The following is a 115497-nucleotide window of genomic DNA, read 5'->3' on the forward strand; positions in this document are numbered from 1 at the left end:
CCGCGGAAGTCGACGAATAAAGCAAGCAAGGGAGCTAAACGTACCACAGCCGACGGTTTGGAAAATCTTACGGAAAAGGCTAAAGCAGAAGCCTTACCGTTTACAATTGCTACAAGCCCTGACACCCGATGACAAAGTCAAACGCTTTGAATTTTCGGCGCGGTTGCAACAGCTCATGGAAGAGGATGCGTTCAGTGCGAAACTTGTTTTCAGTGATGAAGCAACATTTTTTCTTAATGGTGAAGTGTTTAAACCTCCTCTACCAAGAAACGTGCCAGAACTGCGAGCTCGCATCAACGATGCTTTCGAACTCATTGATGGGGACATGCTGCGCCGAGTGTGGGAAGAACTTGATTATCGGCTTTATGTCTGCCGAATCACTAAAGGGGCACATATCGAACATTTGTGAATGCCTAAAAAAACTTTTTGAGTTTTTGTATGTGTGTGCAAAGCATTGTGAAAATATCTCAAATAATAAAGTTATTGTAGAGCTGTGAAATCGCTTCAATCATTTGTAATAACCCTGTATTTGTCTGGAGTGTAGCCTCGTACAAACGTGAAACGTCGACGATAAGGAATTTCGATATGGAGAAAATAGAAGCTTTTGCAGAGTGGTACTACAGAAGAATACTGAAGATTTGATCAGTAGATCGCGTAACTAATGAGGAGGTATTGAATATACAGTTGGGGGAGGGGGAAATAAAATTTAGGACACAACTTCTCTGGAAGAAAGGATCGGTTCATAAGACACATGCTGAGGCATCAAGATATCGTCTTTTAGTGCTGGAGGGAAATGTGGCGACAAAAATTGTTCAGGGACGTCAAGAGATGAAAAGTAAACAGGTGCTGGTGAATGCATGTTGCAGGAGTTATGCAGAGATGAAGAGGCTTGCAAAGGACGAACTGGCGTGGAGAACTGCATCAAGCCAATCTTCAGACTCACATCGACAAGGCAACATCCATCCTGCATTCCAAACAATTATACTCCTTAACGTCTTTAGTAATATGTCCTTGAAAACCCGTTACAAGTCTGCGTATAGTGCTTCGGAATTTTACAGCCTCTTGTTATCTCGCTAACCGTACACATCTTCGGTGATTTTCCGCAACTTGTGACACAATTTTACCCTGAACGTCAACAACATGAAAATTTATCCGTGTAAGATACTATACTTTAGGACAAAATATGCTTTTTATGTAGTCCCTTCTATGCACTTTCTCCAACGTTTCTCCCTGAAACGTCTGAAAAACACGCACTAAGACTGCAATAACCTCTTCGTTGATCTCAAGACATTTTCCGGCCATAGTTTTCTGTAAATATGTTAATAAGTGGAAGTCACTGAATGTTAAATTTAGTAAAAAGGAAGGACTTGCTTCAACTTGTACTCCACATCCTTTACTGAGACGGTTGTTTTGGCTCATGCGTTATCGTGAAGAAAGGACATTGTGTATTTTTGAAATTCAGGAGAAATGGTTTCAGAGAACTACCAATTATTCAGTGTCATATTGTACATTTTCTCAGTGTTTTTATCAGTGGCTATAGTTCTGGGACATTCTTTCCGTGGATCATCTTCAAGAAAAAAAAATTGGTGACGTTTGAATTTAGTCATCAATTTCTCTAATTTTGAAAGTGAAGTATCAGATTCCTTAAAATCATTCATTATCGTTGTATGAAATGTTGGCGACCAGCCGTGAAAAAAGACAAATTTTATGGTGACAACCTATTCAAGTTTTTCTTTTTGCAGGAATTTTAATTTATATCATTGTCATATTTCTGCCAGGCTTAGAACTTTGCACCTCATCTCCTGGTTTTACAGCTTACTACAGGCAGTTTCAAAAAGGACATATGTATTACTATGTATCATGTTGTCAAAACTATCGATCACTGCGCCACAGGTCATTTATTGGAGGAATGGACACATGATCTAGTTTGTAGTCATTACCTCTAGCTGTCGGTTCCCTTCTGTTTGCTTGGATATCGTTACATGCTGCAAAATGGCTACTCTGCGCCAGAAATAATTTTGTGATCTCGAGTTTGTGAAGTGTTAATTCCGTTATAACAGTGCAAATACGTTTAAGGTTGAGATACCAAACTGATCCTCCAAATGGATGGAATATTCACAGATGGTATCGTCAGTTTGCAGACGCAAATGTGCACTTCCTAGTGTAGTCCTACAAAATCTACTCGCCCTGCCAGTCGGGAATTAAAACTGCCTACAACAACAATTTGGTGTGTTGTAAGACATCAGTTGGTTATGGACCCGTACAAGTTTTAGCTGTTACAGGCTGTACGTAACAACGACAAACGCAAATGTCTGGGATTTCCTGACGAGCTTCATAATACTATTGTCAACGATGACACTTTGCACGACGCATCTTGTTCAGTGATGAAGCGACTTTCCAACTTAGTAGGAAAGTAAACAATCACAGGGCTCGAATATGGGGTCTTACACTCTTATTATTCCACCCTGGCTCTTGTAAATGTTGTATAATACCCGTCTCTCCCTATAGCTTACCTCTAATTTCCTCAGAATTTCTTGCACCATTTGGCATTGTCGAGCACTTTTTCCAGGTAGACAGATCCTATGAATGTGTCTTGACTTTTCTTTATTCGTGCTTCCTTTATCAAACGAAAAAGTCGGAACTACCTCTCTGATACTTTACCTTTCCTAAAGCCAAACTGATCTTCATGTAACACATCCACAATTCTCTTTTCCATTCTTCTGTTTTTTATCCTTGTCAACAACTTAGATGCATGAGCTATTAACCTGATTGTTCAATAATTCTCGCACTTGTCCCTCTTGAAGTCTTCGGAATTGTATGGATGATAATTTCCGAAAGTCAAACGGTGCATTGCCAGACTCATACGTTGTACACTCCAACATGAATAGTCGTTTTGTTGCCACTTCCCCAATGATTTTAGAAATTGAGGTGGAATTTTATCTATCACTTCTGCCTCTTCCTCTTCATAGATGCCTTCAATTTACTCTTTCCATCTACCTGCTCTCTCCTCTGCTTTTATCACTGGAATTCCCATTGCACTCTTAATGTCAGCACCCTTGCTTTTAATTTCAAGCCGGCCGGAGTGGCCGAACGGTTCTAGGCGCTTCAGTCCGGAACCGCGCAACCGCTACGGTCGCAGGTTAGAATCCTGCCTCGGGCATAGATGTGTGTGGTGTCCTTAGGTTGGTTAGCTTTAAGTAGTTCTAAGTTCTAGGGGACTGATTACCTCAGATGTTAAGTCCCATAGTGCTCAGAGCCATTTGAGCCATTTTTAATTTCACCGAAGGTTGTTTTGACTTTTCTATGCTAAATCGGTACTTGCGACAATCATTTATTTTTCGATTTCTTCACATTTTACATGCAGGCATTTCGCCTTAGCTTTCCTGCGCTTCCTATTCAGTTACGTGACTTGCACTTCTGTATTCCTGAATTTCCTTGAACATTTTTGTACTTCCTTCTTTCGTCAATCAACTGAAGTATTTCTTCAGTCACCTTTGGTTTCTTCGGAGTTGCCTTCTTTGGATGTCAACTGTTTGTTAATTATATCTTTAACACTAGAAATAAATTCATCTTTGACCACAAACATCTGAGAAGTGTTTATAAACATGTGCATGCAAAGGAGCCTCTTGAATGAACTGAGATGTACGGAAACGATGGTGAAAAGATTGTTTGCAGGGGCTAAAATGTTAAAAACGCTTTTCTTGGATTATGGGGTAAGTTTACACTGTTTATATTTTGCAGTATTTCACACATATTTTCCGCATTTGACTTACGAAATTCATAACCTAACACCAAACCTTTTCATGACGGGAATATGCATTTCACCTCATTCAAGAGAAAAAATAAAGCATGTATTAAGACAAATTACGCCTGATGATGCACCCATAGGGTCCGAAATGCATCGTGTACTTAATAAAACACGAAAATTTGTGACAGAAGCCATTTTTAATTCATACCTCCAGTGTACTGAATACTGTCACGTTTGAAGCTGCGAAATATGGATGAAATTAAATACCTATGAATTTCTTTCCCACTTCTGTGATTGCCCTTTTTAGACACGTCCATTCCTCTTCAACTGAACTGCCTGCTAAGCTATTTATTATCGCAGTATCTATAGCCTCAGACAGCTTCAAGCGTACCTGTTTATTCCTTAGTACTTTCGTATCCCATTGTTATGCACACTGCTTCTTCCGATTAGTCTCTTAAATTTCAGCCTACTCTTCGTCATTACGAAATTCTGATCTGAGTCTGTATCTGCTACTAGATACATCTTGCAATCCAATATCTGATTTTGGAATCTCTGCCCGACGATGATGTAATCTAACTGAAATCTTTCAGTATCTCCTGGCCTTTTCCAAGTATACTTCCTCCTCTCGTGATTCATGACCAGAGTATTCGCTATTACTCGCTGAAATTTGCTGCAGAACTCAGTTAGTCTTCCTCCTCTCTCATTCCTACTACCATGCCCATATTCTTCGCTTACCCTTTCTTCTATTTCTTCCCCTACAACAGCATTCCAGCCCCCCATGGCTATTAGTTTTTGTTCCCCCTTTACGAGCTGAACTACCCTTTCAGTATCCTCCACACTTCTTCTATCTCTTCATCTTCAGCTTACGACGTCGAAATATATACCTGAACTATCGTTGTCGGTTCTGATAAGAACAACCCTATGGTTGAACTGTTCGCAGTAACACTCTCTTTGTAATACCTTTCCATTCATAACGAATCCTGCTCCCATTACAACAGTTTCTGCTGGAGTTGATAAAATACTCATGTGACCAGAAATGCTGTCTTCTTTCCACTTCACTTCACTTCACTCCCCCCACTATATCAAGACTGAGCCTTTGTATGTTCGTTTTCAGATTTACTAGCTTCCCTGCCACGCTTAAATTTCTGAACTTCCACGCCCCCGACTCCTAGAACGTTATCCTTTCGTTTGTTATTCAATCTTTTCCTCGGGTCACCTCTCCCTCTCCCTCTTCTGGAGATCTGCATGGAGGACTATTCCGGAATCTATTGCCAATGGAGAGATCATTATGACACTGTAGCTCTACAGACTGGAAATATAACAGTAGAAATGTTGATTGAGAATCAAGATCTTGTATGCAGGCAGACAGGTACCATTAGTTGGACACGATGGAGGACGCGTGTTTCAGTGCAGGTGATGACGACCTGCTGCAGGTAGCAGCCCAGTTCACGACGCACACTTGTACACTGAAGAGTCAAAGAATCTCGTACATCTGTCTAATATCGTGTAGGACCACCGCGAGCACTCGAAGACGCCGCAACAAGACATGACATGGACTCGAGTAATGTCTGAAGTAGTGCTGGAGGGAACTGACACCATGAATCCTGCAGGGTCGTCCATAAACCAGTTACAGAAAATTGCCACTTCATCGCTACCTCGGAGATGCTGTGTTCCATCGCTCGTGCGCTGACTATAACACCAATTTCTAACTCGCCATTGTAGCAGCAGTAACCGATCTAACAACTGCACCAGACACCTGTTGTCTAATATAAGCGTTGCGACCGCTGCGCCGTATTCTGTCTGTCTGTATTTGAATACGCATGCCTATACCAGTACTTCAGTGTACCTACGCCCCGACGCGCCTTCGACTTGATGTAAGTGAAATACGCGACAGCACATCGTTACTGCGGGAACGTTCGAGACTGACTGACTACAATGCAAACAAACCGTGAGGAGATCGAAGTGGTAGCGATCTCTAGTGGCACTTATCCAGTTCTGAACCAATATTTTCTAAACTCTTATTATATTTAAAGATTAAGAAGTAATCAGTCAGCCGGCCGCGGTGGACGAGCGGTTCTAGGCGCTTCAGTCCGGAACCGCGCAACTGCTACGGTCGCAGGTTCGAATCCTGCCTCTGGCATGGATGTGTGTGATGTCCTTAGGTTAGTTAGGTTTAAGTAGTACTAAGTTGTAGGGGACTGATGACCTCAGATGTTAACTCCCATATTGCTCAGAGCCATTTGAACCATTTAGTAATCAGTCAAGGAAATGAGCAATGAAAATTTAGATCTGATCTTTTATGTAACAGTGCAGGACATGGTACAACATGTATTTTTTTCGAATATTTTGTCGCTTCTTACTCACCACAAAATGACCTTGTGTGGCTGTTATTTTGCTTTACTGTTACATAATGTCTAGTGTAGTAAGTTTTAAGGAACGGCAACATGAGGTCTTGTTGTACAGCACATTGTCATGAGTATTTTTATTACGTCATTATTTCATATTAGTGAAAGTATTTTACATGAGATATGCCAAATTACACAAAAGTATTATTTTTTATTTTTAAATGTGAGGATAATCTAAAACGTAAATGTGACTGCATATGAAAATAAAAATAATTTTAACATAATCTCTTGTAACGTGATAAAGTGGAGGCAAATACAAAAAATACTAGACTGTATTTGTAGTTATGAGGATACTATTCTAGTTTTTTGCCATCAGTGCATATTTATAGAATAAATATTACAAGATTCAGACATTCTCTTCTTCAGAGTTCACTTGTGTGTCAATAATTATGAAGTTAATACGTGAGTACCTCGTAATAAAATATAATTTGACATAATGCAAATTTCAATGTAGACGTGTAAGTTAGTGTACTAAAGTTTTGTGTTTACATGATAGTGCGAAACTATACCAATGTACAGAAAAATCTTCTGCGAAAAACCGTCTGTGAAGTTTAAACCAATATGCCGAAATCAGTCATGTAAATAGTCTGTACTCATCCTTAATGTGGCGTTGCTAGCAGTCTATTAAACCGCCAGTACAAGATAACTGTGTTAGACAGAACATAATCTGTAGGACAATTCTGTGTTTTTCTGGACGATGATCAGGCATAGGAACTTGCATTGACTGATACCCTCAGCTGCAACGTAATTGCTCTTTTGTCCGCTACAAACATCACTTTTCCATTATGACCACTGTCAGGCAATGTACAGTACTGTAAAGATACACGGCTTCAGTCTTCAGTTTTAATTTGTAACAACATGCCTTGGAGAACCTGAGGATGGCACAATATGTAGTGGCTGTTCCTCGAATAGTGCTTATCGGAGTTTATAAGGAAGTGTAATACAAAAAGATTTATATACACATATGTACAGTGAAGACTGGAAACACGCTTGTTGTCGAGTCGTTGCCGGGCTTCATGGCTGCGATGACTCAGGAATTCTGTTGTGGGTAGTCAGAGCCGGATGCACCTGTATCGACGCTCCTGAAACAATGTTAACAAGGTGCAACTAAAATCAGCTTTCTTTGACTTCAGAAACACTGTCCACCTGGAGTGGACAAGGATAGATGCTTCCAAACCGATGCTTTCGTAGTGTAGAAAATGGGTTCTTCGTTACGCTGAACTAAGAGCACAGTAAACCTAGAGGAGGTAACGTTAACATTTCTAAGCTCTATGTCATAGGTTGTTGATTCTTTTCATTTTCCATTATCACATTTTCTTAAAGCTATTGGTATGATTCAACACTTAGCACTGTAAGGCTGGTCGCGGCGGAGGTTCGAGTCCTCCCTCGGGCGTGGGTGTGTGTGTTTGCCCTTAGGATAATTTAGGTTAAGTAGTGTGTAAGCTTAGTGACTGATGACCTTAGCAGTTAAGTCCCATAAGAATTCACACACATTTTTTTGAACAACACGTGGCCACTAAAATTGTGAGACTGTGAAGGTGACATGCAACGAACTTCAATTTGGCGTTAAATGTATTAGAAGAGGGGATGAAAAAGTTTCTGTTTGAGGGCATTGCTGCAGTGTGTATGCAACGTAGCGCAACTACGATGCGCGTGTATAGACACCAATATGTACGCAAGATATTAGTGTGGCATACCGGTCTTTTCGACCTCCGTGCAATAAATGTGGCAATGTGAACTATGGTGACTTTTTACCAAATGCATCCAAACAGGACCAACGTGCTGTTATTCTTTTCTTGGCTGCCGGAGGACAAACCGAGAAACGTAGCGCAGTGGACTCGCATTCGGGACGACGATGATCCAAATCCGCATTTGGCCATACTGATTTAGGTTTTCCATGATTCCATAAATGGCTAAATGGTTCCTTCGAAAGGACACGACCGCTTTCCTTCTCCATCCTTCCCTAATCCTAGCTTGTGCTCCATCTCTAATGACGTCGCTGTCGATGGGTCGTTAAACACTAATCTCCTCTTTCTCCTCCTCCTCCGGACAAAGACTAGTAGACATCCAGTGGAGAACGTATACGGGCCAGCATGTCTGTCGGAAACCAACGTTGTGGAATGGTGCGCCAAGTTCCTGATGGTCACGATAACGCACGTTCTCATATCGCAAAAATGTCATAACGCAGCAGTTGACCTAAATCAAGTGGGAGACACAACACCCGTCCTGTAGTCCTGATCTCTCCCCATGCGACTTCACCTCTTCGTTCCCTTAAAAAAAAGGCACTGAAGGGCCGACGATTCCTGTCGGTCGACGATGTGCAGCAGGCAGTTACGTAGTTCTTCATGCAACAGGACACAGTGTTTTATCAAACATGTACCTTCGACCTGGTGAGTCGGTGGGATGGTTATATCAATGTTCATGGCGATTTTGCCTAATTAGCATGCCGATTCTCGACTGTACAGGCTGTGAACGGAAAGTTTTTGATCGCCCCTTATTCATGCCTGGATACGAAAATGACTAGCACTTCAGCGAAACTGTGCAAAGTACGTAGGTGTAAGAAAATATTTAACAGTGGAGCTTTTTCAATGAACTGTTGTGAGGAAGTTGTGTTCTTATGTCTTGTAGAAAAGGAGAAAGACTACTAGCAAGATGCGGAATTAGATAGCCTGTCTCGACAGCTCTGTATCGTTCCGCGATATCACTGATCGCGTTGGTTGGAATCCCACAACTGTCACGCAGATATGGATTCGATGAGTTCAGAGATGACCGTATTCAACGCCGCGCAGGATCTGAAGGCGCTAGTGCCCAAGAGAACAGACATCTTGTTCGTTCGGCTGTGTAGGTTCGTGCAGCCACGTCGTGTACCTTGAACCACGATATGGGGAGCAGGAAAGTAACCACAGGGACAGTGTGACGACATGTGGAGCACCAGCGGCTGTCAACACCTTTGTCGCGGCCACCCTTGACACGAAAACAGAGGGTGGAGCGCCGACGGTGGTGCCCCAGCGACAGCACTAGACGCACGAGTGGTAATAGACAACGCGGCGTCTTTTTAGACGAGTACCGGTTTTATGAACAGCATCACAATCGACGTGATGAGTTTGCAGTTTTCATCGTCATACGAGCTCAGTGTCAGAAGCGGTCGTGTTGATGCTGTCGTCCGAAGATGGTTTGATACAGCTCTCAAAGCTACTCTGTCCTGGGCAAGTCTATTTATCTCTGAGTAACTAATGCAATCAGCAGCCTTCTGTATCTGCTTACTGTATTTATCTCTTGGTCTCCCTCTATGATTTTTACCCCTCACACTTCCGCCCAGTACTAAACTGCTGATCCCATGATGTCTCAGAATGTGTCCTACCAACCGATCCGTTCTTCTAGTCATGTTGTGCCACAAATTTCTTTTCTCCCCAGTTTTGTTCAGTAGCTCCTCTTTTGTTACGTGATCTACATCCGTCTAATCTTCAGCATTCACACCATATTTCAAAACCTTCCATTCTCTTCTTATCTAAGCTGTCTATCGCCCATGTTTCACTTCCATCATGGCTACACTCTGTGCTGGCGTAAAATGTCGCCAGCACACTGGTCGGAAAAGATGAAGCGCGAAGATCGATAGTAGGCGCCGGATCAAGCGCGCCTATGACGAGAGTGGCCAGAGACACTACAAGCAACACTCCACCAACGCCCTCTCGACAGCATGTATTTACGCCGCCGCCGCCGCCGCTGACCGCAGGGCGTCACTCAAGCGCTTGGCCTCAACTCATTGATTCATTCATCCAGTTGGCGTCTGTCAGTACACTCGCGGAGCGGATATAGTTCATCACAGGCTTCGACAGTTCACAGCGATCAGATTAGTGACCACAGCAGGACTTGTACTTCACCAGCAGTGAGACTAAAGTTTGTAATAACAAGATTATCGATATTGTCTGCAAGAGGATTATTACTAATTAGCTTGTATCACAACACACGGACGCTATTGAAGTTAAGTAAATGTTCGTGTAAATAAAGGAGCGTATTAATCCACATGAGCATTTGTGTTGTAGAATGAGGATACTGGCCACCCAAACAACATCCTCTCCCGTGCTCTCCGTGCAAATAATCTCAGAAAAGAGTTCCTGACACTTAAATGTATACTCGATGTAAACAGATTTCTCTTTTTTGGAAATATTTCTCTTTCCATTGCCAGTCTACATTTTATATCCTCTCTACTTCGACAATCATCAGTTATTTTGCTGCCTAAATGGCAAAACTCATTTACCACTTTAAGTGTCGCATTTCCCAATTCAATTCCCTTAGCATCGCTTGATTTAATTCGGCTACATTCCATTATCTTCGATTTGCTTTTGTTGATGTTCATCTTATATCCTCCTTTCAAGACACTGTCCACACTGTGGTGCGGGGCGCCATTGCACATACAACACCATCATCCCTTTTTCGCATAGCCAGTAACTTAGACAGTAACTGTGATGTTTCTGACTTATTGAGGCCCATGGCTATGCCCTGTATTTGAGGTTTAACGATGTCATCTTTCAACAAGGTATGCGAGACCGCACATTAAAAAGATAGAAAGATGGGGAGCAAAGAGGTTACAGTGCCACTCTCTATCGACTTGGAAGTCATTAGAAACAGACCGCTAGCGTAACTGGACAAGGTCGAGACAGAAATGGGCTCTGGCCTTTCGGAGGATGATATTCCGACATTTGTCTCAAGTGATTCAGGGTAAACACGAAAAATTTAAACTGCGGTAATGGAACATAGATCTGAAAATATAACGAATTAAATGGGATTTAACAGCGAAACGGAAAGGACAAGGATATTGTCATTACTATATGAAACAGTCCTCTGCTCCGTAAAGACATTTTATTAGAGAGTGTACCACGGTCCTGTGCGGCTGAATGATAAAGTATCATTCAAAAGCGCGACGCTTGTGCTATTTTCGCCGCTCATTGTGGGATACAGAAGCCATAAATGGCTCGAGAAGATGAAGGCGGCCACATACGTTCAAGGAGGGCTGATCATCAATTCAAGGTACAGAAATTACCGCCTTTACATTACAGTACACTCGAGAAAAGTAAGATATATTGCGCTGATGTTACTGCTGATAACCGCTTCATCGCCTTAGAGAATCTAGGCAACACACCGCCGCCTGAAGATTCGCGCATAACACAAGATGTCTGCAAGGAAGCGGTTTGCGAACAGAAGAGCACAAGGCCATTCCTTTGTGTATCTGCACAACTTTCTAGGCAAACTATGGAAATAAGAGAGACTTGCTGACGTATGACTTTGCAATTAATGAAACATGGAACAAGCGCGATGACCTCAAGAACTAGGACAGCCTTCAGAACGACAGTACATTTTAGTACTGAGGAAGGTCACTATCTGACGTTTAATGGCCAAGTCGTCGAGAAGTTCCCACAAAGTCTACAAACATATCACAGTTCGCAAGGTGTTTCGAGAAAGACGCATTGGATTTAAGCAGGACGTATCTTCTTCAGCAATGATGATTAAGATTTAGTAAAACTTTTAATTTTGTTACCGATTCATGAAGTTGCCGGAAGGGGTCTGCATGGGTCAGCTGGTTGAATTGCACGCTCGTTCAGGGATCAGGTATCTGTACGTCGTAACCTCTGGAAGGAACATAGAACAACTTGTCAGCAGGATGCAGCGACAACTTGTCGTCACCGAACAATGGGCAAAGAGCAATAAAATCACCATGAACCCTAAGAAAACTGCAGCAATACTGTTTACGAAGAAACGGCCGGAACTGAGGACGCGACTTACCATCAATGGACAGCCAGTACCCTGGACTATGACGACGAAATACCTGGGAGTGATACTGGATAAAGGGATGACTTTTACCCCACCCATACAAGATAAAAAACTGAATATTATGAAGATGGTCCAGGCACTCACGCCGTTTTTCGCGAGCAGGAATCTAAACCCGTCAACGAAATTAAAACTTTATAGAGCAACGGTACAAACCTCCCTGCTGTACGACTCGACGTCTTGGGGAACAACATGTGACTAATATACGCAGTTTGCAACCACTACAGAACAGGCGTTTGAAGTGGAGTCTAGGCGCTCCACGGTGCGCCAGGACGAGAGAAATACGCGAGCTGACTATAGAAAAATACGTCGCTGAGAAGATGAAAGACCAGGCAATTCGTCTTTTTCACAAATTAGACGAGTATCGGGGAAATTTCCGCCAACTTGCGAATGTAGGCCAGGCCCTACTACAACACTGGCACAAATACAAGGTGCCTCGAGCCATTATTGCACCCCCACAAGACCATCAAAGATGATGCAGTCCTCCGTTATTCGGTGTTTTACTTGTAAACAGTTACTGTCAATCACTCGCACGACCACCTAACCGACAGCCTCAAAGGACTCAAGGACCCACAGAGAGCCCAAGTCCGTCAGCAAGCAAATACACAATAAAGTGAACCCATTTCTCACACCTTGCCACTCCAGAAGAAAAATTTCCAAAGACGATCACGTTTTTTGGACACAACATGCCACAAAAAAAGAGAAAAAAAGGTACCTGCACCTTTTGACGATCGGGCGTTTTCTACGACTGCGAGAATATACAGAAAAGTTCATTTTTCAACAGGACATGAAGCACCACCGCGCTGGAATCTACATGTAAGAGCATTTCTTAACAACTTGATGCCTCAACGACGGATAGACCGGAAGGATGGATACGGATCTAGCAGTGCCCACCTGACCTCATGGTGTGATACTTTGTTTTATGGGGTTTGTGAAAGACTTTACTTCCAGCAACGTAGGGTCAGCTGCAACTCCTCATGGCAAAAGCAGTGAATGCAATAACTAGAGACATACCTTCAAAAGTATGGGATGAGTTTGACTATCAGCTGTAAGTTTTTGATGAGTTTGGTGGAGGGCATATTGAACAGGGAAATGAAAACTTTGATCTTAAACATAACTGTAAAAGTATCCCAAGGTTATATCTGCATGCGTGTAAGAGATAAATCCTTTTAAAAATCAGACGGTTCTTTTGAAAATAAAAACTTTATAGTGCTATGGGTTGGTTAAAAAATACCACAAGTTTCTGTCTTCATTCGTATAGAATTATGGTCGTATGGTATCCGATGAATCATTTTGAAACAGCTGTAATTTTATTCGGAGACATTATTGAGCAATAATTTAGCCAATAGCATCACAAACCGATTGTCACGCGTCCAAAGTGGCTCCGAGAACGCAACCTCAGATCTTAAACTGTCCTCCACTTATCATGAATTTTGATCTTTAAACCGAATTTATAGCCAGGGAGGATCCAGTCTTGTCTTTGTTTTTTTTTTTTTTTCATGCTGAAAAGACACATCTGAGAGACATAATTAAAGTACGAGGGACAGCTTTTTTAAATATCGTAACTGATGGATAAAATCTCAAATTATTTAGTTTGTTAACTGATTGAAACATCTTTAAATATTACTTCACGAGGTGACGTGGTGCACGTGGTGTTTGAGGCAATGGGCTCTATTTCCGAAGTGTTGGATGGTCTGTAATTTCCTGCAGAATTTAAAGGAGAATATCAGAGCAGCTCATGCAATCAAGTCTCGTGCTTTCTCGTGAGTGTCCTCATGTGAGATGATGACAGTAACCTCGGCTTAGCCGTCAAATTAAACTAAGGGTGGACCCATGATTTTTTTTTTAATTCTTCATTCGCTTATTGATACTGAGAAACGTGAAAAAGCGTAATTTCAATTTGCGATTTGGACAGAGAGGAATACAGTCTACATGGCAGCCTGTAGTAATTTTATTAAGTTGACTTGTTCCACGATAATTGCTGATAAGCAGTTTATTCTTAGAGGTCCGTCTCTTGATATAGCTACTCGATAATTTATCTTGACCATGTTCTCAAAATGCGTTTACGGAATGAATTCACCGTGGAGGAACGAGCAGCGCTGAGGATACAGGAGTGAATGAATCTTATATGAGCCATTAGTTACGCCAAGCACTTTGACTTCTTGAATGCACTTCAAGCTAAACAGTAGCCCCATGTAGCCAATAGAGAGACGGTCCCAGTCTGTTCAGAACTTCCTATTCTGCTAACAGAGTCAGCGCAAGGAGGTGATATTCTGCTTGCTTGTAGGGCACGTATGTACTCAGGGAAACGGAGGAAGGAAGACTGCGGATTAACATCCTGTCGACGTCGAGGTCATTGGAGACTAACCATAAGTTGTGACCGTGGAAGGATAAGGAAATATTTGATCTTCGCCTCAAAATGTCTATGGGAAAGTACACCTGGGCGGCAGAACGGTCATTTGAGCCACCTACCTCCAAAATGTGTGTCCAGTGTCTTACCACCTGGGCCCAGCAGCCGAGGAAACATGCCGTTACCTAGCGTGGTACAATCGGCTGTTCTCTTTAGTCAGTCATACTTGTGGATGAATGGCTGAAAGTGTGGGTCAGCAATCAGGGATCGGAGAAACTAACTGCGCTTACTTTGTGATACTGACCTTCGACGAGGAAGTTCCCACCCCGGTGGAAGGACGCAGCAGACTGCATTGTTTTTGGTGTACAAATACCTGTAGGCCACGTACTGATAGGCTGAAGCGTATTCTCTGGTGAAACGACAATACACAATTTTTCAATGTCCTTGTGCTCTATTTTGGCAGGTGATACTAAATGTAAGCCAATGGCCTTGCCGCAGTGGTAACACCGGTTCCCGTCAGATCACCGAAGCTATGCGCTGTCGGGCTGGGCTAGCACTTGGATGGGTGACTATCCAGTCTGCCGAGCGCTGTTGGCAAGCGTGGTGCACTCAGCCCTTGTGAGGCATACTGAGGAGCTACTTGGTTGAGAAGTAGCGGCTCCGTTCTCGTAAACTGACATATGGCCGGGAGAGCGGTGTGCTGACGACGTGCCCCTCCATATCCTCATCCAGTGACGCCTGTGGTCTGAGGATGATCCGGGTGCCGGTCGGTCCCGTTGGGCCTTCATGGCCTGTTCGGACGGAGTTTAGTTTAGTTTTTTTTAGATACTAAATGTAAACGCCTTCCGAATTTTAGTTTGATATCCAGTTCCTCTCAAAGGAGGGAAAGTTTACCTTATCCCTCAGGTTTACAACAATATCCTAACCCAAAACGATTATAAATTTTGAACTTTTCAAACGTTTTCCCTCACATTCCTTTAAACTTTCTTTAAACTTAATTGCGCGAGTCCTTGTCAGCGTTCACAACTGTTTAATGCGGCATCTGCAAGAGGTTCTAGAGTGGTAACGCCACACCACATTTTACCATTATTGCACTCTACCGTGGCACAAACAGTTTCTTCCTTAATGAAGAGCTGCCCCAGAGTACACTGGCATAATACGTCGGTGAACGATAACAAGAGAAGTAAATCAACTTTTTTACGTTTTCGTCCCGAAAGGTTGCTATTATCCGTCTAGGAAAAGTTGCTGAATTTAGACATTTGAGGAGATTTGTAGCTTATGACTTTCAGGTGGGGGGTTCTTATCAATACAAACAAGTAATCATTTACATTATTTTGTTTTATGTACTGATTTTTCGTCAGCATACATTCTGAACACGCTTTACCCTTTCTGACCTGAATTTATTCTGGAGGAAGAAGAGAATACTCTTAGTTGATTTTTATTAATTTTAGAAGCAAGATTTATACAAATATATGTACCCATCTTCAGGTTGCCCCAAATCACTTAAGTTCAATGCGGGAATGCCCTCGGACTGTGTTTGTTGTGTTATCGAACTTTGTTTTGCCTCTCCTAAGTAGAGTGAACTGCAGGAAGTGCTTACTATGGTCTCTCTGTCAGGCAGGAGACAGACACGGTAAGAGAAGTGTGTCGCCTGTGCATGCACAACGCAAGTAGTTAAGTCCTTCTGGCTAACATTGGCCACTGCACTGCTAGTGTAGTAAATGAGTCGATGTGTAGATCAGGCTGTACTATCAGCACTATGTGACGAGATGTCCACTGTCAGAGGCACTACAGGTGCAATAAGAGGATAGCGTCCTGCACACATACGTAATAGGAGTAGCGAATCCTTGTGGCAAGCACCAGCCGTCGCGTTGTTAACATGGTAAGTGGATCAAGGTGGTAAATGAGGCTGTAGCAGCGGCGCCAACTGACTTGCCAGTAAGCTGCTCGGAGTTATCCTGGCGGCAGGGCGGTGAGTGCCTACCTGTGCCTGCGGCCGAGTCCTTCGGAGGGCGGCGGCGGTGGGCTGCGGCCGGAGCTGCAAGAGGCGGGACTGTCACACTCGGAGCGGCACTCGGCCTGCACCCGTTCCAGTGCTGCAACATCAACACATACCACACACTGGCGACCTGCCCACACTCTCTCTCATTCTCTCTTCTTCCAAGTAAACTAGTAATTCCAGAATCAATTGTAACTTCCCAGCAAATTAAAACTATGTGCCGGCAACACTCTACCGACTGAGCCATTCAGACATACTCACGACCTATCCTCACAACCTCTCATCGCTCACTCCACTGCGGAGTGAAAATTCATTCTGGAAACAATCCCCTAGGCTATGGCTAAACCACTTCTCAAGAATCCTTTCTCCTGGAAGTGCTAGTCCCACGTTATGAACGAGAACGTTTGGAGAGCAAGGGAGAGGTACCGGCGGAAGTAAAGCTGCGAGGACAGGTCGTCAGTCATTCCCGTATAGCTGAGTCGCTAGAGCGTTCCCACGAAAAGGCGATGACCTGGGCTCGAGTCTCGGTCCAGCACAGTTTTAAGCTGCCAGGAAGTTTCACGGTTGTTTTGGTTGCCTTTGGTATTCGAAAAACGTTCGACGCTGTAGCATATCGTTGACTACTAACCGAGATAAGATCATTGTGAGTGCCTAACAGGTATGCCATTGCATATGAGAACATTTGATTAATGGGACCACATACGTTATGCTAGACGACGAATGTTCTACAGAAATTAAAGTAATGACAGAAGTCTCCGAAGAAAACATAGTTGGACCGATAATGTTCTCAATACGCATAAACGAATTATCAGACAGAGCCAGCAGCACTATCATATTGACGCTGATGACGCTGTTGCTACAGGGAATTTTCGTCGTTGAAGCCTCGTAGGGAAATGCAGAAATATATGTACAAAATTTCCCCTTGCTATAACGAATGGCAGCTCTCTTTGAATCTGTAGAAATACAACATAACTGATACAAGAGTGAGCGGGTCAGCTCGTGCAAAATTTTTGCAATGTGCTACAATAATTTTATAATTAATAGTTTAAGACTCTGAGGAATAAAATAAAACGAAGTAAAAAGTTATGGTAGCTGCGGGAATCAAAGCCGACCCAATTAATTGCCAGGCAGTGCACTTGACCACTGCGCCACGGCGCCCATGCCTCAGCTAATGCTAAAAAATTCCTCATACTCTACGAGTAAACAGACTGTGTTTTACTATGTCGTCGTGACTTAATGTTGTTGTTTTATTAGCTTTACATGATGCTCTAATATCAAGTATGTCGTTTATATGTTTATGATTCCCTCGACCATTTTTTTAATTAATGGCTTGATATATTCTAGACCTTTCTCCCCCCCCCCCCCCCTATTCTTCCTTGTATCACACACACCACTGTTCTACAATAACAAAAATATGGAAAGCAGGAAAGTGCATTTAAAATATTACAACTGCAGATCCAAATGTTTTCATACACTTCCCTACTAAAATCCCTTGTGTAACACCACCTATAGCCTTTGGACTTACAAGGATAGTAATCGTAACTACATTGAATATATTAACTTTATGTACATAAATTGAACTGTTCAAATATATTTAAATTTTATAATTAATCGTTTAAAATTGCGAGGAATAAAATAAAATGGAAAGAAACTGATGGTAGTTTCAGGAATTGAACCCAAATTCACAAAGTACCAGTCAGTGCACTTGACCACTGGGACACAAAACTGACATGTCAAGTGCTGCTCAAAAATCTCTCATGCGCTAAACTCCTTAGAGAGGCTTTTACCTTTTCCTACGAAACACTCACGCAAAATATTCTAGGAACCTGAAAGGGACATCTGCATGCTTCTACTCATTACCTCCTCCAAAGGTCTACTGGAAATGGGTCTCTTTAGCTGATCATCTACAGAATTCGCCATGTTGCTTGCCCTAAACTTTACACGTGCTTTCAAAGAATAATACTGACCTGGTGCTGTGAGAAATGAGTACCCACAGTATCGCAAGGGGTGACATCACATCAGAGAATGCGCAGTCGAAAACAGACAGCTGTGCCCCTGCTCTGCTTTGATCGTGGCTTGGCTAACCGTCATTTCAGGACTCGACTTTGGTTTATGGTTATTATGGAGAGAGCAATACAAAACCTGTTCTGGTCCGTCTTATTTGCAAACCAGCATGCATTCGAAAAGAAATGGCGTACTTTTAATGCAATCTCTGGCCTACATTCGAAGAGAATTGGTATTACTTAAATGCGATACTTATAATGCGCTGTCGCAAACTATCATATGACCTCCGGTCGCCACTTACAAATAGGAACGAAATTTTAGTGGGCGACCAAAGACTGACAACAGTAAGTAGTCCATTACGACGCAATGGTTACGCAAAGACGGAGAGGCTTGCACAGTACAGACTAGTGTGAGAGCTTTATCAAACAAATCTTTGGATTGGAAACTACACAAATAACAACGAGGAGACAAACAGTTAACTAAAACTCAGCGAACTGTATAGTTTGTCTGAAGGAGACACAGTGATCCCCCCGAACAAGTGCCCATTACTTTGATCTTGAGCTACCAGCTGTGCATTAGTGTTAGAGCAAGTGGATGTATAAGGGAGATGCACGAGATCGTTGTTCCGGTTCTGGACAGCAGTAAACAGATTCGCGTCTCGAAAGCTGCATCAGACAAATGGTCTAGCCATTGTCGATCCCGTACTAACCACAGTGCATATTGCAGCCAATGTTGCCCAACAGCAGCATGTAGCAGAATTAGAAACCATATACCGGAAGTTTGGGTGAAAACAAGGGTGCCTCTTGCCAGGTTTCCTCTCGCCTTTATAACGGCTGAGAGAGATGTGCTCGTCCAGTATCTTAGGTATCCTACATTACAAAAACTCGAACGTTAATGTGAATTAAAAGTCTTTGTTTAATAATGACAGCATTATGCGAAGACGTAAATTAGGCTACATGTATCTTGTCAGATAAGAAGTTCCATATATTTCTAATGCAAATATCTCTAAGCACTATGGGACTTAACATCTGAGGTCATCAATCCCCTAGACTTAGGACTATTTAAACCTAACTAACCTAAGGACATCACACACATCCATGCCCGAGGCAGGATTCGAACCTGCGACCGTAACAGCCGCATGGTTCCGGACTGAAGTGCCTAGAACCGCTCGGTCACAACGGCCGGCCTCTATATATTTCGTCGTACTTTCCTGACGAGTTATCCAGTTCCATTTAGGCTGATGAGAAAGGAGAAATTTTACAATACTGGTAACATAGAGGCGCTATAGAATTCTTATACATTTTAAGATAAAAAAAGACGCACTACTAAGGAATCATCTGAATGGGAAAGAAATCGGTAGATGTCATGTACATGTACAGACAAATAAATGATTACAATTTCAGAAAAACTGGATAATTTACTCAAGGGAAAGAACCTCACAAACTGAGCAAGTGAATAACGCGTTGGTCCACCTCTGACCGTTATGCAAGCACTTGTTCGGCTTGACATCGATTGATGTTGGATGTACTCCTGAAGGATATCGTGCTACATTCTGTCCAATCCGCACGTTAGACCGTCAAAATCTCGAGCTGGCTGGAAGGTGTTGCTCATAATGCTCCAAACGTTCTGAATTTGGGAGAGAGCAGACCACCTTACTGGCCAACGCAGTGTTTGACCAGCACGAAGATAAACAGTAGAAACTCTCGCCGTGTGCGAGCTGGCATTATCTTGCTGAAATAAAAGTCCAGGATGGCCTGCCATGGGGAGCAACAGAAACGGGGCGTAGAATATCGTCGACGTACCGCTGTGTTGTACGTGTTCTGGGAATGACAACCAAAGGGGTTCTGAAATGAAAAGAAATGGCATCCAGAACTATTATTCATGGTTGTCAGGCCATATGGCAAGTGACACTAATGCTGTTCTTGGAGTCTCCAGACACGTCTTGGGTCTGGAATCTCATTGGCTGGAGTGGAATTGTCTTCAGTGACGAGTCCCGCTTCGAACTGAGCCGTGATGACCAGCGAAGACAAGGATCAAACTTCAAGACTTACAAACATCTCCCACACAATCACTCGAATGCCATAGAGCCTACATGCACATAAAAGCCTATATTATTGGTTCTCAGGTTCGTACTCCCATCTGCACACCGTCCGCTAGTAAGATTTGTGATTATTGTAGCACACCTCTAACATTTTCCTTGGTAATTTTGCGACTTTCCATGTGCGCCATAGTCTCTTATAGACCTTCATGAAATATTCGCTAGAGGCACTACAACAGCGTATTTCAAATACTGGTTGTCTCAATGTACTCAACAGCGTTACGGCTTTTTTCCCGATGATAACCATCCAAATGTTCTGAGAACATACGCACCATTTTGGCAGCGGTTACAGCACTGGCAGCATGGGTCTGAATTCCTGCGATCTCTTGCTTCACGTATGGTCGATGAGGAACACAGGCAATTGAGCGGTACTTACGAAAAAGCCGCACGCGCAGCAACAGTGGCGATGATATTGCCATCCTTGTCTACATTCTTCCACCTGGCAAAACTTTTCGGGGTGTGTGAGTGATGCTTTACGTTATGTGCGTACCTATATATCAAAAAAGAGCTTCGCTGTTGCATGAACAAGAACAGTCAGCACTGCAACGTAATGGCGCAGAATTTTCGACGACACCACCACTCCAAGGAATTTTCACTATACGGAGAAATAAAAAGTGAAAACTAACGTAAACTACAACAAAACTGTTTCTTAACGTCAACGAGCCGTCGGTTCAAAATTGGTAACGGTGCTGTTTATGTAAATAAACAGTATTATAAAACGTGGCCGTTTGCTGTTGTCTTCTCTGGAAGAATCATCCCGAATCGATATTTTTTTCGCTTCTTCAAAAATGTCTTCACCAGTAGCGGTTCCTTTTAATGGCTGTAATCCTAATAATTCTTCCGTTGCATTGTACTCCACATCGATACCACGAACAAAAATTTGTAACTGAGCTGTGTGACAGATCAGAACTTTCGTCTCAAGTGATCGGAAATGCCTGGAATGCGGCAGCACGATCACCCACACTGTTTTTAATGTTATCAACGAACACAACATTTTGTCGTTAATCTCGATAAATTTATTTGTGTGGATTATTTTTCTTTATTGGGACACAGTACATCTGCAATGTCCAAAAGACACGCCTTTACGAATTCGCTCCCAGCAAAAGGCTTTAGTGATTTGGCAGTTCTGCTATTTATTATAAAACTAGCTTTAACCGAATGCTCGTACCGTGTCCTCCGTTTGGCAAACATTTGCTGTTGCTTGTCCAAATTGGAAAACAATATTTTAGCATTGTCTTTCGGTAACTGCCCTGTTGTTGGGCAACGTGTTTCGTAGAAAAGTGTGTTTTCATATTATTATAGTCTTTCACATCAGATAGTGGTTCACAACACAACAGCCAAACAGGTTCATCTTTGTACATGATAAAGATACAATCCTCCTTCCATTTCTCCTGGAGTTGACGACATTCAGCTGTATCTAGTTTTCTCATCTGAATGCGTATGAACTCAGTAAAGATATACGAAAACGCACGAAATTAACAAAAAAATAGCACGGAACGTAACACGTAAAATGACAACAGATGCCTAGTTCGTTCATCAAATGATAGCCTGTGCTGCCGTTATTCAGATCAGCACGTTTCGCGTGCAGTCGCCTGTTACCAACGTTTGTCATCTACTAATGTGATAGCACAGATGTAGACAGAAAGCAGTAAAGGACGAGTGTGTGTGTGTGTGTGTGTGTGTGTGTGTGTGTGTGTGTTGTCAGCACTGATACAGAGGCGAAAATACTTCTCCCCGCACCCGTGCAAGGTAGTGAGCGCTTTCCCCCACTCTAGGGTCATGGCCCACAACTTCGCACTCATAGTGGAGGGATGTTTCTCTTTGTTGTTAAAATCCAGTGGCGGTAAAACAGCCCTGCACATGCGCTGAATAAGCAGAGCTTTCGCTGGTCTGCATCATGAGCTGGAAACCCGAAGCGAGTCGAGCCGATCGTCGGTGAAGATATCCGAATATGCGTACCGGGTGGAATTTTTTTCGCGGGCCGCTGAAACCAGTCTCGGGCCGGATCCGGCTCACGGACCACCGGTTGCCCATCCGTGGTTTAAACGATTAACACCCTCTATCTTTCACAGTACCAAACGAAAACTGTGTCTACGTCATTTTTAGATTTTTTTTCTTACATATGTTCAGTGATCATACTTTTTCGTAAGCAACAGCGTCGTCAGCGAACAGTCTGAAAATGCTACTAGTTCCATTTGACAGTGCGCAAAGAGTAAGAGCAGTCATAGCATGCTTTCTTAGGTCACAACCGACGCTTCCCTTTACTTCTCGAATGCACTGTGTTCTTTCCGTGAAGTATTGTTCGTGTAAGTCACGTACGCAGGGAAGGTGCTTCATATAGCCTGATGTTTTGTAAGTGTCGGCAATGCAATTAACAGTTGTGCACATTTTTAGCACCTAGGAAGACGGAATCTACTGAACTCCAGCGTCCACGATTGGCAATGTTGTGTGTGTATGAAGAGAGCAAGTAGTGTTTCACAAGAGCGATACATTCGTGCTGAGTTACGGATGGAATCTCTCCTTTTTCAAGGAATGTAATTACATTCGCTCTTGGATTTTTGTTCAGGATCGTGCTACATACACTCGCTAGATGTTTTGGTTGCAAGCGTGGTCAGAACGTGATGCGCTCGACATTTTCGAAAAGGCTACCAGCTGCAGTGTGTCTCCTCGTCGGGGGGGTTGTCCTTGCCAGACGGAAGGGGCGTTTCATTCGATCCGTGTGTCGTGCTCCGCTGAGCCCACACAATGAACTTGTTTCAGGCAGCGTCATAGCGCGCGAGCATTGCTCGCGAGGGGAACCGTCCTGGAACAAGGAGCTCTTGTATTTCGTAGGCCGGCGATCTCGTCTGAATATGGACGCCGTGCTGTCAGCCAAACCGCGCAGGCACCGGTTCTGCTCGCTTCGACAGAGAGTTTTGTGTTTAAATGCAGTAATAAATCGAATGGGCCTCACGAGGAAGGGAAAAGAGGAGAATAACGCAAACCCCCGAGGCAGAACCGCAATAACAAATCAAAACTATGTCACATAAATATTAGAATACAAGCCGAAAGCTTCGTTGTTTAGTATACAAGTTATCTGCAAGCGTGCGGCGAACAATCTGATAGTGCTGCTGATCCCGTCTTTACCACGAACAAAATTTGTCAGTCCTCGTCAGCAACGACCGGCCACTTACTCGTATTTTGTTTCCTCCAAACATTTTGTTCGTTCTACACGGAAACCATTCCCAGTTCACAATCAGTCTAGCAGATCTGTTATGGTGGAACTCTTTACCATCTACTGGACATGATAAATAAATTGACAACCCATTGGCAAGTCTTCGAAACACAGACTTGGTGCAAGTCAAAGAGTTGTAAGCAACGCGTCTATAGGACACTGCGTTCGATTTCCTTCTGCACATCACAGAAAGACTAAAAAGGAACCGTATTAATCCTAGATTAAGAATAACCGATTTTCTAGATGGGGAACGGTAGTACCCCCAATACTTATATAATCCCAGGTAGAGTATCATCAGTTTACGGATGGGCACAATAATTATATGTACCTACAAATGGAAAGAAAGTCAACGGTACTGAACCTGGCTGGTCGATTAGAATTCTCTGAGCACTTAATTGTCAGGTGTCCTTAAAGTGACAGAGACTGCAGTCATGTTAAAGCAACGCTCAGCGTTTAATCAAGCGTTAAACAGCATATCCAGACAAAAAGTACGCAAGTTCGGATCCAGCAATATCATTATTAAGCGTCACATGATTGACTTACGTAAGGGGAATATGGACACGAGGTTACAATTAACATAAAGGTGAAGGTGAAATTGCCAACCCTAAGTGCTGTGATGATAGTACAATTAGCTTGTGTTTGAAATGATGTGATCTAAGGGCGAGGGTGACAAGATGTTAGAGAATGCGTGGCAGTTTAACCACAATCAGTAAGCGTTTGGAACGCTTCTGTGTGATAACGTGTTGTACTGGAAGGGCAAAGATTAACGTATGTAAACGGTGGACTAAATTTTATGTGTAACGTAAGAAATAGCTGGACAGGACTAACAGCTGCTAATAAAACAGCGAAGCTTTCGTCTTAAATTCTAATTTTTAAATGCGAACATTTTAGGTTAGGCTTTACCGTGACTGTTATTGACATTAAATAAAACAACAAGTTTACTGTTACCTGTCACCGTTTTATTTATTTCCACGACGCGTTTAAAAGGTTTACACCTCCATCATCGGGTGGATTTACATTATTTAGTATGACATTTGTGCGTGTGTTGTTTTGCGATTTTTATATGATAATTTTTACACCTAGAGTTTTGATTTGTTATTGAAGTTCTGGCCTTGGGGTTTGTCTTACTTCTCCTCTTCTCACATCAGCGTGGTGCCCCATTCGTTTTATTACTGCATATAACGCAAAACTCTCTGGCAAAGCAAGCAGAACCGAGCCTTCGCAGTTTGGATGACAGCCCTAGTTTTCCATGTGCTGAGTCACGCATGAAATACAACACAGAATTCTGTTCTGATGTAATAATTTACTAGGATTGCTTTGAAGATGCACACAGTTAATTATATTAGGGTAGGCCCAGTGTCGATGAAAAGTCCACCGTGATGCAGACGCTTCAGAATGGAAAACAATGGACTTGGGGCACCTACTTCTTACTTGAAGGTTACATAAAAGTATTTCATTGGATCATGAGAGTCAAGCTCTAAAAAACTGCTGACGAAAGTCTCTAGTATCTCACGGGAGATCTGAAGAAACTTTGCATGATTCATTCATACATCAGTGAGAGATCAGCGTAACTTATTTAGAAAATCGTTAACATGAGTAACCGGTAACTAGGGTTTGGATATCAAATAGCAATGTAGTTAAATATCGATATATCGCAATCAACTATACGATAATTTTAATCGTTGTTTCTCCAGCCAGTATATAGGTAACATTGATATTTTGTGGCGATATAATCGGGTAATATTATTATCTTCATCGCCATCTAATTCACAGTAGAGAAAACTCCATTCTATCTTCTTATTAATATTGAAATATTTACAGCTTAAGAACGATATGAACATATGAAGTACATAAAGAAGTTTTGAATGTTGTAACTGTGTATTTTCATAACCTCCTCTCAATCCAAAGTAAGGGTGTCAGTAATACTGAAAATGTGGAAAAAAAGCTCTAGACACTGAAAACTTATCCAGAATTGTCAGTGTTTTTACGAATACCACCCTCAGAACGGTTAGGAATTAACCCATTCGCAATCTGGAAGGAAGTATGCTAAAATTAATTTGTTTCAGTTCTTTACAATATAAGTTCTTGGAACTGATAATATTTTCCATTTATGTTACCTGTATTTTGAGACATTTTTTCTATTTTTCATATTTTTTTCTTTTTTCTCTGTTTATATGTATGTCGACGACGTATGTCAACGATGTTTCATCGGTTCTGTCTTCCTGTAAATATCATCTCTATGCCGACGAACTCCAGCTATAACCAAGTGTCAGACCTGAAAATATGAAGACTGCAATTGCCCAGATGAACGATGATCTGTCTTCAGTGGTAATATAGGCGAAAAACCTGGGGCTTAAACTAAATGCAAAAAGTAGCATGTAATCTTCATATCTAATCAGAAATTAATAATTCCAGAATTCTGTGACCATTTGCATCCCATTCAATCTGACGCCATCAACTAAATTGGGCAGAGAATATGCCGGAAGATTTTCGCTTGCCTCTATTCTTTCAACAAGTTTCGGGACGTAGGGGAGAGCGGAGCAAGATGGGATGGAGGGCTAGACAGGGTTTTTGTAAGTGCTTCCACGGCAGATGTCGCAACCTAGCGGCGAATACTTGAACTAGTAGACTGTTGCTATGCGATACCTGACAGTGCTGGCAGCCATTTTGAGCAAACCCTTCGGAGTGTATTCATCAAAACGTGTTTTCGTCTGTGCTGAAGTAATTTTTCGTCGTTTTCAGACGTGAAAATGTAAGAGAAGTAATTGTTTCTCGTACTCTTAAGTATTATCATTGAAAAAAGCGCTTTTTAGCAATAAATTAATGCATGCATAAACTACTTGAATATATCCTTTGTGCTATAATATTAACCTAACCTAAAAATTATCCCTGGGGGCAACAGAGGGTACGTTGCGGGAGGGCAAGATGGGGTGCCCCACATGACATAACAAATAATCCAAGAAATCTAATTATATTTTTTATTTCCAGAAAATGGTTCGGACATATGAAAGGAAAACAGAGAGAATTTCATGGAGTGAAGAAGCTATGAAAAATGCTGTCACTCAAGTATTCAACGGTTGAATGGGTTATTATCGAGCAGCAATGGCATTTCAGGTCCCTCAAACAACTCTTGAACGTAAGGTAAAAAAATTCATATCAGGATCTAATGAAGTTGAAAAAAGTGAATCTTTTGTTGTAAAGGATCAACAGCGACCTTACAAAAGTGTATTTAGCCCTGAAGAAGAACAAGAATTAGTTATTTATGATGTAAAGTGGCTGGCATACCAGTTAACTGTGAGAAATAGCAAGCAGCATAATTTTATCCATACCAAATAACCAGCCAGAAAGGAAAGGATTGGCTTAGGGGATTCATGTAAAGATACCCAGGCTTATCATTTAGGAAATCTGAGAAAACCTCCACAGCTAAGGCAATGGCTTTTAACAAAGTTAATGTATCGACATTCTTTGGTTTATTAGGGGAACTATACAACTAGCACAAATTTACAGCAGATCGAATTTATAACTGAAATGAAAGTGGGATTTCTGCTGTTTCAAAGAATACTTCAAAGATATTGACACAGAAAGGGAAAAAACAAGTAGGCTCGTTATCATCTGCCGAAAGAGGGAAAACTGTCTCTGTTGAATTTTGCATGAATGCCGCTGGACGTTTTATGCTGCCCATGTTAGTGTATCCTCACCAGTGAATGAAGCTGGAACTACTTAACAATTGTTCACCTAGAATGTGGGTGGAATGTCTTGTCTCTGGTTGGATGCAAAAAGACATTTTTGAGAAATGGTTCGACAAATTCATTTCATTTTCTAAAGCTACAAACGAGAAACCCATGCTGTTATTGTTGGATGGACATTCAACCAATATGCAGAGCCTGACTATAATTGATAGAACAAGGGATAATGGTGTGGTCATCCTCTGTTTTCCACCCCATTGAACCCACAGGCTTCAGCCTCTTAGATGCTTCATTCATGAAGCCTCTCAGCACATACTATGATCAAGAGCTAACCAACTGGCTAAGATCAAATCCAAGTAAAGTTGTTACCATGTTTCAGATTGCAGAGATTTTCGGCAAAACTTTTCTCAGAGCTGCAACCATGTTAACTGCCATAAACGGTTTCAAAAAAACAGGAATTTGCCCTTTCGAACCAAACATCTTCCCAGATTCAGTGTTTGAAGCTTCTCTCACTACACTCCTTTAGCTACAAGTGAGGCCCCTAAAGTTACTGCAAATAATGACCAAGGAGAGGCTTCAGTTGGCTCACATAAGCAGGTTATGCCAGAGAGAAGCGATAGTCCTGTCAACCAAGCCGGTCCCAAAGAGCAAGATGCACTTGCTGTAGGCCTAAGCCCTGGGTGCTCATTTTGGAACGATAATAACCCCAATTGCCACACTACAAACAAGCTGGCTTCTGAGAACAACACCAATCAATTAAGGTCATTTGCTGTTTCACCTGAACAAATTGTCCCGATCCCTCATGTCGGAAAGAAAAATATCTGAAAAACAGGCCACAAAAAAGGAAAAATTGTTGTTACTCGCTCCCCGTACGAAAGAGAACTTCTGGAGAGTGCAAGTAAAGTTAAGCATGGAAAAAAGAAGGAACAAGTAGGAAAGAGTGCACCTGAGAAGAATGTTAAAAAATCCTTCTTTGTTTGTAAAGGAAAAAAAGTGGGAAAAATAAAAAACCAATGGCAAACTTGACAAAGAAGATACAAAAGGGGAAAAATGAAGAAGGAAGCACATCAGAAGAAGATGACACTGCGTGCCTGCATTGCGGCTATTTCTACTCGCAGTCAACAGAAGGATGGGTGTCAAGTGTCTCTTGTAAAAAGTGGGCTCACTGTTCATGTGCGGTAGAAGAGGATGAGAATGCCAAGCTACATAATGTCTTTAAATAAAACAACAAGTTTCCTGTCACCAGTCACCACAGACATAATGTCTATGAATTTTGCTAACAGAAAGACGATAATAACTGAATAACAATAAACTAAACCTACTAACGATTAAAGTAAAAATGATTGAACATCTTAATCCTCCATTAACAAGAATTATTTTAGTTAGGCCTATTGAAGTTAATATTTTGAGTAACTAATATAACTTTTTTTATCATACAGTGTTTGAGGTATTGAAGTTAATGTTACAATTACATTTTAAGTTAATAGCCTATTTATATAATTTCTTCAGAATACAATGTTAAAAAGATTATTTGTATTTAGTTATTGGAGTTATCTTTAGTAATTTATGTTTAAAGTTAACATTTTAAAGTTAATAGTTTTTGAACTTTAACATCATATAATGTTTACTTACTGCATTTTTATTAGATATTAAAATAAATCTTTTATAAATTTGTAAACCTGTATTCATTTAGTCATTTAATAACCTTTGCCATACACAGTATTGAGGCAGCCCATCTGCCCCCACCTGCATATCCCATCTTGCCATTACTATAGGGTAAGATGGGGTTCTTGGTAAACCGTGAAAAAAATATTTTTTTCTAGTAAATACTAAAATTTGTTGGTCCTAATTTTTTTTATAAACTCTACAAATACTGAAGTTTAAGGTGGAATAACTGGTATTTTTATTGAGCATTTTGTAAGCCTACAAAAAGTTGTGAAGTGCTTGAGTACCCTGTCTTGCTCCACTCTCCCCTACTGTATTTACACAGTAAAATCATTAGTTCTACCGAACTTCCACTGTTGTGATGTAATTCAGCGTGATGCAAGTAGTGAAAACACAAGATGGTTAGAGATAACCATGAAGGCTTGTGTGCACTACATCTGCAACATTCGTCGATACGACAATGTCAATGCTACAAATGCCCAGTTAGGGTGGTTGCAGCCAGACAAGTTACAGGGCTGTCACACGCTGTGTCTACTTCAACGGCTCCACAGTGCAAACCACACCCAGTACCTCACCTCACGCTAAGGGATTCAACATCTTTCGTGCAATCATAACGTAAACACAAGGTCTCACCTATTTAGTGTCTTAGCAGTGCAACAAGAACATTGGCAAACTTCTTTGCTGTCGCTGCTGTCCGCCTCTGGAACAAACCGCCCTGCACTCTTCGCACAGTTCGAAGCCCTGCTACTTTTACGAAAAGACTGAGGAAATTTCTCATGTCATCCTCATATCGTTTCCAAGATCGACGCATATGACTAGCTTTCCCTTTGTCAAAAAGTAAAGCCAATGTTCCTATCTTCTCCCAGATATGCTTCACTTTCTTTTCCATTCTCTATGAGTCACGGTACCTTCTTCACTCTTACATTGTTTAACTCTGAGTTATCACATTCATCTTTCCGTCCCTCTTCAAACCCTTCTCCATGGCCATTCCTGCTAGCACTCATAATTAAAAACCTGCCTCATTTTAATGTTTAACTATTGTTGTATTTACCACATACAAATGTAAACTGTGTGCATGTTTACCTAAATATTGTAATTTTTATTTTTCTAAATCTAGTATAACATGCTTGCAGTAATATACTCAGTGTAAAATATATATAATCTATAGTAATTAAAGGAATTCAAAGAAATTTAAAGAATAATGACAAATATTCCAGAATGAGATTTTCACTCTGCAGCGGAGTGTGCGATGATATGAAACTTCCTGGCAGATTAAAACTGTGTGCCGGACCGAGACTCGAACTCGGGACCTTTGCCTTTCGCAGGCAAGTGCTCTACCAACTTTTTTTTTTTTTAATTTCATTTTGTTCGTTGTCGTTCGTTGTATCTGATCGGGGTGGACGTCGTAAGACACCCTTTTAAGTTCGTTGTTGATCTATTAACTCTGTTTTTTTTTTTTTTTTTTTTTATTACAGAGGGCAGCTAGCCCTCTGACCGCCAACTGAGCTACCGAAGCACGACTCACGCCCCGTCCTCACAGCTGTACTTCTGCCTGTACCTCGTCTCCTACCTTCCAAACTTTGCAGAAGCTCTCCTGCGAACCTTGCAGAACTAGCACTCCTGAAAGAAAGGATGTGGTAGAGCACTTTCCCGCGAAAGGCAAAGGTCCCGAGTTCGAGTATCGGCCGGCACACTGTTTTAATCTGCCAGGAAGTTTCAATGACAAATATTTCTCCCAAAATAATACATCTGACAAATGATATTATATGCTTAAAGGCATTAAACCACCAAACAATTAAAAAAAGTTGTATCTTATACGCTTTCAAACAAATCACGAAAAACCAGTCTAGATCGCCATGGTTATTTTATTAAAATGGCCGGTTGCGGTCGAGTCTTAGGCAATCTTAAAAAAAGCACCATCGGCTGAAGTTGAGTAGACCTCTGTCGCCGAAATTGCTCGTTTGTGTGAGGAGTTTCAGCGACTGAGGTCTACTGACTGTCCTATACATCGTCAACTTCAGCTGATGGTGCTTTTCTGAAAACGGGCTAAGATTAAGCCGAAACCGGATATTTTAATAAAATAGCCATTTCGATCTAGAGTTTTTTTGTCATTGATTTTATATAGCTTAAGATCGCTGTTTCCCAAAAAGGGTACCAAAAATTTTATATGCATTCTGTTCACGGCACCGAAAAAAGAGAATTATGAGTGATGGGTGCAAACCAGTGGGAAGAGACAGACAGGGCCTCAATAAGTTTAAATAAGAAAACAATTGTTCATTTAAACATAAATTTGTAAAGTAGTTCCAGCTATTAACCATATGAAAGCAACCAAAACCTATATTTAATGCCAGTAGTACGAAAAACATTGTGCTTCGGTTTTAAATATACGCTTTTTATTCACCTCTCTCTGACATAAGATACATTATTTGTCTCTAAAAAATGGCAATCCTACTCATGCTTCATTGTAACCTAGAAGGTTGAAAAAGTATGTAAATAAAATCACTCAAACCCAGAAACTGAGTCAGGACATCCAGATGACTGCGTAACTGTCAGAGACTTGTCTTGGTTGTCTCACATTAAGTGTAATCAGTCCCATCAGAAGACTCAGAGAAGACAGTCAAATAGCTGACATGGCCGCGGATAGTAGTTTCATTCAGTTGTTTCATTCGACTGAGAAAACCGACTGAACGGAAAGTTAACGGACTAGCCAATCAGTTGTTGAAACCAGTCGGTTACCCCACCACTACATTGTGCACTCTCAATCTTTAAAGAAGAAAATTTAAACAATAAAGTTTAACAGAATCTGAGATAACAAACAACTACCTTAATAAAATGATGGATGTACCAGCGCCAAATATGAGGAATAATGGTGGGGGTCTGTTATCAAGAATGAAGGTAGGCACCTGGTCTCGAATATAAGACGTCTTCGTTTAGGTGTGGATGTGAAATTGAGGGGTATACAAAGGCAATCAGCATCTGCAGCCTAAATGAATTAATCTTGAAACCGAAGTTTTAATGTGTAACAGGGTGAATGATGAATTTTTGCCACATAAGATTTGGAGGTTCAAATGGTTCAAATGGCTCTGAACACTGTGGGACTCAACATCTGAGGTCATCAGTCCCCTAGACTTGAAACTACTTAAACCTAAGGACATTACACACATCTATGCCCGAGGCAGGATTCGAACCTGCGACCGTAGCAGCAGCGCGGTTCCAGACTGGAGTGCCTAGAACCGCTCAAGCACCGCGGACGGCTTTACAGAAAGAGCGCCCAACGAGAAGACTGACACGCTAAGAGCAGTCAGTTAGGTCGTAACAGATGCGAAAGCCTAATGCTTGAAGTCGTTGATAAAAAGTTACGTACCAAACCTTACTTACATTAATGGTGTGAAAAGAAGCAGGAAAAGGCGTTAGAAGAAATAGAAACGGGCTGCGGCTTACAATACTTCACTTAATTCTTTATTAGAAGGAAATAATCAAGACAAAAGAAGTGATAGTTTACACACACACACACACACACACACACACACACACACACACAGTGCTGACGCTTCTACAAGGAGCGTGCATTCTCGCGTGGCTGGCGAGCGAGATTCGAACCTCGTACCGCGTCTGAGATCCATGTTGTCCATCTCGGTGTTGTGGATGATGTGCAATTTCTTCTGGAACTCGCGGGTGAGCTTCTTCCGCACGTAGTCCGCCTCGATCTCCTGCTTGGTGCGCGGGATCCGAAACCGGATGCAGCAGCACAGCATCACCACTGCAACAGGGAAAGCCGTGGGGTAGCGTATAGCAGGGCACCACTGACCTAGAGCAAAATTATTCCCTCTGCCCCGTCTATCCTTAGAAATTAACCAGTCACTTCTATGGAAACATTAAGTCAGCATCAGCAGATTTCCCTAGCAAACATTCTCTGTTGAAAATGGCACGATGTCTACTCAATGAACCCTCTTCGTGGGTAAAGTTTTTCCACGGGTTGAAGCGGGAGAATAACTTTGACGAAGCTCAAACAAAGTAAAATAACTTTCTGTCTACAACTGAGATAATTAATGTGTAAAATTCTCCAATTATTACAAGAAAACTGCAGTATATTAGAAATAATATTCAATTTACAAGATAATATTTCTACCACCTCATTCTCACCTAACAACGACAGATAGATGACCCAAATCAGTAATCACACGGCACGTAACACAATCTTAAAATATTAAAATTTGTTTGCTGAATAATACTGAATTCGAGTCCAGAGATACACTTAAGAAGCAGCCAGATGATTTGTTGAGAAAACTGAAATTTTATTTTTAATTTATGAAATATGTAGGACTTACGGAGGTCTTAAAATAAATACTGAAATAGTGTAAAGAATGTCAAGAGCTAGTTCAGGATGTAGGAGACAAGGTAGTTCAGTTGGAGAGGACTGGACGAGTCTAAAGTGTAATCCCAGAAGAACGGCACATAAATATACAGTACGTACTAGGAAGATAACTGCGAAGTAACGTCGGATAACAGAAAGAATACTTCAGTTGATCGACCAAAGAAGGAAATAAAAAAATGTTCAATTAAATACAGAGATATGTCTCTTACAAGGAAACCTCCCCATCGCACCCCCCTCAGATTTAGTTATAAGTTGGCACAGTGGATAGGGCTTCAAAAACTGAACACAGATCAATCGAGAAAACAGGAAGAAGTTGTGTGGAACTATGGAAAAATAAGCAAAATATACAAACTGAGTAGTCCATGTGCAACATAGGTAACATCAAGGAGAAATCTGGCTCAGGAGCGCCGTGGTCCCGTGGTTAGCGTGAGCAGCTGCGTAACGAAAGGTCCTTAGTTCAAGCCTTCCCTCGAGTGAAAAATTTTTTTTCTTTATTTCCGCAAAGTTATGATCTGTCAGTTTGTTCATTGACGTCTCTGTTCACTGTAATAAGTTTAGTGTCTGTGTTTTGCGACCGCACCGCAAAACCGAGCGATTAGTACACGAAAGGACGTGCCTCTCCAATGGGAACTGAAAACGTTTGATCGCAAGGTCATAGGTCAACCGATTCCTCCACAGGAAAACACGTCTGATATATTCTATACGACACTGGTGACGGCATGTGCGTCACATGACAGGAATATGTTGTCGACCCACCTAACTTGTACACTTGGCGAATGGGTAAAAAGATTCTTCTACCTTGCCCTATTTAGGTTTTCTTGTGGATGCGATAATCACTCCCAAAAAAGTGATGAAAACATAAGAGTTTGTGACATAAACTGAAAATAAAAAATTAAATTCTTCACTCGCGAGAAGCCTTGAACCAAGGACCTCTCGCTCGGCAGCTGCTCACGCTAACCACGGGACCACGGCACTGCTGACCTGACGTTCTCCTTGTGTTGCATATCTTCCACATGGACTACTCAGTTTGTATATTTTGCTTATTTTTTCATAGTTCCACACAACTTCTTCCTGTTTTCTCGATTGATCTGTGTTCAGTTTTTCAAGGCCTATCCACTGTGCCAACTTATAACTAAATCCGAGGGGGGTGCGATGGGGAGGTTCCCTTATTAGGAATGCAATGAACAGGACTTGCAGAGAATCCAACATGGAACGGCTGAAGGAAAAATGCGAATAAATCTAAAAGGAATGGTCGTCGGAAGGACGTATTCAGCAGTCAGAGAAGTCAAAGCAATCTTCAGTGAAATTAAAAGCGAAGTGCAACAGGAATTACACTGTTAAACGCAGTTAGGCGGGAAGTCTCTGCGACGGAAGGAACTGTCTAAAGACATGGTAGAAGAAGAATGCGAAATCGAAATAGAAGAGACAGGGGATCCAATATTAGGCTCAGGGTTTAATAGAGTTTTGGACGATTTGCGATAAAGTAAGGCACAAGACATAGATAACATTCCTTCGTAATTTCTGAAATCATTTGAGGAAATGGAAAACAAACCACTATTGAAGTTGGTTTAAAGAATCTGTGAGTCTGAGGAAATTCAATCAGATTTTCAGAAAAATATTATCCTCACGATCCCGAAAATGCAATGGCATGTAAGTACGTGAACTATCGCACAGTCAGCTTAACCGCTCATTCGTCGAAGTTGCCGACAAGAATCATATACAGAAGAATGGAAGATAAAATTGAAGATTTATTAGATGTCTGTCTGAATTTTAAAAAAGGTGAAGCCATTAGAGAGGCAGTTCTGACGTTGCGCTTGATGATGAAAGCAACACTTAAAAATATTAAAACACGTTCATAGGGTTTGTCGACCTAGAACAAGCGTCCGACAATGTAAAATGGTCCAAGATATTCGATGTTCTCAGAAAGTAGGTATAAGCTATGGAGAAAACCGACTAGTATACAATGTAAACAAGAAACAAGAAGTAAAAATAAGAATGGAAGACCAGACACGAAGCAGTGACGCAAATAAAGGCAAGCTTCAGGAGTGGGAATAAAATTCAAAGTGAAAGGATATCAGCGATAAAAATTCGCATATGGCAACGATATCCTCGGTGCAAGGGAGTAAGAAATGCAGAATCTATTGAGCAGGGAGGATATAAGAAGCAGACTAGCACAGGCAAAGGGGACATTCCTCGCAAAAAGAAGTCTACTGGTACCAAACATTGGCCATAATTTGAGGAAGAAATTTCCAAGAATGTACTTGTCGAGCATAGAATTATACGGTAGTGAATCATGGAGTGCGAGAAAACCGAGAAAGAAGAGAATCAAGCGTTTGAGGTGTGAAGGTTCGCCGTAGATTCGGAGAGGAGGAAACTTTTGGAAGTCATTGACGAGAAGAAGGGACACGGTGATACTCTTTAAGGGCGGCCAGACGATATTTTATAGCAGGGGACTACTAGAACCTGAGGGTATGGAGTGTTTTTAATATTTTGGAAGACATGTGGCAACTTATAAGAAGCCAAAAAGAAGTTCAAGTTCGGATACTGTTAAAAATCTACGTAATATCGACTTTTAAGTCATTTTCTTGAAAGAGAAGCACTTAACTACAGTGTATTTTTTTCCTGTCTGTTACTGGTCATGGGTGCCCGTGATGATGGGACATGTGTTCAGACATCGGGGACTAACCAGCATGGCAATAGAGGGAGTTGTAGAACGTAAAACCGTAGTGGAAGTCAGAGATTGGAATATGTGCAAAAAATAATTGAGATACAAGTGTTACTGTGAGAGGAAGAGTTAGTCACAGGAGAGCAATTCGTGCCAGGCGGCTTCAAAACAGTCAAAACATTGTTGCGGACGCTTAAAGCAAAATTTTTATGTTTCACTGACGTTCACGCCTCCTATTTCTCAGAGACGATAAAAAGTTTTTAAATTGCTATTTTTATAGTTATTTGAACTGAGACCATATATATTTATCTCAAATTACCGAGTGGATAATTATTGCTACTGTAACAAACAGTGCGTGTTTTCATATTTTCCGTTTTCTCCTCCAATGTTAGCTAGTTTCGTTACATTTTCACCGGTGATCAACCGTATTACGTATCTTTTAGCCAATCAGATGAGTTGTTTACGTGTTGTTACACGCTCAAGTTTGACAGCCGCTAGGTGTGTGTCTTGTTGGTGTTTTAACGTTATTTTCTTTTGTTTATGCAAGTCTGTCACTGCAGCGGTATTTGTGTGCTGGTCTGCTTTTGACCGTTATTAGTTTAACTCGAAGAATTGTTGCTATTAATGGATTTGGTTGTTTTACGTGAGAGTGATTGCACTTGCTTGACGATGGGAGGCAGAGCTGTATGAAGTGTTACACCGAGAGCAGAGATTAATATTTAGGAGTGAGACACAATTATTTTTGAATGTTTCGTTGCGGAATTTCTGGAAGACAAATAAGTTCATTAATCGCCCTTTTAAAACAGGATACTGGTCTCTTCGGAGGATTGTAGATCTGGTAATAAGTTGTCATGCTAAAGTAAGTCTCGAAAGTGAAGTAATGTATATGTAACTGCCGGTTGTATGGAAGCGGTTTTGAGGTACCTGTTATCGATACGTGCTCAAACGCCGACATTAGTACATCATGTAGTAAGATAGTTAGACGTGGAGACGTGAGACCGTGGCAGAAAGCATCTATCATATTTGGACGTCACCATGAACACGTTGTAAATGAAGTTGCCCGATTTGTTGGTGTATCAGTACGGACTGTCCAACATGTCTACCACTCGGAGCCATATAACACGGCGTTAGACAATGATCGCAGAAAGATCCTAAGAGACAGAGATCGGAGGCGTGTTTCACGTGTTGTCACTCAGCGAATTAGGACAGGCGGGTAGAATGGGTGGCCGAGGTGAGGAGAGTGCTCGCGCAGGATGCAGGCTTACCGCACGCCAGGACTCCCGCGATGGCCATGAAGATGATCTGCCAGACGCGGAAGCCGGCGGCCACCTCCTGCTCCAGCCACTCGTCCGTCGGCGCCACAGCCGTCGTCGTCGTCGACGCGGCCGCCTCAGCGGCGTCGCCGCAGCCCTGTCCAACCGAAACATCCGCTGTAGAAGTATTACGGCGGCTCTCTCTCTCCGGCCCATCACCTCCGTTACCAGGACACACAGCGAAAGTTTTCTTGTCGCAAAGCCGCATATCTGCCAAATTACCTTCGTTAAATTGAAGATGAACAGTCGAGATTGCAATAATATTTCTTTATTAACCGATTTCGGCTTATGTACAAGCCATCTTCAGAATTTTAGGCCCTGCAAGGGTAGGAACAGCAAAATTACAAACTGTGCTATTACTCATGGCCTTCAAATAAGATACAGAGCCGGCCTGTGTGGCCGTGCTGCTCTAGGCGTTTCAGTCTGGAACCGCGTGACCGCTACGGTCGCAGGTTCGAATCCTGTCTCGGGCATGGATGTGTGTGATGTCCTTAGGTTAGTTAGGTTTAAGTAGTTCTAAGTTCTAGGGGACTGATTACCTTACAAGTTAAGTCCCATAGTGCTCAGAGCCATTTGAACCATTTTAAGATACAGAAAAGCTGTAGTATAAAATTACAGTCAGTACTATTGTATATGGAGTTATAAAATAGAGAAAGGTTATAACGCTTACCCCTACGACTGGTGCTGGTGACTCCTTGGATTTCTCGTGATACCAAGATCGTACTCTGATGGCTGTGGAGCCACGGGTTAAGTAGTGCGCGCCGAATAAGGCTTACGTCATCACTAGCCAATGGCAAACGTTTCACAAGAGCTGTATGCAGTTTGCACTGTAAGTTCGCGTAGCCCACGTACGAGTACATAAGATGTTAAAACATTATCAAGCATACGGCAAGTAGTCATTTATGTTGAAATAAACAATCTTACAAAACAACAGAAGAAGCAGTGTAATCTACTGACACTGGTGCGAAAGACAAATACATCCTTCTTAATAATGTTTAATTAATCGTATAAACAGGAGAGTGGTAATTATACACATATACATATTACATAAAGAGATAATGAGAGGTAAAACTACATTAAATGATGCAACCATTAAAATATATACACGCCGTGTGTATTTACTAGTCTGTGCCCTCTGGTAGGAATTCAAAAGTGCGCCTTTGCCTAGATAACGTGAAGGTTGAGATGGCCGCCATGATACAATAGAAGTGTGTACTGAGAAAGGAAGCTGTTGTCATGGTAACGTAACGGCCCAAGTGGCAGTCGAGAAACCAGAGGAGTACGCCTTCGGACGCCGACTACGATCAAAGTATCGATTCAGGTCGATATCATTTTTGCCGACGACAAAATGAATAAACGCAGTAGGAACTGTACTTACAAGGGAACCTCCCCATCGCACCCCCCTCAGATTTAGTTATAAGTTGGCACAGTGGATATGCCTTGATAATCTGAACACAGATCAATTGAGAAAACAGGAAGAAGTTGTGTGGAACTGTGAAAAAATAAGCAAAATATACAAACTGAGTAGTCCACGGGACGGATACGCAACATCATGGAGACAGTTAGCTCCTGAGCGTCGTGGTCCCGTGTTAGCGTGAGCCGCTGCTGAACGAGAGGTCCTTGGTTCAAAGCTTCCCTCGAGTGAAAATTTTATTTTTGCGTAGTTATTATCTGTCCGATCGTTCATTGACGTCTTTGTTCACTGTAATAAGTTTAGTGTCTGTGTTTTGCGACCGCACCGCAAAACCGTGCGATTAGTAGACGAAAGGACGTGCCTCTCCAATTGGAACCGAAAACATTTGATCGCAAGGTCATAGGTCAACCGATTCCTCCACAGGAAAACACATCTGATATATTCTATACGACACTGGTGACGGCATGTGCGTCACATGACAGGAATATGTTGTCGACCCACCTAACTTGTACACTTGGCGAAGGTGTAAAAAGACTCTTCTACCTTGCCCGATTTAGGTTTTCTTGTGGATGTGATAATCACTCCCAAAAAAGTGATGAAAACATAAAAGTTTGTCACATAAACTGAAAATAAAAAATTAAACTTTTCACTCGATGGAAGATTTGAACCAAGGACGTTTCATTCCACAGCTGCTCACGTTACTACGAGACCACGGCGCTCCTGCCTTCGGAAAGTCCTTGACGTTGCCTATCTTCCCATGAACTACTCAGTTTGTATATTTTGCTTATTTTTTCACAGTTCCACACAACTTCTTCCTGTTTTCTCAATTGATCTGTTTTCAGTTTTTCAAGGCCTATCCACTGTGCCAACTTATAACTAAATCTGAGAGGGTGCGATGGGGATGTTCCCTTGTTAGTACTTTCCAGCGTTATTATTGAGACCAAGTATGATGAGACATCAACTGCAAGAGGATTTGCTGTTGTCAAGGTGCCATAGTGACAGAGCGGCAGCTCTGTGTGGACGTTTTCATGGCATAACCTTTCTCTATTTTTTAACTCCATATACAATAGTACTATCTCTAATTTTATACTATAGCTTTTATGTATCTTATTTTAAGGCCATATGTAATAGCACAGTTTGTAACTTTACTGTTCCTACCTTCGCAGGGCCAAAAATTCTGAAGGTGGCTTGTACATAAGGCGAAACCGGTTAATAAAGAAATATTATTGCGATCTCGACTGTTCATTTTAACTTAAATATAGCATCAGGTCGCTGCTCTCCAAGACTACGATGTCAAAATTTATACCTTCGTTAAACCCGCCTCCGTAAGCGGAGGTCGCTAATGCTCACGCATGAGCGGTGGCACTCCATTCGCACGTAGCCTGGCTCGAATTCTGGTAGCGTAAGAGACGTTCACCGCCAGTAAGTGGGCGGTGAGGGACGAGAGGTGGTGGTGAAAAATTTCCTGGTCGCTAGAGTGCGGACATGCGTTCATCGAATCTTTATCTTAAGTTCAGCACCCCCTAGGTGCTATCCAGAGAAAACAGGCACCGCGTAAGTCTCTCCATTCCCTCATCAACACAGAACACGAACATGGCACAACACAATGCACACGCCTATAATAGTCACCTACACTCAACAAGTACAGTTAACACACAGCTCCACACCCCGCGAAGAAATGGGATGTTGCGACTAGACAGGTGAAACTGTCACTCCGATTCATCCAGCCAACAATGCCACACCACTCTTTCTTCCCTTCGTTACTTTACCATGGATATACACATATCAAAAAAAGTTTTACTTCACCTCCGTTCCGAGACTTCCGGAATGTCCACAGAAAATTGGAATAGAGATCAACATAAACATCATTTCCGCCCTTTTTATTGTTCATGAAAACCATACACTGCATGTTGTGCCACCATACAGCGAGACCTTCAGAGGTGGTGGTCCAGATTGCTGCACACGCCGTTACCTCTAATCTCAATAACACGTCCTCTTGCATTGATGCATGCCTGCCGGCCGCGGTGGTCTAGCGGTTCTAGGCGCGCAGTCCGGAACCGCGCGACTGCTACGGTCGCAGGTTCGAATCCTGCCTCGGGCATGGATGTGTGTGATGTTCTTAGGTTAGTTAGGTTTAAGCAGTTCTAAGTTCTAGGGGACTGATGACCACAGATGTTAAGTCACATAGTGCTCAGAGCCATTTGAGCCATTTGATGCATGCCTGTATTCGTCGTGCCATACTATCCGCAAGTTCATCAAGGCAATGTTGGTCCAGATTGTCCCACTCCTGAACGGCGATTCGGCGTAGATCCCTCAGATTGGTTGGTGGGTCACGTCGTCCATAAACAGCCCTTTTCAGTCTATCCCAGGCATGTTCGATAGGGTTCATGTCTGGAGAACATGCTGGCCACTATAGTCGAGCGATGTCGTTATCCTGAAGGACGTCAATCGCAAGATGTACGCGATGAGGGCGCGAACTGTCGTCCATGAAGACGAATGCCTCGCCAATATGCCGCCGATATGGTGGCACTATAGGTCGAAAGATAGCTTTCACGTATCGTACAGCAGTTACAGCGCCTTCCACGACGCGGCGTACGTCACCCTCACAGAATGCCACCCCAAAACAGCACGGAACGTCCACCTTGCTGCACCCGCTGGGCAGTGTGTCTAAGGCGTTCAGCCTCACCGAGTTGCCTCCGAACACATCTCCAACGATTGTCTGGTTGAAGGCATATGCGACACTTATTGGTGAAGAGAACGTGATTCCAATCTTGGACGGTCCATTCGGCATATTGTTGGGCCCATCTGTACCGCGCTGCATGGTGTCGTGGTTGCAAAGATGTACATCGCCATGGACATCGGGAGTGAAGTTGCGCATCATGCAGCCTATTGCGCACAGTTGTAACACGACGTCCTGTGCCTGCACTAAAAGCATTATTCAACATGTTGGCGTTGCTGTCAGGGTTCCTCCGAGCCATAAGCCGTAGGTAGCGGTCATTCACTGCAGTAGTAGCTAGTAGCCCTTGGGCGGGCTGAGCGAGGCATGTCATCGACATTTTCAGACTCTCTGTATCTCCTCCATGTCCGAACTTCATCGCTTTGGTTCACTCCGAGACGCCTGGACACTTTCCTTGTTGAGGGCCTTTCCTGGCACAAAGTAACAATGCGGAAGCGATCGAACCGCGGTATTTACAGTCTAGGCATGGTTGAACTACAGACAACACGAGCCGTGTACGTAAATTCCTGGTGGAATGACTGGAACTGATCGGCTGTCGGATCCCCTCAGTCTAATACGCTCTGCTCATGCATGGTTATTTACATCTTTGGCGTGATTACTGTCATCTCTTAATAGTCAAAGGGACTGTGTCTGTGATACAGTATCCATAGTCAACGTCTATCTTCAGGAGTTCTGGGAACCGGGGTGATGGAAACCTTTTTTTGATGTGTGCATGTAAAACTTTTTTTGATGTGTGTATGATGCTTCGTGTCTATCTCGGTTAGCCCAACATCTAAAGGTAATGAATTAAATTCAACGTCATGCCGTTACAGAACACGTGAATTTTGGAAATTACACTGCCTGACATAAAAAAGTTATGATCCCAGAAGACAAGATCCACTGTCAGTATAACTCCGTACATGTACAATCCATCGGCGGGCATGTAAATACACTGCCGAAAAAAAAAATAGTACACCCTTTAGAGGTTTCCAATTCGGCCAAGAAATATTGTTGCAATAGTCCACATGGAATACATGAAATGATTATATTTACAAGTGAAGAAGACCAGCGGTTCTGAGGTACCTTGTACCGACACATGCCGAAACACGCACATTAGTACGTGGTGTAGCTTCCAAGGATGGCAATGCAGCCTCTGACTCTGGCATCTAGTCGTTCGTACAGATGGCGAATACTGTCCTGACATACGTTATTTTACGCCTGCTCGACATTTTCACGTAGTTCTTAAGAGCTGTTGGTTGACAAGTCCCGCGAGACACTGCTTGCCCGATCATATTCCACACGTGCTCGCTTGGAGACAAGTCTGGAGATCATGTTGGCCAGGGAAGTTCCTGCATGTATTGAAGAACATATTATTGAGTTTAATGGTTAGTGTGTGGGCGAACATTATCCTGTTGGAACAACACATCTCCTTCCTGTTTCAAGAACGGCAAGAGTGAGAGTCCAACAAAATTCTGCACTTACCGAGAGTTGTTTAGCGTTCCCTCCAGAAACACCAAACGTGAACGATAGTTGTGGCTAATCGCATCCGAGACCGTAAGTTCTGAGGTGGGGGGCAATGTGCTTTGGGCGAATGCTCTCTACGGGACAGTGCTCAGTAGGACTATATTGTACGCGCAAACAACCACCACTTATATACAGACAGAATCTACTTCCATCGCTGAAGGCCAAGGTGCGCCGTTCCACCTTCCAAGTGATCCTCTGACAGCACCAGTCAAGCCATGCACGTCAGTGCTGTGGCGTGAGTGGAAGATGAGCTATGGTGTGCATGCTCATAGTCCCACTGCTAATAACCGGTTCGCAACAGTTCGTGTTTACCCGTCTGGGCTCGCAAGTCCTCTTACCTGTGCTGTCGTAGCTGTACTATCTGCCACTGCTGCCCTTACAGTACGACGATCGTGGCCGGCGCCTGTGCTGCGTGGACTTCCAGAATCTCGTCTACTGGCGTGGGAATGTTCACGTGACGACTGATACCAGCATCGCTCCACAACTGAAGCAGCACGTCCAATTCGTGTGGCAAATCTCCGAAGCGACCACCCCGCCACTTGGAAGTCCGCAATCTGACCCCTTTCAAACTCGCTCAGTTGGTTATAGGAAGCACGAATGCATGTCTGAGGCACGTTTGCACCACACTGGGCCTCCTGGCTGTGAGCATTACCTATTAAAGAGTAGATACAGATGGCGCTCTGGTAGCTATGCCACTACACTACCTGTTGGTTATCCACGCTGAAACCATTACCAGTTCGTCCACTATACACAAGGTGGCGTATGACGTCATCGCATCTAAATAGACGTTGTTTTTTCAGATGAACTAATTTTTTCCGGCAATGTAATTAGAGCAGCAATTCTGTGTGACATATAGAACGGCCATCAGAGAGTATTAATGCTGTTCATTTTTAGTGCTGCTATCGGACCTGATATGGTATATAAGGGACGTGAACAACATCACATGTTGAGTGATCACTGTGAGGAACACGGAGATACTACGTACTGCTCTGTACTGAAAGTCATCAGACAAAGTGTGACCATCACAATGGAAGATCGCTGTACTGTGCACCAATAAAATCGTAACCTCTTCATATTTGTGGCTGCCATCCGAGAATAAGTAATTGACTTCCTGCAACATTGTCTGTGATCCTCCACCATTGGTTAGAGACTAAAAGCAGCCGGACAAGGGAATTACCGCCCCATGCACCACAACGCAAATGGTTGCATTTGGTGTGGTACCAAGACTGGGAAGCATGGACAGCGTCACATTGTGTTCAGCGATGAATCGCGATTCTTCACTGCCTCGGATGACCATTGTCAGCGTGTATAACCCCATCCTGGGTATTCTTCCAGTGTTTTGCAGAGGTACAGACGTGTTACTCCTGGCGTCATGGCGTGAGTTGTTATCGTGTATGACGTCAGGTCACGGCTGGTAGTTAGTTATTGAGAGAGCGCTGATAGCATAACGGCACTTCAAGGACTCCCTGCGTCCTCACTTGGTATTTCTCATTCGACAGTATCGTGGTACCATTTTTCAACAGGGCAATGCTCGGCAACACATGGAATGTGTCTCTATGAACTGTCTGTGTGACGATGAGACACTGCTGTAGCCAGCAAGATACTCAGATCTGTCCCCGACAGAACAGATGGCACCGGTTCGGAAAACTCTGTCCCAGTGCTAGTATACAGGATATTAACGACCAGTTGCAAACAGTTGTGGGGAAGCTTCTCTCAGGAGACCAACCGAATCAGTGCATGCATGCAGGACAGGCATGGTTCAAACTTATACTGATAAGTGGGCTCATACTACCAAGTTCGTTATAAATTTGACTGACTGTGTAGTCAGGAAAATAATACCATATAGGCTCTCAACCGATAAAGTTTCAATTCGTTTCCTCCTCTCCATCTGGGGGCTTCACTTTCCTTGTCTCTTTGGCCCCTTTAGTCACTTGGAATTTACAGGATATTCACAAGGAAGTGCACTGAGTAGGCTCATTCTGATTATACACGGTCCAGGCACATAATGTGACGACCTGTCAAAAGCCCCAGTAACCACCTTTCGCAGCGAGGGCTTGCAGGAAGAGAGTCAATGAGGTTCTGAAAGGTGCCGACCCCAGTGCCGTGGTCAGCTGCTCTCTCGGTCGAGGATAGATGTCACGAACAGCCCGATCGAGGTGATTCCACAGATTGTCGACTGGACTTAAATCCGGGAATTTGGTAGCCACGGAATTACGGTAAACTCATCCTGGTGCTCTTGGAACCAACACGTACACTGCGAGCTGTTTAACAAGGTTGCGTTGCCCTACCGGTAGATTCCATCTTGCTGAGGAAAAAACAAACTACATGTAGAGTTGGGCATGATACCCAAGAATAGAAGGATACTTGTGCTGCTTCATTGTGCCTTTCAGAATGACGAAATCACCCAGCGAATGCCACGAAAACATTCCCCAGACCATAACGCTCCGTCCCCCATCTTCGACCCTCCGGTCCAGATTGTACACCAATTAAATTTCTCTCAGAGTATGTTGATACAATAGCTTCATATTTAGCAATTATATACAACCACTTCCTCACAGGAAGATCCGTACCTAAAGACTGGAAAATTGCTCAAGTCACACCAATACCCAAAAAGGGAAGTAGGAGTAATCCTCTCAATTACAGGCGTATACCGCTAACGTCGATTTGCTGTATGGTTTTGGAACATATACTGTATTCGAACATTATGAATTACCTCGAAGAAAACGATTTTTGACACATAGTCAGTACGGTTTTAGAAAATATCGTTCTTGTGAAACACAAATAGCACTTTATATTCATGAAGTAATGAGAGCTATCGACAGGGGATGTCAAATTGATTCCATATTTTTAGATATCCAAAAGGCTTTCGACACCGTTCCTCGCAAGCGTCTTGTAACCAAATTGCGTGCCTCAGTTGTGCGACTGGATTCGTGATTTCCTGTCATAAAGGTCACAGTTCGTAGTAATAGACGGAAAGTCATCGAGTGAAACAGAAGTAATATCCGGAGTTCCCCAAGGAAGTGTTATAGGCCCTCTATAGTTCCTGATCTATATTTACGACATAGGAGACAATCTCAGTGGCCGTCTTAGACTGTTTGCAGATGATGCTGTCATTTACCGTCTTGTAAAGTCGTCAGATGACAAAAATGAATTGCAAAATGATTTAGATAAGATACCTGTATGGTGCGAAAAGTGGCAGTTGACCCTGAATAAAGAAAAGTGTGAAGTTATTCACATGAGTACTAAAAGAAATCAGCTAAATTTCGATTACGCGATAAGTCACACAAATCTGAAGGATGTAAATTCAACTAAATACTTAGGGATTACAATTACAATAACCTAAATTGGAACGATCACATAGATAATATTGTGGGCAGAGCAAACCGAAGACTGCGATTCATTGACGGAACACCTACAATGTGCAACAGGTCTACTAAAGAGAGTGCTTACACCACGCTTGTCCGCCCTATTTTGGAGTATTGCTGTGCGTGTGTGGGATCCGCATCAGGTGGGACTGACGGATGACATCGAAAAAGTACAAAGAAAGGCAGCTCGTTTTGTATTATCGCGAAATAGGGGAGATAGTGCCGCAGACATGATACATGAATTGGAGTGGCAATCATTAAAACAAAGGCGTTTTTCGTTACGACAGGATCTTCTCATGAAATTTCAATCACCAGTTTTCTCCTCCGACTGCGAAAACATTCTTTTGGCACCCACCTACATAGGGAGAAATGATCATCACGATAAAATAAGAGAAATCAGTGCTGGCACAGAAAAATTGAAGTGCTCGTTTTTCCCGCTTGCCGTTCAAGAGTGGAACGGTAGAGAGACAGCGTAAAGTTGGTTCATTGAACCCTCTGCCGGGTACTTTATTGTGAATAGCAGAGTAATCACGTAGATGTAGATAGATGTAGATGATTGTTGCAGGGCCGTACACGCAAACAGCCATCTGTCTGATTCATCTGGAAACGCCACCAGTCACCACTGAGTGAACGTCCAGCTGCGGCACTGGCGGTTTCCAGTATTCGTAGGCGATGAACAGCAGTCAGCATGGCTGCATGAACCAGGCGCCAGCTGCGGAGGCCCGTACACAGCTATGTGCGCGGAACGCTCGTTGAGGAGACGCTGTTGATAGTCCCTCGATTTGTCTGGGCGATCAGTTGCTCTACAGTTGCACGTCTGTTCGCCCGCACGTATCTCCGCAGCCGTCGTTCACCTTGTCATCTACGGCCCCCGGTGCACCAGAGTATAATTTTGGAATTTCCGAAAAAGACTGAAGTAAATAAAAAGTTAATGCCATCATTTAATAAAAAATATTTTAACTTCTATTACAGAACTGACTAGAGGCGAAAATCTGCGACATATTCTAAAGTACAGCGCTCTCCCCTATCTCTTCATTTGTTTCCCGACCTATTCATCTAATGTTCAGCGTGGCGTTTGACTTCCATACAAGCCCACACTGCAGACAATTACCTTCGGAAAAGAGGTCCTGACATTTAAATTTAGTATGGATGTTAAAATATTTCCTTTTTCCACAAACGACTTCCTACTGTTGCCAGGCTTTACTTCATATCTTCTCTAATTCTACCGTCCTCAATGTTTTGCTGTCTGAATGCCAAAAAGAGGACTGATCTACTGTACTACTGGCCATTAACATTGATACACCACGAAGATGACGTGCTATAGACGCGAAATTTAACCGACAGGAAGAAGATGCTGTGATATGCAAATGATTACCTTTTCAGAGCATTCACACAGGGTTGGCGCCGGTGGCGACACCTACAACGTGCTGACAAGAGGAAACTTTCCAAACGATTTCTCATACACAAACAGCAGTTGACCGGCGTTGCCTGGTGAAACGTTGTTGTGATGCCTCGTGTAAGGAGGAGAAATGCGTACCATCACGTTTCCGACTTTGATAAAGGTCGGATTGTAGCCTATCGTGATTGCGGTTTATCGTATCGCGACATTGCTGCTCGCGTTGGCTGAGATCCAATGACTGTTAGCAGAATATGGAATCGGTGGGTTCAGGAGGGTAATACGGAACGCCGTGCTGGATCCCAACGGCCTCGTATCACTAGCAGTCGAGATGACACGCATTTTATCCGCATGGCTGTAACGGATCGTGCAGCTACGTCTCGATCCCTGAGTCAACAGATCGGGACGTTTCCAAGACAAGAACCATCTGCACGACCAGTTCGACGACGTTTGCGGGAGCATGGACTATCAGCTCGGAGACCATAGCTGCGGTTACCCTTCACGCTGCATCACAGACAGGAGCGCCTGTGATGGTGTACTCAACGACGAACCTGAGTGCACGAATGGCAAAACGTCATTTTTTCGGATGAATCCAGGTTCTGTTTACAGCATCATGATGGTCGCATCCGTGTTTGTCGTCATAGCGGTGAACGCACATTGGAAGCGTGTATTCGTCATCGTCCTACTGGTGTATCACCCGGTGTCGTGGTATGGGGTACCATTGCTTACATGTCTCGGTCACCTCTCGTTCGCATTGACGGCACTTTGAACAGTGGACGTTACATTTCAGATGTGTTACGACCCGTGGCTCTACCCTTCATTTGATCCCTGCGAAACCCTACATTTCAGCAGGATAATACACGAACGCATGTTGCAGGTCCCGTACTGGCCTTTCTGGATGCAGAAAATGTTCGACTGCTGCTCTGGCCAGCACATTCTCCAGATCTCTCACCAATTCAAAACGTCTGGTCAATGGTGGCCGAGCAACTGGCTCGTCACAATACGCCAGTCACTACTCTTGATGAACTGTGGTATCGTGTTGAAGCTGCATGGGCGGCTGTACCTGTACACGACATCCAAGCTCTGTTTGACTCAATGCCCAGGCGTATCAAGGCCGTTATTACGGCCAGAGGTGGTTGTTCTGGGTACTGATTTCTCAGGATCTATGCACCCACATTGCGTGAAAATGTAATCACATGTCAGTTCTAGTATAATATATTTGTCCAATGAATACCCGTTTATCATTTGCATTTTCTTCTTGGTGTAGCAATTTTAATGGCCAGTAGTCTACTTTGATTGCTCATTTGCCAATCTAGTTTTCTCAGCTGTACCTGATTGAACTTGAATACTCTCCATTATGCTTGTTTTTATTTTGTTGATGTTAATTTTAGAACCACTAATCCAATCACCACTCACTCACATCATCTGATCTTGCACGTCCTTTGGAGTCTCTCCACTAACTGCTGTGTCGGTGGCGATAACTAACCGTTTCCTTTTTCTGAAGAGATGGATTGAAGAATTTTTAACTTTGACGTAGCGTATAAATTTACAGTTCATAAACAAAAATTGTAAATCAGTATTGTTGAAATGAGTCGTCAGAGCAAGAAAATATTTGACAAATTAATTTTTCGTGGCGACGTTCTTGAATAAATGCTTCACGGAGCTCTTGCCGCTTCAGATTTGAATTCAGTTTCGAGCTTTCGATGACTTCCTCCGTCGCCATCGCCAAGAGATTTCAGTAAACATTTAGGTACTTGATTTAGTCGAATTATGGAGACGTCACGACGTCACGTAACTTCCGTATGGTTCTGGAGATTATGTCGGTGTCCATGACTGAAGAACACTGATACCAAAGCTGATTTCGTTAAATGGGGGACTACTCAGCTGATTTCTCTGTTGTCTTTCAGCATCAAGCGCCCGTTTCCATGCACCACTAAGGGCATGGTTACTGTCCCGGTTACAACTGTTGCTACACCTTCTGATCTCAATGGCTTCTTTGATGTCAGGTATATGCATGGGATAAAATTTCCGTTTTTTCAAATATAATCGTATGTTTGTTTATGAGGTTACGTTCAGCAAAAGCAGATTTATCCTCGTTGCGGTACTCTGTGCAGCGTTCTGAAATGGTTCATATTGACTCAGCAATGAGGTAGTGGTTAGCCTACATTGTCCTGTAAACAAGTAGCTGTCACTTCGTTATTTTGATTCAGTTATAGAGGTCTTCACCGACGCAGATATCTACTGGTGTATATGGAGATGCCCGCTATAATAATGATGTGATTGATAATAATAAATATAATTACTGATTTAAGTCGCTATTACTAACGGTTTGGGTCAGACAGCCGCTACATTAGCTTCAATGCGCAGTGTCCTGGAAAGGGTATATGGGTGGTTGACACTGCAAGGACGAAAGCGGCGGCACGCCCTTCAAGGAGAAAGTATCGACGGAATAGCAGCAAAGCAGGTTTGTGGCGATCTTCAGTGCGTTCAGTGTACCATCCCCTTGCATGCTGCCATCTCCTTGTTGAGGCACAAAGAGATACTCTGCCGAGAAGAAGACAGGCTGAAAGTGACAGACAATAAACAGCGTCTCGTAAAGTCCACAACTCGGCCAAGGCGTACCTCCTTCCAGCCACGCAGAGAGGATGAAGTCCTTCACTCTCGCCTTCGAATGGAACACAACCTCCTGAGGCACAGCTTCTTGATCCAGCGAGAGACCCTACAGTGTATGGTGGTCGTGGTGTACAGATCACTGTGCATCACATTTTAGTAGACTCTATTTTGAATCTTGACAAGAGGATAGCATATCATTTGTTGATTGATTTGTCCTCTATTTCAGCTGATAATGACACGAATGTGGTACGTATTTTATGGTGCTGCGAAATGTCCGGCTTGTTCCCTAAATTTTATGGTGACGTTTTTAATTTGGTACCAAGGTGTCTGGCTCGTAAGTATTTATTGTAAGTGATCAGCCAGCCATATATTCCTGATAATTTTTTTAGTGTTCATGCTGTCCTCCTTGTGTTTTAACACTGTCTTCCAGTATGTCAGATATTGTGAGTTTGCATGTGATCGTGAGTGAGACTGGAAGAGAGACACTGCGGTTTTATCCCAGAGTTCTTCTTACTTCTTAAATCGCATTTTCTTCGTATAACAACATTAGTTTCGACTAATTTTCGCTTGATCGCTGATAATCTCGTCCTTCAATGCCCCCCCCCCCCCCCCCTCAAAGACACACACATATACACTTCGAAGTTTTTCACAACTTTTACACGTGTATCTTGTTTTCGTCGTATCAACAGCTCCATTACGTCTTAGTCATTTCCGTTTCCTTTGCAGTATCATATTCCCTCGTCGTAACACTGAGAGCTACTAAAAGAGGCGATCAAAAAGTTTCCGTTCGAGGGCGTTGTTGCAGCGTATATGTGAAGTAGCGCGACTGCCGTGCGGGTACGCAAGGGATTAGAGTGGCTTTCGTGTCTTCCAGACGAGCTTGCAATAAATGCGGAAACGTGAACTATGGCGAGGTTATTATCTGATGCGCCCAAACAGGGACAACGTAATGTTATTCTTTTCTTGGCTGCCGAATGACAAACACCGATTGACATCCATCGGGGAGCGAAGAATGTGTATAGGGCGGCATGCCTATCAAAAACCATCCTTTTGGAATGGTGTGCGACATGAGGCGCTGCTGCTTCATGGTTACGCACGTCCACATATCGCAAATGCCTTAACGCAGAATTTACGCCAACTCAATCGGGAGACGCTGGAGCATCCGTCCAATAGCCCTGATCTCTTCCCACGCGATTATCACGCCTTCGGTCCCTTTAAAAGGGCCATGAAGGGTCGACGATTGCTGTCGGACAAGGATGTTCAGCAGGCACACGGACTTCGTCACACAGCGGGACACGGTGTTTTACCAAACTGGTATCTTCAACCTGGTACGTCGGTCGATTTTGCCTCATTGGCGTACCAATTCTGGAGTGCATGGCCTTCGAGCGGAAGCTTTTTGATCGCCTCTTGTATAAAGCTGACTCCTGTTTATGTATCATAAATAACATCAGTACAGTATAAAATCAGAGAATCTATCAACGGTTCCTATGTGTATAATACGAGTACACAAGAAGTGTATCACGTTAAAGTGATTCAACCGTATGGTGAATTGACATACATTAATAAATTAGCAATATGGGGCGGAAACTTACTATACGGCTTCATTTGGCTTTCCAATTCTGAGGATAGGTTGCTTAGAAAGTATCACATAATCAGTTTCTTTAATTACGTCGGAACGTTGTGACTTATGAAACGTATCAACAATATGACAGCTTAAAAAGTGGTGCTGATCACCCTGTAAGTTCTTAGTCTGTAGCATGTAAATTACGAGGTGCAACTTGAACAGACGACGTAGACTTAGACCTAGCCCGAGGGCAATCCTTTCATCTGGACACCGACGGTTCCAAACTACTTAAAATGGTTTACATACTTTTGATATCCACATATGCAAATGAAAAGATTTGAGCATGCAGATGCTGACGATGCACTTGCGAAGGCAGTGCGAATGTAGCCGTCATGTCTCTCTTCCACGCGGATCTCCAGTTACCCGGCAAAGCGAACTGAGGACATGGTCAGCTCGGAAGCACCGTCGTCTCTACGCTCGAGAAATAGGGAGAGGAAGTTGTAATCATGAGCGGACACCCCAGTATTCTTGTAACTGCCCACACGCTACACGTATATACGCTAATACATAACAGTTGAACACTGACGGTTAGTTTGCTTTGACAATACTCCTCGCATACAGTGATGACATTCATTCGCAGTGTAACGTGTATGAATGCACATCTTCTGAAAAATCACTTCGTGCGTTCATTCAAATGCCTCATTTTTGCGTAAAAATATAACTTAGTACGACTTTCTTTTGAAACTACAGTGCATGAAAAAAGTGAAGCACTCAGAAGACGTGATCGGATGCCGATGTAACTTCGTACCCGTACACACCATAGGCGGGTATATAAATGATTATATAATTATATTGAAATTCTTTGTGACGGAAAAATGGCCACTAGGGTGCATCAGTGTTGTTCATGTTTAGTGCTGCTGCCAGGCCTGGTAGGTTATACACACATCAAAAAAACTGTTGCATCACCTCAGTTCCCAGAACTCCTGAAGACAGACGTTGACTGTGGTTATTGTATCACAGACACAGTCCCTTTCACTGTTCAGAGATGTCACTAAACCCGTCCAAAGATATAAACAATTATGCATGAGCAGCGCCTATTAGACGGAGGGGGCCCGACAACCGATCAGTTCCAGTCATTCCACCAGGAAGGAGGTACACGGCTCGTGTTGTCTGTAGTTCAACCATGTCCAGACGGTCAATACCGCGGTTCGATCGCGTTCGGATTGTTCCCGTATGCCAGGAAGGGCTCTCAACAAAGGAAGTGTCCAGGCATCTCGGAGTGAACCAAAGCGATGTTATTCGGACATGGAGGAGATACAGAGAGACAGGAACTGTCGGCCGGCCGCGGTGGTCGCGCGGTTCTAGGTCCGCAGTCCGGAACCGCGCGACTGCTACGGTCGCAGGTTCGAATCCTGCCTCGGGCATGGATGTGTGTGATGTCCTTAGGTTAGTTAGGTTTAAGTAGTTCTAAGTTCTAGGGGACTGATGACCACAGCTGTTAAGTCCCATAGTGCTCAGAGCCATTTGAACCATTTTAGCCAGGAACTGTCGATGACATGCCTTGCTTAGGCCGCCCAAGGGCTACTACTGCAGTGGATGACCGCTACCTACGGATTATGGCTCGGAAGAACCTCGACAGCAACGCCACCATGTTGAATAATGCATTTCGTGCAGCCACAGGTCGTCGTGTGCGAGTAAACCTGTGCGCAATAGGCTGCATGATGCGCAACTTCACTTCCAAGGTCCATGGCGAGGTCCATCTTTTAAGCCACGACACCATGCAGTGCGATGCAAGTGGGTCCAACCACAAGCCGAATGGGCTGCTCAGGATTGGCACCATGTTCTCTTCACCAATGAGTGTCGCATATGCCATCAACCAGACAATCGTCGGAGACGTGTTTGGAGGCAACCCGGTCAGGCTGAACTGCAACCCGGTCAGGCTGAACTGTCCAGTGAGTGCAGCAAGATAGAGTTTCCCTGCTGTTTTGGGGTAACATTATGTGAGGCCGACGTACGCCGTTGGTGGTCATGGAAGGCGCCGCAACTGCTGTACGATACGCGAATGCCATCCTCCGACCGGTAATGCAACCATATCGGCAGCATATTGGCGAGGCATTCGTCTTCATGGACGACAGTTCGCGTCCCCATCGTGCATATCTTGTAAATGACGTCCTTCAAGATAACCACATTGCTCGGCTAGAGTGGCCAACGTGTTCTCCAGACATGAACCCTATCGAACATGCCTGGTATAGATTCAAAACGGCTGTTTTAGAGAACGTGACCCACCAACCACTCTGAGGGATCTACGCCGAATCGCCGTTCAGGAGTGGGACAATCTGGACCAACAGTGTCTTGATGAACTTGTGGATAGTATGTGACAACGAATACAGGCATGCGTCAATGCAAGAGGACGTGCTACTGGGTATTAGAGGTACCGGTATGTACCGAAATCTGGAGCACCATCTCTGAAGGCCTCGCTATATGGTGGTACAACATGCAATGTATGGTTTTCATGAGCAATAAAAAGGACAGAAATGATGTTTATATTGATCTCTATTCCAGTTCTATGTACAGGTTCCGGAAATCCCCGAACCGAGGTAATGCAAAACTTCTTTTGGATGTGTGTACGTAAGCGGCTTGAGTAGCGTCAGGTGTTAAGTGATCACTGTTAAGGACAAGGAGACACTGCATACTTGTGTGAGACAGCGTTATCAGCATCTGCCAGAGTTTGAAAGAGGCCTCATTGCACATCTCCATTTAACCAGCTAGTCGAATGGTGCAATAACCAAATTTGTGGGGGAATTGGTTGTGACAACGGCCCGATGTTGAACTGCTTGGGAACATGAGGGTTGGCCTACTTGCCAAGTTTCCGCTCCATCACATTAGGTTACCACAAAGGAAGCTCACCGTATGGTGCACAAATCACGTCCTAGCCCCTTCACATATGTGCCTGCCAACCGAGAACGGGTAGTTGGCTCCCTGCAACATCCCGTACCACTGGTCGGAGACTAGGAGCAGCCGGACTAGGGAATTACTGTCCCAGGACTAGGCTGTCGTTAGTTGCACAACACGAACGGCTGCAGTTCGAGTGGTTCCGTAACAGGGAGTCATGGACTGCTGACGAATGGCACCGCATTGTGGTCAACAGCGAATCGTAGTTCTACACTACCACGTTTGACACAACCAGTAGTGTTTAGCACAATGGACTCGCATTCGGGAGGATGACGGTTCAAACCCCTGTCCTGTCATCCTAATTTATATTTTCCGTGATTTCCCTAAATCGCTTCAGGCAAATGCCCGGATGGTTCTCTGAAAGGGCAAGGCCGATTTCCTTCCCCATCTTTCTCTAGTCTGATGGGACCGATGATCTCGCTGTTTGTCCCCTGCCCCAGAGCAACCGTCGGCGAGTACCACGGCGACCTGCGGAGAGGTCCCATTCTTCCAACGTGAGGACCACATCGCTGTTGCTGCTGGCGTAATGTTGTGGAGACCAATCGGCAGCTACTTCAGGTACTGCTGGTAGTGACTGAGGGCACTCTGACGGCACAACGGTATGTCAATGGACGTCAACTCTGTCCCAGTGTAATCACCCAGGATATCAAGTACCAGTTTCAACAGCTGTGGGCCGCTTTGCCTCATGATAAGTTAAAACGTTTATATAATCCCCTTCCAAACGGAATCAGTGCATGCATCCATGCCAGAGGGTGTGTAGCGTCATACTGAATTAGTGGGCACAACTGACAAGTTCTTTGTAAATTTGATTCAATTTTTTAATCCCTGAAATAGTATCACATACTTTTTCAACCAGTGCTGTTTCATTTCTTTTCCTCATCTCTTTTTAGGTGTTTCGTTTTTCGTGAGGCAGTATATGTCGTCTCGTTCGCCCACATGACGACTAGTGTATTACAGTACGTTTTAAATCCAAAATCTACAGGCAGAATACTTTCCGCAGTGATACTTTAATTGTGTATCGGACTGCAACTGCTAGAGCGTGCCTTACATATACATTGACACTTTGTGCCTTGCATACCAGAATTAGTACTAGAACGCAAAAGAAAATACTTTCTGATACTCTTTCCCATGAATCTATTGCAGAGGATATTTCAGATTTCTGGAGAAGAACAAAGTGAACTTTTTCAAAAACAGTTGCAAGGTGCAAGGAACGTTGACACTTCTGCTATATGGTTTGAAAACTTGTGTTTGAAGCGGACAGTGGCAGACTGATCAGACAATTGATTCAGCTTTTTTCAATTAGTTTTATTCGTGTGTTGTCTTGCTGCGGCATAAGATGTAGCATAAATCGGTAAATGTGTTACTACATTAATCAAAAAAGTAATTGTAATTCGTAAAATCAAACCTCTGAATTGCTTCGATGTCTTCATTTAATCCGACTTGATGGTGATGCCAAACACTCCAGCTGTACTCAAGAATGGCTCGCACTAATCTTCTACACGCAGTCTCTCTTACTTTGTATATGAGTTAGACTTTCATACAATTCTCCAATAAACCGAACACGACCACTACCTTCCCTACTGCCGACATCACGAGCTCGTTCCATTTCATATCCTTTTGCAACGTTACGTCTAGATATTTAATCAGCCTGACTGCGTCAAGCAATACGTCACTAATAATGTTTCGAACACTGGGGGACTGTTTTTCCTAACCATGATTAACTTACATTTTCATACATTTAGAGTAAGCTGCCATTCTTGACATCAAGTAGAAATTAAGTCTAATGCATCCTGATCTTCCTACAGTCACTCAGGGACACTTTCACGTACACTACAGCTTCATCAGGAAACAGTCACAGATATTAATTTCAATTGCGTTTGGTTTCGCCTTTATGTAAACCAGGAAGCTGAAATAACGTTGAAATTAATGTCAGACGGAAGTCAGTTAGATGTAAATCAGAATAAAAAATATTGTGGAAATAAAAAAATAAATAAAACGCTAATGCAATGGTCAAATAGACTGTGAAATCTCTCAGCGTCTGGCTGGTCGCCTCAAGACTAGGAGAATGGAAAATAAAGCACCTGGTCTTGTAACCTAGTTAGCTCTTTCAGCGGCGGGGGATACGGTTCACTTTGTCGAATAAAGGGGGATGCAAACGTTCAGTATCTGTCAAACCAACATATTGAAGAAGCAAGCCTCGCGACAGCAATGTCGGCAATGCGATTTCACAAGATTAATCTACACAGATTAAGTGTACAGGGGACACCCGTGTCAGACGTCAAGTTCTTACAGAGTTACCTATAAGGAGAAAGATTCCACGTGAGGCCCGTGGTCGGCGTCTCCACTCACCGTGTCATCACAAAGTGTTTCCCAGGGCTCTGTTCTCGGCCCGCTGTTGTAAGCGTTCTACACGGCGAACATGCCTCAGACCGTGCGGGTGCAGCTAGCCTTATACACTAACGACATCGTTGTGTTCACGTGCAGACATGATGCGCCGACGACTTCAACTGATAACTGCGCAGAGTGAGCTAGGAAATGGCAACACTCATATAAAGCCTCAAAAACGTATAATATCGTAGTTACTCAGAAGGTGGTGCTCAAAGGCTTACAAAAAACAAATGGTGCATGGAGAATCCGTCGAATGGTCCCTTTCAGCCAAACATCTTGGCGTCACGTTGGACAGCAAACTGCCGCGGCGCCAATACTCTCTCCGGGTCAGAGGAAAGGCATTCGAAAGACTATGTGAACTTTACCCTCTCTTATACTCCACGTCTTCTCTTCGATGTTATCTACGGCTCAAGTTTTTTTTAAAATGTGGAATATGCGGCCGCTGTATGGGGAAACACTGCAGAATGGAAAATAGGGATGCTGCAGACAATACACAACCATGCCTTTTAATGTATATTAACACAACTCACGAAATGGCCGAGACGCCGCTTCTCGCGAGCACTTCAAGAAATCGGCGCGAGAGTTCTATGAAAAAACTGCCCACAACAGCAATCGAAAAATTCGCGCTCCGGGCTACAAGAATAGTCAGCGCGAGGTAGCGAAGTGGCCCGACCTGTCGCGCACGCAGAGCGTTGCTGCGCTACGGGCCCAGCACGAAATGACGACGGCAGCGACTGAAACGAGGCGCTTGGTATCCGTCTAAGCCTGGAAGATCAGAACTTATAGCTACACGCATCAACAAAAATTTTGCATTACACCTTTATCTGGAAATTCGTGGCACGAAAAACAAAACTTGGCTCTGCGGCATTTCCATTGTACCCAGATCACCAAAAAATGAAAAAAATAATTAAGTAATTTTAAAAAAAATTTATAACGACAAAGTCGTCGGATTCCCATTTTTTTTTCGCGGCACACCTGAGGAACGTCAATACGTGGTGGAACGCCCCCATCTCAAATGTACAGTGGCGCACGATCAGTGATATTATCAATCCAGCCCTGGTCCAAACTGCCCCACTCTTCAATGGCGATAATGCTTAAGTGGTGCAGAGTACGTAGTCGAATACAGTTCGTTTCAACTGATTCCACACACTTTCGATAGGGTTGACTGTTGGGGAGCATGTAGGCGGCTCCATTTTGTTGATCCTAGCCTGTTGAAGGAACGTGTTCACGACAACAGCACGGTGAGCATGCGAGTTATCATTCATTAACATGAAATTGTCACCAAAATATTGACGACAGGATACCACTATTGGTTCCAGAATCTCGTCCGTGTACTGTAGAGAAGTGAGACTGCTCTCAACAACAACGAGAGTGTGCAGTGGTCCCATGCAATGCCATCCCAGAATATCATCCCACCGCCATCTTATTGGAGCTGTGGGAAACAGTGTTCAAGGCGATCGGTATTACAGGGTTTTCTTCAGACATCTTATCTGCTGTTTTCAGAGTGCAAACAGATACTATTTTCGTCTGTAAACAACCCCTGACACCAATCCTGGTGCTACGGTCGCAGGTTCGAATCCTGCCTCGGGCTTGGATGTGTGTGATGTCCTTAGGTTAGTTCTAGGCGACTTATGACCTCAGAAGTTAAGTCGCATAGTGCTCAGAGGCATTTTTGAAGCAATCCTGGGGCGCCTATTCTGCACGATTTCTTTCACATCTGTAACGGAGTCCATGGTGTTGTGGTGTACAATGTGACGATAGCTATGCCCGTCTGTAATGGAGATTTATGTCACACAATGTTCTCCTAACAGTTTGATACGACTCATGACGTCCTGCAGCCTCTTAGAACACCAAAATGAGTTCTGCAGCACATAGCCCACAGTTTCTTTGACTCAAATGTCGGTTGATATCGATCATCCTGTGCACCTGTCGCCGGCCGCGGCGGTCTAGCGGTTCTAGGCGCTCAGTCCGGAACCGCGTGACTGCTACGGTCGCAGGTTCGAATCCTGCCTCGGGCATGGATGTGTGTGATGTCCTTAGGTTAGTTAGGTTTTAGTAGTTCTAAGTTCTAGGGGACTGATGACCACAGATGTTAAGTCCCATAGTGCTCAGAGCCATTTGAACCATTTTTTTGCACCTGTCGACTATGTACAGCCCTCGAGGTGTAAGTGCTCACACCGATTGCATGTCCACACGACATTACTTTGACGCTATCGCAGACGTCGAGCAAGTTCACTGTTTGACAAACCTGCACGTAACGTAGTGATGTTGACCCGATCATTAATGAGACTGTCCCTCGAGGCATGATGGATTTTCACTCTACTGTTCCACAGGCGTCTCTGATGCGTCCGTACTGGTGCTTTACCGTCAACTGAAATGCTGCAGTCCATTCGAGTCCGGCGTTCTGTCCGTACTAGCGCTCATGGTAATTGTGTATTAAACAAATAATAAATGTCGTGTGACGAGGGCCTCCCGTCGGGTAGACCGTTCGCAGGGTGCAAGTCTTTCTACTTGATGCCACTTCGGCGACTTGCGCGTCGATGGGGATGAAATGATGATGATTACGACAACACAACACCCAGTCCCTGAGCGGAGAAAATCTCCGACCCAGCCGGGAATCGAACCCGGGCCCTTAGGATTGACATTCTGTCGCGCTGACCACTCAGCTACCGGGGGCGGACTATTAAACAAATGAAACTACATGGTTCCAGAGCCCTTCCCACGTCTCAGACATCTATGATGTATGTATGCGCATTGAAGCGACGAATGAAAATTTGTACCACGGCTAGGATTAGAATCCAGGTCTCCTGCTCTCTAGGCAGATGCGCTAATCAGTACGCCACCCTGGCACAGTGTCCGTGCAGTCAGCACTCCTCCCTCCTCAATCCAAATTCCCAGTCTCGCCTCAGCCCACTAGGTGTATGTTTACAAACAACGCCAAGGGTGACCCTCCGATCGGTACAGGAACAGTCACAACAGCAACACACCTGCACAACGAATGGGGGTGATGCAGCACCCTTGTCGGTGTGTGTACGTTAGCAGTGGCCGTGTCGGCGGGGCGCGCAGCGCTGTTTACCTGCGAGCCGGTCTGCGCGCACGCCGGGACGGAGCAGGCGGCGCCGGACATGCTGGCACTGCGCTCGCACTCGGCACTCACTGGCTGCGCTTGGCGCGCCCGCTCCGCGCTCCGCCGGCCACGCCCTAGCGTGCGGCGCCCCACCCACGCCGCCACCATTAGCTGATCACAGCCCTGCTGCCCCGCACGAACGCCTGCCAGGGCACAATCTGTCATCCCGCTATCACGACTTCTCCGTCTCGGCAGTCAAAAAGGTCCGAAAAAAACGAGGTTTTCCTCACTCACTCTGCTTGTGTAAGGCGCCTTTGCAACGTGTACTAACCGATCAAAAATTCCCAACAGGTCAATATAATGCGTAATTGACCATTAGATGTCACGAGAGACGGACCCGTCAGTATAAAACGAGGCGGGGAGTATGTAGCTGTCAGTAAAGAAAGAGCAACAGCAGAAAGGGTCCTTCAGCAGTGCTCAGTGAATTCGAAGGTCGATTGCTCATTGGCTCTCACCTAAGTAAGAAATCCATCAGGGGCTTTCCAACCCTTCTAAGGCTGCCAAGTTAACCGCTGGTGACGCGAAGGTGAAGCGGAAACGTAAATGAACAACCACAGCTTAACCAAGACTATACTGATGGACAAGGACTCTTGAGCATTATGTAGCGTGGTTGCAAAAAGATAGCACGAAATCAGACGAAGGAATGACTCGGGAGTTTCATAGTGCCACCAGCAGTCTATCTGGCACCATGATTGTGTTTATGGAATTAAAAATAATGGTGTACAATGGTCGAGCAGCTCCTCATAAGCTACGCATTTCTGCAGTCAATGTTCAGCGAGATGGATGACTGGAGACAAGTGATCAGTCACGCTATACCCAATGACAGTCCGTTGGTAGGGTTTCGGTTTAGCGAATGCCTGGATAATACGACCTGTCATCATGTGTAGTGCCAACAGTGAAGTGCACAGAAGGTGGTGGTATGGTTTAAGGGTTAGGTTGTGGTCCCCTTACTGCGCTTAAAACACGCTAAATCGGAAGCATATGAACACATTTTGCACCGTTATAATGCGCACAGTAGGCGAAAGTCCGAAGACGATAGTTGCTTTTAGCAGCATGACAATACGCCCTGTCATAAAACAGCATCCGTTAGGCAATGCTTTGTGTCCAGTAACATTCCCGAAACAGACTGGCACGTGCAGAGTCTCGACCTCAACCCAATGGATTACCTTTGGGATAAGTTATAACGTCGACTTCGCTCCATATCTCAACGCCCAACATCATTACCTTCAGTGGTTCCAGCTATTGGGGAACTGTGGACTGACATACCTCCAAACATTCAGAATCCTCTTCAGTTGAAACTTCCGAGCTGAGAGGCCGTGGTCGATGTATAAAATTTCCACCTAACGTTTCGTCTCCATCTGCGGGAGACACCTTCTGAGGTCGTCCTCACTGAAAGCGTCTCCAACAGAGTTGAAGCCGTCTTAAAGATGGACACACCCCGTATTAATATCGATTTATATGTGTCCGGATATTTTTGATCAAATACTGAACTGTCAGTTAACATTTGTTTGTTACATAGTGTAACACACACCCATCAGTGTATGTTAAACCATGTAAAGGACATGAGATAGCAATATGCACGTGTATAGATAGCGGTACTATCGCGTAAACAGTGTATAAAAGGGCCGCGCATTTGTACTCAGGTGATTCAAGTGAAAAGGTTTCCGACGTAATTGTGGCCGCAACACGAGAATTAACACACTTTGAACGCGGAATGCGTTGGACATTCCATTTCGGAAATCGTTACGGAATCCACAATCTCAGGAGTGTACCGAGAATACCAAATTTCAGGCATTACGTCTCACCATCAACAATGCAGTGGGCGACGGCCTTCACTTAACGACCGATAGCAGTGGGGTTTGCGAAGAGTTGTCAGTGCAAACAGACGGTTGCGAATGGTCCTCGCCGATACCCCAGGAGCAACAGTGTCCCTAATTTGCTGGGAAGTGGCGGTGCGGTCCCCTACGGCACTGCGTAGGATCCTACGGTCTTGGCGTGCATCCGTGCGTCGCTGCGGTCCGGTCCCAGGTCGACGGGCACGTGCACCTTCCGCCGACCACTGGCGACAACATCGATGTACTGTGGAGACCTCACGCCCCACGTGTTGAGCAATTCGGCGGTACGTCCACCCGGCCTCCCGCATGCCCACTATACGCCCTCGCTCAAAGTCCGTCAACTGCACATACGGTTCACGTCCACGCTGTCGCGGCATGCTACCAGTGTTAAAGACTGCGATGGAGCTCCGGCAAACTGGCTGACACTGACGGCGGCGGTGCACAAATGCTGCGCAGCTAGCGCCATTCGACGGCCAACACCGCGGTTCCTGGTGTGTCCGCTGTGCCGTGCGTGTGATCATTGCTTGTACAGCCCTCTCGCAGTGTCCGGAGCAAGTATGGTGGGTCTGACACACCGGTGTCAATGTGTTCTTTTTTCCATTTCCAGGAGTGTATAATAGACCGCACAGCTGAACTATAGGGCCATAACAAGAAAAGCGCCACGCATTGGGTAAATGAGCACCTTAATATCATGATCAGTGGAACTGTCAGCACTCCCGCTAAGTATGGCATCCACCGTGGGACAAAGAGGTATCATCAAGTTTCTTACACAGACCTTCCTCAAGGCGTGTGGTGCACATCAGATTGTGAACAATACGTGGAGCTCATCGTATCAACAAAGCGGAAGACACTATGCAGGTATAGTACCAAGAATTCCTGCAGGAATATGATATTCCCTTTGAACGGTGCTCTCTCCAAACTATGCGTTTTCATGAACTTCGCTGTCTATCTGCGTTTGGATTCCCGCCTTTGTCGCGATTACGTCATGGTTCTTCTTCCTTCTACGTGTGGCAGCAGTGATGTGTATCGATGTTTGCGCCGCGTACCATCTTTGGTTTGGTGCATATAGTTTCCGACAAGGGGGTCTGGAGTAAGGCAGTCGGTTGTTGCGGACGAGGGAAGTTATCTCCGCATGGTGCAGTAGGCTGAGGCCGCTGGCAGCCCCTGCGCCGTGTCGGAGCGTGTGTGGAGCTGTCCGATCGCCACGAACTTCGTGGCGTGGTTTCAACTACCCAAGCCACGTCCATTCATATTGTGGTAGTACGTTTCGGTGGTTTGCTGTTGGGAAGGTTTTCCGGTGAGCAACACCGAATGGTTCTACTGCTGAAATTTAGCTGTCATGCGGTGCAATTAACTATTTTGGTTAAATACGATTTGAGTGCACCAGTGAAATTTTCTGTCTTGTGGCCATTAGTGTTCTGGTTACCTGCCCTGGGCACTGACTTAAATTCAGGCAGTGTTCTTTGAGCGAAGTTAACTATTGCTGTGTTTCAGATGCAAGTGCACCAGTGGAATTTTCTGCCTAGTGGCCGTTAGCGTTCCGGTTACCTGCCCTGGCCACTAACGTAATTTCAGGCAGCGTCCTTTCCTCATATATCGCCTCTGTCCAACATGATGTGTAATTTTGACAGCTAATACATATTCCATTGTGGATTATCACGTTTATAAAAATGTTCAAATGTGTGTGAAATCTTATGGGACTTAACTGCTAAGGTCATCAGTCCCTAAGCTTACGCACTACTTAACCTAAATTATCCTAAGGACAAACACACACACCCATGCCCGATGGAGGATTCGAACCTCCGCCGGGACCAGCCGCACAGTCCATGACTGCAGTGCCTCAGACCGCTCGGCTAATCCCGCGCGGCTCACGTTTATAACATTGCCGGTTTGATTACTCATGTACTGATTGACGGGAAGCAAGTCGTTGGTCAGTAGGTCCGTGGCTGCCCCCTGTTGGGTTCCGACGGATCAAGTATAGTTGGTCTCACCATCTGTCTCACCTAAGTGAACGAGGGCAGACCGACCTCCCTGGAGGCCTTCTGAGTGCCACAAGTGTTTTATATTCTGTTTTCAGCTATTTTAAATTTTAGGATCATGGTTATTTGTTTTGTTTCTTAAAATTTTGCAAAACTAATTATTAAATTTTTTCAAGCTTAAACACTGCGGCCTTTAAAGATTATCGAATATATTTTAAAATTTTGAAGTTTAATTGTGGCCCTCAGCTATTGGTATTGCACCTTGCATATGTTGCTTCTTTAAATTATTTTACTGGTGTCTTAACTGGATTTTTATCTTGTTGATTTTTAAGATTTCTTGTTGTCAAACATGCCGGACTTCTGCCTTTAAAGGTCTATGGTAATATATTATGAAGTTTTGGAATTTAATTGTGGCCCTCAGCCATTTGTATTGCACAATGACGCAATTAAAACTCACTGACATATACTTTGGCTATTTCGGCGCTCAGCCGCCACCTCTTTGAGACATAAACTGTAGTCACTTCCTAGAACTCTCAAGGCTTTTGTTCTTCCTGATAGAAGTATAACTGAACGTGGAAACACCGCAGGATATGTTTGGTTACCCTGTGACCAACGAGTTACTTCCTGAACGACACAGAATGAGCTTACAAAATTCATCTGATATATTTGTATCATTTCTATTAAATAACATGAGTGATTTTCACATAAAGTGTGAAATAAAGTTATCAATTTATGGCTTTGAGTCCAGGGTAATCATTCGACGTGGAAATTGCACTTAATCTCGTCTTTTTCATTGCAAGCTCTTCTGTCCTTGCCAACACTGAAGCCATAAGGGAGACAAAAATGCTGCAGTACTGAACTAACTGTGAGGTAAAATTGTCGCTTGTAAAGCCGGGGCTGCTTTTGAACCCCAGGTTCAAGTATCATTGAAGGGTACATTTTAGCCGTTTGGTACAGAGCTACAAGCAATCAGATCGTAAATCAATAAGGAAATTTAATTTTATTTATTTTATTTGTGAAATGCCACATTTCCATACTTCTTCATTGTGGCACCATGACAGCAGGTAACCACAGACTGTTTCAAAGTCCAGAATGAGTAATATCTTGCTAACTCACACTCTTGTCACAGGAACTTTGTTTTATTACAGTAGACTTTCATCGTAAGGATATCGTGGTAATTTGAATTGCATTTGAATTAGATCAGTGCATATTTTAATAGCGTTGTCCAATATTTTATTGAACACAACAGTAAGCATCACAGAGAAATTAATACTCAATAGTATATTCTCTCGCGTTATATAAAACAGTCTGACAAAGCTCAGGCAGTTTACCGATTCCACACCTGTTAAACCCTACTGGATCTGGGATAAACATGCTGTCAAACCAAGTTTGAAGGACATTTTTGACTGTTTTTTGATAAAGAGCTTGAAAGGTAAACATCAAGGGCATAAGATCAGACGAATAAGTGCGTGAGGGACAACTTTTCAAACTCCTGGATAGTTTTGTTGATGAAATCGGCAGACAGCGTTATCGTGTAGCATCAGCGCGTGATGAAGTATTGTAGGTCGTTTTCCTTACACTGCAACCAATACGTTCTTAAGTATGGGCAAAAACTAATAGCTACATTATACTCTCCCTTGGAGTGGTTTTGCCGGCCGCGGTGGTCTAGCGGTTCTAGGCGCTCAGTCCGGAACCGCGCGACTGCTACGGTCGCAGGTTGGCATCCTGCCTCGGGCATGGATGTGTGTGATATCCTTAGGTTAGTTAGGTTTAAGTAGTTCTAAGTTCTAGGGGACTGATGACCACAGATGTTAAGTCCCATAGTGCTCAGAGCCATTTGAACCATTATTTTTTGGGGAGGTTTTCGTAATGCACAACATCCTTTTTGAGCCACTAGAGGCAAAATATTATGTTCATACTGCCCTTTGCTCCAGGATATGTCTTTTGTTAGCACTCAGCCAATAATTCTTCTTCATAAATCAATATAAAGACTTTATAAGTAGTCACCAGCAGGAATATTGCATTGGAGCTTTCAATGAACCAACTGATGTCGATCAAACAAAAATGCATTAATAGTCACCTCTCTGATGGCCCGCCCAGCTAGCCGTACTGTCTAACGCGCTGCTTCCCGAGCGGGAAGGCGTGCCGGTGGCCTGTGGATGGTTTTTAAGGCGGTTTTCCATCTGCCTCGGCGAATGCGGGCTGGTTCCCCTCATTCCGCCTCAGTCACACTATGTCGACGATTGCTGTCTGCACGAATGTGTACACCATAATCACTCTACCAAGCAAACATTTGGGGTTACACTCGTCTGGTATGAGACGTTCCCGGGAGGAGGGGAGGGGGTTCCACTGGGGGCCGAACTGCACAATAACCGTGGGTTCGGTGTGGGGCGGCGGTGGGGTGAGTGGACTACTGTGGCCTGTTGTGGGGTTGTGAACCACTGAGGCCTACGGCGGGGACGAAGCCTCTTCGTCGTTTCTACGTCGCCGGTTGAATACACAACATACACAACTCTTTCATTTTTATTATTTTAAATTAGAGCATGCAGTATTACTTTTCCTGACGTCAGTCTTGCTTATTGAATTCAGATGTCAGAAGACGCTTAAATGGTCGCACTTCATCATATATGTCTGTTTTCGAAGCTCCCTGAATGTGCAAAATCTTGCGTTCCAGAACCCTCTCTCTTGACGCAAAAAATCATTTTCTGATGTGTTTTGCCCAAAAGAACTTGCCCCATACACACAACACAAAGGTTCAGAGCTGTTCCTGCTGCCTCCATCCCTCTACTAAACCAAAAGCGAACAACATGTCGGAAATGTGAGATCTATTTTCACTTGCGACTATATTTTATCACATTCGAACAACATTCATAAGTTTCAGTTATGCAAAATTCATATCTTAACTGCGAGGTAAATGCGAGAACTTCAAATAAGGATTGATTAATACACTCATAGCACCACGCCACGTGCACCTAGTCGGAGGCAACTGACGTTGGAGGCGGGAGGCGTATGGCCAGTAGCCAGTAGCTGCTGTGGGGCGAGGAAACCCTCGAGTGTAAACGGTACTGATGTTGACGTAGCCACGAGTTGTTTGGCGGAAATGTTTCTGGAATGTTTTAGTCTTACAGATGGATTAGGAAATGAAACAAGTTATGTTAGAGGTTCCATCAGACTGATAACATTAGCAGATATCCGATATGAGATTTACAAAACTAGGGAATGGACTGAACTGGAGCATGCGACTTTATGTTTACAGAGCACAAAACCTACCACTCGACCACGAGCAGATACGCTACTCACATATCTCACATATTACACAAACTGGCTGATAGTGGAGTAGGTAAAGCGGTGAGTTTGTAATCTCTTGTTATCGGGTTCGAATTCTGCCGCTTCTACAAATTTTAATTCTTTGTAAACAAATAATTATTAGTTTAGGAGGACAACTTCAATTGTAACGTTCAAAGTACACTTGGAAATGAAGTACCATACTTCTTGATAGAGCCTACGGGAACGATGCGGGAGACCCGCACCGCCGTACTAAGCAAGTTTCTAATGGAGATGGTTTGCCGTTGCCTTCCTCCGACAGTAATAGGGATGAATGATGATGAAGACGACACATCAACGCCCAGTCATCTCGGGGCAGGTGAAAATCACTGACTGCGTCCGGAATCGAACCCGGGACCCCGTGCTCGGTAAGCGAGAACACTACCGTGAGATAACGAGCTGCGGATAAAGTACTCTTAGTATTGTAAACATTTGTGTATGTAGCTTCCAATGCTCGCTGTAGGAAGACGAGCATAAACCTTCTCCCCGGTTTCCCTATTATAAATATACCTCAGTTTGTGGTTGAACCTAGCCTTTGGTTGTTAATCGTTTTGTGTTTTTAGCAGTACCATACCCTTAGACGTTAAACTCTGTTTCAGCTAACGATTTCCACAGCTACGTGAACACAACGTGCGATACCTCTTAGGCAAACTATACTGCAGTGCTATCAGACGAAAGATCGCTCTGGCCCAGACTGTACGGACTTTGTTTTTAAACCTTTTCCGCCCTGCATAATAAGCCTTTCTTATTCGGTAAATATGAGACAACTGTTGCTTAAGACGTTTTAAGATTAAACTAAATTCCATCACCTACCACTACAATAAAAGAAATCTTCTTAACAGCGCTAAATAGCGGTTTGTGAAGAGAATACTGGCCGCATTTTGCCGCATTTCGCTGATCAGAAGGGGAAAGCATAGCGACCAGAAGACTAATCTCCCGAATGGAGGGACGAAATGGAACCTCTCATGTTGGGAGATCATGTGACTTTTATTTCAGTGATTACAAAATCAAATGAAACGAAGAATGAAGTTGGCAGCACCAGCATACTGTTGGTGTCAGTATGGCGTTGCAGTACCTGGTGCCAGAAATGATGCAGGGCCATTTTAGGACAGGAATACACAGAAGTGGAAGATACGCCATTATTAAATTCTGCAATTCGTGTGCACTGCTTGCACAATAAATTACTGTTGCAGTATAGTTACAGAGCCCAATAAGTCAACTGCATATTTTCCGGTGGGAAGAGAGCAGTGGTAAACAGTCTTTGCTAATCCGTTTACTGAAAATGGTGTTCCAAAGAATTAGAAGGCCTTATAGTGGTAACGCTGAAATATTTTTCTATATTGTGAAGTGGATACAACAGTTAGAGTAATTCCATGAAAATGTGAACCTGGACCACGTAAAATCAGTTTATTTTCTGCAATATTCTCTTCCTTGTACAACTTGAAATAGGTGACGTCGACCAAGCCATCTGGAAGAGAAATGTCTTGACATTTAATAGAAGACATTAACATTCTCTGGCTGAGCAAACAGCGAGTACTGCCAATTTTAGCATTTTACAAGCGTCGTTGCTAAGCGCAAGTAAATAAGTAGTGCAACGCAATTTCTGTTATGAAGTAATGTCTTCATCCGTTAATTTAGTTTTAATGTAATCTACGAATAATTGAAGATATGCTATATTAATTTGAAAAGTACACCCTAGACATGGAAATAACTAAATAACTTCTTGTTTTGGTCCATCTGCCACAGAACGCAGCAACGATTTGCTGGGAACTAAAATTTACCATTTTTTGGACAACTGATTCTAAAAATGACCAAGAAGCATTTAAATCTTCCTTCAAGCACGCGTGTAGCAGCAGCAGAATGAAGAATTAATAGCGATAATGGCAATATTAATCAAAGCATTTGGTAACTTCATGCTCTGCGATGGTATTTCTCCATGTAATTTTTTTTAAATAACGAAAATTTCAAAAAGCTTTCGAATCGGCGGTGGCTAAAAGCGTCTTTACATCACGCTGACATGAGAGCAGCATAATTTCCTAGTCATAAATCTGCTGACAATTAACCAGTTAATAAAGAACTGAATCTTTTTTCCCTGTGTATAATCTGTAAGCTAAGCGCATCATAAGTTACGACACAGTCATGAATGTAGCAAATGTGGGCTTGAGTCACCTCGTGGATTCATCCTAGTTTCTTGTGTGCGAGGTATGTGTTCGATTCCCACATCCACCATGTGTTTGAAGCACACAAGAAACGATCTCCTTCACCTCTAGTACTGCCAAGTGAAGCACGTCAAGTTCCACAGTAGTTCAGATTCCGCGTTATAAACATCATATCCCTTCCTATCAACTGGGGCAGTGCCGGTTTCGTTTGGACCATAGCAGAGGCGTAACTCGCAGCAAAAAGATCCTCTGTCGCCAGTGAGCTCCCTTACACAGGAAACTTTATTTTATATAATGAGACAATTATCACTTCAGGCCACAGGCCTATTATTTTATTTGAACTTGAGTCGTTGAAAAAATTAGTGCCGGGCTGAGATTCGACGTATCTCACCCACACGGAACGATATAGCTCGATGATTTTGTTGTTTTGTTCAAGACTGCAAACTCCCCTAGGTCTCCACAAAAGGCACGGATGTGGGTTCAAATCTTCGGCAGCACAAAAATATTCATGGTTTCATTTCGAGCTTCAGCATATGCACAACAAACTACTAGTGATAAATAATTTTCATTTTAATGTCTCTTCATGTTCTGTCGACAGCAACGATAGATGCCGTTATATCTAGTCAAACGTGCACACATCTCACTACTGGTTAACAAACAATTTGTGGATAGAAAACAACGGCGACAGATGCCAGGACTCGATGCTCCGTCAGGCAAAAAAATTGTATCATTTCAAATTCTAATATCTCGCTACTGGTGAAAAAATCCGATATCTTACATCTGATTTTACTTTGGTAACAATCCGATTACGGGCTGGGTTCGAGACCCCATCACATAAACTTACATCATGCCACTTAGTTTTAAGCACGTGCACAATTTCTTACTTGAAATCATATTAAACGTTTTTTGTGGTTGCTTAACAGAGAGATAAGGATCCGAGGCAAAGCACAAAAATTTTCGAGTTCAGATTTGCTAACTGATACTGGTGAAAACTTCGATATTTCACGACTCTGCATGCCTAGTCACCAATGACGGACTTCGATGTGATCGAGTCTCGCTCAGGCAAGGAAGTTTTCCTTAGTCACAGTTGCTATAGGTCCGTGTCTTCAATCCGGATCCTGTACAGAAAAGGTCGTCATATCATTTAAAGTTCAAACAGGTGGACAAGTAATTGCTCAGTCATGAATAGAGAGAAATTACTGGCGGTTCGATGTTGATTTTGAGGTCTCCATAAAGCGTCTTCCGCTGTTAATCACATTGCTTTCAACTGCTCAGTTCAACATACAGTTTATGACAAACCACTCGTATCTGGAACAACGTTTCACAGGTGTGGTAAAACCATTTAAAGAACAAAAATACTTCGAATGGTCAGAGAACTTTATGGGTCCAGATATTGTCTCAGAATATCTTGCGCATAAAAATATTTAGTTTTACTTGAAGACAGCTGGAATGGCTTCTGTGACGGGGTTACTTAACTTAAATTCTGATGAATGTGGTAGTGATTTTAAAGTGTCTCTTACTGTACTTAAAATTGAGTTTACAAGCTTTATGGGCTGCCTGATCTCTAATGACACATTTTCCTTGTGTTTTCAACATCGTGGTGTTGCTTTACATCTGGACTGATTTCCTTAAAGAACAGTGTTCTCTAGTGATCTGTTGTGGTACCCATTTTGTATAGTCAAACGACTGTACTGCAAAGAGATCTTCAATTTATCAACTTTATGTGGGCTGCGAAATGCAATTCAGGTCGTTCGCATAATTCTGATTGTGATCTATCGATTTCTGTCCCATTCCTTCGTGGTACGTTGTCTTTCTTTTCCTTAGAATGTAATTTCAGACAACTTATGGAAATACAGCTGATTAATGCCTTCAACAACCGCTGATATTTCGACAGGTGCACTCCCTGTTATTTTCAAAGTACAAATGCAACAAGAGAGCGCTGCGTAAGCAAATTTAAAACCTCGGTATGCGGAGCTACCCAACCAGGAACCGTAATACAGCATACGCAGAAAGACAAAAATGGCTCTGAGCACTATGGTACTTAACATCTGAGGTCATCAGTCCCCTAGAACTTAGAACTACTTAAACCCAACTAACCTAAGGACATCACACACACCCATGCCCGAGGCAGGATTCGAACCTGCGACCGTAGCGGTCGCGCGGTTCCAAACTGTAGCGCCTAGAACCGCTCGGCCACACCGGCCGGCTTCGCAGAAAGACAACATGCACACTGTAAACGCTACCGTCTCTACACAACCAAAGATGACCGACGTCCGAAGTTACCAATAGCGAATAGTAATTATGAACGGGTGAGCAAGTAGCATTAACACTGTCTCTCTCTAATGTTTAACCAGAGAGAGAGCAGATTTCCAAGCAGAATTTATGAGGTCCCTTGCTGCTTTAATATCAACTGGTTCCTTAATAGAGCGTGCAGCTGTCGAAATATTCGCCGTTGTCGAAGTCGTCATCAGGTTTCATTCCCTTAAGTTGTTTGAACATTTTATATGCAGCGAGAAACTAAATTTTCACTTTGCCTCCTTGGAGGGGAACTGTCTCTTTAATTGCGAAGTCAGATAAACTTGGCAATAGGCGAGTGAAACAGCAACGTGCAATTTCGTTTTTGTTACGCTGTCGGGTCCATAATATTGTTTCAACGTTTGCCAAAGTTGTGCATCGTATTGATTCTCCTGTCGCTAACCGCATCAGGCAACGCGCTAGTTCAGATTTTGTTCTTGAAAGGTTTCATTATAGTCGCCGACAGTTGGATTTTCTTTCTAAGGAATTATTTCACCTTTATTTAATGATATTTTCGACAACTTCGGAATTTTCTTGGGATTGGCTGCACACTGATTCTTGGTCACAGTAAGACTGAAAAGTTCTGCAGTTGCCCGGCATTAGGCTAAATTTTAGTTTTGGCGTGCCTCGGAGCGTAGTACTAAATCTCAAAGTTCTGTGATAAGTCGCATGGAGAGAGCTCTGGATGATCCGTGCCAGGGTAAGGTGTAAATTTTGCACCGACGACCAAGCATTTACCATTTACTGAGTTCATAAGTTCTGTCGAGCAGGCTGTTTTTATAGTGCCTCCTGATGTTGCCAAGGATGTTAGAAAGGAAGCATGACTTACGCTGAAAGGACACGGTATTCCAAAAGTATCATTACAGCAGCTGGAAAAGCTACTTTTTGTTCAGTCACGGTGGATCCTGATATTGTTATCTTACCATGGACAAGGGAGATCCAGCGGTTGTGTTGGACAAGCAGCATTATGTTCAAAAGATGCAGTCTTTTCTGTCTGATCCAGCGTATCGTAGACTCAGTGCTGATCCTACAGAAAGGATCGAGAGAAAGGCTAACAATGTTCTGAAGAAAAGTTCGCCTTTGCAAGAGGCTATTAGGTGTTTGAACGGTTATTGCTCTGTCCCCCCTAGATTTATGGCGTTCCAAGGATCCAAAAGGAAGGGGTTCCTTTTCGGCCTAATGTCAGTAACTTCGGTGCTCAAATATACCGCGTTGCGAAACACCTTGCTACTCTGTTAAGCCCACTGATAGACCGATGTGTGCTTGACAGTCACAATTCACCAGATTTCGTACATCCATTATAAGGTCTGTGTTTGAATAACTCTGATATTTTAAGAGGTTTTGATGTATTTTCTCTCTTCACTCACGCTCCTCAGTCTGATTCGTTTTGGTCAACTGAAGTTAGGATTGGTTTTGAATTAACCAACCTCTTTCGACAGGTATTGATTTCCACTTACGTTTTATCCAATGACCATGCCTTTGAAAAGACAGGTGGAGGTTCGACGGGGAGCCGTTTGTCACCTAATATTGCTAGCCTCTTTATGGAAGATTTCGAGGAAAGTGTCCTGCATATGACGGCACTAAAACGTGCGTGATTTTTTATTTTAGATATCTAGACGATACTTTAGTTACTTAGCCTCATGGAAGTGGCAGTTTAAACAGCTTTTTAGAAAATCTGGATTCAGTTCACATCAGTATGCACTTCACGATGGAAGTGAAACAGGATGGCTGCCTTCCCTTCCTTGATGTATTTGTCAGGAAGAACGAAGATTATACGTTAGAAATTGCCGTTTATAGAGAGCCGCCTCACAACGACTTGTGCTTCAGGCTGACAGTTGTCACCATCCTGCTCAGCGTGAAGGAGTACTTTGGTTCATGAGGTCCATGTTCCTCAGACCCTGAAAGTTTATCAGATGAGTTAGCCCACCTTGAAGTCACCCGTCACCAACAGGTTATAGAGAAAGATAGCAGGCATGCGTTGTTTTATCGATCAACCTTTAATCGAGTGATTGGTGAAAATAACGAATTGGCATCTAAGGTTATGACCTTTTTGTCTTCCTCAGGTAGCATTTGCAACAGGATTCATTGTATTCTGGCGAAGCCCGGTTTGAAGTGTTTTTAGACAACCAATTAAGATTAGGGCCGTTTTAGATTCTGCAAAGGCTGACCTTGGTTTGCTAAAGCGGGTGTCTATGGTATCGCTTGCGATTGTGGCAGACCAGACTTAGGTGCCAATCCTTTATTTTCATCAACCACCGGATTAACTGTTGGTCGATAGCACAACGTATGGCTGATCTGTCTTCCTCTATAACCATTTTGACGACAGGTGGGTTGAGGCGTACCTTCAGCACCGCCAGAGTGGGTCTCACATTGTCGTACAAATTACTGAAATAATAAAGAGGTTGTACTTTTGATTCCCTCTGGCCCACCGCTCTCCACCAGGGCACATAAACACCCATTAAGGAGCAAATACAGTACAATCTAGGAGCAGTTTATCGCGTATAAGGAGGCATAGAAATTATATTGTCTGTTATTCAAGGATGCAGAACAAAACTGGTTTGGTTGTGGTGATCTTCTGACTCGCAGAAAAATGAGAGCTCTCATCAGGAGAAAAAGTTAATGACAAAGATAAACAAAAAAACTGCCAATTATTTCCCAAAAGCGAACTGTAAACAAGTGATACGAAATATAGTGTACTTTAAGACATTTTTTTCCTATTCTAAACAGACAGAAAAGGTTCGATAGGTCAGCGAAGACATTTCTGTATGGGAGGAAACCTCCATTAAAAATATTGCAAGGTCTGGTATCAGTAAGGTCGCAGCTCCACTACCAGACTGGGCTTGTATAGTGCCCGTAACTCTATCAGTCAACATTCTCTTATTAAAGGGCTACATAAAAATAAGTCGGATGGACAAAAACTAAGATGATTGAACAAGAAAAAGGATAAAGTCTTTGGAATTTGGGACAAACAACTTTTAACAACAATGAATGTTCGTGGTCTAGCCGACAAGCAAATAGAACTTATTAAAGAATTAGAAGAAAAAAACACGAAGGTACTCAATATGTAGGAGACTACGCCTTGGTTTATAGTGGAAACAGTAAACAACAAAGAGCAGCTAGTGTATTTTTAGAAATTATTGATAAGAACCAGGCTAGTAAGATAGAATATACACTTCGTTAATGTCAGAATACAGACTGATAGATTGAAAAAAAAAACTAAAAGTCACTTGACCATAATTGGAGTATATGCCCCTGAAGAAGACAGAAAGGAAGAAAATGGAATATTATGTGAAGAAATAAATAAAGAAATGAGTAACTAACAAAAAGAGATTATCTTATATATCTTATAACATCAGGAGATTTGAACGCCTCGAGTCAGCAAAACACCGATTGAAGATGTTACAGGCACTTTTTGTGAACATACTTTGAACGATTGCGGAGAGAATCTGTGATAGTTTGCAGCATTTAACAGATTAAGGAAAACAAACAGTTTCTTTAGAATAAAGGTTCAAAATGGCTCTGAGCACTATGGGACTCAACTGCTGAGGTTATTAGTCCCCTAGAACTTAGAACTAGTTAAACCTAACTAACCTAAGGACATCACAAACATCCATGCCCGAGGCAGGATTCGAACCTGCGACCGTAGCGGTCTTGCGGTTCCAGACTGCAGCGCCTTTAACCGCACGGCCACTTCGGCCGGCTTTAGAATAAAGACATCCATACGCGTACTTGGTGTGCAAGGGCCATAAATAGCTAATTGCATGACATTACGAGTAAAAAATTTTCATCACAAGTAAAATACGCAAGAGTCTATCGCAGAAGCGATATATCAACGGATCACTATTTGCTAATATCAAAAATACACCTTCTAACAAGGTGGAACAAAATGAAAAGCCATGAACGAGCGAATGGAGGAGTGCTTAAAATATACCTATTACAAGGAGAGAGTACAAAAACTGCATGAGTGAAGGTTATCTGCTTACCTATAAGAACAAGAAAGTAGCTAAGATATTAATGAGTAATGGGACAATATTATACAAGATGTGGGGACTATAGCTAACTAAGCGTTAGGTATAAAAGAAAAAGAAAATACCGAAAGAAAGACGGCAGAAGAATATTGAATGAAGAAATTTCAAACGCAATAATAGACACAAAATTAGATCTTCTACGCATGTTACAACAACAAACGGACGAAGCAGGGGAAATACATAGGGAAAAACGAAATGAAGAGAAAAATATTGTAAGAAAAACTCATCAAGAGCCTTGAGATACATTTACAAGCATCTTCGAATTCGATATATATATGAGAGACGAATAATGGGGTATAAAGTGCTCAACATCAAGATTGCTAAGAATGATAGGTAGCAAATGTAAATGTGATCTGAGAAAAGCAATGCATAGAATATTATAGAGAGTGGTGTCTATTCTTTCGGACATGTCCAAAAGAACAGACACCATGCAAATATGGAATGGAAGCGTGCTCAGATAGCCGAGGCGCTTAAGGCAGTTGCTTTCGTTAATCACGAAATATGGGTTCGAGTCCAGATCCGACACAAATTTTCATCTGTTGTGGCCCCAATACTAAAGCAAAAGTTTCTGCATCTAATTAACAGATGTTGGACTGTAATTTTGCAACATCCTGGTCGCATGCCCAAGTTATGGCTATATTTAAAAAAGGTGCTACAAACAGGTGTGAAAATTGTAGGGGAATAACTGTTTTGAACCCAGGATGTAAAACATATGCAAGGATGTTAAGTAAAAGAGTAAAAGCCATTACAGACATTTTATTATTAGAAGAACAAAACGGTTCTACAACTTCCACTTTCAAATTTAAGCAGATTACAGAAAACAAAAGCGAATATAACCTTGAAACTCATACAGCTTTCATTGATTACGTAAAAGCATTCTGCCGGGTAGGTAGTGAAAAATTGTGGGAAATCGTGACTCATAGAGAATATCCAAATTATCTAATTGAAGTATTATAATGTGTGTGTAACGACACAACAGTGACAGTAAAAGTCGGAAACGGAAAGTATAGTAAAAAGTTACGTATAAACCAAGATGTAGGGCAGGATTGTAGCTTCTCTCCTACTTTGTTTACAATTTATATAGATGATCTGATTAGAGAATGTATGTATTAAGTTAACGGAGACATTTGTATTGCACCAAATTTTAACTTACATCGTTGCTACTTGCTGATGACCAGGTAATTGTAAGTAAAACTGAAGACGACCTGGAAAGAGCAGTATATAGCGTATAAAGTGGAAGTTAAGTGAGAATTGTAATTTTAAAATTTCCAAAAATAACACAAAAACAATGGCCGTCTAAGATAAATGTAATGCTAGAACCAAAATTGTAATCATCGACACTGTATTAGCATAAGTTACGGGTTTCAAGTACTTAGGAACACATCTGAGCCATAAATACGAAAATGATTTTAAAAACAACTTGCCCGTGATCCAGCAAGCATGTGGTACAGCAAATAGAAGCCTACAATCTAAAACCAGAAAAGAAACACGAATGATATTCAACAAAGTAAAGGATGTGCCTGCTTTTCTATGTGCATCTGAAACATGGATGTTGTCACAAGCTGATAAAAACAAGATAGAGGCTACCGAAATCAAATTCTTAAGCATTTTTCAGAAAAAATTTCAAACAAAAAATAAGGGAAAAACTACGATTAAACTCTTTTGAAGAAGAAATTTGGACGAAAAAATAAGGGAAAAACTAGAGTAAGCTCCTTGGAAGAACAAATTGTAAACTAAAGAAATGACTTAAGAAAGCATGTTAATAGGATGCCGAAAGAGAGGATCCCACGAAGAATGTTGTACTATAGTCTTAAGGAAACAAGAGATCTGGAAAGTTCAAGGAAACGATGTTCAGACATGTATTGGAGCCAGAAAAGGCAACTTTGCCTAATCTGTACAGGGCGCAGAAAAAAATGTCTGCTTCGAACGAGCGATGACTAAGTAACGTGGTAGGCTTTCATATGTCACATGTAGTTTAGTATTGCCTCCAGCCGACACATACATGGATACAGATGAGCTTGCAAGGATCTCACGGCAGAATAGTGCAGAAAGCTAACAAGGACCGTTCGTGAAGCATCTTATGGGCAGAGTAGCTGACTTTCGTGTTTACTTGGCAGCGGAGATAGACCGGGCCAGTCAGTTCTTACGCTGAGATGGACTAACACGGATCTAACTCTTTGTTCCGCATGCTAGTTGTTTCAGTCATTCGAATTGGTCGTATTTAATTGTCTTCCCTATGCCAATATCTACGCAGTGTTCGGACTCTCTGTTTCCCCATAGACTGTCCTGCCCATTGTGGTGCTCCAAATTTTAGAGAACAGCGCCGTCCTTCGTTTCCGCTTGAGCGACACAGGTAGGCCATAAAAAGACATGATTTTATTATGTATTCTTTATATGATGTGCGTACTGAAATGTTTTTCTTCCGTTTGTTCCATGTCGCACGGGGAGATCATGGTAGGTAATCCAGCGGTGTTCTACCTACGCAGAAATCGGCAATGAGTGTCATTTACCACAAGAGCGCCGACCTTCTGCGACGTCGAGAACATAGTGTCACAATTGTCAGAATCTTCTATCCATATTATTAAACATTGATATTTGAGATGAATATGTGTGAACGCATCAGTTTCTGATGAGGTATTCAGCATGTAATGATGTTTGTATGTTAAGTTAGGTAAATAGTGTTATTTAAATGTGTGATAACTACATCTCTTGAGTAGTGTAGTAAAAGTACAAAGAACACGACAGAAGTTATCGCAACATGGAGTACTTCGAGATAACATTTAAAAGTCAATGATTGGTGCATTTAATGGAAGGATAGGTCTTCAATAGTAACCTTTTGTTGATCAATAAACACTGCTTTGAAGTTATTCGTGAGCTAGTTAATTTTGAAATACGATGTACCTCAGAACGTATGTTGAAAGTGAATAAGAGGCTGAAAGTGAGTAAGAGGCTGAAGTGGACTTTGGAAGGTTAGGGTACTCAAAATCTTATCATGTCTACAACGACTAACTGTGAACAATAAAGTGAAATAGTTTATTTAATTGCAGGATTAAAATTTTGATTATGGTAGTAACTCAATAGTAATGTCAGAACCTTACGGTTACGCGGACTATACTTCCGGTAATAGAATCTGTATGTTCAACCTTAAAAAATGGCTCTGAGCACTATGGGACTTAACTTCTAAGGTCATCAGCCCCTAGAACTTAGAACTACTTAAACCTGACTAACCTAAGGACATCATACACAGCCATGCCCGAGGCAGGATTCGAACCTGCGACCGTAGCGGTCGCGCGGTTCCAGGGTGTAGCGCCTAGAATCGCTCGACCATCCCGGCCGGCTTCAACCTTAAAGTGAGCATACAAGTTTTAAAGCGTAACAAATCTTACGTTCTGATTGAAGATATTAAATGACATTTTAAGAGGGAGTGATACACTCGTATTAAGATGTTACTCAGCCTTGCTGTCAAACAGTATCTGTGGCTGGCAGAGATTTCACGAAGTGATGTGTCATTCTTTTCGTGAAACGGAAAAAGCAATTCTTGCACGACGCCTACGATTTATTTGAAGTTAAAAGGTAGTCTCTTCTCAACTAGGCAGCCTAAACAATCTTGCCACATTTACGCAGAAACTGGAATCCATTTCCCATTAAGGAACATATAAATGAATTATGAAGAAATTTTCGTATGAGACGTGATCCTGCTGATTAACACAGTCATTCACATCAACGAAAGAAGCTATTGGAATAATATTAATTAATTTATAATATATCTGAAGAAAGAGTACAACGTCTTATCATATCCAGAATACACAGGCCTGACTCTGTGGATTGCTGGAGACAGAAAGGCATTCAGTTATCCATGTTATTTGAAGCAAAAGACTACGCAGTCTTTGGCGGCTGTCATTGTGGCCAGTATCGGGACGGAACACCCCAACATCGACATTTTTCCTCTTCCAGGGTCCAGCTCCCCGGCTTCCACGTCGAGCAACCACCGTCGGCTAGAGTAGTGACGTTTGTGCCGACGGGACGGTTTCACGGGCGACTGTGGACCTTTTTACGAATTGAAGGCTTTTATTTTTTCACATTGTTAATTTGTACCCACCATAAACCCGTATATTTTCAACACCTGCAAGAACAGTTGTACATCAAGAAGTAACTACATCCACAGCAGGGCAGGTGCAGGAGTTGCTCATATGGAATGTGAAAGTGATCTGTTCTCTCACTACGCCAATGGCGGGCCAAACACTTGCAAAGAAGCCTTCTTCCCTGCTGCCCCCAACACCGTTCGCCGGTTTCAACGAATCTACAGAATGCTGAGAGAATTAGTTGCGCCGGTTCTTGCTAAACTTCCAGGTAAGATGTAGCATCGATTTAGCCGATAAGGCCACGTTGTTATTGTCCAGCAGAGATGAGTTGTACGAAATTGTGCAAAATCTGAAATCCTTCATCAAGCCTGAGAAACTTATCTCTGAGGAACTCTGCCAGTTGATCAAGCAGTATTCTGGACATCAAACCCAGGTCTTGGTAGTATGGTTGGAGTTTAACCAGCACCACAAGCGCATTGGACAGTTTTGTGTGACCTGGATCGTCCGCCTGCAAGGCTTCTCTCTCAAGTGTTGGTTTGAGTGTCACCATCGCTATACCTTATATGCGGACTCATTCCGTGAGCACCCACCACTAAGGTCCAAACTAGGGCATTAGCCTCGTCAGTCCCTTCGTTTTACTGCCGCCAACTTACATTTTGCGGAAAGACCACAAAGATAAGATAAGAGAGATTAGGGCTCGTACAGAGGCATATAGGCAGTCATTTTTCCCTCATTCTGTTTGGGAGTGGAACAGGGAGAGAAGATGCTATTTGTGGTACGAGGTACCCTCCGCCACGCACCGTATAGTGGATTGTGGGGTATGTATGTAGATGTAGATGTAGATGTAGAAGTTACTCAGATTCCCGAATCACATACACTTACAGCAGCTGCCAGGGACGACCTTTGCGACAACTGGCAGACGGGAAGTTAGATACGAATGGTAAGCAGCCCGCGCTGCTCCATGGACTTCGCCAGGCGACCCCACCTTCTATTGAACCGCCGTATAACGAAGTCATTGATAATTCCCAAGCAATGACGCCATGGCGCTAGTCAACAAACATTGAGAGTGGGGATCATGACTCTTCGACTTACCTGTACTCGCCAAGCTCTCGATGTTGTTCCTCTTCTGCATCTGTTTCCGTTCAGTGAGCAAGCTGACAGTCCTGCACCGACAGGAATGCCACCACATAGACGCCATGTATGGCATATCCGAAAAGTAGGCCATTTGGCACCAGTTTGTGACAATCAGCGAAACACGTGATGGTCGTCAGAGGCCCTAGTGTTTTCTCTGAACTCGGAGGCTGTCTTCATTACTCAACAATAGTGTTAACAGCTGACGTTCGTCATGGACGAGGGACCGACTGAGTTCCAGGTAGACATGAGAGGAAATCGGTCAGCCTAATTCGCTTAGACATGCACAGGTTCTTGAACTGCTTTGAGTTGGAACTACATCTATGTCATGCAGTACCTTAGTAACCAGTGTATTCCAGTGTGGACGGTACTCCGTCTCAGCAAGTTATAAGATGTAAAATGGCAACTTATACGCTGTTAGTGGTAAGTTCATTGTTGGCGCAAAATATTTTTGGATAGGCGTCTATTCAGTTTTTGAATTCCAGCTCACTGATACAACCAGTTTAGCTTCCCAACCAGTCCCTTTCAAAAATGTAGACTCTCTATTAAGGCTGTACAACCATGTGTTTGAGAAAGCTAGAGGCGGTCCAAAACTTCCGGGATCATATCTCTCTTAAGCAGTCGGCAGTACCTAAATTTTGTGGCCACCGTCCCATTCTCTTCACCATGCATGACAAGGTTAAGGCCGAGTTAAAACATTGGCAGGAACTCGTTTCTCCTATTTCGTCTAGTCAGTGTGCCACCCCTTTGGTGAATTCAAATAGCACTTTGCGTCGTTGCAGCGATTTCACACAGTCTGTGTGAGTGTGTCACAGCGACTTGCATGAATATACGAGTACCTGCAGTTGCCATTGGACGCCGTTTCTCAGTATTTCTTACAACGAGGGCAACTCCCCGTAATACGCCCCTCCCCTTCCCCCCCCCCCCCCCTCATATTTAGTGGTAAAATAGCCCTTCAAAAAATGAACACAGATAAAGCTTGAAAATAGGATGGAGGTGTACTGGACTGTGAAAAAAGAAGCTAAATAGAGTTTCCCTTTGAGGTTAACAAATTTCCTTTGGGATATCATCTACCCCATTGATTTATCAAAGACATTTGGAGCATTTGATTAAGGAATTCCCTGTTGTGTCACTTACATTGATGAAATTTAAGTCATCTGCTGACAGTCTTCCAACGCTTTCTGGAAAATGGTCTTCGTTGCAAATTGTAAGAAATGTTGTTTTTTGCCTTAAATGTGGATTTTTGGGAGATGTGCTTAATAAAGATGGCCTTGAACCTACGGAATAAGACGTCAACGCCATTGTCAATCTTCCGGTATCCCAGAACCTGAAAGAGCTCCAGTCCTTTTTTGCCAAGATTTCCTATTATGCTAAGCTTACTCCTAGGCCACACACACCTGCCATTCTCTTAACTTGTCTTTGCTACAGGGGCATCAGATTCATGTGGTGTATGGAGTGTCAACGGTTCTGAAGCAGAGTTTGGGCTCCGATTCCTGTCTGGCTTCCTTTACTCTGGGTAAGCCGTTAACCTTGGCTTTGACGTGCCCTAATATGGCACTGATCCTGTCACATCGGAACCAAGATGGCACCGAGCAGCCCATCGACTATGTACCGAAAAAGCTTTCAGTAGCACAAAGTAATTACTTGCAAATGGCGAAGGAGGCACTGGATAGCGGTTTCAGCTCCGATAAGTTTCATCTTTTTTTCTATGGAACAAAGCTCCTGCTCATCACCGTCCACAGAGAACTGACTTCATTGTTTGACGCTTATTCAAAGTTACTGAATAGGTCAGTGCACCAATGGCAGAGATAGGCACTCTTCCTGAGCAATTATTGTCGCACCTGACATTTTGCGGCGATCTTATGTTGTCATTCGCCATCAAAGGATGCCATTCGTGGAAGACATTTTGAGGACGATGAGATGGTGATTCACACAGTGAAGGACAAGGATTGGTACCGAGAGCGCATACACCCCCTTGTTTCGCCCAGGAGGAAGACCACAGAACGGGACGGAGTATAATATCCCTTGGCCCGTAGCGGGTAGGGATCGTTAATCGATCAGCTGATCGATATTTGTTACTGGTCCATCACTCAGCATGCTGACAGTGCACTATTGTAGTTACCACTGGGACCCTACCTGGAGTTGGATCAAAAGGAACCTCACGCACTGGACGATACCTTCCAACAAACATTCCTGCACATAGCAGTCCTGATGAGATGGCCCGAGCACGATCTTTCAAGAGAAGATTCGGTGTGGCATACATTCTTCCTACTACGAGATCAACATTGCCCAGGGGCCTCATGATGTCCACAGAGTATCAAAGCCGTTAAGTAGTCATCCATCTGGTGTTGCTTCCACACGTACTCCATCTGTTGTATGCTTCTCAATGGGGGATGACCCTTATGAAGGGTTTGGCACGTGATACGTCTATTGGCCAGCGTCCGACTTCAACACCGAAAATTTTGTGTGTGCTTGCGCTGCCTGTGCACAGAACCAGGCTGCACCACTGCGTCAGTTTTCTCCTTGTCCAGACCTGGAGCACCCTTGGGACAGGGTGCACTTTGACTTCGTAGGCCCATTTTTGGGAGTCATGTAATTATTGCTTGTGATGCATTTTCCAATTTTCTGTACGTAGCCAAACAGTCCTCCACGATGTTGACTGTAACTATTCATGCAATGTCAGTCATTTTTTCTATCGATGGCCAGCCCCAGACCTACCTGTCTCATAACCGTCGCCAATTTGTGTCACGAGAGTTTGAAGATTTCTGCATTCGCAACAGCATCGTGCATCTGACTCCCGCCCTGCTTCACCCAGCTTCTAACTCAGAGGTGGAGAAATTCGCGCGAACTTCCAAGCTCCACAATAGGGAGTCTGTGTCTGCCCTGTCCCACATTGATGCACTGTGTAGCTTTCTAGCCACGTTCAAGGCATCACCGGTTAATGGGTGCAGTCCAGCGCAATTTTTGCTTGGCCATCATATTGGGGCCTCTTGGATTTGTTACATCCCGAGCCATATTCCCTGGAATGTTGCAGTTTGTCACGTTTTCCTTGGACGGCTCCTGTTTGGGCTCTGTCTTTCAGCCTGCATCGGGGGTGAATACTGGGTGTAGTAATGGGTCACAAAGGTCAGCATTTGTTTGTGGTGAACGTTGCGTTGCGTTCTGAACATCCTCCTACCTCGTGCTTAAGTCGTCTCGGACGCCGAAGGCCTGCCACTAGGACAAAGCCGCCCCGAAGAGTCTTCCGGGAAGACGTTTACAATCACCGCTAGGCATCACAGGCCATTTTTGGAGGGATGCGCAGGAGAAACACCACAGAAGAAGAGAGCAAGAAACTTGCGTTTTTGCCTTTCGGTGGGGGAGTGTCGGCAAATATTCCCCGGTTCCTGAAGACACACAACATTTCATCAGTGTTCAGACCCTCAGGAAAAATACGACAGTTTATGAGGCATGTGAAGGATGATCTAGGGCTCAGAACGTCTGGAGTGTACAAGATACCCGTCAGCGTGGCTGCTACTACGTCGGGCAAACATTACGCCATGTGGAGCAACCCCAGACGTAACACGAGAGGTGCTCACGCCTAGGCTATCTGGAAATATCAGCCATGGCAGAACATGCTTCAAAAAACCGACTCCGGATTGCGATCGACGAAACATCTGTCATTATGAAGCTGAGAAGTCATTATGAAGATGAGAGGATTTTCGGACAGCGCTATAAAAGAAGCCGTAGAAATAAAAATATTTGAAAACAACATCGATAAGGGCGGCATGTTGCAGCCGAACACAGCCTGGAACCAGCTATCGCGAGCCGAAGTCGGCGCGTCGGACGCGGGAGGAAAGTATTACGATATTAGGCGAGGAAGCGTGCATCAGTGACGTCATAGCCAGCAGCGCGGTTACGTAACGGCGAGCCACGGCGATATGGCAGTCATTTACCAATTGTGAATGAAATAGGAGAACTCGGTCAAAAGCTCGTGGGATTTTAACTACTTGATGTGGCTGGATGCCCGAATTTATTTATTATTTATTTACTTATTTTGAAAACTAGTTATGTAACATGTGTTCGATTAAGCCAGGGCCGGCCAAATGCTACATACTGTGCAAAAGTACGGAATTGCGGTACTGGTGCACACATCTCAGCCAACGGGCAAAGTGGAACAGCTACATCTGTGACTACACACGTATACCAAATGAGCGGCCACGGTTCCGCTTCCTTGTTTACGCGCTGCCGGGAGGACGAGGACCGAAGCACATCCAGATTTGCTTCTCTCTGGCGACTGTAGCCTTGCGTGAGACACTCTGAGTGAGTGTTGCGAAGAAAGCAAAGAACGGGAGATAAGTATTTTTAGTCGTTTGCCGGCCGAAGTGGCCGTGCGGTTAAAGGCGCTGCAGTCTGGAACCGCAAGACCGCTACGGTCGCAGGTTCGAATCCTGCCTCGGGCATGGATGTTTGTGATGTCCTTAGGTTAGTTCGGTTTAACTAGTTCTAAGTTCTAGGGGACTAATGACCTCAGCAGTTGAGTCCCATAGCGCTCAGAGCCATTTTTTTTTAGTCGTTTAAATACGATTGGGAACTGCAATTCTTCTTTACAGCAGTAAGTGAAACCTCACGGTGTTTGCTGTGCCGCCGAATAATAGGTGGCCAGCGCAGGTTCAAGACTGAAACACTTCACAAGTTATTTCATAAACACGAGTTTAGTGCACTGAATAGTGAAGAAAGTCAAGCCAATTTAAGTGCGCTTAAGAAAATGGATGAGGCATTTCAGCAAGTTTTCATTGTAAGTTATAATAAGTGATACTCCTTGAACTCTTCGTTTCTTGTGTTACATTCCTATCTATTTTACTGTACAAAGTACTGTTTTCAATTTCCCAGAATGACAGTCATAGTACACCTGCAAAAAATTGCATTAATAGTAGCAAGATCCGGGAAACCTTTTTCCCAAGGGGCGTTTGTAAAAGGTTGTCACTTAATGCTGCAGGTCTTTTGTGTTCCACGAACGTTAGCAGGTTTCAAGAAATCGTCCTTTTCAAACAAACAGTGACACGACACAGTGTTATGGCTGGCCGGACTGGCCGAGTGGCTCCAGGCGCTACAGTCCGGAACCGCGCGACCGCTACGGTCGCAGCTTCGAATCCTGCCTCGGGCATGGATGTGTGTGATGTCCTTAGGTTAGTTAGGTTTAAGCAGTTTTAAGTTCTAGGGGACTGATGACCTCAGAAGTTAAGTCCCATAGTGCTCAGAGCCATTTGAACCATTTTTATAAGTGTTATGGCCGGCGATGTGCATAGGCAGTTGATAAATAAGGCTAAGGACTTTGTTGCTTTCTCTGTTGCGTTGGATGAAGCAACAGATACAGCTCAGGTAGTGATGGTATCGGTACGTATTGCACTCGGTTAACGTCAGGGACCACGGAAGGAGCACGGGCAATGCAAAGCTGTCAGAGAGGACTCATAGCACTGATGCGCAAAAAGCTAGGACGCAGAGAAGAGACGTTGTATTTAATTTACTGCGTTGTGCATCGAGAGGCACTTTGTGCAAAATCAGTAACTTCAGGAAACGTCATGCAAATTATTGCGCATACTGTCAACTATCTGAAAACACATGTGCTTAAGCATCAGCATTTTCGGCACTTTTTTGAGAAATCGGTTGTACAGCCACATAGTATACTATACCGAAGTTCCGCAGGTTCGAATCCTGCCTCGGGAATGGATGTGTGTGATGGCCTTAGGTCCTTAGGTTAGTTAGGATTAAAAGTAGTTCTAAGTTCTAGGGACTGATGATCTCAGTCCCATAGTGCTCAGAGCCATTTACCGAAGTTCGCTGGCTCAGTCGAGGTAAAATGTTGACAAGATATTTTTACTTACTTTTGGTCGTAGTACTTTTCTTATACGAGCAGAGAAAGAGTAAATCGAAATTAGAAGATCCGCGCTGGATATCAGACCTTGCATTTCTCTTGAACATTATGTCTCATACGAACAGCCTGGAAATCAGTTTGCAAGGTTAAAATAATTTCACTTCTGACATGTTGGAAAAAGTAAATGCTTTTGAAAGGAAGCATGCTCTTTGGGAGAGTAAACTATTGTCTGAAAACACTGCACATTTCCTTACCCTTGCTTTGGTTCACGGAAGTGCTAGATTTAAAGAATACGTGTCAATAATTGTAAAAATTAAGGAGCAATGTCGAGCACGATTTGCAGATGTTGCGAGTGATTTTGCTATCATTCGTTGCTTTGCACGGCCGTTTTCAGCATCAGTTGAAGATGCTCCGAATCATCTACAGATGGAATCGATCGACCTGCAGTGCAGTTCATAGCTAAAGGACAAGTTCTTTGCAGTACAAAGGGCAAAAGAACTACACGGAAACTTTCCACAGCAAGAATTTCCACTCCTGCATCACAAAGCTATAAGAGTTATGCCCATGTTCGGATCTACTTATATGTGTGAAAGATTTTTCTCCACAATGAAAATGAATAAAGTTTCGGTCGAGTATTGGTGACGAAAACCTTCGCGACTGCTTGCGTATGCCGGCCGGTGTGACCGAGCGGTTCTAGGCGCTTCAGTCCGGAACCGCGCGACCGCTGCGGTCGGAAGTTCGAATCCCGCCTCGGGCATGGATGTGTGTGATGTCCTTAGGTTAGTTAGGTTTAAGTAGTTCTAAGTCCTAGGGAACTGATGATGACCTTAGATGTTAAGTCCCATAGTGCTCAGAGGCATTTGAACCATTTCTTGCTTGCGTATATCAGTGTGCCGTGCTTCTGTGCCCGACATTAGCTTTATCGTTTCTCATCACAAATGATAAATATGTTTCGGATTTATTTCTTTTTCTGATTTAAAATTTTTGTTTACTAACAGTACTTCATCCTGCTCCGTGTTACATAGGTAACCATTGTCATCTAAAAAGATTTGGTATTAAGACGGTTATTCAAGGTATACTTAACATGCTTAAAAATTATCCTTCAATTACTGAGAGACATGTTTGATACCTTTGTTATGAAGGGTATTTAGGTACCTAACGTAGGCGTCAAACCAGTCCTGAATGTTTACGCACCATTTGTATTTTATGTTCTGTTTTAGAGGGGTGACACTTGTTGATATGACGATGGAATAGCACGATACCTCCCATCGGTTGCATTGCACGCTGTGAAAAGAGCACGAGATTGCCCCAGGTACAGAGTATCCCAGCTAGTGGTTAAAGCGAAGCGGAGACATTTGTGCTTTGAGAGGTACACTAAATAAGCGATGACGGTTCCGCTTCCCTGTTTACGCTTTTGGTAAGTGTGCACATTGTGACCAGAAAGTAGCACATATGCAGCGCCCCGCACGTGTGCAGAATTTCTGGCCGGTCCTGGGTTAATCCATTCGTTAGTCGTGCACCATCTTGTACCTTTAATCAGAAGACGGTTTCTTTCGTGAAACATGCGATGTTGGTGTGTAGCAGAGCAATAGTGTAGCTGATAGACTACATACAGTACTGACAACATTTTCTCGATTGTAACGCTTTTAAATTTCAGTAGGGTATTTGTGCCTAGATATATGACCATGTTGTAGCCTAGAACATGTTCTCACATTTGCAAAAAAAAAAAGAAACCTTAATTTTATAGAGTAATTATTGTAATTTCAGAAAAAGTCTTCAGCATGTAAAAATTGAATGGCATCATTACAAAATGGAATAAGAAAATACATCAAAATTCTATTCCACGGCTGACTAGAGGCAAAAGCCTGAAAACTGCCCCATCGTACAACACCTTGCTTTACCAATGTCTCATCCACTCACTGTTTCATGGTTTAATAAGACACCTAAAACAAACTAAATATCATTTGTTTTTCGTTATTTCAAAAATGAAAGTATCCACAGAAAATTCTTTCTGGTTCTGAAGTTTAGTTTAGCGCCAACGTTGATGATGGCAGAGGGAGGGAAGAGGGAGTACTAGCTAATATCTAATCGCACTTAGGGATAATAGTCTCAGAGAAGCTGGGAACCATTGACCTAGCGGCTTTCATTGTGGGTTGTCTGGCGCACAGGTTCTTATCTACAGTCTATAGCGTCCCCAGTGCTATATTACGAAAAGACTCAAAAAACAGTATTTATAAAGAAGAGACATTTAAAAACTGAATAATATATTTTTATCATGTAGCCGTAAAATAATAATTTCTCTGGGTAGGTTTCGATTGCAAAGGAATAATTTATAACAAAATGATCTAAAGAGATGACAAGATACGCTCTTTTGTTAATTTTTTTAGTCGTCTTCTCTTCTTCTCTTGTCTTGATTGTGTATAGACGGACATCTTGCGAGTGCTGGCAAATGTAAGCATATTTGTATGAGATAAGCATATAATATATTCTTCTTCTTCTTTCGATTTCGGCCATCTTTGGACCACGTTCAACAATTCACTTGCCCGGCTTTTTGATCTTTTTTTCTCTCTTCCCAATATTTCCTCATCATTTTCGAGTGGTTCCTCCTCCGCTCTTCCGACCATTTCCTGTTATTATTCTTTAGTTTCGTTTCTTCTGGAAAACACTTAATTTCGTTCACTATTTGTCTAAACTTTTCCCTGTCCCTGATTGACTCACGGGTGACATTAAAATAGGCCAAATCCTTTTTCACCATCTGTATCCATTTATTGTTGGTTTTTTCGTTCCTGTTACTATGTTCAAACACTTTTCTTGTTAGTCTGTTTCCATCCATCCTCGACAGGTGACCATAAAACGTTAGTCTGCGTTTACGCATTGCCTCACTCACTTTCTCAATAGTTTTGTATATTTCCTTATTACTCTTTAGCTTGTACTCTTCTCCAATCTTTCTCGGTCCTAATATTTTTCTCAAAATTTTCCTTTCTTTCTTTTCCATGTTTTCTATTTCCCCCTTTTTGTTAAGAGTTAAGCACTCCGATGCATACAGGCATTCTGGTCTAATGACAGTTTTATAATGTCTTAATTTAGCTTGATCGAAATGTTTTTTTTGTTATATATGTCTTTGGTTTTTTGAAAAGCAAATTCCATTTTCCTTGCTCTCGCCTGGTTTGCACTCTTGTCTAAACCATTCACTTGAATTATTTCACCTAAATACTTAAATTTTTCTACTCTCTTAATATTGCCGTATTTAGTAATAAGATTTTTCTTGTTATTTCTATGATTAGACATATACACGGTTTTTTCAAATGAAATCTGCAGTCCAGCTCTGGCCGAAACTTCTTGTAGTTTCTCCAGGTAGTTCTGAGCTATTTCTTCGTTTTCTGTAATTATTGCCAGATCGTCTGCAAAAGCTAAACAGTCCACTTCTATTTTTTCTTTTTTTGTTCCAATTCTGATGTCATTCTTGGTGCCTTTGAGTTCTTCTTTCCATATTCTCAATATCTTTTCCAGTACGCAGTTGAAGAGGATTGGGGATAAACCATCACCTTGTCTAACACCTGTTTTAATTTCGAACTTCCTTGAAATTTCACCCATAAATTTAACTTTGGCCTTACTGTTTGTTAGCGTCTGTTTGATAATTTGAATTGTTTTCGTATCGACCCCAAATTCTTCCAATACTTTCAGTAATGTTTCTCTATCTACCGAGTCGTATGCTTTTTTGAAATCTACAAATACTATTGCAAATCTCTGGCCTCTTGAGATTCTGTAACGAATTAGTGTTTTCAGGTTAAATATTTGTTCAACACAGGATCTACCTTGTCTAAAACCTGCTTGATATTCACCTATTTTTTTATCCAGAACTGGCTCCACGATTTGAAGTAATTTCCTTGACAAAATTTTGTATCCTACTGGTAGTAGCGAGATCCCTCTATAATTATTAACATTCATCTTATCCCCCTTTTTGTGTAGTGGGTGTATCAGGGCACACTGCCAGTCTTCAGGAATTCTTTCTTCGTCCCAGATCTTCTTAAACATATGTTACAAAACTTGTGGGAGGTTGGTATCCATTATTTTTAGGATTTCTGGTACTATGGAGTCTTCACCTGGGGCTTTATTGTTTTTTAGACTGTGTATTATGTGTTTTATTTCTTCAGCGTCTGGAGGTTTTGACTCGGTATTAGTATTTCGGTGGTTTTCAAAACTCATTTTATCTTTGGGTGGTTCACAATTTAGTAGATTCTCGAAATATTTTGCTAATATTTCACAATTAGTCTTGTTTGTCAAACCTAGCTTGTTCTCTTCATCTTTAAAACATAAATTTGGGGATTGGTATTTGGTTAGCTGTTTTCTAAAAGTTTTGTAGAAATCTCTAGAATTATTTCTTTTAAAGTCTTCCTCAATCTGTTCTAGGTTATCCTGAAATTGTCTTCTTTTTTTATTACGGAAAAGCTTAGCTGTTTCTCTTCTCTGGATTTTAAAATTGTCAAGATCTTGAGGATCTTTTGTGGAGTTCCATTTCTGCCACAATTTCTGTCTCTTCTCCAGGTTCTCATCACATTCATTGTCCCACCATGGATGTCTTCTTACTCTTTTCACGAGACAATTTTCTTTTGCTATTTCAACTATTTCGTTTTTGATCTCCTCCCATCCCGCTTCCTTATTTATTGTGGATATGCCATCGCTATCTTTGTGCAATGCTCTTTGAAACCGTTGTTTAATTTCTTCATTTTTTAACGTTTCTGTGTTATATTTTGGAATTTTGTAAAAGGTTTTCTTCTCTTTTCGAAATGGGAGTGGTCTGAATTTAATCGTAGTCAAATAGTGGTCTGAATCAACATCAAGGCTTTTCAGCACTTTAGTGTTTTGAATTTCTTCTTGACAATGAAGTGAGATAGCCACATGGTCAATTTGGAATTCTCCGAGAAGTGGATTTGGTGATCTCCATGTTTTAGTTTTTCGGCTCAGCTTTTTGAAATGTGTTGTCATTATTTTCAAGTTGAAATGCCTACATACCTCTATAAGCCTTTCTCCATTTTTTGAAGTTCTTTTGTGACCTGGGAAGAGGCCTACTGTTCCATGGTATTTTTTCTCCCTTCCTATTTGTGCGTTAAAATCGCCTACTAACATTTTTATGTTCTTCTTTGAGCATCTATCCAGTTCCATTTCAAGTATCTCCCAAAATTCTTCAACTTTCTCCGGGTTATTTTTGTTGTCCTGGTTTATGGGTGCATGGCAGTTGATTATAGAGTATCCTTTGTTTTTACATTTAATCTCAAGAATGGATAGTCTCTCAGAACTCGAGTAGAAGTTAGTAACTGAATCTAAAATTGAGTGATGTACCAGAAATGCTGTTCCCAGGTATGGCATTTGTTTCATTAAGATTTTACCTGGTTTTCCTTTAAATAAACGATAGTTTTCAAAATCTAAAGCAGTTTCATCTAAAGACCTTGTTTCTTGTAATGCACATATTAAAATTTGTTTCTGGTTCAGCTTTTCAATCAATAATTTCAATTTTCCTACTTTAATTAGAGAGTTTACATTTAGGGTTGCAAACATAGTTGCTTTCTTAAATTTCAGTGTTGAGGGCTGCATACATGTTGGTTGGGGTCCTCCAAAATCCTTTGACCCCTTTGCATTGTTTCTACGAACAACGGAGGATTTGCCATTCGGTCTACCTCTTGGAGTAGTGTCTATCTTTGACGACGTTCCCATCATGCTTTGCAGTAATTGTTGGATAATAAATTGGGGGATCGGGTTGCCCCGAATCCGAAATTAAAACCAAGGTAGTAAGCCCTGGAGTTAGCTCTTCCGCTCTCTCTGCCGTTGGGAAATTGTTCCTCTTCCGCCATTGAGACCGTTGGCTGGGTTTCACCTAGTAACCCTAGGCAGGGGCCCTATGACAGGGTGCTACCATCTGGAGCCGGACGGACCCTGGTTTTTTTACGAGGTTGTTACTCCTCCCCCTCCACACTTCCCCATCCTCTTGTTTTTAGATGGGCCCGGGCTTGGGACCGGCTTGCACAATATAATATATTCATTTAATATTATTGTGCACTTTTAATTTGTAAGAGGTGATCCCGATTTCATGTCCGCCTTCCTTGAATTAACCCGCATTCAAGTAATTTACAGTTCAACAATCGCAGCGGCCGATGCAGCCAACGACGCCATTACGTGGCGATATTAACTTATGAAAAATTAGCGGAAGCGAAATACTCGTCCGCTATTAACATAATATTAATTTTTCTCCACAGCCGCCCGACGATGCAGAAATACGTAGCTTTAAGATTCTTATTTTCAGTACCGTAGCCGACAGCCAGAGCCAGAACTCCGACTACGTGGCAATGATTAACGGAGGTAAGAAAAATACTCTCGCGCGTGTGTGGGCCGCAATTGTAATTAATAACTAAAGATCTGTTGCTTTAAAGTGAGCTGACTAGCCGAGGAAATTAATATGAAAAGTTTATTACATTGTTCAACTTATATGCTCATGTTTTAAGATTCAGCGAGTCTAACATTCATTAACGTAACAAATAATTTGAAATTAATATTGTTAAAAAGGAGAACTTCAGGGAAGTATTTAATCGTAAAATCAAAATTAAATGAAATATCATTTTTATTAAGGCCCACCACGTAAGTCGGCAACAATCAGAAAATAATAATAACAATAATAATATATTAAATTACGACGTCCGACGGACGCGAGATTGGCGCCCAACGTGGGGCCCGATCAAAGAAAATACGAAATTTAATAAATCTGACTCTATTGTAATGAATGTAATTATGTATGTGTCTAAGTGTTGTAAAATATTAATGCCTATATGAATTCCTTTACATGTACAACAACAAAACCACACCCTGAGGAGAGCTGGAGAAGAAAAAGTGTAGAAAAGAAAAGGGATTACGAGAAAGAAAAATAAAGGTAAGGCCTATTGTGCAAGCATCCTGTGTAGCTCTGTGCGGAATATCGAACCCATGTGCACATGAGATACCTTCGGTGTTTTGTGTATTTATGTGTTTATTTTTGGAGGGGATAATTATTCGTTTTGCGTATTTATATGTTTATTTTTGGAGGGGATAATTATTCGTGTGTGTATCAGTGTTAAAGATTCGTCAGTGGCTTAAAGTGAATTTATTATGGGTAAGATAGGACAAGCTAAAGCACGCGAACAGTTTCAACAAGAAAGAGGAAAACCTTAAGGTAAACGGATCCTGGCTTCCCGTACTGCAGCGAACGACCGTCGCAGGTAGCAAGAGGAGAACCGCACCGGAAATGACTGCGGAGAAGCCCTCGGACGTTGGCGCGCCAAGTACATATAGTCTGCGGCCGCGAGCTCGCCTCCAGTTCACCACCGGCAATGTAGGGTGAAGCCTTGACAATGCCAGCCACTCGTGCTGGCGAAACTTCAGAAAAATCATTAGATGAACGTCGGCCGAAGAACCCGAGACAGAAGCCAATAGGCAGTTCGTTTGTATGTTGAGATACAATGAGGGAACAAAACTAGAAAAGGAACTGGTAGATATACCGCAGAAATGTAACCGAACCGACAAGTGTTGTGCAGGCTATATTGCAAGCAGATATGTACGGAGCACCAATACAGATAATAGTCGATACCGGTGCGTCAACCAATGTCATGAGTGCAAATTTTTACAAGTACTTGAGTCAAAATAATAGAATACCAGTATTGCCAGTGAAGAATTGTCGTGTAACAGGTGCAATAGGTGCACAATCTCATATCATAAAGCACCAGGTGCAAGTCGAGTTTACGGTAGGCAATGAAGCAATGAAAAGCTCGTTCCTAGTAGTTTAAGGATTAGGTGTTGCTTACATCCTGGGGATGGAATTTTTACGCCAGAGGGACGCAAAAATCGACCTCTTGTGCAGGGAAGTAAGCCTTATGATTGAGGGTAGACGGGTAATTTTGCCGTTGTTGAGGACACGGGAAGTGCACGGTAAATATTGCCGGAGCTTTCAGTCGAGATTCGGAGGAATACAGGTAATGAATTTATATTCTGACTTAAGTACAAGACAAGCATGTTATAAGGAGTTTATTACTAAAGACAGAGAGGAAAAAAGGAAACTGATAGCCATGAAAGTCAGGGAGTCAGAACATTTGACTGAAGCACAACAAAACGAATTGACTCAGCTACTTACAGATTATGAGAATATTTTCGGAAAAACCCTGTGTTATCGAGGCCTACACCTATAACATCGAAGTGGTACCTCACGATACTTTCTGTCGCGCAAACTGCACCATCCTGTGGTCGAATAAGGAGGCAATTACGAAGGAAACAAGGAAAATACTTACAAAGACTTAAAGACGTTCGCTCAGTAGAGCAACTTTTACATATGTGAATAATAGGTTAAGTTTATAGTGTATTTTTTTCTGTGAGTAAATGTTCAGATTTTACTGTAACATTTTAAGACAATGAGGCACACAAGATCAGTGCGATTCAATTTTGTAGATGTTAAGGAATAACAGTATTTTTAAGCAATTGCATTTTGAAAGAAAAAAATGAAAGTAGGTTTAGGAATATTTTACAAATTTCATTTTTAAAAAATGCTTTAAAAATATATTAAAAAATTCAACAGCATGTAATGATGAAGGAATTTTTCATTAGTGTGTCATGAATGTTTTTGAACTGTAGTAGTAGTGAAACTTATGAAATTCAATATTATAGTGTATATGTTGTTCCATGTATTTATGTCTATACCGATTTTGAAATATGCTCAATCATAATTTACTAAACAACATGAGTGCAGGGTGTACATCACCCAAGGTACCTCATGTGTTGTGGTCAAGGTACAAAGCACATCAGTAAACGCGGCTACCGCTAAGCACTGTTAAAATATATTGCCATCTGCTAAGGCAGAGATTTGCACGAATTTATCGTGTAAACAAAAGTCACAAATCTAACACTAATCTAGTAACTTGCACGCTAGGCCTAGATTATAAAATGTGTACAATAATGCGAGAGGCAAAGTTTTGTAAAGTCGAGCGTGGCTCTGGAGGGCAAGTACGTAATGAGGGGGCATACATGACATGGGGACTGACCTCAGATGAGACGGAAGTACAATTGTATAGTCAAAAAATCTGAAGGCAATTTCGACTCTAAGTGGAAAATGAAGAGAGATAATTAGTGCGAGAGACTGGTAAAATCCAGCACGAGCCAAAATCCAGTTCAGACTGAATGAAATACATTAGTGTTTATGAACTAATCGAAACAGTTACTTTAAGCAGTATGAAAAACTGTGAAGGTGAAACTGTGATACGGACAGTGAAGTGTTAGTATTGAACGTTCAACAGCGGTAAAGACGCCAAACGCCAATATTACGCTCGAAAAACTGTGAATTTGCTTATAAATGTGAACTGTTAACATGAAGTGAACCCACAGTCAATATTTTTGGGACTGACTAGAGTAATTATTGTAATTTCAGAAAAAGTCTTCAGCATGTAAAAATTGAATGGCATCATTACAAAATGGAATAAGAAAATACACCAAAATTCTATTACAGGGCTGACTAGGGGCAAAAGCCTGAAAACTGCCCCATCGTACAACACCTTGCTTTACCAATGTCTCATCCACTCACTGTTTCATGGTTTAATAAGACACCTAAAACAAACTAAATATCATTTATTTTTCGTTATTTCAAAAATGAAAGTATCCACAGAAAATTCTTTCTGGTTCTGAAGTTTAGTTTAGCGCCAACGTTGATGATGGCAGAGGGAGGGAAGAGGGAGTACTAGCTAATATCTAATCGCACTTAGGAATAATAGTCTCAGAGAAGCTGCGAACCATTGACCTAGCGGCTTTCATTGTGGGTTCTCTGGCGCATAGGTTCTTATCTACAGTCTATAGCGTCCCCAGTGCTATATTACGAAAAGACTTAAACAGTATTTATAAAGAAGAGACATTTAAAAATTGAATAATATATTTTTATCATGTAGCCGTAAAATAATAATTTCTCTGGGTAGGTTTCGATTGCAAAGGAATAATTTATAACAAAATGATCTAAAGAGATGACAAGATACGCTCTTTTGTTAATTTTTTTAGTCGTCCTCACTTCTTCTCTTGTCTTGATTGTGTACAGACGGACATCTTGCGAGTGCTGGCAAATGTAAGCATATTTGTATGAGTTAAGCATATAATATATTCATTTAATATTATTGTGCACTTATAATTTGTAAGAGGTGATCCCGATTTCATGTCCGCCTTCCTTGAATTAACTTGCATTCAAGTAATTTACAGTTCAACAATCGCAGCGGCCGATGCAGCCAACGACGCCATTACGTGGCGATATTAACTTATGAAAAATTAGCGGAAGCGAAATACTCGCCCGCTATTAATATAATATTAATTTTTCTCCACAGCCGCCCGACGTTGCATAAATACGTAGCTTTAAGATTCTTATTTTCAGTACCATAGCCGACAGCCAGAGCCAGGACACCGACTACGTGGCAATGATTAACGGAGGTAAGAAAAATACTCTCGCGCGTGTGTGGGCCGCAATTGTAATTAATAACTAAAGATCTGTTGCTTTAAAGTGAGCTGACTAGCCGAGGAAATTAATATGAAAAGTTTATTACATTGTTCAACTTATATGCTCATGTTTTAAGATTCAGCGAGTCTAACATTCATTAACGTAATAAATAATTTGAAATTAATATTGTTAAAAAGGAGAACTTTAGGGAAGCATTTAATCGTAAAATCAAAATTAAATGAAATATCATTTTTATTAAGGCCCACCACGTAAGTCGGCAACAATCAAAAAATAATAATAACAATAATAATACATTAAATTACGACGGCCGACGGACGCTAGAGGTCACTGGTATTCCAGCTGGTTAGTGATCACTAGACCACGGATTTTTAGGTCGTAAAAAAGTGTGTTTTAGGCACCTAAAATAGGCTCCTTCAGTAGTTCATTTAGGCTATATAAAACCTAAAATAGGCTCTAATAAAAGTAATGCAGAGAAAATAAAATAAATTAAAAAACACAGTGTTGACAGTATGAACATCTTATTAGCCATTAAAACAAGGAGGACGAATATTTACACAGTTACAGAGCACAGCAATCTACAACCTTAATGGCGAACATAACTCCAAATATTTTTGAGTTCCTGCAGGATAAAGATCTCCGTAAAAAAGATGTGGCCATGGTTTAATTAATACATTCGTAGTTTCACATGTTCTGACCATAGTTCGCTTCACAATAATAACCAAAATCTTTTCTAGGTTTTCTAGTGAAAATCTGTGGCGCTTGTCAGTCAGAATCAATTTATACGCTGAAAAAGAACGTTCTACATCAACAGATGTGACAGAGACGTACTTCATTTTCGGCACATGTTGGACAGCAATGCTGCAGTCAGGAGTTCTGGATTTTCCAGTAAGTATGTCGGCAACTGCACACAACTCCTTCAGGCCAGTGTTCTTCTGCAAAACCGTTTCCATTTTTGCCCGTACTTTTTTCCCCTACTTCACCTGGAGCTTCATTAATTTTCATTTTGACTTCTTCGAGCAAAGAAAAAAATGGTTCAATTGGCTCTGAGCACTATGGGACTTAACATCTGTGGTCATCAGTCCCCTAGAACTTAAAACTACTTAAACCTACCTAACCTAAGGACATCACACACATCCATGCCCGAGGCAGGATTCGAACCTGCGACCGTAGCAGTCGCGCGGTTCCGGACTGAGCGCCTAGAACCGCTAAACCACCGCGGCCGGCGAGCAAAGAAATATTGTCGTAGATAGGTCTCCCTGAGCCTTCTAATTGTGAAATTATTCTTGCCATAAATGTGTAGTGAGCCCTAATGTAAGATAAGTCCCGTTTTAAAGAAGAATCTTTGAGTAACTCCATTGCTGCAGTTACGGATGCAGCATCCTCCGGAATATTTTCAACCACCTTCTGGACAGCTGAGAGATGCGTACTATAGTATTCTGCTGCTATCAGCCACGTGCCCCAGCAGGTGACAACAGGCTCTGGCGGCAATGGGACATCTGGAAGCTGTTCTTTGAATGCCTGTATTCTTGATGGTGCCTTAACAAAAATTTTCTTCACCATAGATATTACTTTATTTACTTTAGGAAATTGTAGACTGACTTGCTCTGCTATGCGGTTGACCCCATGCACTACACAATTTACGTGCAGCATCAGTGGGTAGAATACTTTTAATAGTTGAAACGCTGCTGTCATATATGCAGCAGCATCAGTGACGGCCAGAAGCACCTTATTCTCGTCCACTCCGTTTGGGTATAGCACCTTAAGCCCATTGTTCATAAACTGTGATATTGTTTGTTGGTTAGTTTTTGCAAACTGTTTTGAGTAAATCAAACGAGCCCTGGATGGAGCATCTGGACCTAGCTTGTCAATAATCAGGTTTGCAATGTAACGGCCAAGACTGTCAGTAGTTTCATCCACAGAAATCCATATACAAGATTCTCAAACATCTTCTCGGATTCTGTGCAATACAGCATCGTAAGCTGAATCCACATAATTTTTACGTAAAGTTGACTCTGCAGGAATAGACTGATGGCAGTACTTCTCAAGAAAACCTCTGAAAATAGGGTTTTCTAGTTTCCGAAAGGGGATGTTTGCTGCCACAAGTGCATGACGCAAATCACTGCAGAACTTGTTTTTTTTCAGAGGATTCACCAGATTAATTGGTTAAAAGAGTTTGCTTCAATTTTGACTTTCGTTAAACATTAGCTTCATGTGCAATTCCATCTGCATGCTGAGTGAGATTTCTTAACACTCGAAACCTAATACGAGAGAAAAGGGAAATGCAGTTTAGAATCGCATATAAAGAGTATTTCGTATTACTAAAGGATAGCGATAAAAAAGAATCCTAAGTGACAGGAAAATATTAAGTCTAAGAAAAACATCAACTAACCTCCTTGTTGCATGCTTGGCAGAACATAATATTCCCACCTGTTGTATAATGCAGAAAATCTTGCAGCCACTGCCTTATATGAGTAGACTTTGAACTAGCTGTTTTCGGCATGGCGTAGTATTCTCACACAGAAACTAGAATTTATTTTGCACTTAGAATGTCAGTAACACTTAACACGTCGGTCGCTACATAATGTACTGATTTGTTTTCGCTGGGAAAAAGTGAACGATGACCTGTCTTTTTTCCCTTTTACTGCGGTGCATGGAAGCGGTAGGGGTAGTACCGTACTCGTTGCTGGACATATGGCACCTGACAGATGGCCGCCCCTTCTGAACAAGCGAATGGAATCTACCGGTGCCTCAGATGAATACATCTCACTACTGGCAAATTATTTTTCGAACCGGAAAATTCACGTATAATACCTGTCACGAAACATAGTAGTTTGATAGGAGTGCCTGTAGACAGCAGCGAGAAAATGCGCGAAGGGCAGTAATTTAGCTATAGAGGGCGTCTACGATTAACATTGTGATTTTTTAATCCGTGCTCAGCTTAAGGCTTATGAAACCGTTTCTTTGCGAAAATACACAGCTGGCCAGAATCTTACGAACGAAATATTTTCAAATATAACATTTAGTACTCCCACGTTCGATTCTAATGTGTAACTCAAATCTTTGACCGGTATCATTCGCTCACCGAAGTTAAGCACTGTCGCGCTCGGCGCGTACTTGGATGGATGGCCATTCAACCGTGCCGAGTGCTGTTGGTAGTAAGGCAAGCAAAGGAATTGTAAACAGTCTCTAACGCAATTTTAGGTCCTATTGAACTAACGGTATTCAGTTTAGTTAGTCATGAAACGCATAAGAACCAACTCATATGCAAATTGGAGCTTAGGAAAAAAAATAGGTTTTAACCTAAAGATCCGTGATGTGTTTTTTTACATATGAATAATAAAACACCTATAGAGAGTATTTGGTATTAACAGGGATAGCGATATAAAAAAATAAAAAAAGACCAAAGTGTTAGGCAAAGCCGGCCGAAGTGGCCGCGCGGTTCTGGCGCTGCAGTCTGGAACCGCGAGACCGCTACGGTCGCAGGTTCGAATCCTGCCTCGGGCATCGATGTATGTGATGTCCTTAGGTTAGTTAGGTTTAACTAGTTCTAAGTTCTAGGGGACTAATGACCTCAGCAGTTGAGTCCCATAGTGCTCAGAGCCATTTGAACCATTTTTGTTAGGCAAATACGAAGCATGAGCGCATATCAACTAGCCACCTAGCTGCACGCTGGGCAGAAAATATTCTTTTCCATCTGTCGTATAGTGTGGAAAAACTTGGAGCCACTGTCTTATATGATGAAATAGGCACTTTTTAGGATATTAAAGCCGAAATAGGCAAAAATAGGCACTAACGCCGAAATAGGCTTTTTTAGGTCCTATAGAAGTAACGCTATTAAGTCTAAATAGGCATGAAACGCATAAGCACAAATTTTTATGCAGATCGGAACTCAGGAACAAAATAGGTTTTTACCTAAAATCCGCGGTCTAGTGATCACGTTTGGAACTAACATAGCAATATGTCTCACAAGTGACTACGCCATTTGGAAACACACACGATGTGGGCCGAAGGTCAGTCCATACCAGTAGGAGAAGCAAGTTTTCGCTCCGAATATTAGAAAGGCGGTAGATTATATTTTGGTTTTAGGCTTACAAGAAACTATATTCCAGATTATACGATCAGCGCAGTATTTCAGTAACTGAAGTTAACACTCCCACTGTAACCCCTCTACACTGATGAGTCTAAACAGAGTTAACAGCCCTGGGTGCTTTATTGTTTACCCCGAACTTGTCCTCGAGAAAGAAGTGTAATATATGCACGACTCATGCTTTACACGGGGCAACGATGGATGACGTGTGAAGCCCTGGGAGAATTCATGGTAATGCCTTGGTAAATTCAGCAGTCAAGGAGATCAGATCGATATCTGCCACAGCATGTTGTAAAATTGCACTTGATGCACTTACGTTGCTGTTAAAGTACAAGATCTAGGATCGTTGAGAGGAAGGTCGATTGATTAATTGATTCTCATATACCATTGTTTACTACCTCAACCACCGAATTGGAAAGATTTTTATTTTCTTCATGCACAATGGTACATTTAGATCGCGAAGCGTGAAACTGAGTGTTAAGTATATCTTAAAATTAAGTAAAACAGTCTTGATCGTATCAAATGTTTATTTTGGTCGGCGACCGGTTTCGGTCTACTGTTTAGACCATTTTCAGACCGTAGGCATCATGGTGGCTGTTGATGGCGGCGTACGGAGCAACATCGGTAAGAACACGTGCTAAGTAAACATCTTTTGCGATCAAATGATCAAATGTTCAGTTGTGTGTGAAATCGTATGGGACTTAACTGCTAAGGTCATCAGTCCCTAAGCTTACACACTACTTAACCTAAATTATCCTAAGGACAAACACACACACCCATGCCCGAGGGAGGACTCGAACCTCCGCCGGGACCAGCCGCACAGTCCGACTGTAGCGCCTAAGACCGCTCGGCTAATCCCGCGCGGCAATTTTGCGATCAACACTGTTTTACTAAATTTTAATATTTGACACCGATCGCTGTTCAGTTTCCACCGAAAGAAGCGTTCTAAAGCTTTTATTTGTTGAATTTTGGTGACTGTAATGTGTGTGTGTGTGTGTGTGTGTGTGTGTGTGTGCCATGTTTGTGTGGTATGATAGTGATGAGCGAAGAAGGTGAAACATGGTGCCGTCAAATGCCACACTCCTCTCGAATAGCACCAAGAACTTGTCAGGCTGAACGTCCGCATTCGACGGACGGGGCAGCATCAACAGTGTCTCAAGCCCGCAGTTGATGAGACACTGCTGAGACCTTTGGAATTTGATGCAGAATGTTGGGGTAAAGTCTGGTGAAGAGAAGCGTTACGCCATTACCTCTCCTCCCCTAATCACCCAAACACTGGAGGTGAAAATTGCTTCCACCACCAGACGTCGAATCGGCTTACCTTCGGGCCGAGCGACACCCCACAACTGTGTGTTAGCGCTCTCAACTGTGAAGGTGTGTGAGAGGAACAGTCAAAAAGGGTGAATGAGCACAAGCTATGGCTGGTGAAGGCAACGAGACAAGTTCGTGACGTAGCTCTTTCCAGCAACGAAGGCAGAATTAAATCTCTTGTTTGAGGAGGCACCAGCGCGCGGTGCATGTGGTCTGTAGACTTTCTCACATTTTAGCTGACTGTGTGTTACAACACTTCTGTAACCAATCAAGGCCTTGCGGAGGGCAGGCTTTGTGCAGAGGACCCACCATGATGGGCAGACTTATCAGACAGGCGTCACGGCATCGACGACAAGCTGCCCACGTTGTCTCGATGAGTTTTCAGCAGTCAGGTGAAGTAAGATGGATTGTGTTTTCAGTTCCCAGGGTCCCTGGCTGCGCCACACCCTTTGGCGGCAGAGACTGATGGCACCGATATATGCGTCTTGGTCGGAGAACGCAACAGACCCGACTTCAGCAGGCTGCACCCCACCGAGAATATCACGGGAGATATAAACACGATTGAGGTGACTAGAAGAATGGCTAGTGAAATGCATGAACCCAGGATGGTCACCATGAACATGCTCCCTAAAGTCCATAAGGCTGAGGTGCTAAGGAACTGCCGCTAGCGCCACGCACGGAGACTGACTCCGCAGTTGGTCACTGGGCGCTTGGGTGGAGCTGAATTCGCCTTCCATGATCAATGCATCCTGCCGACCCTGGAAGAGAGGTGTGACTGTCTCAGAGAAGGAAGTGGAATGTTAGCAGTGGCGCGTAGACGTTAATGACACTAACGCCACTAAATGTGAGAGCCGTACCTCTGGGATCAGGGAGATAGGCAACTTTCAGCTAGGATACCGTCACATAGGTGGATCACCACCCCACTACCATTAGGGGAAACATGGGAGACGTGTGCTGAAACCATGGAGAGCACAAAAGACTGCAACATATGCCTCCTGAAGGAGGGAAACGACAACGTTCGCAGCATACAGCATTTATGGAGTAAAGCCAGCTTGCAGCATGCGCAATGGTATTGACATTGGCCGTGGATATGCGATAAGGTTGAAAAGCTGACATCACCAGGAAGATGGGCGACTCAAACACCAGGAAAGCACAAGGGTGCACAGGAGACCCTGTTAGGCCCCCATGGTGGGGCACATCACTGTGATGGGGTGGCAGCTGATCCCACAAAGTGGGGTTACATTGCTCTGCGTATCTCGAGGACGTCCATCTTCAGCATTGACGTCGTCCACCTGGCAGACAGCAAGGTCGAACACAGAAAGATGCAGGTAGAGGAAAATAGATGTCCGTAGGAGGATGCTGACTGGAGATGGAGGTAGAGAGAGACGTCTCGCCATCCAGTGTCAGGATTTCACAAGACAGCGCATCATCAGCAGGAGGGTTGTCATCCCGTGCACATATCCGAGGGTGGCAGTCATCAGAAAGGGTTTGGCATTGTCTCTTGCCTTTCCTCGGCAGCCATCGCTTCCTAACATGTTGTTCCGTGTCGGATGGCGAGCGGTGGTCGTCCGACATGCGGCCATACGGCAGAAAAGTGGAGGTCGGTATAGTTCCATGATCAACCACTGTGACGTCGGGACAGACGGCTTGCGACGGCCATCGTCCGTTGGTATTGCCTTAGGCGGTGGAGTTGGAGACACAGGGAAAACGACTGACGACGTTGCCATAAGGTTTAAAGGCGGCCACCACAACGTCTGGCGCCACCTCAAACGGGAGTTCGAAGGTCCTCAACATTTGGAGGCCAAAACCAGCGTGATCAACCACGACAGTCCCTATGTGGCCATCATAGTACTGGAACTCCTAATCATCATCATGGCCCTGCACAAAGCCGGCGCATAGCTGTTCATTTGCCAGCTTTATGCACACGTTAGTACTGAGGATCGAGAAATGAATTTCGAGAACATGTTGGGGTGGGGGACGCATTTCTTCCGGTATAAAACGTTCTATTTCATATGCGTTTGGCCGTTCATGATCCAAAGGAAATGTTAATTTAATCGTGCCTTGGTGATAAAAATAAAGCCATGATGGTCGATGAAGTCGGACTCTAAGACAAGCCGCTACTTGGAAGTAATCAGCCTCTGCCGCCAAAGGGTGTGGCGCAACCGAGGACCCTGCGAACTGAACACACAATCCATCTTACTTCACCTGACTGCTGGCAGCTCATCGAGACAACGTGGACAGCTTGTCGTCGATGCCGTGACACCTGTCTGATAAATGTGCCCATCGTAGTGGGTCCTCTGCATAAAGCCTGCCCTTCGCAAGGCCTTGATTGGTTATGGAAGGGAGGTCGCAGCTTGACGGCGAAGAACGCACGATTTCCACTTCACCATTCTCTGGGAATGTACTATGATGCTGCACTCGCCAGAGCGTCAGGCGATGGTGAATCGTGTCAAGGCACAGCTCGCATACCTCTCTCTACGTCATTTTGAAGGTGCTATGGTCAGGGTGCACACACACAATGGGATAGTGCAGGAATTTCTGCCTATGTACCATGAGATCACAGTTTGGCACCACAGTCGGAGGACTTTGATTAATGTTCTTTTGAAAGTTGATAGGCAGCACTTAGTTACCAAAGCGATATAGGGTCTGCCTTTCAAGCACAAAGCTTCGGGGTACATCATGGATGTATGATTACCGTCCCTTGACGCTGCTCAACAGTCAAACGAAGATCTTTGCCCAGCTGTTAGCTGCATAGCTTAAATGGTCTGCCCAGTATATGGTTTCCCTTCATCCAACTTCTTTGGGAGGTGCCAATAATATCTACACTGTCCTCTGTCGTTATCGGGACTTAGTCGCTCCTGCTCACGCTCGTCGTGTGTCTGGACGTTTTGCAGCTCTTGATTTCAACCAGGCAGTCGATCGGGTTGGTCACGACTACCTCGAAGGGATGCTCGGCAGTATGGGATAGCCTGATACTACCGTCGACGTCTAATGGTCTCCTTCGTGGAGCTACCTCCCGTGTACTTTACAATGGCCGTCTCACTCCTCCCATTTTGATCCATCGTTCAGTGCACAAGGCTCCCCACTCTCTGCACTGTTGTACGTTTTTGCCATGCAACAGTTGCTCTACAGCCTCAGTCAAAGGCTGTGTTCAGCTGCACTGCTTATGCAGTAGTGGTGCTGAGATCAGGGAGTCACTGGTATGGGTTACCTAAGCAAAGTTTCTGGTAGCTGCCTTAACGTCAGCAAATCGAGCGCCAAGGCTACAGGTGCATGGCTTCCTGCGGACAGAGATGCTCCTTTGCGTGTAGCTGCTATATCCGACACTTGGGACTAGACTTCGCAAGTGATCTGCAGTGCACGATTGCCCCCCCCCCCCCCCCCCAACTGGCGGCGCCTACTGTCCCAACAAGGAGCTGGGCTCCTAGATCATTGTTTATGAGCCCTCGATCTTCTGCAGCGGCCACAATATGTAAATGTATATTTGGCGTCATGCATCACCCAAGTGACACAGATACTTCTTCCTATTCCGCCGTCCATCGCCCACCACATGCTGGAGCCATTGGGTTCATATGTTCCTCACGGCTTGCTGTTCAAGGTAAGGTACGATACCATCACCCACTCGCGGTGCAGAAGTGGTTTAGGTCTGTATCACGTCCGTGAGAGAGCGACACCACTTTTTGTCATATCTCAAAAGGCGCTGTGGCGTCGCTGTTCTACGTGCCTTACCAGCCTGTTGCTGGACGCCCTTGCCCCCACGCTCTCTCCCCTATCCAGATTTCGGACGTTTCGCCGTCCTTCTGTCACTTCCGCCATTTTTTCCTCGAGCTGAGCCACGTCCGTACTGCGATACTGCCAATATGCTCGACATCTACGAAGGCGATCTATATCGACTGGCGAGCCGTCTGGTAACCGGTGTTCGCTCCTTATCTTGCCACTAACGTCCAGTCTGCATGGTACCTTACAGTCAGTGGGAGCAAGTATGCCGGTCACGTCTTCATGGACTTTATCCTGCCGACAGTCGTTGTGTGTCGGTCGCCTGATCGCCTGGTGTGCGAGTCGGCGACAGGTGTCTAGTTCTTGGAGCGACAGATGCCGGCCCCTATTACCCGTACCATTCCTCATCAGATACCTTCTCACTTGCTCCTCTTTCTACTCACTAACTTTCCATAAACGACGACGAACTCTTTGAAGCGGATTTGTGAACACGCAGTACATTACTTTCTTGACGGCGGTGAGAAAAAATCCTTAATTTTTGGCACCTTCTTAATGAACGCCACTGTGCAATTGTCCGTAGTCTAAAATATACACTACTGGACATTAAAATTGCTCCACCAAGAAGAAACGCAGATGATAAACGGGTATTCATTGGACAAATATATCATACTGGAAATGACATGTGATTACATTTTCACGCAATTTGGGTGCACAGATTCTGAGAAATCAGTACCCACAACAACCAGCTCTGGCCGTAATAACGGCCTTGATACGCCTGGGCATTGAGTCAAACAGAGCTTGGATGGCGTGTACAGGTACAGCTGCCCATGCAGCTTCAACACGATACCACAGTTCATCGAGAGTAGTGACTGGCGTATTGTGACGAGCTAGTTGCTCGGTCACCATGGACCAAACGTTTTCAGTTGGTGAGAGATCTGGAGAATGTGCTGGCCAGGGCAGCAGTCGAACATTTTCTGTATCCAGAAAGGCCCGTACAAAACCTGCAACATGCGGTCGTGCATTATCCTGCTGAAATGTGCGGTTTTGCAGGGATCGAATGAAGGGTAGAGCCACGGGTCGTAACACATCTGAAATGCAACGTCCACTGTTCAAAGTGCTGTCAATGCGAACAAGACGTGACCGAGACGCGTAACCAATGGAACCCCATACAATCACGCAGGGTGACACGCCAGTATGGCGATGACGAATACACGCTTCCAATGTGAGTTCACCGCGATGTCGCCAAACACGGATGCGACCATCGTGATGCTGTAAACAGAACCTGGATTCATCCGAAAAAATGACGTTTTGCCATTCGTGCACCCAGGTTCGTCGTTGAGTACACCATCGCAGGACTCCTTCTGTGATGCAGCGTCAAGAGTAACCGCAGCCATGGTCTCCGAGCTGATAGTCCATGTTGCTGCAAACGTCGTCTAACTCTTCGTGCAGATGGTTATTGTCTTGCAAACGTCCCCATCTGTTGATTCAGGGATCGAGACATGGCTGCGCGATCCGTTACAGCCATGCGGATAAGATGTCTGTCATCTCGACTTCTAGTGATACGAGGTCGTTGGGATCCAGCACGGCGTTCCGTATTACCCTACTGAACCCAACGATTCCATATTCTGCTAACAGTTATTGGATCTCGAACAACGCGAGCAGCAATGTCGCGATAAGGTAAACCGCAATCGCGATAGGCTACAATCTGACCTTTATCAAAGTCGGAAACGTGATGGTACGCATTTCTCCTCCTTACACGAGGCATCACAACAACGTTTCACCAGGCAACGCCGGTCAACTGTTTGTGTATGAGAAATCGGTTGGAAACTTTCCTCATGTCAGTACGTTGTAGGTGTCGCCACCGGCGCCAACCTTGTTTGAATGCTCTGAAAAGGTAATCATTTGCATATCACAGCATCTTCTTCCTGTCGGTTAAATTTCGTGTCTGTAGCACGTCATCTTCGTGGTGTAGCAATTTTAATGGCCAGTAGTGTAGATAACTATTCTCCAGTTTCCTTTACAATGTCTTTGTTAACCCATCCTAGAGTTGGGATAATACTGCAACGAGGAGTTGACCCGTGACTTCTTCACTCTTAAACCTTGATTTTCTGATCATCGGAATGCTCTTCTCCATGAAACTAATGCGTCGATCGTCTCACCGAGTCTGGCGACTTGCTGCTCTCTCCTCCTTGTGACACAGGTTTTCTACTATCCTCGGTAGTATTAATAATAATTAAAAAGAGGAAAAATAAATCAGAGTTGCGACACCTGCCCCTACCACTCCCTTTGAGTGTCAGGAAGGTTCCTTCAAAAAAAATGTTAAAAATAAAAAATATTAGAGTCCTGGCCCAGCACAATTTTTCATTGACGTCATTTCATTATACAGGTGGGGGTGGTTCATATTCGAACTGCGAATACATTTCATATCTTAAATGGTTGGTGAACAGTCTAGTCTGCTATCTAAATTATGAGGGAAGAAATTAACGCGTTGGTAGAGCGGCTGGCTCATGCTTATTTTCGTTTTAAGCTGGCCATACTGCCACCGTTATTCTTTAGTCTAGTCCTGTCATTTTATCTCAGGACCTGCAATAACTTTTAAAATATTAGAACACAGGTCATATTTAGAGTTTTATTTACTGAATGGCAGTTTGTAGTTGCGTTGGTGAATGCGAGTGAAAACAAAGGAACAGAGTATGTGTCATTGTGACTAAGCATGCATCACATGCGATTTTTGTACTTTTACACATTTCAAAACATTCGTCTTTAAAAAATTAAACAAATGTGATAACCATGCCAATGAACACCAAAAGACATAAAATTGCACACAAGTACATATTAACTACGTCATTAATGACTATTACTTTGCTACGTTTTGTGAAGCGCTCAACTTCACACTTCTCTGCATTAGCAGCTTGTTGCCAGTGTTCGCATTTGACAGATCCGGTTCGACTTTACTCTCTCTTTTCTTTTTTTGCGAATATCGTTTCCTCATAAATGACCACTCCACCTACGAACATTCTAAAATTGCACCTGATACTATTCCCTCTGTCGGTATATATAACGTAAACAGTTATGACGTTGCTGTACTTTCCTGCTACATATCCGAAGTTGTATTTGAGGCAAGATACGTGCTCCAGTCGGACTGTCACAAAGACTTGAATCCAGTCTCATATCTGGCTAAATACCCCATACAAATGTCAGTTCCAGCTGCAGTCGGTATGAGGCTCAATCGAAAGGCATCAGAGCTCTTGTAAACAGCCCCTCCATCAGGGCGTGGCGACATACTCGATATACTTTACTGAAAATTCTGAACGGTTTCTGAAATAAAATTGGTTTAGAGACTTTAAAAATCCAGAAATTTATTTCCAACCATGCCTTCGCTTATCCAGTGAATTTTCTGGATAAGGGATAAGCAGAAATCTGGCGCCACCAACTCTGGTCCATCGGAGGGCTGAAACATAAACGAAATTAAAGTTAATTGACTGAGATTGTAAACGTACTGAGAAACTGGAATCATACAAGACGTAATTACACTACCGGCCATTCAAATTGCTACACCACGAAGATGACGTGCTACAGACGCGAAATTTAACCGACAGGAAGAAGATGCTGTGATATGCAAATGATTACCTTTTCAGAGCATTTACACAAGGTTGGCGCCGGTGGCGACACCTACAACGTGCTGACATGAGGAAAGTTTCCACCGATTTCTCATACACAAACAGCAGTTGACCGGCGTTGCCTGGTGAAACGTTGTTGTGATGCCTCGTGTAAGGAGGAGAAATGCGTACCATCACGTTTCCGACTTTGATAAAGGTCAGATTGTAGCCTATCGCGATTGTGGTTTATCGTATCGCGACACTGCTAGTCGCGTTGGCCGAGATCGAGATCCAATGACTGTTAGTAGAATATGGAATCGGTGGGTTCAGGAGGGTAATACGGAACGCCGTGCTGGATCCCAACGGTCTCGTATCACTAGCAGTCGAGATGACAGGCATCTTATCCGCATGGCAGTAACGGATCGTGCAGCCACGTCTCGATCCCTGAGTCAACAGATAGGGACGTTTGCAAGACAACTACCATCTACACGAACAGTTCGACGACGTTTCCAGTAGCATGGACTATCAGCTCGGAGACCATGGCTGCGGTTACCCTTGACGCTGCTTCACAGACAGGAGCACCTGCGATGGTGTACTCAACGACGAACCTGGGTGCACGAATAGCAAAACGTCATTTTTTCGGATAAATCCAGGTTATGTTTACAGCATCGTGATGATCGCATCCGTGTTTGGCGACATCGCGGTGAACGCACATTGGAAGCGTGTATTCGTTATCGCAATACTGGCGTATCACCCGGCGTGATGGTATGGGGTGCCATTGGTTACACGTCTCGGTCACCTCTTGTTCGCATTGACGGCACTTTGAACTGAACGTTACATTTCAGATGGGTTACGATCCGTGGCTCTACCCTTCATTCGATCCCTGCGAAACCTCACATTTCAACAGGATAAAGCACGACCGCATGTTGCAGGTCCTGTACGGGCCTCTCTGGATACAGAAAATGTTCGACTGCTGCCCTGGCCAGCACATTATCCATATCTCTCACCAATTGAAAACGTCTGGTCAATGGTGGCCGAACAACTGGCTCGTCACAATACACCAGTCACTACTCTTGATGAACTGTGATATCGTGTTGAAGCTGCATGGGCAGCTGTATCTGTACACGCCATCCAAGCTCTGTTTGACTCAATGCCCAGGCGTATCGAGGCCGTTATTATGGCCAGAGGTGGTTGTTCTGGGTACTGATTTCTCAGGACTATGCACCCAAATTGCGTGAAAATGTAATTACATGTCAGTTCTAGTATAATATATTCGTCCAATGAATACCCGTTAATCATCTGCATTTCTTCTTGGTGTAGCAATTGTAACGGCCAGTACTGTAATCTAGTTGTTTCCATTAAAGAGCGTGATAATTAATACAGAGAATTCAGGTACACTCGTTTCATTTACGCATTCGTAAGGTATAACCATTACAGAGGTGAATCGTTTACGATAAACCGTTCAAACAGGAAAAGAACAGAAGCTTTTCAACTGTGATGCTACAGAAGAATGTGGAAGATTAGATGAGTAGATCGAGCGCTACTGTATCGAATTAGAGAAAAACAAAATTAATATCACAACTTGACTAAAAGAAAGGATCAGTTGACAGGACACGTCCTGAGGCATGACGGTATTGTCAGTTTGGTAAAGAAAGGAAAATGCTGCTGATTGTAGGCTTAAGGATACTAAACATCTAAGGTCATCAGTCTCCCACTGATTACGCCCGGCTAACACTTCCCCTCCCGGGACGGAGTCATTCCATATACTATATACGGGATGAAGTTTCAAAAGAAACTAGGTTGCAGTATCTATTCGGAGTTGAAAACGTTCCACAGGATAGATCAGCATAGAGAGTTGCATCAATGCAGTCTTCTGACCGAACACAACAGCAACGACAACCATTGTTGCTTGATCCTGAGAAGGCCCACTTGTGTGTTTCGTTACATATTCCCTATGGCTGTGTGGCAGAACCTAGTTGGAAGAATTGCCCAATTTTATACTGTTGCCTGAAGAACGTCGGATTGAAGTTTCGATAACCTACAGGGACAATGTTTCCATACGGCCACTTCTTGGAGAAGTGAGGTTACTGGGAAGTGTGTGATTGTGGAGTAGAAGAGCAGACAACGTTTATTATGTGGAGTGCAAGATTTACACGACGTGAAACCGAGTCCTGCGATCTGGTTTTCAAATTTAAACATTGTGTATGTATACTGCAGGTTTCTATCATCGGAGTTACTCACGGAGGTCCTGTGTGGGCTGTAATTATCGTATGGCAGCGAAATTTGGTAGATATTCTAAACCGTTAATGCGAACCAATCTACAACACAAAAATTTGTTCGAATCTCGGCCACCTGGTGAAAACCTCGTCGACCTCTTTGGTGCTCATACTGAACAAATTGTGTAAGCCACAATTAATAATAAAATCAGCATTATGCCTCTCTCACTTGTTTGAACTTTTCCGCCCACATCCCATTCCTAATCCATAATATGTAGAAATGTATCTACGTGTGTTTCTTACATTGACAGCGTCAGATTTGCATCTGGTAGCTAAAACTGGAACTAATCGTTTCCAGCGTAGATCGGCTCCTCGTTACAGCATTAGAATATCTACCAACTTTCGCTGCCATACGATAACTACGGTCCACACTGGACTGTGAGGAGCTGAACTTCAATTATAATTACCCATTATATGTTCAGTAATACCATACAAAACTAATGGAATAATAATTTAGGCAGAAAAGGTTAAGGATGTCAGACCGTTTAGAGTCTTGGAGAAACTGTGATAAAAGTGCTTTCGCAAGGAAAAGTTGAAATTAATTACTATTTTGAAACATTGGCAGAAAAAAGTGGTTAGGTATTGTACCGAAAGAATCAACTGCGCATAGCGTGAAGAGCCCGAGCAAAATACACAGCTACATATTTTGAGACAATCAGAGACAACGAAGAATATCAGATGAAATTAGTACCGGTAGCTGAGGGAATTTGAACATTCGTATTTCAATTACTTCGTTGGATGAGCCCAGGGTGGATCTTGGCATTGCAATTAAGACTCTCACGAGTAGGAGAAAGTGGGAACAGTGCCACTCAAATAACAGTCCTTCCATTTAACATGGAAATTACAAGTTACTGGAGAGAAAATTATCAGTAGATAACTCTAAAAATTAATCGACAGGAAAGGACAACGAGTATAAATTACCTTGTTTGTTAGATCTACATCTGCAGCCATACTCCGCAAGCCACCTGACGGTGTGTGGCGGAGGGTACCTTGAGTACCTCTATCGGTTCTCCCTTCTATTCCAGTGTCGTATTGTTCGTGGAAAGAAAGATTTTCGGTATGCCTCTGTGTGGGCTCTAATCTCTCTGATTTTATCCTCATGGCCTCTTCGCGAGATATACTCTGGAGGGAGCAATATACTGCTTGACTCTTCGGTGAAGGTATGTTCTCGAAACTTTGACAAAAGCCCGTACCGAGCTACTGAGCGTCTCTCCTGCAGAGTCTTCCACTGGAGTTTATCTATCATCTCCGTAACGCTTTCGCGATTACTAAATGATCCCGTAACGAAGCGCGCTGCTCTCCGTTGGATCTTCTCTATCTCTTCTATGAACGCTATCTGGTACGGATCCCACACTTGTGAGCAATATTCAAGCAGTGGGCGAACAAGCGTACTGTAACCTACTCCCTTTGTTTTCGAATTGCATTTCCTTAGGATTCTTCCATTGAATCTCAGTCTGGCATCTGCTTTACCGACAATTAATTTTATGCAGTCATTCCATTTTAAATCACTCCTAATGCCTACTCCCAGATAATTTATGGAATTAACTGCTTCCAGTTGCTGACCTGCTGTATTGTAGCTAAATGATAAGGGATCTTTCTTTATATGTATTCGCAGCACATTTTTTATAGAAATGGGGCCCCTCCACACCCGTACCAACGTGGTGACCACACCAAAAGTTCTACTGTCACCTCCGTCAACATGTTAGTTATCTAGTAAATGGATCACAGGATGCTGGGCTGTGATGTTATCCGTGCGTCTGGGTAAGACTACGCAGTAACACGGTCCATCAGGTGATAGATAGTGGACGAAACGCGAGTGAGGGTGGCAATTTGAAGAGCAGAGGGAAAAAAGTGCCAAGGCTCGTGCCTTGGGAAACAAACATCTGCGACAATGGGATGGGTAGCAAGAGCAGTAGTGGCTTACTAGCTGCGATAGTTCATGCAAGGTTGGACTTGTTAGTATGGGTATCATGCATCATTACCGTGGTAAGCGATGGCGATGTATCCCAGTTGCTGCAGCCGCTACATTCCTGGAACAATTAAGATCGTTATACAGTAGTGGGAGATCGGCCATAGATCATCTCACTGTGTGGAGGATGTGTGGAGCTTTTCTGCATGCAGTGTACGGTACGGCTTCCCTGCGTGGTGCCAGTTATTCGGCAGTGTATTCCAGCTGGATATCCAGTAATGGCGTCTGATTAACAGGGGCTCACGTGTACCGTTGTGTTTGCGTGTGCTTGGCCATAGATATTAGGTCCTTACAAGTATGTCTTTCGGTCTTCTGGTCTTTTATGTTTCCATCTACGGTTGTGGTCGTAGTTCCCCAGATTCAGAATAAACGGGTTCTGCGAATGTCTGGAGTTTCTGTACAGTCTTGTGGTGAGTTTGTGGATTACCTCCTTGAGAGTCTCAAGTCGGTATTCCCAGTGAAGGTCCGCGATGCGTGTGTATCGTAGAGCATTGCTTATGATTTTGAGTGCTTTGTTTTGTATGAGCTGCAGACGGCGCAGCGTGTAGGCGCATCGTATCCCCAGACAGGAGCTGCGTACGTCATCAGGGGTCGGATAAGTGTCATGTACATGGACCTCGACACCCTTCTGTTCAGTGTGCTACGCCTGTTGAACATAGGGTAGAGCTTTTTGAGCCTCGCGCTAGCTCGGTTGGTCATGTGTTGTATGTGGTCCCCCCAGAGTAATTTCCGGTCCAGCCAGACACCGAGGTATTTTACTTTCTCACGGAAACGTATTGGGCGTGCATGTAGAGTTATTGGTCTGCAGTATCGGTGTTTGCGCAGTTGCTTCGGACTACTAGTGAACAGAACGCACTTGTCGACGTTTACTCTAACACGCCATTTCTCCACCCAAGGCTCAGCCACTCTGAGTGCAGTCTGTAGGCGTGACGTAATGTTTGAT

The 115497-nt window shown here is 43.2% G+C and overlaps 1 protein-coding gene across 1 annotated transcript; it reads right to left on the bottom strand.

Moving 5' to 3' along the window:
* Window positions 1-6392: 6392 nt before the first annotated feature.
* Window positions 6393-60407, bottom strand: LOC124594253. The gene is made up of 5 exons (XM_047132617.1): window positions 60357-60407; window positions 37301-37445; window positions 32603-32755; window positions 16314-16425; window positions 6393-7235 (listed from the first exon to the last, which is right to left on the bottom strand). The coding sequence occupies exons 1-5, from the start codon at window positions 60405-60407 to the stop codon at window positions 7184-7186; spliced, it is 513 nt and encodes a 170-aa protein (XP_046988573.1). The 3' UTR covers window positions 6393-7183.
* Window positions 60408-115497: the final 55090 nt, after the last annotated feature.

Source organism: Schistocerca americana, chromosome 2, assembly GCF_021461395.2.
Source record: "Schistocerca americana isolate TAMUIC-IGC-003095 chromosome 2, iqSchAmer2.1, whole genome shotgun sequence".
Taxonomy (NCBI): Eukaryota; Metazoa; Arthropoda; class Insecta; order Orthoptera; family Acrididae; genus Schistocerca; species Schistocerca americana.

What these genes read in the sequence shown, in the direction of transcription:
- LOC124594253 (XM_047132617.1), bottom strand. Translation starts at nt 60,407, where the DNA reads ATGTCCGGCGCCGCCTGCTCCGTCCCGGCGTGCGCGCAGACCGGCTCG. An exon ending in GCGCGCAGACCGGCTCGCAG is followed by an intron (nt 37,446 to 60,356) that starts GTAAACAGCGCT and finishes TCGGTTGGACAG; the next exon opens with GGCTGCGGCGACGCCGCTGA. An exon ending in CGCGGGAGTCCTGGCGTGCG is followed by an intron (nt 32,756 to 37,300) that starts GTAAGCCTGCAT and finishes TCCCTGTTGCAG; the next exon opens with TGGTGATGCTGTGCTGCTGC.